Source organism: Oncorhynchus clarkii, chromosome 22, assembly GCF_045791955.1.
Source record: "Oncorhynchus clarkii lewisi isolate Uvic-CL-2024 chromosome 22, UVic_Ocla_1.0, whole genome shotgun sequence".
NCBI classification, from domain to species: domain Eukaryota; kingdom Metazoa; phylum Chordata; class Actinopteri; order Salmoniformes; family Salmonidae; genus Oncorhynchus; species Oncorhynchus clarkii.
Window position 1 is genome coordinate 28439596 of NC_092168.1, and position 144179 is coordinate 28583774.

Here is a 144179-nt window from a genome sequence, read left to right on the forward strand (position 1 = left end):
ATTTGTCTTCCAACAAGACAATGATCCAAAACATAAAGCAAAATCTACAATGGAATGGTTCAAAAATAAACATATCCAGGTGTTAGAATGGCCAAGTCAAAGTCCAGACCTGAATCCAATCGAGAATCTGTGGAAAGAACTGAAAACTGCTGTTCACAAATGCTCTCCATCCAACCTCACTGAGCTCGAGCTGTTTTGCAAGGAGGAATGGGAAAAAATTTGAGTCTCTCGATGTGCAAAACTGATAGAGACATACCCCAAGCGACTTACAGCTGTAATCGCAGCAAAAGGTGGCGCTACAAAGTATTAACTTAAGGGGGCTGAATAATTATGCACGCCCAATTTTTCAGTTTTTGATTTGTTAAAAAAGTTTGAAATATCCAATAAATGTCGTTCCACTACATGATTGTGTCCCACTTGTTGTTGATTCTTAACAAAAAAATACAGTTTTGTATCTTTATGTTTGAAGCCTGAAATGTGGCAAAAGGTCGCAAAGTTCAAGGGGGCCGAATACTTTCGCAAGGCACTGTATATCCACAATAAAACAAGACCTATAACGACATAACCTGAAAGGCCGCTAAGCAAGGAAGAAGCCACTGCTCCAAAACCACCATAAACAAGCCAGACTACGGTTTGCAACTGCACATGGGGACAAAGATTGTACTTTTTGGAGAAATGTCCTCTGGTCTGATAAAATAAAAATAGAACAGTTTGGCCATAATGACCATCGTTATGTTTGGAGGAAAAAGGGGAGGCTTGCAAGCCGAAGAACACCATCCCAACTGTGAAGCACAGGGGTGGAAGCATCATGTTGTGGGGTTGCTTTACTGCAGGAGGGACTGGTGCACTTCACAAAATAGATGGCATCATTTTGGAAGGAAATAATGTGGATATATTGAAGCAACATCTCAAGGCATCAGTCAAGAAGTTAAAGCTTGGTAGTAAATGGGTCTTCCAAATGGACATGGACCCCAAGCATACTTCCAAAGTTGTGGCAAAATGGCTTAAGGACAACAAAGTCAAGGTATTGGAGTGGCCATCACAAAGCCCTCAATCCTATAGAAAATTTGTGGGCAGAACTGAAAAAGCGCATGCGAGCAAGGAGGCCTACAAACCTGACTTAGTTACACCAGCTCCGTCAGGAGGAATGGGCCAAAATTCACCCAACTTATTGTGGGAAGCTTGTGAAATGCTACCCGAAACGTTTGACCAAAGTTAAACAATTTAAAGACAATGCTACCAAATACTAATTGAGTGTATGTAAAGTTCTGACTCACTGGGAGTCTGATGAAAGAAATAAAAGCTGAAATAAATCATTATCTCTAATATTATTCTGACATTTCACATTCTAAAAATATAGTGGTGATCCTTCTGACCTAAGAAAATGCATTTTTACTAGGATTAAATGTCAGGAATTGTGAACAACTGAGTTTAAATGCATTTTGCTAAGGTGTATGTAAACTTCCGACTTCAACTCTATGCTTTTCTTATTTAAAATGACACAATACATAATTTACCATTCATTTCTATTGGGCACAAAATAATCTGAAGCACAACCAAAACAAACACCAAATGCACCCAACAAGTTTTTAGTCACAAGTTTGATGTAGTCATTGTGTGCTAGGAATATGGGACCAAATACTCAACTTTTGACTACTTTAATAAACACAGTGCATTCGGAAAGTATTCAGACCTTTACTTTTTCCACATTTTGTTACATTACAGCCTTATTCTAAAATGGATTCAATAGTTTTTTCCCCTCATCCATCTACACACAATACCCCATAATGACAAGGCAAAAATGTTTTTTTAGACATTTTAGCAAATTTATACTATATATATATTTATAAAAAAATTAAATATTACATTTACATAAAATCAAATCAAATGTATTTATATAGCCCTTCGTACATCAGCTGATATCTCAAAGTGCTGTACAGAAACCCAGCCTAAAACCCCAAACAGCAAGCAATGCAGGTGTTGAAGCACTTTGGCTAGGAAAAACTCCCTAGAAAGGCCAAAACCTAGGAAGAAACCTAGAGAGGAACCAGGCTATGAGGGGTAGCCAGTCTTCTGGTTGTGCCAGGTGGAGATTGTAACAGAACATGGCCAAGATGTCCAAATGTTCATAAATGACCAGCATGGTTAAATAATAGGTCTGAGACAGGTAGCATGTCCGGTGAACAGGTCAGGATTCCATAGCCGCAGGCAGAACAGTTGAAACTGGAACAGCAGTATGGCCAGGTGGACTGGGGACAGCAAGGAGTCATCATGCCAGGTATTCCTGAGGCATGGTCCTAGGGCTCAGGTCCTCCGAGAGAGAGAAAGAAAGAGAGAAAGAGAGAATTAGAGAGAGCATACTTAAATTCACACAGGACACCGGAAAAGACAGGAGAAGTACCCCAGATATAACAAACTGACCCTAGCCCCCCAACACATAAACTACTGCAGCATAAATACTGGAGGCTGAGACAGGAGGGGTCAGGAGACACTGTGGCTCCATCCGATGATACCCCCTGACAGGGCCAAACAGGAAGGATATAACCTCACCCACTTTGCAAAAAGCACAGCCCCCACACCACTAGAGGGTTATCTTGCTACAGAGCCTTTCCGTTCACCTTCACACTCCTGGGCCAGACTACAATCAATCATATGACCCACTGAAGAGATGAGTCTTCAGTAAAGACTTAAAGGTTGAGACCGAGTTTGTGTCTCTCACGTGGGTAGGCAGACCATTCCATAAAAATGGAGCTCTACAGGAGAAAGCCCTGCCTCCAGCTGCTTGCTTAGAAATTCTAGGGACAATTAGGAGGCCTGCATCTTGTGACCGTAGCGTACGTGTAGGTATGTACGGCAGGACCAAATCAGAGAGATAGGTAGGAGCAAGCCCATGTAATGCTTTGTAGGTTAGTAGTAAAACCTTGAAATCAGCCATTGCCTTAACAGGAAGCCAGTGTAGGGAGGCTAGCACTGGAGTAATATGATCAATTATTTTGGTTCTAGTCAGGATTCTGGCAGCCATATTTAGCACTAACTGAAGTTTATTTAGTGCTTTATCTAGGTAGGCGGAAAGTAGAGCATTGCAGTAGTCTAACCTAGAAGTAACAAAAGCATGGATTCATTTTTCTGCATAATTTTTGGACAGAAAGTTACTGATTTTTGCAATGTTACGTAGATGGAAAAAAGCTGTCCTTGAAACAGTCTTGATCTGTTCGTCAAAAGAGAGATCAGGGTCCAGAGTAATGCCGAGGTCCTTCACAGTTTTATTTGAGACGACTGTACAACCATTAAGATTAATTGTCAGATTCAACAGAAGATCTCTTTGTGTCTTGGGACCTAGAACAAGCATCTCTGTTTTGTCCGAGTTTAAAAGTAGAAAGTTTGCAGCCATCCACTTCCTTATGTCTGAAACACAGGCTTCTAGTGAGGGCAATGTTGGGGCTTCACCATGTTTCATTGAAATGTACAGCTGTGTCATCCGCATAGCAGTGAAAGTTAACATTATGTTTTCGAATGACATCCCCAAGAGGTAAAATATATAGTGAAAACAATAGTGGTCCTAAAACGGAACCTTGAGGAACACCGAAAGATCCTCAAAGATTTTACAGCTGCACCATCGAGAGCATCCTGATGGGTTGCATCACTGCCTGGTATGGCAACTGCTCGACCTCTGACCGCAAGGCACTACGTATGGCCCAGTACTTCACCGGGGCCAAGCTTCCTGCCATCCAGGACCTCTATACCAGGCGGTATCAGAGGAAGGCCCTAAAAATGGTCAAGGACTCCAGCCACCCTAGTCATAGACTGTTCTCTCTGCTACTGCATGGCAAGCGGTGCCAGAGCACCAAGTCTAAGTCCAAGAGGTTTCTAAACAGCTTCTACCCCCAAGCCATAAGACTCCTGAACATTTAACCATTTGAAGCTCTGTCAGTGACCATCAGGTTCTTAGTCCAAGGACCTTCTCCCCCAGATTGCTTAGTTTGGCTGGGCGGCCAGCTCTAGGATGAATCTAGGTGCTTCCTAACTTCTTCCATTTAAGAATGATGGAAGCCACTGTGTTCTTGGGGACCTTAAATGCTGCAGACATTTTCTGGTACCCTTCCCCAGATCTGTGCCTTGACACAATCCTGTCTTGGAGCTCTACGGACAATTCCTTCAACCTCATGGCTTGGTTTTTGCTCTGACACGCACTGTCAACTGTGGGACCTTATGTAGACAAGTATGTGCCTTTCCAAATCATGTCCAATCAATTGAATTTACCACATGTGGACTCCAATCATGTTGTAGTAACATTTCAAGGATGATCAATGGAAACAGGATGCACCCGAGCTCAATTTTGAGCCTCATAGCAAAGGGTCTGAATACCCATGTAAATTATGTATGTGTTTTTTATTTTAAATACATTTGCAGAAATGTCTAAAAACCTGTTTTCGCTTTGTCATTATGGCGTATTGTGTGTAGAGTGATGAGGATTTTTTTTTTAAACAATCAATTTTAGAATAAGGATGTAACGTAACAAAATGTGGAAAAAGTCAAGGGGTCTGAATACTTTCCAAATGCACTGTAAGTGAATTTGTCCCAACACTATGCACTGTAAGTGAATTTGTCCCAACACTATGCACTGTAAGTTATATCCTTCCTGTTTGACCCTGTCCGGGGGTGTCCTCGGATGGGGCCACAGTGTCTCCTGACCCCTCCTGTCTCAGCCTCCAGTATTTATGCTGCAGTAGTTTATGTGTTGGGGGGCTTGGGTCAGTTTGTTATATCTGGAGTACTTCTCCTGTCCTATTCGGTGTCCTGTGTGAATCTAAGTGTGCGTTCTCTAATTCTCTCCTTCTCTCTTTCTTTCTCTCTCTCTGAGGATCTGAGCCCTAGGACCATGCCCCAGGACTACCTGACATGATGACTCCTTGCTGTCCCCAGTCCACCTGGCCGTGCTGCTGCTCCAGTTTCAACTGTTCTGCCTTATTATTATTAGACCATGCTGGTCATTTATGAACATTTGAACATCTTGGCCATGTTCTGTTATAATCTCCACCCGGCACAGCCAGAAGAGGACTGGCCACCCCACATATGCTCTCTCTAATTCTCTCTTTCTTTCTCTCTCTCGGAGGACCTGAGCCCTAGGACCGTGCCCCAGGACTACCTGACATGATGACTCCTTGCTGTCCCCAGTCCACCTGACCGTGCTGCTGCTCCAGTTTCAACTGTTCTGCCTTATTATTATTCGATCATGCTGGTCATTTATGAACATTTGAACATCTTGGCCATGTTCTGTTATAATCTCCACCCGGCACAGCCAGAAGAGGACTGGCCACCCCACATAGCCTGGTTCCTCTCTAGGTTTCTTCCTAGGTTTTGGCCTTTCTAGGGAGTTTTTCCTAGCCACCGTGCTTCTATACCTGCATTGCTTGCTGTTTGGGGTTTTAGGCTGGGTTTCTGTACAGCACTTTGAGATATCAGCTGATGTACGAAGGGCTATATAAATAAATTTGATTTGATTTGTAAGTGAATCTGTCCCAACACTATGTACTAAAGTTGCTGTAATTTTTAAAAGGTTCACCCAATATGGATGAAAGCACCCTTAAATTAAATCTAGCAGTCTGCACTTTAAGTGATGGAGTAAAGAGCCAAAACAACTTTTAAAAATATCACTGTCCCAATACTTTTGGAGCTCATTGTATTTTTCTGGTTTACACTTTGTTTTGTTTTGCCTGATAACATGGGGATGCAAATGTCTGTCTGTCCAGGGTTAGCTTTTGGTTCATATTCTTTAGTTGGTAGGTCTTGACTTGAAATATCCCCATCCCCTCAGTAATACCAGAAGAGAGTATTTACCAGAGAGAGAGAGAGAGAGAGCGAGAGCAATCAAGCCAAGCAAGCCATATCCTCTCTCAGAACCTGAGCCATTGTTGCTAGCTAATGCTATTATCTGGGCCATGCAGTTTTCTCTCTCTGTGAGCGTCTTGGGGATGTAATCGTTGGCCTTTTCATTGGCCCGTAATGATTCTGCAGCGCAGTGGCTAATAGGGCATTATCAGAGCCTGTGCCTCAGAGGACAGCTGATTAATGTCAGTGGAGAAGACAGGGGCCCAGCCGGGGCCTGATAAAAGGGTGTAGGGATTGGAGGGAGCAGGATGATGAACGAGCTACAGGGCCCCATGTCCCCATATCATTAGGAGGGCCCGGCCCCCGGCGCTGGACGCTCAGCTAATGTAGCGAGGCAGCACTGTGGCTGTGGCCAGGAGCTCTAGGGAGAAGGATTCTGCAGGGTGAGGATAACTGATAGCTGGGAAAGAACTATTCAGAGGTGTGACCTGTCTGATAGCAGCTAGGAGGATTGGTGCAATTTACATATAATATGAGAATATACGTGAGGGTGATATACCTGACATGTCAGGGGAGGGACCTTAAGGGTCAGTTCTTGGCTGTGTATATTAAAAGATTCAAGACAATTCTGTCAGTAGAGGAAATGTTAAAAGCATGTCACGATCAAGCATTTACTGAACTACTTTGAGCTCATTTTTGACCAAAAAAGGTGATACACAACCCCCCCACTTCTCTCATTGTAGCTCCACTAAACCAGTAAGGATTTTGTTTGAGAATCTGAAGAGAGTGTACCCATTATTTATTTTTATTTTACCTTTATTTAACTAGGCAAGTCAGTTAAGAACAAATTCTTATTTACAATGACGGCCTACTGGGGAACAGTGGGTTAACTGCCTTGTTCAGGGGCAGAATGACAGATTTTTACCTTGTCAGCTCGGGGATATGATCTAGGAACCTTTCGGTTACTGGCCCAACGCTCTAACCACTAGGGCCCCATGTCTAATGCCACCCCATTAGATACTGTGTTATTCTCCATCCCATCATTCCTTCACACACCTTGAGTGTGGTGTGTGTATGTGTGTGTGTCACCTCAATCACTGCCACCACCTGCACTCCTCCTCTGTCCATAAAAAGGCAATTACATCCAGAGCTATGGAGCTTATTGATAACTAATTTGATTATTCTTAAGAGGGCTGTCGCCGTTCTGGTTGACAAAGGGTCATCTGACGGGGTCTGAGTGACATAGAAATGATAGGGGGCGTTGTAATAGGCTGCCCTCCTGATCGCTTCCCTCATCTAGAGGGCCAGGGAGCAAACCAGATGGATTCAAAATGCACTGCTTGAGAGGAGAGGGGAGAGATAGGGGACCATAAACACTTTCTCATGCAAATGTGCCTCCGTCTGGTCCCCTCCACCCCCTCCTCAGCCCAACACCAAGGCTCAATAGATGAACAAACGACAAGGATGAACAAATGTTCCATCAACAACTAAATAACAGGAGAGTGACCCATCTGCCTTCGGTTTACTCTATTTTCAGTGAGCGTTAGATATAAGGACTAAAGTAAGGAGAGGAAGCATTTGCAAACAACACCGTCTTCTTGGAACAGGAATATCTGAAATGGGCGCACGCTGTAGAGCATTTCTCTACCCAGTTTACTGTATATTAAATTGTTTATACAAGGTTATTAGGTCGAATCTAATAATCTAAGAACAAGTGTTATTTTCTTCTCAGGAAGGCCAAGTCTGAATATTTTATGTCTGTTACCACTGATAACCTGAATGACCCTAGAAAGTTTGGAAGGCTATTAAGTCTATGTCTGGTAACTGTAATGTTAATGAATTACCGTCATGTGTTTAGAAGGACTGTTGCTATATATGACAAAACTGAAATGCTGAATTGTTTCAATGAGCACTTTGTATCATCTGGTAGGCTGTTTGATTCAGTGTCCTCTGTCTCTGTACAACCCTGTGTGGATGAACCAGTGAGAGCTGGTCAAACCTTTAGCTTTTTGCCATTCTCAGTGCAGGTGGTACATAAAGCCCTGAAATCCTTAGATCAGAGAAAGCCTGCAGGTCCTGATGTTTTGGATCCCTGCTTTTTAAATCTGGCAGCTGATATCATAGTTGAACCACTTACATCTCTGTTCAATCTAACCCTGGAAAGTAATGCAATTCCAAAGATCTGGAAATCAGCATTTGTCCTACCACTTTCAAAAGGGGGAGATCCAACTCTTTTAAATAATTATAGGCCAATCTCAAAGCTGTCACCCCTGGTGAAAATACTTGAAACCCGTGTAAGTGAACAGCTAAAATAGTTTTTATTTACTAACTCTATTTTAACAATGTACCAATCGGGCTTCAGGAAGAAGCATAGCACAATTACAGTAGCCATGAAGGTTTTAAATGATATCATTGAAGCCATTGACAAAAAACAGCACTGTCTCTCACTTTTTATTGATCTCTCTAATACTTTTGATACAGTTGATCATGCTATACTAAGGTAGAGATTGTCGAGTGTAGGTCTTTCGGAGCATGCAGTTGCATGGTTTGCTAACTATTTGTCTGATAGAACGCAGTGCACTCAATTTGATGGGCTTATGTCTGTTAAATTGTCTGTTTTTAATGGTGTGCCCCAAGGCTCTGTACTTGGTCCTCTCTTATTCACTATTTATATAAATGATTTAGACAAAAATGTCCAAAATGCACAACTTCATTTTTATGCTGATGATACTGTTATTTACTGTTGTGCCTCGTCTCTTACAAAAGCTTTCCAGAACATGCAAACTGCTTTTTATACTGTTCAACATACCTTGTGTCAACTGAAGCTTGAAGCTCAAAACTAAACTAATGGTGTTTTCTAATGCAAGAAATATACCTCTGAACCTTTCACCTATTACTACCTGTCAGGGCAAGGAGATTGAGGTTGCAACCTCAAAAAATATCTTGGAATTTTAATTGATGACGGCCTCTCTTTTAAATTGCATATTCAACAACTTACAAAAAATGTGTATTTTAGGAATGTTTTTCTTTTGAAGCCAGAAGGAGGCTAGTATCAGCTACATTTATGCCTTTACTAGACTATGGGGATATTTTATATATGAATGCTTCCACCCAGTGTTTGAGATCAATTGACACTCTTTACCATGGCACTTTGAGATTTATTTTAAACTGCAAAACCCTTACGCACCACTGCACTTTGTATACCAGGGTTGGCTGGCCTTCTCTAGTCACTCGTAGGCTCAGTCACTGGTATACTTTTATTTACAAAGCCATTTTGGGTTTACTACCATTTTATTTGGGCATTTTTATTGTTCGGAAATGTGGTGGGTACTCTCTTCGTTCGCTGGTCTTTATCCTGCTAACTTTTCCAAATGTCCGAACTGAATTTGGTAAAAGGGCTTTTATGTCCTCTGCGCCATCGTCTTGGAACACCTTACAAAATGCTTTTAAACTGGAAGAACTTGTCCCGATTGGTGTTTTTAAATCACTGATGAAGGATTTTGAGGCTGATTCCCTGACCTGTCAATGTTTTTAATTTGCTGTTTTATACTCTTGTGAATTCAATGGTTTTTACTAGATAATACTTGGCTCAAGCACTATTTAACTTGTATTACTGGAGAACACTGATAAGAAGATAAGACAAGACTGACAAAGGTTCCATATAATTATATTTTTTTATGTCTGAGTGTATCTTTAAGACAGGAAGGAATGTGACTAAATGTAAGACCATCATAATAGTACGGAATCATTGAATTAGGCAAACAAATAGCATAAACAGTGCTGTGGTGCTATATAATCATGCTGGGAAAGATATATGGCCTCACTGTATAACAATACATTACAGTACACAGTATGCATGAATGTAAATACCCACATTTTTAAAGGAGAGCAGATGGTTGTCCAGTTCCACTCAACATGCAGTAAAGGAGCAGGGGTTAAAAGAGAGAGAACCCCTTGGAACCATACCACCACTAATTATATGAGGGCTCAAGGGTATTGGGTAGAGTGCAGTTGGTGGGTGACAGAGCCTCTCCTCTCTGTGACAGCCAGGCAGCAGGCACTGTGGGTGGCGGGGCTGCACAGTTGTTTTGGGATATATGACCCCATGGGGGGGTCAAAGATGTATTAAAGAACCAGTAAGTATGTGTTAAAAACATAGCCGTGGACCATTACCTTCTCCTCTCCTGACCCCCCCCCCACATGCTCCCTGTACAGCTGCTGTGGAGAGGAAGGGACACCATGAAGAACAGACACGAAAGCCTGTGAAGGCACACAGACGCACACACACTGTCAATTTGTGGTGGAGAAGACAACAGAAAACATACATAGAACAAACATTGCCATAAACACAATATTTTCATAGCTTTGTACCAGTGACCACAGAATGTGATTTGAGATTCATGTAGATGTTGAAAGTATAGCTGGGTCCAAATACTATTTACATTATTCAAATTACTTGTGCATACATTTTTATTTGAAAATACAAGTAGTTGAATATTGGCATGGATTTGGAAATACAAATAAATACTCCCATGCATTTGAACCCAGGTCCTAGGAGTATTTGAAATAATGTGTTTGAAAATAAGTATATATATATATATTTTCAAATAGTAGGCTTTATAGGACATTATTTGAACATGCTTTCAAAAACTTCCAATAGAAGTATTTGATTTTGACCATATTTGAAAATACTGAAAAACACAAAAAATAAGTACTTAAATAACAAATAATGAAACTCATTTTAATTTAAAAATATACAATTAAAACGTTGCTGTCTAAAAGGGTGCTGTCATTTAAATCTAGAAAAAAGCATTATCTTGTAATTCCCTGTAACTCAAACAGCAGTTATTATTATTATTATTATTATTTCATCAAATCAAATGTTATTTGTCACATACACATGGTTAGCAGATGTTAATGCGAGTGTAGCGAAATGCTTGTGCTTCTAGTTCCGACAATGCAGTAATAACCAATTTCACAACAGCTACCTTATACACACAAGTATAAAGGGATGAAGAATATGTACATAAAGATATATGAATGAGCGATGGTACAGAACGGCATAGGCAAGACGCAGTAGATGGTATCGGGTACAGGATATACATATGAGATGAGTAATGTAGGGTATGTAAACATTATATGAAGTGGCATTGTTTAAAGTGGCTAGTGATACATTTTTCATCAATTTTTACATTATTAAAGTGGCTGGAGTTGAGTCAGTGTTTTGGCAGCAGCCACTCAATGTTAGTGGTGGCTGTTTAACAGTCTGATGGCCTTGAGATGGAAGCTGTTTTTCAGACTCTCGGTCCCTGCTTTGATGCACCTGTACTGACCTCACCTTCTGGATGATAGCGGGGTGAACAGGCAGTGGCTTGGGTGGTTGTTGTCCTTGATGATCTTTATGGCCTTCCTGTGACATTGGGTGGTGTAGATGTCCTGGAGGGCAGGTAGTTTGCCCCCGTGATGCGTTGTGCAGACCTCACTACCCTCTGGAGAGCCTTACGGTTGTGGGCGGAGCAGTTGCCGTACCAGCAGCCCGACAGGATGCTCTCGATTGTGCATCTGTAAAAGTTTGTGAGTGCTTTTGGTGACAAGCCAAATTTCTTCAGCCTCCTGAGGTTGAAGAGGAGCTGCTGCGCCTTCTTCACCACGCTGTCTGTATGGGTGGACCAATTCTGTTTGTCCGTGATGTGTACACCGAGGAACTTAAAACTTACTACCCTCTCCACTACTGTCCCATCGATGTGGATATGGGGGTGCTCCATCTGCTGTTTCCTGAAATCCACAATCATCTCCTTTGTTTTGTTGACGTTGAGTGTGTGGTATTTTCCTGACACCACACTCCGAGGGCCCTCACCTCCTCCCTGTAGGCCGTCTCGTCGTTGTTGGTAATCAAGCCTACCACTGTAGTGTTGTCTGCAAACTTGATGATTAAGTTGGAGGCGTGCATGGCCACACAGTCGTGGGTGAACAGGGAGTACAGGAGAGGGCTCAGAACGCACCCTTGTGGGGCCCCAGTGTTGAGGATCAGCGGGGTGGAGATGTTGTTACCTACCCTCACCACCTAGGGGCAGCTTTAGGAAGTCAAGCACCCAGTTGCACAGGGCTTGGTCGAGACCCAGGCTCTCGAGCATGATGATGAGTTTGGAGGGTACTATGGTGTTAAATGCTGAGCTGTAGTCAATAACCAGCATTCTCACATAGGTATTCCTCTTGTCCAGATGGGTTAGGGCAGTGTGCAGTGTGGTTGAGATTGCGTCGTCTGTGGACCTATTGGGGCGGTAAGCAAATTGGAGTGGGTCTAGGGTGTCAGGTAGGGTGGAGGTGATATGATCTCAAAGCACTTAATGATGACGGAAGTGAGTGCTACGGGGCGGTAGTTGTTTAGCTCATGGTGGCCCTCTTGAAGTATGTGGGAACAGCAGACTGGGATAAGGATTGATTGAATATGTCCGTAAACACACCAGCCAGCTGGTCTGCTCATGCTCTGAGGATGTGGCTGGGGATGCCGTCTGGGCCTGCCGTCTGGGCCTGCAGCCTTGCAAGGGTTAACACATTTAAATGTTTTACTCACGTCGGCTGCAGTGAAGGAGAGTCCGCAGGTTTTGGTAGCAGTCCGTGTCAGTAGAACTGTATTGTCCTCAAAACGAGCAAAGAAGTTGTTTAGTCTGTCTGGGAGCAAGCCATCCTGGTCTGCAACGGGGCTGGTTTTCTTTTTGTAATCTGTGATTGACTGTAGACCCTGCCACATACCTCTTGTGTCTGAGCCGTTGAATTGCGACTCTACTTTGTCTCTATACTGACGCTTAGATTGTTTGATTGCGGAGGGAATAGCTACACTGTTTGTATTCGGTCATGTTTCCGGTCACCTTGCCATGATTAAAAGCAGTGGTTCGCGCTTTCAGTTTCGCGCGAATGCTAGCTACCATCAATCCACGGTTTCTGGTTTGGTAATGTTTTAATAGTTGCTGTGGGTAGGACATCGACGATGCACTTGCTAATAAACTTGCTCACCGAATCAGCGTATTCGTCAATGTTGTTGTTTGACGCAATGCAAAACATATCCCAGTCCACGTGATCGAAGCAATCTTGAAGCGTGTATTCAGATTGGTCGGACCAGCGTTGAACAGACCTGAGCGCGGGAGCTTCCTGTTTTAGTTTCTGTCTATGGGCTGGAAGCAACAAAATGGAGTCGTGGTCAGCTTTTCCGAAAGGAGGGCGGGGGAGGGCCTTATATGCGTCGCGGAAGTTAGAATAACAATGATCCAGGGTTTTACCAGCTCTGGTTGCACAATCGATATGCTGATAGAATTTAAGGAGTCTTGTTTTTAGATTAGCCTTGTTAAAATCCCCAGCTACAATCAATGCAGCCTCAGGATATGTGGTTGACATAGAGTCAAATGAAGTTTGTTCAGGGCCATCAATGTGTCTGCTTGGGGGAGAATATTGTGTGGCTGTGATTATAATCGAAGAGAATTCTCTTGGTAGATAATGCGGTCGACATTTGATTGTGAGGAATTCCAAGTCAGGTGAACAGAAGGATTTGAGTTCCTGTATGTTGTTATGATCACACCACGTCTCGTTAATCATAAGGCATACCCCCCCGCCCTTCTTCTTACCAGAAAGATGCTTGTTTCTGTTGGCGCGATGCGTGAAGAAACCAGCTGGCTGTAACGACTCCGATAGAGTGTCTCGAGTGAGCCATGTTTCCGTGAAGCAAAGAACGTTACAGTCTCTTATCAACCTACATCTTGGAGGTTCACCTACATCTTGTTATACCACTAAGGTCAGGGTCTAGATTTCAATCCCACTGATCACTGACTCTGACCCCCACCTCTATTTTCCCAGCAGTGCATAGAATCAGTGCATGATGTCACATGTAAACAAATGACAATGACTGTCGTCAGTGAACCTACATCTTGTTATACCACTAAGGTCAGGGTCTATTTCAATCCCACTGATCACTGACTCTGACCCCCACCTCTATTTTCCCAGCAAAGAGTTTCTCAAAGTCATCTTTAAAAGAGGCCCTGCTCTCCTGTGGAACATTGATGTCTAGACGGCTCCTCTCAATGAAAGAGACGGAGGCCTCCGCCCTCACGCTCATCCTCTCCTCCTTTTGTCTATCCTGGTGTCTCTCCATCTTCCCTGCTGGCCAGAGACAATCCCTGGCCTCCGCCACTTCCGAAACGTGTCGGAATAGTGAGATGCCCCGTTGACCCAGCAGCCCAGGGTCGGGGGCGGACCCCATGATCGCTCATGCAGGGCAGGAACACAAGAGAATGCCTGGCTGCACTCATAGGGCTGGCAGATGCAGCTGTCAATCACACAGAAAACAACATCATGACTGCAGAATGAATATATATTTGCTGCTATCATGGCCGACATAATGTTGACATGGCATGCATTCCCACAACACACACATTTGCCAGGGTAGTGATTTTATGGAATGCTTCACTCAAAGGTGAAATCATTCAGGATTCTGGTCACAAATCTGGCATTCAAATGACTGCGTTAAAGTATAGTGTACCTGAGCATTAGGTTGAGATTCACTGCTTTCCTCCTATATTCCAGTCAGAGCCAGCTCTGTTCCAGTAAACATCCCCCTCTCCTCCTCCCTGCCTCCTTGTTGTCCTGTCTTATCACAAGCTAATAACTACACGGCCACACCAGCCAGAGGGAGGAGCCACAGTGTTCCTGGCTCTATTCACACCAGAGGGGCTCCCTCTACAGAGACCCCCGCCCACAAAGGCCGCTCTCATTCTCTCATTATCAACACCCATAAATTGTTTGTGCTGCCTGATAATAGCTCTCAAAGCCTCTCCATATCAGCAATAACCTTCTGTCTGTAATGTATAGGAGGCCGCAGTGTATCCTCTCTCCGATTCAGAACCATTTCCCCAAAGTGCTGAAGGACTTGGCTTTGGGCTCTGTCTGCTCTCTATATGTAATCCGGTTTGGTGTTCTCTCTCACATTTCAGAGAAGAAGAAGCATTCTGTGTTCATTAATGCACTGTGATTGTGATTGTGTCAGAATGGTCTGGCCCTCAGGGGCCATCTGGGTCCCTCTATTTCCATATTGTTTATTAGTGGCTTTGTACATTAGCTGCATGGGTTTGCCATTCGCATTCCAAACCACGGGCACTGCACACCGATATTGTTGTCTTATTAATTACATTGCGGGGGTGTAATGAAAATATTCAGATACATCAGGCTTGCGGCCTTCAGTGCGGTGTTATATTATGTGAAGAAACGTTAGCCTTAATTAAACGACACACTTTTATTAACGTGAGCCTTTAAGAAATGAAAACGGACGAATCCCTTTTCAACTGCTGTAATTAGACAGACTGTAAGGATCATTAGTCAGTCACAAATTACCCGCTTACACTGGCTTCTAAATATTTGAGAGGCACTGCTTATAAATAGCGAGGGTATTGAAAGGATTTAACCTGAAAGTAGATTATTGTTTTTATAGTTATTGATGTGGAGCCATCAGACCAATGTTATTCTCCTGGTATTCACTCACAGCTGTAGAATACTGTCTGACTCCATGTTGGTTTGGCATTGAGAAGAGTTTACAATAAGCTTGTAATTACATCTATTAGGAATACTCTCTCTCCCCCCTCCCTCTCTCTCTTTTCTCTCTCAAACAGACCGACTAAATGTGTCTTCTGAGTCTCGACAGTGACATCAGCATGGCTGTTATCACTCTGAATATTGTTGGTCACCCAGCCAGACATTTCCAGCAGGGGGCCAGGGCTAATATTGGCTGCTGGACACTGGGCTGAGAAGAGAGGACAGGCTGTTGGTGTGACAAGGTGAGCAGCAGTGAACAGGTCTATTTGTGGCGTCTGTTAGGACTTTAGAGGAGCATTTCAACACTGAATAAGTGAAGACAATCTGGAGGCCATTCAAACTTCTCTACTCTCTGTTTAGACACTAACCAAACTATGGTGACAGCTCTGCCCACTGACTATTTCAATAACTCTGATGATAGGTGGGTGTAAACCCCTAAAATACTTTCAACAATGGGTATTGACAAGGTAACACTATGGGTAGAATGGAACCTGTTTCTCAGCCATGCTGGTTTTTAGGCCTAGAGTAGGCCTAGGCTTAATCTGTGTATTGGAAACTGGTAGTAAGCCTCTGTCTGTCTGGAGTGGCGTGAGGCTCACCCGCTTGTAGAGTATGTGTGAGCCCTGGCCTGGCTTAATCCCTGACCTTGTCCCTGACCTCTCCACATTCTTCGCTCTCTCTATTACTCCACAGTTTCCAGGGCTGCCCCTGGCCTTGCTACTCCTGTGTGTGTGTGTGTGTGTGTGTGTGTGTGTGTGTGTGTGTGTGTGTGTGTGTGTGTGTGTGTGTGTGTGTGTGTGTGTGTGTGTGTGTGTGTGTGTGTGCTTGCATGCGTGCGTGTGTGTATGTGCGTGTGCGTGTGAGTGAAAGACAGCGCTGTCAGAACAAATCAGGTCATCATTTATAAGTGTCTGTGTGCATCGCATAAAGATGTAAGGTGCGGCTGGTCTTCCCTTCCATCACATATACTGTACATAGCACACACTGCGTGGTGTAGAAAGGCCTGCAGTCTGGACATTCCTCACATATCCCCTGCCTGCCCCTGCTGGTGTCCATCCAGACTGGATAGGCTGCTGACCACTCTCCCTGACACTGGCTGGCTGCTCACCGCACCCATAGTAAAGACAAAAAAACCTGCGCATGGTATTCATGGCACTATATGCTGCTCCCATGCTATTCCCCATCCACAAACATGGACAAGGTTTTCAGCTGCAATAGTCTTCATCAGAACACCATCATCAAGTTTGCTGACGACACCATGGTGGTAGAACTGATCACAGATGACGATGAGGCAGGGTAGAGGAGGGAGGTCAGAAAACTGGAAAATAAGGACATTTTTCAAGGAACAGAAACAAAACCTGGAATGAAAGTGATCCAACAGAACCATTATGTTTAAAAGCATGGGAACAGGTTAATAACGTTATTTTACGTTCAAGGCACTTTTTTCTAGTCCCACAACAAAACGCAACAAAGCGCTTATGCAAAGCCCTCACACTTATGCAAAGCCCTCACTTATTCCAGTGTCTGCCTGCAAGCTGAAAGTTTTTGTCTGTGCGTGGTTAGGGTACCTGCCCCTCCCCCCTCTGAAGCATAGGCTACTGTACTGACATTACAGAAGGTAGGGAGAGAGTTTTTTAATTAGCTAGCGAAGAATGGATTAACTTTTTCAAAGCTAGTTGAGGGTACTATAGGCCTAATTATCTCGTTTCATGTTGGATTTATTAACTACAAAAAGGTAAGATGTGTTTTTTATTCTGGTGCTGCTCTGCACACACAGGTTTGTTAGGTAGTTAGCTCAAGCTTGTTGGCTAGCTAGCTCAAAGGACATTCAAAGTTCCTCCATAGAAGCGGTTCATCCTAGGTATAATTCTGTGGACCTAATTTATATAATGCATGTCATAACAAGATGCCCAGAGCTTCAAGCCTTCTCCTCAACCCTCTCTCGCCACCTGCAAAATTCTGTCACATCTTGGGCCATAGACTACACTTGTCTGCCCATCATGCATGTAAAGAACTAGCTTGCCTGCTCTATCCGCACTGATTGGTGTAGTAATTTAATGAGCTAAACGTAAAAAACAGTTTATTTCACAGGTTAAAAAAGTAACAGAAAGGAACGATATAAACCAATACTTGTTTTGGGTTCAAACCGCTTCAGGACTTTATTTTGCTGGTTGAAACTGAGGAACGAAACAAAATAATGGTGACATCCCAACACGCACACACGCGCACACGCTGCTGCTACTGTATATTATCTATCCTGTTGCCTAGTCACTTTACCCCATATCTATATGTACATAGCTACTACCTCAATTACCTCGTATCCCTGCACATCAACTCGGTACAAGTACTCCCTGTATATAGCCATGTAACTTTTACTAGTTATTGTTATTCATTATTCTCTGTGTATTTATTCCTTGCGTCACTTTTTAAATTTTTTAAAATGTATTTTGCATCTTTATGTTAACTGTGCATTGTTGGAAAAGAACCAGTAAGTAAGTGATGTAAGTAAGCACTAACACCAGTCTAAAGGACCAGTGAGTAAGTGATGTAAGTAAGCACTAACACCAGTCTAAAGGACCAGTAAGTAAGTGATGTAAGTAAGCACTAACACCAGTCTAAAGGACCAGTAAGTAAGTGATGTAAGTAAGCACTAACACCAGTCTAAAGGACCAGTGAGTAAGTGATGTAAGTAAGCACTAACACCAGTCTAAAGGACCAGTAAGTAAGTGATGTAAGTAAGCACTAACACCAGTCTAAAGGACCAGTAAGTAAGTGATGTAAGTAAGCACTAACACCAGTCTAAAGGACCAGTAAGTGATGTAAGTAAGCACTAACACCAGTCTAAAGGACCAGTAAGTAAGTGATGTAAGTAAGCACTAACACCAGTCTAAAGGACCAGTAAGTAAGTGATGTAAGTAAGCACTAACACCAGTCTAAAGGACCAGTAAGTAAGGGATGTAAGTAAGCACTAACACCAGTCTAAAGGACCAGTAAGTAAGTGATGTAAGTAAGCACTAACACCAGTCTAAAGGACCAGTAAGTAAGTGATGTAAGTAAGCACTAACACCAGTCTAAAGGACCAGTAAGTAAGTGATGTAAGTAAGCACTAACACCAGTCTAAAGGACCAGTAATGTAAGTGATGTAAGTAAGCACTAACACCAGTCTAAAGGACCAGTATGTAAGTGATGTAAGTAAGCACTAACACCAGTCTAAAGGACCAGTAAGTAAGTGATGTAAGTAAGCACTAACACCAGTCTAAAGGACCAGTAAGTAAGTGATGTAAGTAAGCACTAACACCAGTCTAAAGGACCAGTATGTAAGGGATGTAAGTAAGCACTAACACCAGTAAGTAAGTAAGTGATGTAAGTAAGCACTAACACCAGTAAAGGAAGTAAGTAAGTGATGTAAGTAAGCACTAACACCAGTCTAAAGAACCAGTAAGTAAGTGATGTAAGTAAGCACTAACACCAGTCTAAAGGACCATTAAGTGATGTAAGTAAGCACTAACACCAGTCTAAAGGACCAGTAAGTGATGTAAGTAAGCACTAACACCAGTCTAACGGACCAGTATGTAAGTGATGTAAGTAAGCACTAACACCAGTCTAAAGGACCAGTATGTAAGGGATGTAAGTAAGCACTAACACCAGTAAGTAAGGGATGTAAGTAAGCACTAACACCAGTCTAAAGGACCAGTAAGTAAGTGATGTAAGTAAGCACTAACACCAGTCTAAAGGACCAGTAAGTAAGTGATGTAAGTAAGCACTAACACCAGTCTAAAGGACCAGTAAGCACTAACACCATGTAAGTGATGTAAGTAAGCACTAACACCAGTCTAAAGGACCAGTAAGTAAGTGATGTAAGTAAGCACTAACACCAGTCTAAAGGACCAGTAAGTAAGTGATGTAAGTAAGCACTAACACCAGTCTAAAGGACCAGTATGTAAGTGATGTAAGTAAGCACTAACACCAGTCTAAAGGACCAGTAAGTAAGTGATGTAAGTAAGCACTAACACCAGTCTAAAGGACCAGTAAGTAAGTGATGTAAGTAAGCACTAACACCAGTCTAAAGGACCAGTAAGTAAGTGATGTAAGTAAGCACTAACACCAGTCTAACACCAGTCTAAAGGACCAGTAAGTAAGTGATGTAAGTAAGCACTAACACCAGTCTAAAGGACCAGTAAGTAAGTGATGTAAGTAAGCACTAACACCAGTCTAAAGGACCAGTAAGTAAGTGATGTAAGTAAGCACTAACACCAGTCTAAAGGACCAGTAAGTAAGTGATGTAAGTAAGCACTAACACCAGTCTAAAGGACCAGTAAGTAAGTGATGTAAGTAAGCACTAACACCAGTCTAAAGGACCAGTAAGTAAGTGATGTAAGTAAGCACTAACACCAGTCTAAAGGACCAGTAACACCAGTCTAAAGGACCAGTGATGTAAGTAAGCACTAACACCAGTCTAAAGGACCAGTAAGTAAGTGATGTAAGTAAGCACTAACACCAGTCTAAAGGACCAGTAAGTAAGTGATGTAAGTAAGCACTAACACCAGTCTAAAGGACCAGTAGTAAGTGATGTAAGTAAGCACTAACACCAGTCTAAAGGACCAGTAAGTAAGTGATGTAAGTAAGCACTAACACCAGTCTAAAGGACCAGTAAGTGATGTAAGTAAAGGACCAGTACCAGTAAGTGATGTAAGTAAGCACTAACACCAGTCTAAAGGACCAGTAAGTAAGTGATGTAAGTAAGCACTAACACCAGTCTAAAGGACCAGTAAGTATGTAAGTAAGCACTAACACCAGTAAGTAAGTGATGTAAGTAAGCACTAACACCAGTCTAAAGGACCAGTAAGTAAGTGATGTAAGTAAGCACTAACACCAGTCTAAAGGACCAGTAAGTAAGTGATGTAAGTAAGCACTAACACCAGTCTAAAGGACCAGTAAGTAAGTGATGTAAGTAAGCACTAACACCAGTCTAAAGGACCAGTAAGTAAGTGATGTAAGTAAGCACTAACACCAGTCTAAAGGACCAGTAAGTGATGTAAGTAAGCACTAACACCAGTCTAAAGGACCAGTAAGTGATGTAAGTAAGCACTAACACCAGTCTAACGGACCAGTATGTAAGTGATGTAAGTAAGCACTAACACCAGTCTAAAGGACCAGTAAGTGTAAGTGATGTAAGTAAGCACTAACACCAGTCTAAAGGACCAGTAAGTAAGTGATGTAAGTAAGCACTAACACCAGTCTAAGTGATGTAAGGACCAGTAAGTAAGTGATGTAAGTAAGCACTAACACCAGTCTAAAGGACCAGTAAGTAAGTGATGTAAGTAAGCACTAACACCAGTCTAAAGGACCAGTAAGTAAGTGATGTAAGTAAGCACTAACACCAGTCTAAAGGACCAGTATGTAAGTGATGTAAGTAAGCACTAACACCAGTCTAAAGGACCAGTAAGTAAGTGATGTAAGTAAGCACTAACACCAGTCTAAAGGACCAGTAAGTAAGGGATGTAAGTAAGCACTAACACCAGTCTAAAGGACCAGTAAGTAAGTGATGTAAGTAAGCACTAACACCAGTCTAAAGGACCAGTAAGTAAGTGATGTAAGTAAGCACTAACACCAGTCTAAAGGACCAGTAAGTAAGTGATGTAAGTAAGCACTAACACCAGTCTAAAGGACCAGTAAGTAAGTGATGTAAGTAAGCACTAACACCAGTCTAAAGGACCAGTAAGTAAGTGATGTAAGTAAGCACTAACACCAGTCTAAAGGACCAGTAAGTAAGTGATGTAAGTAAGCACTAACACCAGTCTAAAGGACCAGTAAGTAAGTGATGTAAGTAAGCACTAACACCAGTCTAAAGGACCAGTATGTAAGTGATGTAAGTAAGCACTAACACCAGTCTAAAGGACCAGTAAGTGATGTAAGTAAGCACTAACACCAGTCTAAAGGAGTAAGTGATGTAAGTAAGCACTAACACCAGTCTAAAGGACCAGTAAGTAAGGGATGTAAGTAAGCACTAACAGTCTAAAGGACCAGTAAGTAAGTGATGTAAGTAAGCACTAACACCAGTCTAAAGGACCAGTATGTAAGTGATGTAAGTAAGCACTAACACCAGTCTAAAGGACCAGTAAGTAAGTGATGTAAGTAAGCACTAACACCAGTCTAAAGGACCAGTAAGTAAGTGATGTAAGTAAGCACTAACACCAGTCTAAAGGACCAGTAGTAAGTGATGTAAGTAAGCACTAACACCAGTCTAAAGGACCAGTAAGTAAGTAAGTGATGTAAGTAAGCACTAACACCAGTCTAAAGGACCAGTAACACCAGTAAGTGATGTAAGTAAGCACTAACACCAGTCTAAAGGACCAGTAAGTAAGTGATGTAAGTAAGCACTAACACCAGTCTAAAGGACCAGTAAGTAAGTGATGTAAGTAAGCACTAACACCAGTCTAAAGGACCAGTATGTAAGTGATGTAAGTAAGCACTAACACCAGTCTAAAGGACCAGTAAGTAAGTGATGTAAGTAAGCACTAACACCAGTCTAAAGGACCAGTATGTAAGTGATGTAAGTAAGCACTAACACCAGTCAGTAAGTAAGTGATGTAAGTAAGCACTAACACCAGTCTAAAGGCACTAACACCAGTCTAAAGGACCAGTAAGTAAGTGATGTAAGTAAGCACTAACACCAGTCTAAAGGACCAGTAAGTAAGTGATGTAAGTAAGCACTAACACCAGTCTAAAGGACCAGTATGTAAGTGATGTAAGTAAGCACTAACACCAGTCTAAAGGACCAGTAAGTAAGTGATGTAAGTAAGCACTAACACCAGTCTAAAGGACCAGTAAGTAAGTGATGTAAGTAAGCACTAACACCAGTCTAAAGGACCAGTAAGTAAGTGATGTAAGTAAGCACTAACACCAGTCTAAAGGACCAGTAAGTAAGTGATGTAAGTAAGCACTAACACCAGTCTAAAGGACCAGTAAGTAAGTGATGTAAGTAAGCACTAACACCAGTCTAAAGGACCAGTAAGTAAGTGATGTAAGTAAGCACTAACACCAGTCTAAAGGACCAGTAAGTAAGTAAGTGATGTAAGTAAGCACTAACACCAGTCTAAAGGACCAGTAAGTAAGTGATGTAAGTAAGCACTAACACCAGTCTAAAGGACCAGTATGTAAGTGATGTAAGTAAGCACTAACACCAGTCTAAAGGACCAGTAAGTAAGTGATGTAAGTAAGCACTAACACCAGTCTAAAGGACCAGTAAGTAAGTGATGTAAGTAAGCACTAACACCAGTCTAAAGGACCAGTATGTAAGTGATGTAAGTAAGCACTAACACCAGTCTAAAGGACCAGTATGTAAGGGATGTAAGTAAGCACTAACACCAGTCTAAAGGACCAGTAAGTAAGTGATGTAAGTAAGCACTAACACCAGTCTAAAGGACCAGTAAGTGATGTAAGTAAGCACTAACACCAGTACCAGTAAGTAAGTGATGTAAGTAAGCACTAACACCAGTCTAAAGGACCAGTATGTAAGTGATGTAAGTAAGCACTAACACCAGTCTAAAGGACCAGTAAGTAAGTGATGTAAGTAAGCACTAACACCAGTCTAAAGGACCAGTAAGTAAGTGATGTAAGTAAGCACTAACACCAGTCTAAAGGACCAGTAAGTAAGTGATGTAAGTAAGCACTAACACCAGTCTAAAGGACCAGTAAGTAAGTGATGTAAGTAAGCACTAACACCAGTCTAAAGGACCAGTAAGTAAGTGATGTAAGTAAGCACTAACACCAGTCTAAAGGACCAGTAAGTAAGTGATGTAAGTAAGCACTAACACCAGTCTAAAGGACCAGTAAGTAAGTGATGTAAGTAAGCACTAACACCAGTCTAAAGGACCAGTAAGTAAGTGATGTAAGTAAGCACTAACACCAGTCTAAAGGACCAGTAAGTAAGTGATGTAAGTAAGCACTAACACCAGTCTAAAGGACCAGTGATGTAAGTAAGCACTAACACCAGTCTAAAGGACCAGTAAGTAAGTGATGTAAGTAAGCACTAACACCAGTCTAAAGGACCAGTAAGTAAGTGATGTAAGTAAGCACTAACACCAGTCTAAATGACCAGTAAGTAAGTGATGTAAGTAAGCACTAACACCAGTCTAAAGGACCAGTAAGTGATGTAAGTAAGCACTAACACCAGTCTAAAGGACCAGTATGTAAGTGATGTAAGTAAGCACTAACACCAGTCTAAAGGACCAGTAAGTAAGTGATGTAAGTAAGCACTAACACCAGTCTAAAGGACCAGTAAGTAAGTGATGTAAGTAAGCACTAACACCAGTCTAAAGGACCAGTATGTAAGTGATGTAAGTAAGCACTAACACCAGTCTAAAGGACCAGTAAGTAAGTGATGTAAGTAAGCACTAACACCAGTCTAAAGGACCAGTAAGTAAGTGATGTAAGTAAGCACTAACACCAGTCTAAAGGACCAGTACTAACACCAGTAAGTGATGTAAGTAAGCACTAACACCAGTCTAAAGGACCAGTAAGTAAGTGATGTAAGTAAGCACTAACACCAGTCTAACGGACCAGTATGTAAGTGATGTAAGTAAGCACTAACACCAGTCTAAAGGACCAGTAAGTAAGTGATGCAAGTAAGCACTAACACCAGTCTAAAGGACCAGTAAGTAAGTGATGTAAGTAAGCACTAACACCAGTCTAAAGGACCAGTAAGTAAGTGATGTAAGTAAGCACTAACACCAGTCTAAAGGACCAGTAAGTAAGTGATGTAAGTAAGCACTAACACCAGTCTAAAGGACCAGTAAGTAAGTGATGTAAGTAAGCACTAACACCAGTCTAAAGGACCAGTAAGTAAGTGATGTAAGTAAGCACTAACACCAGTCTAAAGGACCAGTAAGTGATGTAAGTAAGCACTAACACCAGTCTAAAGGACCAGTAAGTGATGTAAGTAAGCACTAACACCAGTCTAAAGGACCAGTATGTAAGTGATGTAAGTAAGCACTAACACCAGTCTAAAGGACCAGTATGTAAGGGATGTAAGTAAGCACTAACACCAGTAAGTAAGGGATGTAAGTAAGCACTAACACCAGTCTAAAGGACCAGTATGTAAGTGATGTAAGTAAGCACTAACACCAGTCTAAAGGACCAGTAAGTAAGGGATGTAAGTAAGCACTAACACCAGTCTAAAGGACCAGTAAGTAAGGGATGTAAGTAAGCACTAACACCAGTCTAAAGGACCAGTAAGTGATGTAAGTAAGCACTAACACCAGTAAGTAAGGGACCAGTAAGTAAGTCTAAAGGACCAGTAAGTGATGTAAGTAAGCACTAACACCAGTCTAAAGGACCAGTATGTAAGTGATGTAAGTAAGCACTAACACCAGTCTAAAGGACCAGTAAGTAAGTGATGTAAGTAAGCACTAACACCAGTCTAAAGGACCAGTAAGTAAGTGATGTAAGTAAGCACTAACACCAGTCTAAAGGACCAGTATGTAAGTGATGTAAGTAAGCACTAACACCAGTCTAAAGGACCAGTAAGTAAGTGATGTAAGTAAGCACTAACACCAGTCTAACGGACCAGTATGTAAGTGATGTAAGTAAGCACTAACACCAGTCTAAAGGACCAGTAAGTAAGTGATGTAAGTAAGCACTAACACCAGTCTAAAGGACCAGTAAGTAAGTGATGTAAGTAAGCACTAACACCAGTCTAAAGGACCAGTATGTAAGTGATGTAAGTAAGCACTAACACCAGTCTAAAGGACCAGTAAGTAAGTGATGTAAGTAAGCACTAACACCAGTCTAAAGGACCAGTAAGTAAGTGATGTAAGTAAGCACTAACACCAGTCTAAAGGACCAGTAAGTAAGTGATGTAAGTAAGCACTAACACCAGTCTAAAGGACCAGTAAGTAAGTGATGTAAGTAAGCACTAACACCAGTCTAAAGGACCAGTAAGTAAGTGATGTAAGTAAGCACTAACACCAGTCTAAAGGACCAGTAAGTAAGTGATGTAAGTAAGCACTAACACCAGTCTAAAGGACCAGTAAGTAAGTGATGTAAGTAAGCACTAACACCAGTCTAAAGGACCAGTAAGTGATGTAAGTAAGCACTAACACCAGTCTAACGGACCAGTATGTAAGTGATGTAAGTAAGCACTAACACCAGTCTAAAGGACCAGTATGTAAGGGATGTAAGTAAGCACTAACACCAGTAAGTAAGGGATGTAAGTAAGCACTAACACCAGTCTAAAGGACCAGTATGTAAGTGATGTAAGTAAGCACTAACACCAGTCTAAAGGACCAGTAAGTAAGGGATGTAAGTAAGCACTAACACCAGTCTAAAGGACCAGTAAGTAAGGGATGTAAGTAAGCACTAACACCAGTCTAAAGGACCAGTAAGTGATGTAAGTAAGCACTAACACCAGTAAGTAAGGGATGTAAGTAAGCACTAACACCAGTCTAAAGGACCAGTATGTAAGTGATGTAAGTAAGCACTAACACCAGTCTAAAGGACCAGTAAGTAAGGGATGTAAGTAAGCACTAACACCAGTCTAAAGGACCAGTAAGTAAGTGATGTAAGTAAGCACTAACACCAGTCTAAAGGACCAGTAAGTAAGTGATGTAAGTAAGCACTAACACCAGTCTAAAGGACCAGTAAGTAAGTGATGTAAGTAAGCACTAACACCAGTCTAAAGGACCAGTAAGTAAGTGATGTAAGTAAGCACTAACACCAGTCTAAAGGACCAGTATGTAAGTAAGCACTAACACCAGTCTAAAGAACCAGTAAGTAAGTGATGTAAGTAAGCACTAACACCAGTCTAAAGGACCAGTAAGTAAGTGATGTAAGTAAGCACTAACACCAGTCTAAAGGACCAGTAAGTAAGTGATGTAAGTAAGCACTAACACCAGTCTAAAGGACCAGTAAGTAAGTGATGTAAGTAAGCACTAACACCAGTCTAAAGGACCAGTAAGTAAGTGATGTAAGTAAGCACTAACACCAGTCTAAAGGACCAGTAAGTAAGTGATGTAAGTAAGCACTAACACCAGTCTAAAGGACCAGTAAGTAAGTGATGTAAGTAAGCACTAACACCAGTCTAAAGGACCAGTAAGTAAGTGATGTAAGTAAGCACTAACACCAGTCTAAAGGACCAGTAAGTAAGTGATGTAAGTAAGCACTAACACCAGTCTAAAGTACCAGTATGTAAGTGATGTAAGTAAGCACTAACACCAGTCTAAAGGACCAGTAAGTAAGTGATGTAAGTAAGCACTAACACCAGTCTAAAGGACCAGTAAGTAAGGGATGTAAGTAAGCACTAACACCAGTCTAAAGGACCAGTAAGTAAGTGATGTAAGTAAGCACTAACACCAGTCTAAAGGACCAGTAAGTAAGTGATGTAAGTAAGCACTAACACCAGTCTAAAGGACCAGTAAGTAAGTGATGTAAGTAAGCACTAACACCAGTCTAAAGGACCAGTAAGTAAGTGATGTAAGTAAGCACTAACACCAGTCTAAAGGACCAGTAAGTAAGTGATGTAAGTAAGCACTAACACCAGTCTAAAGGACCAGTAAGTAAGTGATGTAAGTAAGCACTAACACCAGTCTAAAGGACCAGTAAGTAAGTGATGTAAGTAAGCACTAACACCAGTCTAAAGGACCAGTAAGTAAGTGATGTAAGTAAGCACTAACACCAGTCTAAAGGACCAGTAAGTAAGTGATGTAAGTAAGCACTAACACCAGTCTAAAGGACCAGTAAGTAAGTGATGTAAGTAAGCACTAACACCAGTCTAAAGGACCAGTAAGTGATGTAAGTAAGCACTAACACCAGTCTAAAGTAAGCACTAACACCAGTCTAAAGGACCAGTACTAACACCAGTAAGTGATGTAAGTAAGCACTAACACCAGTCTAAAGGACCAGTAAGTAAGTGATGTAAGTAAGCACTAACACCAGTCTAAAGGACCAGTAAGTAAGTGATGTAAGTAAGCACTAACACCAGTCTAAAGGACCAGTAAGTAAGTGATGTAAGTAAGCACTAACACCAGTCTAAAGGACCAGTAAGTAAGTAAGTGATGTAAGTAAGCACTAACACCAGTCTAAAGGACCAGTAAGTAAGTGATGTAAGTAAGCACTAACACCAGTCTAAAGGACCAGTAAGTAAGTGATGTAAGTAAGCACTAACACCAGTCTAAAGGACCAGTAAGTAAGTGATGTAAGTAAGCACTAACACCAGTCTAAAGGACCAGTAAGTAAGTGATGTAAGTAAGCACTAACACCAGTCTAAAGGACCAGTAAGTAAGTGATGTAAGTAAGCACTAACACCAGTCTAAAGGACCAGTAAGTAAGTGATGTAAGTAAGCACTAACACCAGTCTAAAGGACCAGTAAGTAAGTGATGTAAGTAAGTGACCAGTAAGTAAGTGATGTAGTAAGCACTAACACCAGTCTAAAGGACCAGTAAGTAAGTGATGTAAGTAAGCACTAACACCAGTCTAAAGGACCAGTAAGTAAGTGATGTAAGTAAGCACTAACACCAGTCTAAAGGACCAGTAAGTAAGTGATGTAAGTAAGCACTAACACCAGTCTAAAGGACCAGTAAGTAAGTGATGTAAGTAAGCACTAACACCAGTCTAAAGGACCAGTAAGTAAGTGATGTAAGTAAGCACTAACACCAGTCTAAAGGACCAGTAAGTAAGTGATGTAAGTAAGCACTAACACCAGTCTAAAGGACCAGTAAGTAAGTGATGTAAGTAAGCACTAACACCAGTCTAAAGGACCAGTAAGTAAGTGATGTAAGTAAGCACTAACACCAGTCTAAAGAACCAGTAAGTAAGTGATGTAAGTAAGCACTAACACCAGTCTAAAGGACCAGTAAGTAAGTGATGTAAGTAAGCACTAACACCAGTCTAAAGGACCAGTAAGTAAGTGATGTAAGTAAGCACTAACACCAGTCTAAAGGACCAGTAAGTAAGTGATGTAAGTAAGCACTAACACCAGTCTAAAGGACCAGTAAGTAAGTGATGTAAGTAAGCACTAACACCAGTCTAAAGGACCAGTATGTAAGTGATGTAAGTAAGCACTAACACCAGTCTAAAGGACCAGTAAGTAAGTGATGCAAGTAAGCACTAACACCAGTCTAAAGGACCAGTAAGTAAGTGATGTAAGTAAGCACTAACACCAGTCTAAAGGACCAGTATGTAAGTGATGTAAGTAAGCACTAACACCAGTCTAAAGGACCAGTATGTAAGGGATGTAAGTAAGCACTAACACCAGTCTAAAGGACCAGTAAGTAAGTGATGTAAGTAAGCACTAACACCAGTCTAAAGGACCAGTAAGTAAGTGATGTAAGTAAGCACTAACACCAGTCTAAAGGACCAGTAAGTAAGTGATGTAAGTAAGCACTAACACCAGTCTAAAGGACCAGTAAGTAAGTGATGTAAGTAAGCACTAACACCAGTCTAAAGGACCAGTAAGTAAGTGATGTAAGTAAGCACTAACACCAGTCTAAAGGACCAGTAGTAAGTAAGTGATGTAAGTAAGCACTAACACCAGTCTAAAGGACCAGTATGTAAGTGATGTAAGTAAGCACTAACACCAGTAAGTAAGGGATGTAAGTAAGCACTAACACCAGTCTAAAGGACCAGTAAGTAAGTGATGTAAGTAAGCACTAACACCAGTCTAAAGGACCAGTAAGTAAGTGATGTAAGTAAGCACTAACACCAGTCTAAAGGACCAGTAAGTAAGTGATGTAAGTAAGCACTAACACCAGTCTAAAGGACCAGTAAGTAAGTGATGTAAGTAAGCACTAACACCAGTCTAAAGGACCAGTAAGTAAGTGATGTAAGTAAGCACTAACACCAGTCTAAAGGACCAGTAAGTAAGTGATGTAAGTAAGCACTAACACCAGTCTAAAGGACCAGTAAGTAAGTGATGTAAGTAAGCACTAACACCAGTCTAAAGGACCAGTAAGTAAGTGATGTAAGTAAGCACTAACACCAGTCTAAAGGACCAGTAAGTAAGTGATGTAAGTAAGCACTAACACCAGTCTAAAGGACCAGTAAGTAAGTGATGTAAGTAAGCACTAACACCAGTCTAAAGGACCAGTAAGTAAGTGATGTAAGTAAGCACTAACACCAGTCTAAAGGACCAGTAAGTAAGTGATGTAAGTAAGCACTAACACCAGTCTAAAGGACCAGTAAGTAAGTGATGTAAGTAAGCACTAACACCAGTCTAAAGGACCAGTAAGTGATGTAAGTAAGCACTAACACCAGTCTAAAGGACCAGTAAGTAAGTGATGTAAGTAAGCACTAACACCAGTCTAAAGGACCAGTATGTAAGGTGATGTAAGTAAGCACTAACACCAGTCTAAAGGACCAGTAAGTAAGTGATGTAAGTAAGCACTAACACCAGTCTAAAGGACCAGTAAGTAAGTGATGTAAGTAAGCACTAACACCAGTCTAAAGGACCAGTAAGTAAGTGATGTAAGTAAGCACTAACACCAGTCTAAAGGACCAGTAAGTGATGTAAGTAAGCACTAACACCAGTCTAAAGGACCAGTAAGTAAGTGATGTAAGTAAGCACTAACACCAGTCTAAAGGACCAGTAAGTAAGTGATGTAAGTAAGCACTAACACCAGTCTAAAGGACCAGTAGTAAGTGATGTAAGTAAGCACTAACACCAGTAAGTAAGGGATGTAAGTAAGCACTAACACCAGTCTAAAGGACCAGTAAGTAAGTGATGTAAGTAAGCACTAACACCAGTCTAAAGGACCAGTAAGTAAGTGATGTAAGTAAGCACTAACACCAGTCTAAAGGACCAGTCTAAGTAAGTGATGTAAGTAAGCACTAACACCAGTCTAAAGGACCAGTAAGTAAGTGATGTAAGTAAGCACTAACACCAGTCTAAAGGACCAGTAAGTAAGTGATGTAAGTAAGCACTAACACCAGTCTAAAGGACCAGTAAGTAAGTGATGTAAGTAAGCACTAACACCAGTCTAAAGGACCAGTATGTAAGTAAGCACTAACACCAGTCTAAAGAACCAGTAAGTAAGTGATGTAAGTAAGCACTAACACCAGTCTAAAGGACCAGTAAGTAAGTGATGTAAGTAAGCACTAACACCAGTCTAAAGGACCAGTAAGTAAGTGATGTAAGTAAGCACTAACACCAGTCTAAAGGACCAGTATGTAAGTGATGTAAGTAAGCACTAACACCAGTCTAAAGGACCAGTAAGTAAGTGATGTAAGTAAGCACTAACACCAGTCTAAAGGAAGTAAGTAAGTGATGTAAGTAAGCACTAACACCAGTCTAAAGGACCAGTAAGTAAGTGATGTAAGTAAGCACTAACACCAGTCTAAAGGACCAGTAAGTGATGTAAGTAAGCACTAACACCAGTCTAAAGGACCAGTAAGTAAGTGATGTAAGTAAGCACTAACACCAGTCTAAAGGACCATTATGTAAGTGATGTAAGTAAGCACTAACACCAGTCTAAAGGACCAGTAAGTAAGTGATGTAAGTAAGCACTAACACCAGTCTAAAGGACCAGTAAGTAAGGGATGTAAGTAAGCACTAACACCAGTCTAAAGAACCAGTAAGTAAGTGATGTAAGTAAGCACTAACACCAGTCTAAAGGACCAGTAAGTAAGTGATGTAAGTAAGCACTAACACCAGTCTAAAGGACCAGTAAGTAAGTGATGTAAGTAAGCACTAACACCAGTCTAAAGGACCAGTATGTAAGTAAGCACTAACACCAGTCTAAAGAACCAGTAAGTAAGTGATGTAAGTAAGCACTAACACCAGTCTAAAGGACCAGTAAGTAAGTGATGTAAGTAAGCACAAACACCAGTCTAAAGGACCAGTAAGTAAGTGATGTAAGTAAGCACTAACACCAGTCTAAAGGACCAGTAAGTAAGTCATGTAAGTAAGCACTAACACCAGTCTAAAGGACCAGTAAGTAAGTGATGTAAGTAAGCACTAACACCAGTCTAAAGGACCAGTAAGTAAGTGATGTAAGTAAGCACTAACACCAGTCTAAAGGACCAGTAAGTGATGTAAGTAAGCACTAACACCAGTCAAAAGGACCAGTAAATGATGTAAGTAAGCACTAACACCAGTCTAACGGACCAGTATGTAAGTGATGTAAGTAAGCACTAACACCAGTCTAAAGGACCAGTATGTAAGGGATGTAAGTAAGCACTAACACCAGTCTAAAGGACCAGTAAGTAAGTGATGTAAGTAAGCACTAACACCAGTCTAACGGACCAGTATGTAAGTGATGTAAGTAAGCACTAACACCAGTCTAAAGGACCAGTAAGTAAGTGATGTAAGTAAGCACTAACACCAGTCTAAAGGACCATTAAGTGATGTAAGTAAGCACTAACACCAGTCTAAAGGACCAGTAAGTGATGTAAGTAAGCACTAACACCAGTCTAACGGACCAGTATGTAAGGGATGTAAGTAAGCACTAACACCAGTAAGTAAGGGATGTAAGTAAGCACTAACACCAGTCTAAAGGACCAGTAAGTAAGTGATGTAAGTAAGCACTAACACCAGTCTAAAGGACCAGTAAGTAAGTGATGTAAGTAAGCACTAACACCAGTCTAAAGGACCAGTATGTAAGTGATGTAAGTAAGCACTAACACCAGTCTAAAGGACCAGTAAGTAAGTGATGTAAGTAAGCACTAACACCAGTAAAGGACCTATGTAAGTAAGCACTAACACCAGTCTAAAGGACCAGTAAGTAAGTGATGTAAGTAAGCACTAACACCAGTCTAAAGGACCAGTAAGTAAGTGATGTAAGTAAGCACTAACACCAGTCTAAAGGACCAGTAAGTAAGTGATGTAAGTAAGCACTAACACCAGTCTAAAGGACCAGTAAGTAAGTGATGTAAGTAAGCACTAACACCAGTCTAAAGGACCAGTAAGTAAGTGATGTAAGTAAGCACTAACACCAGTCTAAAGGACCAGTAAGTAAGTGATGTAAGTAAGCACTAACACCAGTCTAAAGGACCAGTAAGTAAGTGATGTAAGTAAGCACTAACACCAGTCTAAAGGACCAGTAAGTAAGTGATGTAAGTAAGCACTAACACCAGTAAGTAAGTGATGTAAGTAAGCACTAACACCAGTCTAAAGGACCAGTAAGTAAGTGATGTAAGTAAGCACTAACACCAGTCTAAAGGACCAGTAAGTAAGTGATGTAAGTAAGCACTAACACCAGTCTAAAGGACCAGTAAGTAAGTATGTAAGTAAGCACTAACACCAGTCTAAAGGACCAGTAAGTAAGTGATGTAAGTAAGCACTAACACCAGTCTAAAGGACCAGTAAGTAAGTGATGTAAGTAAGCACTAACACCAGTCTAAAGGACCAGTAAGTAAGTGATGTAAGTAAGCACTAACACCAGTCTAACGGACCAGTATGTAAGTGATGTAAGTAAGCACTAACACCAGTCTAAAGGACCAGTACTAACACCAGTAAGTGATGTAAGTAAGCACTAACACCAGTCTAAAGGACCAGTAAGTAAGTGATGTAAGTAAGCACTAACACCAGTCTAAAGGACCAGTAAGTAAGTGATGTAAGTAAGCACTAACACCAGTCTAAAGGACCAGTAAGTGATGTAAGTAAGCACTAACACCAGTAAGTATGTAAGTGATGTAAGTAAGCACTAACACCAGTCTAAAGGACCAGTATGTAAGTGATGTAAGTAAGCACTAACACCAGTCTAAAGGACCAGTAAGTAAGTGATGTAAGTAAGCACTAACACCAGTCTAAAGGACCAGTAAGTAAGTGATGTAAGTAAGCACTAACACCAGTCTAAAGGACCAGCACTAACACCAGTAAGTGATGTAAGTAAGCACTAACACCAGTCTAAAGGACCAGTAAGTAAGTGATGTAAGTAAGCACTAACACCAGTCTAAAGGACCAGTAAGTAAGTGATGTAAGTAAGCACTAACACCAGTCTAAAGGACCAGTAAGTAAGTGATGTAAGTAAGCACTAACACCAGTCTAAAGGACCAGTAAGCAGTAAGTGATGTAAGTAAGCACTAACACCAGTCTAAAGGACCAGTATGTAAGTGATGTAAGTAAGCACTAACACCAGTCTAAAGGACCAGTAAGTAAGTGATGTAAGTAAGCACTAACACCAGTCTAAAGGACCAGTACTAACACCAGTAAGTGATGTAAGTAAGCACTAACACCAGTCTAAAGGACCAGTATGTAAGTGATGTAAGTAAGCACTAACACCAGTCTAAAGGACCAGTAAGTAAGTGATGTAAGTAAGCACTAACACCAGTCTAAAGGACCAGTAAGTAAGTGATGTAAGTAAGCACTAACACCAGTCTAAAGGACCAGTAAGTAAGTGATGTAAGTAAGCACTAACACCAGTCTAAAGGACCAGTATGTAAGTAAGCACTAACACCAGTCTAAAGAACCAGTAAGTAAGTGATGTAAGTAAGCACTAACACCAGTCTAAAGGACCAGTAAGTAAGTGATGTAAGTAAGCACTAACACCAGTCTAAAGGACCAGTAAGTAAGTGATGTAAGTAAGCACTAACACCAGTCTAAAGGACCAGTAAGTAAGTGATGTAAGTAAGCACTAACACCAGTCTAAAGGACCAGTAAGTAAGTGATGTAAGTAAGCACTAACACCACCAGTAAGTAAGTGATGTAAGTAAGCACTAACACCAGTCTAAAGGACCAGTAAGTAAGTGATGTAAGTAAGCACTAACACCAGTCTAACCAGTAAGTAAGTGATGTAAGGACCAGTAAGTAAGTGATGTAAGTAAGCACTAACACCAGTCTAAAGGACCAGTAAGTAAGTGATGTAAGTAAGCACTAACACCAGTCTAAAGGACCAGTAAGTAAGTGATGTAAGTAAGCACTAACACCAGTCTAAAGGACCAGTAAGTAAGTGATGTAAGTAAGCACTAACACCAGTCTAAAGGACCAGTAAGTAAGTGATGTAAGTAAGCACTAACACCAGTCTAAAGGACCAGTAAGTAAGTGATGTAAGTAAGCACTAACACCAGTCTAAAGGACCAGTATAAAGGACCAGTAAGTGATGTAAGTAAGCACTAACACCAGTCTAAAGGACCAGTAAGTAAGTGATGTAAGTAAGCACTAACACCAGTCTAAAGGACCAGTAAGTAAGTGATGTAAGTAAGCACTAACACCAGTCTAAAGGACCAGTAAGTAAGTGATGTAAGTAAGCACTAACACCAGTCTAAAGGACCAGTAAGTAAGTGATGTAAGTAAGCACTAACACCAGTCTAAAGGACCAGTAAGTAAGTGATGTAAGTAAGCACTAACACCAGTCTAAAGGACCAGTAAGTGATGTAAGTAAGCACTAACACCAGTCTAACGGACCAGTATGTAAGTGATGTAAGTAAGCACTAACACCAGTCTAAAGGACCAGTATGTAGTGATGTAAGTAAGCACTAACACCAGTCTAAAGGACCAGTAAGTAAGTGATGTAAGTAAGCACTAACACCAGTAAGTAAGTAAGGGATGTAAGTAAGCACTAACACCAGTCTAAAGGACCAGTATGTAAGTGATGTAAGTAAGCACTAACACCAGTCTAAAGGACCAGTAAGTAAGATGATGCACTAACAAGTAAGACCAGTAAGTAAGTGATGTAAGTAAGCACTAACACCAGTCTAAAGGACCAGTAAGTAAGTGATGTAAGTAAGCACTAACACCAGTCTAAAGGACCAGTAAGTAAGGGATGTAAGTAAGCACTAACACCAGTCTAAAAGACCAGTAAGTAAGTGATGTAAGTAAGCACTAACACCAGTCTAAAGGACCAGTATGTAAGTGATGTAAGTAAGCACTAACACCAGTCTAAAGGACCAGTAAGTAAGTGATGTAAGTAGGCACTAACACCAGTCTAAAGGACCAGTAAGTAAGTGATGTAAGTAAGCACTAACACCAGTCTAAAGGACCAGTAAGTAAGTGATGTAAGTAAGCACTAACACCAGTCTAAAGGACCAGTAGTAAGTGATGTAAGTAAGCACTAACACCAGTCTAAAGGACCAGTATAACACCAGTAAGTGATGTAAGTAAGCACTAACACCAGTCTAAAGGACCAGTAAGTAAGTGATGTAAGTAAGCACTAACACCAGTCTAAAGGACCAGCACTAACACCAGTAAAGGACCAAGTAAGTGATGTAAGTAAGCACTAACACCAGTCTAAAGGACCAGTAAGTAAGTGATGTAAGTAAGCACTAACACCAGTCTAAAGGACCAGTAAGTAAGTCTAAAGGATGTAAGTAAGCACTAACACCAGTCTAAAGGACCAGTAAGTAAGTGATGTAAGTAAGCACTAACACCAGTCTAAAGGACCAGTAAGTAAGTGATGTAAGTAAGCACTAACACCAGTCTAAAGGACCAGTAAGTAAGTGATGTAAGTAAGCACTAACACCAGTCTAAAGGACCAGTAAGTAAGTGATGTAAGTAAGCACTAACACCAGTCTAAAGGACCAGTAAGTAAGTGATGTAAGTAAGCACTAACACCAGTCTAAAGGACCAGTAAGTAAGTGATGTAAGTAAGCACTAACACCAGTCTAAAGGACCAGTAAGTAAGTGATGTAAGTAAGCACTAACACCAGTCTAAAGGACCAGTAAGTAAGTGATGTAAGTAAGCACTAACACCAGTCTAAAGGACCAGTAAGTAAGTGATGTAAGTAAGCACTAACACCAGTCTAAAGGACCAGTAAGTAAGTGATGTAAGTAAGCACTAACACCAGTCTAAAGGACCAGTATGTAAGTGATGTAAGTAAGCACTAACACCAGTCTAAAGGACCAGTAAGTAAGTCTAAAGGATGTAATGTAAGCACTAACACCAGTCTAAAGGACCAGTAAGTAAGTGATGTAAGTAAGCACTAACACCAGTCTAAAGGACCAGTAAGTAAGTGATGTAAGTAAGCACTAACACCAGTCTAAAGGACCAGTAAGTAAGTGATGTAAGTAAGCACTAACACCAGTCTAAAGGACCAGTAAGTAAGTGATGTAAGTAAGCACTAACACCAGTCTAAAGGACCAGTAAGTAAGTGATGTAAGTAAGCACTAACACCAGTCTAAAGGACCAGTACCAGTAAGTGATGTAAGTAAGCACTAACACCAGTCTAAAGGACCAGTAAGTGATGTAAGTAAGCACTAACACCAGTCTAAAGGACCAGTAAGTAAGTGATGTAAGTAAGCACTAACACCAGTCTAAAGGACCAGTAAGTAAGTGATGTAAGTAAGCACTAACACCAGTCTAAAGGACCAGTAAGTAAGTGATGTAAGTAAGCACTAACAACTAAAGGACCAGTAAGTAAGTGATGTAAGTCTAAAAGTAAGCACTAACACCAGACCAGTAAGTAAGTGATGTAAGTAAGCACTAACACCAGTCTAAAGGACCAGTAAGTAAGTGATGTAAGTAAGCACTAACACCAGTCTAAAGGACCAGTAAGTAAGTGATGTAAGTAAGCACTAACACCAGTCTAAAGGACCAGTAAGTAAGTGATGTAAGTAAGCACTAACACCAGTCTAAAGGACCAGTAAGTAAGTGATGTAAGTAAGCACTAACACCAGTCTAAAGGACCAGTAAGTAAGTGATGTAAGTAAGCACTAACACCAGTCTAAAGGACCAGTAAGTAAGTGATGTAAGTAAGCACTAACACCAGTCTAAAGGACCAGTAAGTAAGTGATGTAAGTAAGCACTAACACCAGTCTAAAGGACCAGTAAGTAAGTGATGTAAGTAAGCACTAACACCAGTCTAAAGGACCAGTAAGTAAGTGATGTAAGTAAGCACTAACACCAGTCTAAAGGACCAGTAAGTAAGTGATGTAAGTAAGCACTAACACCAGTCTAAAGGACCAGTAAGTAAGTGATGTAAGTAAGCACTAACACCAGTCTAAAGGACCAGTAAGTAAGTGATGTAAGTAAGCACTAACACCAGTCTAAAGGACCAGTAAGTAAGTGATGTAAGTAAGCACTAACACCAGTCTAAAGGACCAGTAAGTAAGTGATGTAAGTAAGCACTAACACCAGTCTAAAGGACCAGTAAGTAAGTGATGTAAGTAAGCACTAACACCAGTCTAAAGGACCAGTAAGTAAGTGATGTAAGTAAGCACTAACACCAGTCTAAAGGACCAGTAAGTAAGTGATGTAAGTAAGCACTAACACCAGTCTAAAGGACCAGTAAGTAAGTGATGTAAGTAAGCACTAACACCAGTCTAAAGGACCAGTAAGTAAGTGATGTAAGTAAGCACTAACACCAGTCTAAAGGACCAGTAAGTAAGTGATGTAAGTAAGCACTAACACCAGTCTAAAGGACCAGTAAGTAAGTGATGTAAGTAAGCACTAACACCAGTCTAAAGGACCAGTAAGTAAGTGATGTAAGTAAGCACTAACACCAGTCTAAAGGACCAAGTAAGTGATGTAAGTAAGCACTAACACCAGTCTAAAGGACCAGTAAGTAAGTGATGTAAGTAAGCACTAACACCAGTCTAACGGACCAGTATGTAAGTGATGTAAGTAAGCACTAACACCAGTCTAAAGGACCAGTAAGTAAGTGATGTAAGTAAGCACTAACACCAGTAAAGGACCAGTAAGTAAGTGATGTAAGTAAGCACTAACACCAGTCTAAAGGACCAGTAGTAAGTGATGTAAGTAAGCACTAACACCAGTCTAAAGGACCAGTAAGTAAGTGATGTAAGTAAGCACTAACACCAGTCTAAAGGACCAGTAAGTAAGTGATGTAAGTAAGCACTAACACCAGTCTAAAGGACCAGTAAGTAAGTGATGTAAGTAAGCACTAACACCAGTCTAAAGGACCAGTATGTAAGTGATGTAAGTAAGCACTAACACCAGTCTAAAGGACCAGTAAGTAAGTGATGTAAGTAAGCACTAACACCAGTCTAAAGGACCAGTAAGTAAGTGATGTAAGTAAGCACTAACACCAGTCTAAAGGACCAGTAAAGTAAGTAAGTAAGTGATGTAAGTAAGCACTAACACCAGTCTAAAGGACCAGTAAGTAAGTGATGTAAGTAAGCACTAACACCAGTCTAAAGGACCAGTAAGTAAGTGATGTAAGTAAGCACTAACACCAGTCTAAAGGACCAGTAAGTAAGGGATGTAAGTAAGCACTAACACCAGTCTAAAGAACCAGTAAGTAAGTGATGTAAGTAAGCACTAACACCAGTCTAAAGGACCAGTAAGTAAGTGATGTAAGTAAGCACTAACACCAGTCTAAAGGACCAGTAAGTAAGTGATGTAAGTAAGCACTAACACCAGTCTAAAGGACCAGTATGTAAGTAAGCACTAACACCAGTCTAAAGAACCAGTAAGTAAGTGATGTAAGTAAGCACTAACACCAGTCTAAAGGACCAGTAAGTAAGTGATGTAAGTAAGCACAAACACCAGTCTAAAGGACCAGTAAGTAAGTGATGTAAGTAAGCACTAACACCAGTCTAACGGACCAGTATGTAAGTGATGTAAGTAAGCACTAACACCAGTCTAAAGGACCAGTATGTAAGTGATGTAAGTAAGCACTAACACCAGTCTAAAGGACCAGTAAGTAAGTGATGTAAGTAAGCACTAACACCAGTCTAAAGGACCAGTAAGTAAGTGATGTAAGTAAGCACTAACACCAGTCTAAAGGACCAGTATGTAAGTGATGTAAGTAAGCACTAACACCAGTCTAAAGGACCAGTAAGTAAGTGATGTAAGTAAGCACTAACACCAGTCTAAAGGACCAGTAAGTAAGTGATGTAAGTAAGCACTAACACCAGTCTAAAGGACCAGTAAGTAAGTGATGTAAGTAAGCACTAACACCAGTCTAAAGGACCCGTATGTAAGTGATGTAAGTAAGCACTAACACCAGTCTAAAGGACCAGTAAGTAAGTGATGTAAGTAAGCACTAACACCAGTCTAAAGGACCAGTAAGTAAGGGATGTAAGTAAGCACTAACACCAGTCTAAAGGACCAGTAAGTAAGTGATGTAAGTAAGCACTAACACCAGTCTAAAGGACCAGTAAGTAAGTCATGTAAGTAAGCACTAACACCAGTCTAAAGGACCAGTAAGTAACATTTCACTGTTAGTCTACACCTGTTGTTTACGAAGCATGTGACAATTTGATTTGAATGTACTGTTCCATAGTGAGGAGGCTTTTCTTTTACTATCAGTCTTTTTATGGCTCAGCATACAGACAGACACTCTTCCTGGCACATCAAACCTCCCAGACTCGGGACAGGTGGCCAGAGAGGAGGGGGAAGAAGAGGAGGATACTACCATTATAAAGACTATGTGACACCTCTGACCCCAAGCTACAGACCCCTGGCCCTTGACCTCAGAGGCACCTGCACAAGCTGGCCGTGAAATGTGGTCAACATGTTGCCTTTGACTGCTGTCCGCTGACTGGTAGGTCACCACTCAGGCCGCTCTGGACACCGGAGCTCTCTGGGATGACCTCCAGAGACCAGGTGACTGAGCTGTCCATGACACCCTCAACACATTGGCATGCTCTGTATGTGTACACAAACAGTACACCTGCAGTACTGGAGCAGTGTTTCACATGGACTACATGTAGCAGCAGTACCAGTCAAATTGGAATTGGGGCTTAAACAACTATTTGGATTTGATAAAACATAGAACTGAATACTCCCTGAAGAGTCAATATAAAAATGGTTAAAACCAGTATTTCTATTTGTTTTAACACCAGTCTAAAGCCATTCATTTGAATATCAGGTTCCACATATCAAAATGAATAAATCCAAACAGAGAGGCCAATTCCATTGCCAAGAGACTCCCTGCTGTCTTTCTCATCCCGACTCATTTGGATGTGTGACTGGGAACGAATCAAAGAGAATTACTTTTTACTCAACTGACAGGCATCTCACACACAGATGCAAGCACACACACGCTCACGCTCACACATGTATGCTCATGCTAACACACACAAGTACGCCCACACACACGTATACGTGGTACACCACTAGCTAATGTCTAGGCTGTAAGTGGAGCTTACGTGTTTCTCCAGCAGCAGTCTGATCCCCTGCTGATAGACAGTGTATTTACCTGGCAGGCCTGTTGTCAGAGGTGGGAGGTCAGACACTCATGCTGAGCTGCACAGAGCTCCAGTTTCTCAATGACTTCTCTTCTCCTTCTTTCCTCTTTTCTCTTTTCAAGAGGTTACTCAGGCAAAAAGCAAGTTTGGCTATAAAAAAAAGATAAAACTTGCATCACATAGCCTCTCCTCTTTGTAAAGATCTAATTTAACTGCACTGTATATACAAATATAAAATCAAATCAAATGTTATTAGTCACATGCGCCGAATACAACAGGTGCGGGCGGACCTTACAGTGAAATATGAATATGTAAAGTGTGTAAATATTGTTTTTCCTATATATACACTGTAACTCTTATATTATTCTTTATTTTGAATTGAATGTAATATTTTATGTTGTTCTTGTCTATTAATGTTCTGTACTGAGTCATGTATTTCTATGTTTGATGTGGACCCCAGGAAGAGTAGCTGCTGTATCTAAACTAAACTTCCAAACCAGTCCTCCATCTCTTTGATGTCAGGGTTGAAGCCCATACACTGCTAACATGGTAAATTGCCTGTACTCATATCTGTGGCTACAGCCAGAGGGGCAGCTGTGCTCATGCATACTCACTCAAATCTCTCATGAGGAAGAGGCAACTTGTATATAGTCAAATAAAGAAACTTAGCAAACATGCAAAGATCAAACGCTTGAAGACCAAACTCTTCAAAATGACTTATTATTAGGTCCATTCCAGAACCTTGTGCCACAACTTCACGTTTCCTAAAGCCATCAAAACTGTTACCCGATGTCACCCTCTCATCTCAGACCAATGACAGACAGACTGTCACCAGCTGTAGCGTCTATGCAGCGGGCCCTTTCAGAGAGGGCGTGCTTTTCCACCTTTTTTCCTGAGATGGATTACACACCATGCATTTTCTAGAGACTTTTGGCTCCTCAGTGTGTTCCTGTTGGTGAAACGGACACAGGACACAAGCTAACTCTGAGGACACTGCCATGTGGCCATGCTTTCATTTTGGTGTCACGCTGATGTCCCTCACTCAACACTAGAATGATCAGGCACCCTCTCATTGGAAGACGTTACTGTTTTTCCCTGCTATTCCTAAACACTGCTTCATGCAGCCACAAGAAGGGAATGGTAAAATGTTCTTGAAGGAGATGAAGTCGATGTCCCTTATTAATAAGCTAGATGAGATTTGAGGATCTCCAGTCATTGACCCCAACTCATTGCCTGTTACCAGCTCATTACAGCCATTGCTGACTGCTGTTGGTTAATTGAGTAAATTGTCTACCAGTGAACAGTGGGCTGATCAGTTCAGCTCTGAGCTCCCCTGGATGCTGTGGTTGTTAGAGCTGCTTCTCTTGACAAAACCAGCTTGGCCTCTCAGTGGCAAGATAACGATCTGTATGTCTGACAGGTGTGTCGAGATTAGAGGGCTGTTCCCTCACTCCTCCTGTATCCCCTTCCCCTGTACAGTAACACCCCCACCAGCCTGCCTGGGCCTGGCCACTCTCAAGAAAGAAAGAGAACATGTTTGACATAATTAATTGGCTCTTTCTATGAAGTGAGTCAAAGAGATGAGGAGGGTTATCAGGCTGAAATAATGAACTTGGTCCGAATTCACTGACAGTTGGCTTCTCTCAAATAATTCACCTTTTTACATTTTCTTCATTTATGCATTTGTAAAATGAATGGTGTAGGTCCGATACTGGGAAAACGAGAGCAATTGAATCAAATATGGCTAAAAAGGAATTTAATTCATTTGAACCTGAAGAGACGATCTTAGAATGATATATATTTTTATATAGATTATTCTATTATGAGGCTAATGTATTCCAATCAATTCCAAATAAAAGAGGAACTTATGAGTTTTAATAACGGCGAGGGTGGTTACACACATCTACTCAATTACCATCCATATAGTCTCATACCCATATCTTCTCATCAGAGTAATTAATGGGTTGTGAGAAGGGCTATTATGCCACTCAGTGAAAGACCTAGGTATCCCTGCCTGAAAAGAGTCAGAATGAGAATGAAAGGAGATCAGTTAGGTCGCTGATTTTAATCATTGGCTCTATTTTGTAATTCCCAGAATGATGTGTAAAACTGAAGTGATTTTGCCAATATATTTATTGAAAGACTTTCCAAGTATTTCTTTGTCCATCTTCCGTTTTAACTGTCGTTGATTCAAGATTCATAGGGTAAGTGTGTGTGTGTCTCTGTGTGAGTGTGCTATCACCATTAGCACAAATTATGCTCTTTGTTGAGTGGACAAAGAAGAGGTAATTGAATCCATCAGCACATTTACTGCTTGGAGTCTCTACCACAACCAGACAATATGCTGCTTGGAGTCTCTACCACAACCAGACAATATGCTGCTTGGAGTCTCTACCACAACCAGACAATATGCTGCTTGGAGCCTCTACCACAACCAGACAATATGCTGCTTGGAGTCTCTACCACAACCAGACAATATGCTGCTTGGAGTCTCTACCACAACCAGACAATATGCTGCTTGGAGTCTCTACCACAACCAGACAATATGCTGCTTGGAGTCTCTACCACAACCAGACAATATGCTGCTTGGAGTCTCTACCACAACCAGACAATATGCTGCTTGGAGTCTCTACCACAACCAGACAATATGCTGCTTGGAGTCTCTACCACAACCAGACAATATGCTGCTTGGAGCCTCTACCACAACCAGACAATATGCTGCTTGGAGTCTCTACCACAACCAGACAATATGCTGCTTGGAGTCTCTACCACAACCAGACAATATGCTGCTTGGAGTCTCTATCCCAACCAGACAATATGCTGCTTGGAGTCTCTACCACAACCAGACAATATGCTGCTTGGAGTCTCTACCACAACCAAACAATATGCTGCTTGGAGTCTCTACCACAACCAGACAATATGCTGCTTGGAGTCTCTACCACAACCAGACAATATGCTGATTGGTGCCTCTACCACAACCAGACAATATGCTGCTTAGAGTCTCTACCACAACCAGACAATATGCTGCTTGGAGTCTCTACCACAACCAGACAATATGCTGCTTGGAGTCTCTACCACAACCAGACAATATGCTGCTTGGAGTCTCTACCACAACCAGACAATATGCTGCTTGGAGTCTCTACCACAACCAGACAATATGCTGCTTGGAGTCTCTACCACAACCAGACAATATGCTGCTTGGAGTCTCTACCACAACCAGACAATATGCTGCTTGGAGTCTCTACCACAACCAGACAATATGCTGCTTGGAGTCTCTACCACAACCAGACAATATGCTGCTTGGAGTCTCTACCACAACCAGACAATATGCTGCTTGGAGCCACTACCACAACCAGACAATATGCTGCTTGGAGTCTCTACCACAACCAGACAATATGCTGCTTGGAGTCTCTACCACAACCAGACAATATGCTGCTTGGAGTCTCTACCACAACCAGACAATATGCTGCTTGGAGTCTCTACCACAACCAGACAATATGCTGCTTGGAGTCTCTACCACAACCAAACAATATGCTGCTTGGAGTCTCTACCACAACCAGACAATATGCTGCTTGGAGTCTCTACCACAACCAGACAATATGCTGATTACCACAACCAGACAATATGTGCCTCTACCACAACCAGACAATATGCTGCTTATGCTGCTTGGAGTCTCTACCACAACCAGACAATATGCTGATTGGGACAATATGCTGCTCTACCACAACCAGACAATATGCTGCTTGGAGTCTCTACCACAACCAGACAATATGCTGCTTGGAGTCTCTACCACAACCAGACAATATGCTGCTTGGAGTCTCTACCACAACCAGACAATATGCTGCTTGGTGCCTCTACCACAACCAGACAATATGCTGCTTGGTGCCTCTACCACAACCAGACAATATGCTGCTTGGTGCCTCTACCACAACCAGACAATATGCTGCTTGGTGCCTCTACCACAACCAGACAATATGCTGTTTGGAGTCTCTACCACAACCAGACAATATGCTGCTTGGAGTCTCTACCACAACCAGAAAATATGCTGCTTGGTGCCTCTACCACAACCAGACAATATGCTGCTTGGTGCCTCTACCACAACCAGACAATATGCTGCTTGGTGCCTCTACCACAACCAGACAATATGCTGCTTGGTGCCTCTACCACAACCAGACAATATGCTGCTTGGTGCCTCTACCACAACCAGACAATATGCTGCTTGGTGCCTCTACCACAACCAGACAATATGCTGCTTGGTGCCTCTACCACAACCAGACAATATGCTGCTTGGTGCCTCTACCACAACCAGACAATATGCTGCTTGGTGCCTCTACCACAACCAGACAATATGCTGCTTGGTGCCTCTACCACAACCAGACAATATGCTGCTTGGTGCCTCTACCACAACCAGACAATATGCTGCTTGGTGCCTCTACCACAACCAGACAATATGCTGCTTGGTGCCTCTACCACAACCAGACAATATGCTGTTTGGAGTCTCTACCACAACCAGACAATATGCTGCTTGGAGTCTCTACCACAACCAGACAATATGCTGCTTGGTGCCTCTACCACAACCAGACAATATGCTGCTTGGTGCCTCTACCACAACCAGACAATATGCTGTTTGGAGTCTCTACCACAACCAGACAATATGCTGCTTGAAGTCTCTACCACAACCAGACAATATGCTGCTTGGTGCCTCTACCACAACCAGACAATATGCTGCTTGGTGCCTCTACCACAACCAGACAATATGCTGCTTGGTGCCTCTACCACAACCAGACAATATGCTGCTTGGTGCCTCTACCACAACCAGACAATATGCTGCTTGGTGCCTCTACCACAACCAGACAATATGCTGCTTGGTGCCTCTACCACAACCAGACAATATGCTGCTTGGTGCCTCTACCACAACCAGACAATATGCTGCTTGGTGCCTCTACCACAACCAGACAATATGCTGCTTGGTGCCTCTACCACAACCAGACAATATGCTGCTTGGTGCCTCTACCACAACCAGACAATATGCTGCTTGGTGCCTCTACCACAACCAGACAATATGCTGCTTGGTGCCTCTACCACAACCAGACAATATGCTGCTTGGTGCCTCTACCACAACCAGACAATATGCTGCTTGGTGCCTCTACCACAACCAGACAATATGCTGCTTAGAGTCTCTACCACAACCAGACAATATGCTGCTTAGAGTCTCTACCACAACCAGACAATATGCTGCTTGGAGTCTATACCACAACCAGACAATATGCTGCTTGGAGTCTCTACCACAACCAGACAATATGCTGCTTGGAGTCTCTACCACAACCAGACAATATGCTGCTTGGAGTCTATACCACAACCAGACAATATGCTGTTTGGAGTCTCTACCACAACCAGACAATATGCTGCTTGGAGTCTCTACCACAACCAGACAATATGCTGCTTGGTGCCTCTACCACAACCAGACAATATGCTGCTTGGAGTCTCTACCACAACCAGACAATATGCTGCTTGGTGCCTCTACCACAACCAGGCATTATGATGCGTTAGTGAAAAGGATTCAGTACATTTATAATTCTCTCACCTACCCTATCTGAATAATGAAAATGAACCTATTGATCTAAAGCTTGTAATGAATAGTCAATCAATTTGTGTTGTCTGCCTGACATTCTTAGCTTTTTCTTATCCCTTCAAAAATGGAAAACGACAAAAGTGAAAGTCCTATGCCAAATACAAGCATTGCAAGAAGTTGTCCCTGTCTTTTGTTTTTTAAACATTTGATTTTCAATGAACTGCAATCTGGCACTCACTGTGGCTTTTGAGACTAAGAACAGGCCTCTTTTGTAGAGATTCAACCCCAGTCTGTTACCGTGACTCCATGGGGAGACCCAGTGCTCTCTAGGGGCCCTGCAGAGGCCCCTGGACTAATCAACCAGGACCCAATGGAGGGAATACCCTAACACTCCCTCTCTCCCTGAGGACCACACCAATAACTAAAATTCGATGTTCACTAAAGAGTTCAGAGCTTGTTAAATAGTCTCATTAAGTAGGATGGATTGGCCATTATAGGTCAGCAGACATGACACCTAAAACAGTTGGTCCCTTAGTTTCTCTCATAGATGACTCCTAATGGTGACTCAGTCTACCATGACTCCCTAATGTCTTCTTGATGTGTCATTAACATTTATTACACTGTCGAGATACGGGGTCGACATGCACACACACACATACACACACATTTAACATTCTTACAAACACACCCCATGCATGAAGGTCCTGATATATATGGACACGGATAGTCCAATCAGAAGGGAGGTCATTGATGATGTCAGAGGTTTGTTCAGGGTTGTTTTTAAACGGTTAGTGAACACACACACACACACACACACACAATCAATGGGTATGGACTATGAGCATTGATGTATCGTATTGGTGGTCTGTGACACTGTATGTCTCTGTGATTTATTCATCCTGTGTGTTTTCCCCAGACCAGCCCTAAGACCCCCAGGATACCCCTGAGAGTTTGTGTGTGTTGATGGTACGCTGCTCTTCACAGCTCTAAATCACATTCTTTCCCTCCTCCTTAACAAATTAGAAGCAGAGCTTTGTCTTGAAAGTCTGCAGAGAGAGAGAGAGGGAATGAGAGAGAGAGAGAGTGTGAGTGAGAGCCAGAGTGTGTGTGAGAGAGAGAGCCAGTGTGTGTGTGTGAGAGAGAGAGAGAGAGAGAGCCAGAGTGTGTGTGTGTGTGTGTGAGAGAGAGAGAGAGAGAGAGAGAGAGAGAGAGAGAGAGAGAGAGAGAGAGAGAGAGAGTAGCAGAGGACTAACATGTTGGAGCTGACCAAGCGCAATAGATCTCCAAAGGACCTCCACTTCAATATTTTTGTCTTCTCACATGGCTTATCTTTTCAGATACATCATCACCCCAACAGGGTCATTCGCCACTGTATAGCCCTATCAACCTAACTGCAATCCATCCAAGGACATTGCTTATTTTATTCAGGGGAAGTCCTTAGAAGTCCTGAGAACTTACAGTATATGTTCCCCTTCCTGTGCTGTCTACGCTGGTCCACTCTGTAAAAATAAGTTATTGGATATGGTGTCCTCTGCCAAACCAGGGACAGCAACAACATAAATCCAGATTCATAATGCATTAGTCTTTGGCTCACAACGGAGCCAGTGAATGGAGCTCTGCTCTATGGAAGTGGCGATTTCTAAGAGAAGATAAATTATAAATCGCTCCATGCTATTGTGTATTGTCATGGTGAGAGGCTGCATAGTGCGTTGGCTATGTCATCCTCAGATCCTTTGGTGTGAAATCTGAAGTTTGGGGCGCTAATATGGCAGCTATGGCCGAAGCAGTGTTGGTGTAACCAATGTCCTGATGTCCACTGACTGGCTGAACACGCATCCAGAAGCAGTGTTGGTGTAACCAATGTCCTGATGTCCACTGATTGGCTGAACACGCATCCAGAAGCAGTGTTGGTGTAACCAATGTCCTGATGTCCACTGATTGGCTGAACACGCATCCAGAAGCAGTACTAACAAGACAGAGAACACATTGAACTCGAAATTAACCGTTCAAAAACATACCTATCTCATTTCTAAACGGAGACCTTGTTCTAGACAATATTGTAACGAAATAACATTTCAAAAGTAACATTAGGATTATTCAAGTACAAGAAGTGTCGAGAATGTAATTCCAGTCCTAACTCAGAAATGTAGAATGGCTCCGATTATATTTGTCCACGCAAATCAAGACTTGTGCCACTGTGCCAGGCATTTTCCTTTGGTACAGTTGTCCTCAAGGGGAAGAAGACCTCCCAACACAGAGAAAGAGAAAAAGAGAGAGAGATTTTCAGCTGCTGTCAGCGACGCTGTGCCAAGCCTATAAAACAGTACACATCTGCTAATTACACAGACTGCTTCTGTTCACCAGCTCTCAGATTAATATAGCTTGGAAGTGCTTACAAGAAACAACAAATCAATGAAGGGATACAACTATTTTTTGGACAAAGAATTTTTTTTTTTTGTTGAAAAAGTCCAAATGTATTCTAGAAAATTATAAATCACTTCTGTCCTTTTAAGGTTATGATCATGTGCTTATTGTGTCATGTGTCCTATATGTGTGCAGAGAATCCATTTAGATATTAGACTAGAATGATGTAAACATTTGGAGCTGCAACATTAATATACAGTGGGTACATTGTCTGTGTTACATTTAATTTTTATATAATATATATATTTTTTTACATTCCAAAAACAAATCGTATATATACAAACGACAATTTACAGACACACAAACAATTCCTACATCTCATCTGCCCAGACCCACCTGCTCATACCCCCATCCCTAGTGTGGTCATATTTATGAAAGAATTTTAACCATGCATTGTGAAATTATAATTTAACTCAATTCATATGGTTGGATAGTGACAACATTTCATTGTTTCACCAACAAACATAGATCTGGGAGGATTAAATAGGTGGAAGCAGCATGGTGGCATTTCTACCAAGCCAATCAGAAGGTAAAGTGATGCTATTACTACAATGTTGATTTCTATCCACTCCTTTCAGGTCTAAAGTAGTGCCTATGGGTGTAAGGGCTGGGGGCCGGTTTGGAATTTAGCACTAAGCATCTATGACGTAGAGGTATCTTTTCTTTATATTATTATAGGGACAAATGTGATTCGAGTAATTACATTGACGCAATAGCAGACTGACAGTCCTACTTCTATGTATTATGTGTCAGTATATTTAAGACAAATCTTCAGATATGCTTCATCGTGTGGCACCCAGTTATTTACTCCTATTTCGAAAGGAAGCTCTGAAAATGAAGTAACACTGTTTGCCTGTCAGCCTGTACATCGTTCCTCCTCAGGTAGTCATGTAACCAACCTGCACCACGGACCCCATAACAAAAGAGCTGTGTTTCCACCACACACACCCACGCACGCACGCACACACACACCCCCACGCACACACGCACACTGTGCCAGTTAGAGAGGCCTTCTCTCCACGCAGGTTTGCCTTCTAATCGGGGGTGTCAGAAAAAGTGAGAGCATCTCACAGGAGACACAGGCTGCACACCGCACCTCGTGCTCACGGCTTTAACTCTGTATATGAGCAGCCGAGTGTCGCAGAGAAGAGCTACCTGTCAATCTGGAGGCACCCGCCTGTGTAAGGCTGGCTGTACCGGAGGAGGAAAAGACCATGTGCTCTGAGATCGTTTACACACTCCAGTGAGAGAGACTGGTACGTCTGCAGCTGGAACAGATTGTTATATGTGTGTTCTGAAGGGTAGGAATGATTTGCAGTAGGAATATCTGTTACCTATGCAGCAGTAGCAGCCACGGTTGGTCTAGTTCCGTCCCTGTTCTGAATCAGCTAGCTAGGCCATGGTATCCGTGGTTCACACAAAGGGTTGGTCTAATGCGGAGGTCCTTCCTGGTTCAAAGTTACAAGACTTCTAAATAAAGTAGAAACATAACAAGAGAGAAGAGTTCAAGTTGGATGGAGAGATTCACCACATGTCCTCAGAGACAGCAGAGCAACAAACAGTTCTCATCAAGACTGAAATTAACAAGACAATAATAGATAGGCTTACATTTAAATCAATAGTTGTTGTGTGGCCAATCTCCAAGCTCTACACACACAATCATGATTTTCCCATTACCCATGGTCTTATAAGTGTGTTTCAGTCATCAGTCATCACCCAAAAAGACAGCACCAGTATAACTGTGTTATGTTGTTGTTCAAAACAGAATGCGAATCAAAGCTCTTGAATGGTCGGGCATTTTGTACAAGTTATCTGATCAAATGCCTTGTTATTGGCAACATCTGTTGAAGGGTGTATTTCTTAGGTATGATCAGGCACAAAGATTATCCGATTTGTTTAAAATTTAGGCTACCTCATTGTAATAATCCGTACATTCTGTGAGTCAAGGTACAGATCAAGCCTAGTTAGCAGACAGATCTCCCCATCTATCCATCCATCCATATCCGGAGAAAATGATTGACAGGTTGGGGCTTTATTTCCCTGGTGGTACCCCTCCAATCCCCCCATCCTTCTCTATACTCTCAACGTCTCCCTCTCACTACAGCCTTATCTCATCTCTGTGCCCTGTTCATAAGGTTTATCTTTTTAATTATGTCAAAGCTAACCGGCTGAAGAGGCTTGCTGAGGGCCTATCAGTGGCCTGGTCTCTGACCTCTCTGTCTGTTCTCACCCCCAGTCTCCTGGCACTGCTGTTTTTACACATACAGAGCAGCACCTTTGTTATGGAAGATCTATTGACTGGAGATGATCACCTGTCTCTGTCACAACCTCAATTATATAGATTCTCTCACTCCTATCTCGCCAAAAATTCTTAATTGTTCATTTCTCAGAAGGGTGTAGACAGCGTTTCAACCAACGAGGTGTGGTCAAGGTGCAGCCAAAAATCACAAGAACATCAGTAAAGATTGTCAGGACTCTCAGGCTCACTATTAGAAGCTGTTGTTTTCATTACAAGTTTTATTACACAAGTGTGTGCTACTTGAGGCATTGGGGGGGAGCTCACGGCTCACGGTTCACAGTTCACAGCTCACAGTTCACAGTTCACAGCTCACAGCTCACAGTTCACAACTCACAGTTCACAGTTCACAGTTCACAGTTCACAGCTCACAGCTCACAGTTCACAGCTCAACATCAGTCAATCTGTTCCCTTCAGATACCCTACATTTATGCGGTCAAGTTGTGGCTGCGGTGGCACCTGGTTGGTGTAAGGGGATCTAGAGCAGGAACTCTGACTCAGACCCTGTAAATGTGGGCCGTCCCACACATACAGAACATACGTTACCATAACAAACACACCCACACAACAACTAGTTCCTGGAAAACGTTACCTATTTTGACCCCGTGTTAATTTCCCTCTCAGCCTGATGATTTGTGTGACCTGCAAAAGGTGTTTGAGCGCCAAGTGAGAGTTGAGGCCTAACTGCTTGCCCATATGTTTAGTTTCAAGGCCTTTTGCACTCACTGGCTCAATGTTTTATTGCCCTCAGCCTCATTGAAAAACTCACAACACTGACAACGATGTAACATGACATCACTGTTGAACCGGTGCTCTCAGGGCAGCCAGGGTCAATTGCAATAGCTGCAAAGGGAACATCTAAAACCCCTTGGGCCCCCAGGCCAAGACCAGTGGATCTCCTGAGGGTACAGAGGCACCCACGGGGCTTAATGTCCGGGGTTTAGAAACACTGCTGGGACTCCATGGGGCTTCCAGGAGAACACAAATCACAACCTACTCTATAGCCCTGTCTGTCACAGAGTTCCTACAATCCTCTTTAGACAATATCAACAGATAATATAAACATAATAATGTTAATGGATATATATATATATATATATATATATATAGCACATTTCCACCAGATGTTCAAAGTGCTTTACATTTTCTGGGGGAAACTCCCCTCATCCATTCCCTACATGAAGCCTATAATCTACCGATGCACATATGGTCATGACTCCATGGCTGTAATATTTGTTTATAATAGTATCTGACCTTTCAAAATCCACTGTAAGCCTTTCAGCACTTCAATATTTTGTGTACAACACCATATCTGTAGTCGATAGCGCACCATAGTTGCACACAATATAAGGGATGAATGTGGAAAGTAATTGATTTGACTTTGGCAGCGAGAGATACCCCAGAGGTTTGAACCTGAACGGAGGAGGAGCAGCCATGTGGTATGTAATCACTTGGTATCCATGACACCACAGACAAAAAAACTCTTAATAACCCTAATCTCCATTATCAGAGGGTCTGTGTGTGTGTGTGTGTGTGTGTGTGTGGACACAGGAAGGCTAAGTAAATGCAGCTCTTTTATGGAAGCTAGTTATAGTTTTTATAGTTTTTTCTGGAGGATTATGGGAGATTAAGCAGTGTTAAAGGTAGACTCAGTGATATGACGTAGAAAGTAAACAGCATAATGGGTCAATTTTCGCAACAGCTAAGAGTGTTGAAGCGCGAGGTTCAACTTCTCTGCTGTTTTGGTCCCGTAGCTACCACGCTGCAACAGTATGAAGCGAACCTGTGCACATGAGCAGATACTGTGTGAGAGTGAAGTCTAGAATCTCACTCATCTCAATATCTGTGATGCTGCTCGTGGCAATGTCATTTCACTGAGTCTACATTTAAAAGTTCAGGAATACCAAGATATTCATGAATGCAGGACATACACACTGCATGTCTATCTGTGTGTGGGTAACTAAGTAATAGCATGGTAACGCTAAGTGAGAAAGAAGACCACTACCTCAATATTAACATTGTCCATATTTTTCATTTAGAGCTATTAAGAAAATATAACTATGACTTTGTTAACAAATGTTGCACTGTAAGTTGCAGCAGGCCTCTGCTAGAGTGGACCCTGGCTGCTCCTCTCTGCTGTGGGTTAGCTCATCCCATGACCTACGGCCCACACACCACATACGCTCATGTATGGCTGCTTTAGTACCTCTGCTAGGCTGTGATATGTCGGACCACACACACAGTCTCACACACAGCTAAGTGGATTACACACTGATGATTTGTGTTTGACCAAAAGCATTTAGTCACGGAGCGCACAGCAATTCAAACCCAGGATTAGGATTATAGCATGTCATCCGTTTGGTCAGCAACCATGGCTAATGGTGGGGGTGATTTAGCATGTCATATGTGTCTGTCAGCGTGTAAACTAACAGGATGGGATAGATAGAGACTGTGTACTGTCTGTAATGTATGAGAGAGAGAAATATGAACTCAGTCTGAGGGAGGTTGAATTGAAGTGCTCTGGTCTTCAGCTCAAATTGACACCAGATGTAATGACGTGCCGCAAAGACAGTCAGTATGAAAAACTCATATAAACTCAGCAAAAAAAAGAAACGTCCTCTCACTGTCAACTGTATTTATTTTCAGCAAAATATTAAATATTTGTATGAACATTACAAGATTCAATAACTGAGACATAAACTGAACAAGTTCCACAGACATGTGACTAACAGAAATTGAATAATGTGTCCCTGAACAAAGGAGGGGGGGGGGGGGGTCAAAATCAAAAGTAACAGTCAGTATCTGGTGTGGCCACCAGCTGCATTAAGTACTGCAGTGCATCTCCTCCTCATGGACTGCATCAGATTTGCCAGTTCTTGCTGTGAGATGTTACCCCACTTTTCCACCAAGGCACCTGTAAGTTCCCAGACATTTCTGGGGGGGAATGGCCGTAGCCCTCACCCTCCAATCCAACAGGTCCCAGACGTGCTCAATGGGATTGAGATCGGGCTCTTAGCTGGCCATGGCAGAACACTGACATTCCTGTTTTGCAGGAAATCACGCACAGAACGAGCAGTATGGCTGGTGGCATTGTCATGCTGGAGGGTCATGTCAGGATGAGCCTGCAGGAAGGGTATCACATGAGGGAGGAGGATGTCTTCACTGTAACGCACAGCGTTGAGATTGCCTGCAATGACAACAAGCTCAGTCCAATGACGGACCCTCCACCTCCAAATCGATCCCGCTCCAGAGAACAAGCCTCGGTGTAAGGCTCATTCCTTCGATGATAAACGCGAACCCGACTATCACCCCTGGTGAGACAAAACCGCGACTCGTCAGTGAAAAGCCCTTTTTTCCAGTCCTGTCTGGTCAAGCGACTGTGGGTTTGTGCCCATAGGCGATGTTGTTGCCGGTGATGTCTGGTGAGGACCTGCTTTACAACATGCCTACAAGCCATCAGTCCAGCCTCTCTCAGCCTATTGCGAACAGTCTGAGAACAGATGGAGGGATTGTGCGTTTCTGATGTAACTCGGGCAGTTGTTGCTGCCATCCTGTATCTGTCTCGCAGGTGTGATATTCGGATGTACCGATCCTGTGCAGGTGTTGTTACACGTGGTCTGCCACTGCGAGGATGATCATCTGTCCGTCCTGTCTCCCTGTAGCGCTGTCTTTGGTGTCTCACAGTATGGACAATGCAATTTATTGCCCTGGCCACATGTGCAGTCCTCATGCCTCCTTGCAGCATGCCTAAGGCACATTCACGCAGATGAGCAGGGACCCTGGGCATCTTTCTTTTAGTGTTTTTCAGAGTCAGTAGAAAGGCCTCTTTAGTGTCCTAAGTTTTCATAACTGTGACCTTAATTGCCTACCATCTGTAAGCTGTTAGTGTCTAACGACCGTTCCACAGGTGAATGTTTATTAATTGTTTATGGTTCATTGAACAAGGATGGGAAACAGTGTTTAAACCCTTTACAATGAAGATCTGTGAAGTTATTTGGATTTTTATGAATTATCTTTGAAAGACAGGGTCCTGAAAAAGGGACGTTTCTTTTTTTGCTGAGTTTACCTGTACACTCTTAGAAAAAAAGGTACTATCTAGTAATGGAAAAAAGTTTATTCGGCTGTCCCCATAGGATAATCCTTTGAAGAACCGTTTTTGGTTCCAGGTAGAACACTTTTGGGTTCTACACGGAACCGAAAAGTGTTCGACTTGGAACCAAAAAAATGTCTACCTGGAACCAAAAAGTGTTCTCCTATGGTGACAGCCACAGAACCCTTTTTAAAGGGTTTAGGCTACTGATAGTTGGCTACACCTAAGACAGTTAGTGATGTCAATCCATGATGCAAAGGCTGTGCTAATTCAGGCTGTGCTAATTCAAAGATGGAATGAAAGATGGAATGAAAGTGTCAAGATGAAGTTAGAAATGGAAAACTATCTACAGGGTAAACAAAGTTTCTGGGGTGGGAAAAAAAATCATTTGAAATGTTGTTGTAATTCTAGTTTGTCATGTGTGGTTGCAATATCCCTTCTCATGTGGACCTATTGGGCTTGAAGACAAGCTTTGTAACCACTACCCTGCATGCTACCCATGCCTTTCCTACAATGGAGAGCTTTATTTTCCTTTGAAAATGTAGTTTGGATCTTTCCTGAGGGAGATGTCGTATCACCAAGGGGACCATGACAGTGCTTTGAATCTTGCGAAAATTCTGTTTGACCCCGTGACAGAATCACTGTAGAGTCTGTGTAAGTGCGGGAAATCACTGTATGATGACAATGCCATATGTGATTAGACATAAACTCACTGTCTCTGAGCTACAGAATACAGCCTTTGTCCTCAGACAGTAACATTATTGACTGTTATAATGGTGGTATGCCTCCCTTGAAAAGGGGATTTTAGTAAATAAATAAATAATCATTAGTGTTAGTGTGAATGTTTTGATTGTGAATGTTTTGTGTATGATTGGTTTCCCATCTTAAATACATTCAATAAAAACATAGATTTGCATAATTAATTATATATGTGTAAATGTGTGTGTGTGTGTACATATGTGCATGTGTGAACCAAGTGTGGCTGGACAGCCACTTCCCCCCAAACTGTTAACCTTGGTCTTGATCTTAGTCAAAGTATCCCTGCCTGTTGGCCTCTAGCAACTGTGTTTCCATGGAGACTCAGAGATTCACATCCAGCACAATACACAGACCCTCATGTGTGACGCCGATATTGTTCCTCTCACACAAAGTGCTCACTTTGATGTGCGGTCCTCTTTGCTCAGTGTCAGTCTCAAAACAAACTGGGCTCTCCATGCTACGCTGAGACCCAGCTATCACCATGTTTTGTGAATGGGACCTTACCTTAATAAAGATAATTCATTCGATATTAAGGGCTGATTCTCTGTGAAATGTTAGGGTGGATTTAAAAAACACACCAAAGAGCTACCCAACTTTGATCATCATCTATGTTGATTTGTGTTGGGCAAACACATTCAATTCATTCAAAGACCTCTGATTGGTTTCAGCTATAGGGGTGGAGTAGCTAGGGCCCCCTTTTCCCTACATCGTTCCAGATGCTACCCAGTTGTCATGACAACATGGTGCCACATACAGGAAAGCCTTTGATTGACAGACATGCTCCCTGCCAACGGCAGTTAGCGGCCACAAAACAATACAGGGAGGAAGTCAGCCATTAGTCTGGTTACAAGTCTTTAACCTCTCCTTGATCTCTCCAGGGATGCAATGTTTAGATCTAGCTATGCCTGTGTGTGTGTCAAGAGCAACACATTTTGGTAAGCTATATTATATGACAGCAGCCCATTCACCAGAGTGGATGTGTAATTTATGGATAATGATGATGACAGTGAGGGGAAAGACAGGGAGGATGGGGAGGATGACTTAAGATATTTCAATCCACACCATTGGAAAATGTATGCTTTCAATATACGTTATATTATTTTATATATTTACAGAAACATATATAAAAAGGTGGAACAGGGTAGTATGATTTATCTAAGCTCATTTTTGTGTAGCCCTAACCAAATGTGACATTTTAAATAAATTAAATGACCTTTCTATACATAGGCCTATATAAATCTATAATAAAAACTAGATCTAAAGGGAAACAATAACACACACACAAACTTGACCACAAAGCAATTGAGTATGATACAGATCACGGTTGGTGTAATAATCCTGTAGTTTTGTGCCCCCTTCTGGTCATTCGGGTCCCATTCACAAAACATGGTGATAGCAAAATGAATCACTATAATAGTAATGGAAGACCATGTATCAACAGATGTGGCATATTGTAAGACAACCACACTTGTATCATCCCAACAATGTGATCATTTTGTGCTCAGATATTTTTGCAGTTGACTTAAAAGCCCTTGTATCCATAGCATAATGAAATCAAACCAATTAGTTGATTTCAGAACTAAACATCAACCTATAATGTCCCACTTGACAAGGCCAGTTTTCATAATTTCACTCCCTTGGTTCAAGGCCTCCTAGGAGTCTTTGAAGAGAAGCTGACTAAGCAAAGCCATTAAATTCCATATCTGTAAATATGATATGCCACAAAACTCCATTATTACCTGTGCTGTCCCTGCTACAGAGCTGGTAGGTAGGGAAGAGTGGATCGAGACACTGGTGAAATAGTGTGATTGTGATTGATGGCTTCCCATTAGATAGTGTGTTATCGCTGCAGGTGGAGAGAACTATCCAGCCACTGGGTTATAACACAACACATTACCTGCTACAGTCTCCAGCAGCCTCAGATGTTTAAATAAAATATAGACCCTATCATGAGATCCTCATTCCCTGCTCCAGGCACTCTGACTAGCTGATTTCACGTCAACCTTGATTTGCACAACATTCCCACTCAAGAAACACATATAGTATTCATATTATCTAGCTGGAGTTTCAGTTCCCTGCAGGAGCTCTCAGCAATGTACTGTAGCTCTCTGTTCAGTCATCTCAGTCGTGGATAATATCTGGTGTAGCCTTGCAATTGTCCGTTTTTTTTTCCTTTTTCTTCCTGGTGCTCCCGGTCAAAGTGATAGACTGTGTCCTGCATTACCTCAACAAATGATCTCGCCCTCGATGGCAGACCTTGACCACAGAGAAATCAATATCTCACCATTAAAATCTATCAGAGTTAGGGCAGCAGCTGTCAGAGGTTCCACTATCACATGGCCACAACATTAAAATCTTACACTGGCCGTACATGAGTAATCAATATACAGTAGTTCACAGATCATTTGTGGTCACTTTCGCAGCCGTGATGGATGTCTGTGGAGCCCGTGATTCATGTGACACCGTTTAACAGGATTCTGCTCCGATTTAGATGGTCATTCCTCAGAGACATACAGGCGACGTGGCAGTGGAGCCCACACACTTTCAATTTCACTGAGACATTATGGATTTTGTGCCCTGCCATGTGTGAAAACACCTCCGTGTGCAAGGTTAAATCTTGTCCTACAGTTTTCAAGTGATGAGCAAATGCAACAACCAGTTAACAGCAGTCTTGCTTTAAGGGGTGTTGGACAACTGTACCACACTGGATCAGTGTAATATGGTACTACTGGGTTCAATACCAGCTACACTGGTGTCAGAAGTGGGAATAGCTAATATGTGGGCAATGTAAGGTGAAGGTTTCAAAGGAACGTGTTATGACAACAGCTCTCTACTACTCACTATCCACTACCATGCTAAGGAGCCTGTTGAATGGTTGGGAAAAGAGCCATCTTACTTTTTCCTTGCAGTGTATCGGATTGCTCTCAAACTTGCCTCCTGACCCTGAGTCTCTGAGAGGAGATAATTACTTGTCAGGAATAAATAGATATTAATGAATTCATTAGCAGGAGGGAGTTTAGCTTTCACAGCACCACTTTCTGCTATGACACATCACATCTATTGTTTTAGCTAGTAAGCCTTGAACAATAACATGCACACAGTAAATTGCCTCATACAGGTTTTACTTCATACAGTAAAACCCAGGAAAAAGACATTTAGCAACCATGCAAACGAAGGACTCAACTCCAGATTATTCCTTTTGTATGTCTATATAAGCCTGTTATTGTGGGAGGCTGGTGAAGACAGGAGACATCCATCCACATTAGCAGAATACACCAGTTAGATTGGCCAGCCTTACCATAGCAGGCACTGTATATTTGGACTGCAGCACTGGTACAGTATTTTCACGTCAATACACATTCATCTAAACATGTAGAATAGCCTAAGCATCACGATCAAGTGTTTCTGTCAGAGATGAAAACATCCCAGCTCAACCAGATAAACCCTCCACTTCCTGAAGAGATGCATGAAATAAAACCCGTTCAATCATATTTCTAGAAAAATTCACCATAGCTTTAACGCTGACATGCTAGGACATTCAAGTTAGTTATCGTAATATTGATCTCGGTCTTCCCTATGCAGTCATTGGCAGGTTGTTCGCATTACCATATCCAGTAAAATTTATATTTTACAAAAACACTGCAGACACTTATTTCTAAAAACATCTAATTCAACCCTTCATGTTACATATTGAATGTTAAGGTTTTCCAAAAGTATTATTAAAAAAAAAACACAATTTCAAGATATCCCTTATTAATTGCTCTCTATTCCTCTATGGAGAAGTGGTTCCTCAACTCTAATTCCAATACAACTGCATACAGGAATGTAACACTTTATTATATCCGTTTAGCGAATCAAATGTTCAATTTTTTTTAATGCAGAAGTCAGTTCAATTATTGTCTGTGTGCTCAACGTGCAGTTTTTCTAGAGATAAATCAGATCAAGCCCAAACTGTGCGATGTAGCAGGGAGTTGTAGTTTCCAACAGGCAAATATTCTACATAGATGAATGCAGAAAACTTGGTAATTAACAACAATGACCCATTCCACACCTACTTGTCAGGTTTGTGTGTTTATTTTACCCCCGCTATGCTAGTGTGGGGCAGACACGGAGGGAGAATGGCGATTGAGAGGGATAGATAGCAGTTGATTCGGGAGGTATCTTTACCTTAAAATACATGATCTAAGTGACTGATAGTTGGTATTCAACAGTCATAAAAGTGTTCCTTATTTACTTTAATGAACTACTAAAATAGTGATTTTGTCAGACAGCAGCTCTATACAGATGAGATGATGCTTGGAATTAAATAAAGTCATCAAATAAAACAAATGTAATATACACAAGTGAAATATTTTTGTAAAGTAATGTGAAGAGATGTTAATACGTGATATGCAGTAATGGACAGTCATCAAGGGACCTTTACTATTTTATTATGTTTTACAGCATTCAGCCCACAACGCATTTAACGTTGAAAAATAATCAAAACCGAAAACTTGGATGATTTATATTTTTATAATCAAACCGAACTCAATAAGCACTAATAGCTTATCAGCAGTACCTCGGACCCAAGAACCACTGCTGATGTGGATTCTTGTGTGCACCTGCTGGATGGACAATGAAATAGTTAGCCTGGTCTCTGACTTGAACGGGGTTTAGGTCAATTCGGTTTTCAATTCAGGAAGTGACATTTGCCCATAAATTTCTATGAGCATTTTATTATTATTATTTTTTACAAAACAGTCATTTTAATTTCAATTGAACATTGAATGGACCCAAAATGGGCAGGTGTAGAAAAGCAGGTGTAGGTAAGGTTGTTTGAAATACCAACTGGACCCTGTATGCCAGTTGCCTTGATATCCCACTAGGATGTCACAAATAAGTGCAGCAATAAACACTTCGCCCCTTCTCGACTGCCAGCAAAGACATTATCCACATGTAACAAATAAAAAAAAAACGACTATATGTATGTATATAATTGTACATTTTAAAAGCATGAAATAAATGTATATAGATTCTACTAATGTATCAAGGATATAAGGAATGGATGAATAAAGAAAATAATTCAGATAATCCTGTGTGTAAGTCTGTTTGGCACGATGGAGCCAAAGGTTTCCCACCACTGGTGCTGAGGTGCCCTGAACAGCAGCAGAGTGACACTAATATTGGTGCCTGTTGAGTTGCAATCACAGATTGCATTGTAGATTGAGCCTACCTACCACACACACGACATCGGCAATTCTTGTTATTCCTCTCATTAGGCCAGCCATTGAATGCTTATAATAAAGCTATCTGTTGTCCGTCCACCTCAGCCCTAAAGAGGCACAACGGAATAAACCAATCGAAACAGTCTTGTCCTACAGCACTCAGCAAAACAGAAGCACATAATTGTGCATGACTGCTCCGCCTCCACCATGATTGACCAATCCCCATCAACGCTGCATACAGATGTCCTTTTACATCCTCCTTTTGGCTTTTTGTTGCAATTTTTACAAATATTCTGTGCAACAGTTTGATATATCCAGAAGTTCTTTTAGTCTTGATGAGTCTTTCCTGACATACGTTTGCATTCATACTGGAAAAAAGAACAGGGATAATGTGATGTGCCAGTTGAATAGTCAGAGTAAAAAGCTCTGGTTTGAATAAATATATACAACCTATGACAAACTTCTTAATTCAGCATAAAAAATATCCTCACCAGGGCTAGCTGCCGTCCTATGTTCCCCATGGTTATCACACCAGCGAAGAAGATGCAAGGCAACCAGGAGCGAATGTACAGGAAATCTGGAGAGGTATACCTGGAACAAAACAATATAACTATTAAAACATAGTACAATCCCAAAATGAGCATGAAAAATCAACAGAAATATCTCCTGTCTCTTGAAAAACAAAAACATGAATTGCAATTGTCCCTAAAGAAAGATTATTCCATTTAAAATGCAGTGTATACCATGCTTTGATTGTAATGGAGGAAACAAAATGCTCCCAATGTTTAAGTAGGCCTACTCCCTCTGATCAATGTTCTTGAAGTTTAACACACACACACACACACACACACACAAAGCTTCAGGCATTCTAAATTTAAAAAAAATTGGCTCTATGTATACAAAGAGCATTTAAACCTGTCCAACAATGTTATGAATTTAACAGAAGACAATAGCTCAGCCAAGTCTAAGTTCATGTAATACAGCTATTAGATTTTGCTTACTTCAACATTAACTAGTTACAAGCTGCTACTACTAGACTTGGGATCATTTTCTTAACTCTTTAGACCTGTGAAATAAAACAGTAGCTAAATTGAATGGATGTCCTAGTCTGATTAAAATCATTGTGGGAAGTTAGCTAGAGTTAAATCAAAAGGCATTCAGCCATTGCATTGTAAACATTCATTTGGATAGCTAGCTAGCTACTTCTGTACAAATGGTGTTTTTGCTGTTATCTAAAGAAACATCTGGAAATCTGTTTATGGATGAATTCTCTGTTTTCCTTAAAAATGGTTTCTCTGAACTGGCGTGCAGTGGATGTTTAAGAGAGACAGCGCTACATAACATCAGCTGCCACAGAGTGCAGTGTCCGTGCGGAATAGGGCCCGTGCGAAAATACGTGCGATTAAAAACAGAAATGGAGAATAACGGCGGCAAACTTTTTTACGGCATAATAAATGTAAGGCGCTAATTAAAGTCAACAGCCCTTATTATAATATTTGTATGTCCTGTAAATTGTACTGTAAGGTATTGTAGTAGTACTCACTGAAAGACTCCGTTGTAGACCAGGAGCTGAGTGGACAGAGTGGCCAGCAGGGCGATGACCACCCCCAGGCCAAAGCCGGAGCGAGACCGGTCAAATGTCCACCAGAGGCCGATGGACAGGGCCGCCAGCGTCAGGGACAGCTGCACGTTGTTCGCAAAGTCCACTTTCTGAGAGGGGTTAAGGACAGCTGAGCTTGTAGTAGGATAGTCCACACAGGAACTATGGTTTCTACTCAGAGTAAGGTGCTTTCTTGTAAACAGAATATCACATTTAAAAACACACCTTTTTGGTAATCTTATTGTTTCACACATCCTTTGTTTTATGCACTTTATTCATCCCCTTTATTGTTTCATTTTATTTTACTTCATTAATTTGATTGTAAAGTGTGTTGCTATTATAAATACACTTAAAGTTTGATTTGAATGGGGAAGTGTCATGGGATGCTTTTGCCCCATGTTTTTTACGCACATCTTGTATTATGGTATGCACATCAATTCAGTGAGTGTCAGACAGGCAGGTAGGCCTAGAGGATACAGCGCTGGCATGGTTGATGCCAACGAACACGGCCACACAGCGCATCACACTGGACCACTCCCGCTTGAACTTGTGGGGCTCGCCGAGCCTACTGTCAATGCATGGATACAACAGACCGATCATTGCTGGGAGAGAGCGGTAGATGGAGAGAGAGGAAGGGGATTGCAGGGCGAGATGGCGCAGAAATAGGGAGAGGATCAGAGATCAACAATCAGCTTTATTGCTGCAGCAGCAATCCGTGCCGTACATTCCTGTTAGTATTGTTGTGGAGAGAAAGGCTGCCATGCCAGCCCATCACATAGCATCAATGCTATTCTGACAAAAAAACATCAGGTTGGCCCCCTTTGAAAGTTATAGGTTCAATAATACACAAGAACTGTACAGACAAGTTAAAGTAACAGTAAACGTGAAGTGCTGCTCTGGTCTTGACTAGTCAATAAAACCCAATAGATACAGCATGATGCAAACAGCCCAGTGTGCAGTAACAGCGGAAAACTCCAACTCCCCCAGGCTGAGCAGTGGAGCACGGGAGTCTCAGTCTCAGGGGGAAACAGGCCTGGGGCTGTTGTGCCCACCTACTGGTCCACTAGGGAACATCAGCTACATCTACTCTCTGTGCTGCAAACCCAGGGGACAACAATTTAATCATTATAGAAGTCAAGTCTGGCGGGCAAAAACCTGTGTGTGTGTGTTCGCCCTACCCGAGGCGGTTCCACAGCAGGGCGGCACCCACCAGGCTGATGAGAAGATGCTACTGATGACATCAGGGGGGAACAGAGTGACGTTCCTCTGTACCTGCAGCAAGAGAAAACAATCAGGAACTACTTTAGTACTCTGTCACCTTCAATGTTTTCTTGCTCAAGAGATGTATCATTAAAAGACAAAAACAAACATGGTCCACCTGCAGCAGATTGAGCACCAAAGCCAAGAACACTCCTATAGAGAACAGCATGAACCCACGGATCCCCAGATTGGTGTTTCTGTTTGTGATCACCGCGATGTACGGTCCTCTGGAAGGAGTAGTCTGACCGGACACGGGCGGCTGCTGGTCGCTGACCACTGTAGAGTCGGCCATGGCAGCCAGGGCCGGAGCAGCCGTGGACGCCAGGACAGGACGAGAAAAGGGAAACGCTAACTTTATCCTCAAGTGATCGTACGGTCCACTGACATCACCAACACCCTGAAACACAAGAACATATTTATGTATTCAAGTGTGGCTAACATCCAACAACCAACCACAGACAGCCCAGAGGTGTGGACTGTGAAATCTGTGAGCAAGAAGTGCAGATGCAAAGTTTGGTAACAGAATGACGGTTTGTGCTGTTTATACCATCATTCTGTCACCAAACGTTGCATCTGCACTGTTCAAAATGGGTCTTTGTAAAAAATAAAAAAATTAAATTAAAAGTCGTCCTTGTACATAGAGTTGTATGGTTAGTCGTCCCCCAAGAAGAAATTGGGGAGGGCACAGTGCATCTGTCTCCCTCCAGCCGTACGTTAATCACAGGCAATATCATAGCACTGGCACGATGACGACGAAACTTGGCTGAATGACGCATCTTGCCATAGAGATCCAGCAATTACAAAATTACACTGATTGGCCAGATGGTGGCGCTATAATAAGTTTTAAAATGCTACTTTTGAAAGGTCATGCCCATCACCCTGATTGACCTAAGTCATGAAATTCAGTACATAGGTCCCTCTCACAATGAACACATTTGCCACCGGGACCCCTCCATGACAGACTTTTCACCATTTTGAATTGAGAAAAAACACACTTAAAAACACTGGTCATTCGGTGCCAGAAGACTAATCTGCACAAACCGTGATATGTTGTATCTAGGTACAAAGGTCTCAATGCAATTTTTTCTAGACTAATACCTAAAACAGCTTCTATTGACAAATAAACATTCACAAGGGGGTGTGGTCTGGCACATAAATGCATATAAAGCAGTGAAGGATATTCATATTGTAAGATTTTTTGGTAAACTCAACATATGCAAAAAGATTCTCTAACGGGCATGTTTATCTCTTGATCTGTGACACAGAGCGCTGAAACATGGCACACACGCTAAGGGATATGAGTGTATTTAATCCAGAACATTTTAGAAATGTTTACAAATTCATTAAAAACGTACATGCCTTGAGTCCATAAATAGCAACCCCTTTGTTATGACAAGCCTAAATAAATTCAGGAGTAAAAATGTGCATAACAAGTCAGATAAGTTGCATGGACTCACTGTGGGAAATAAGTGTTGAGCATGATTTTTCTAAAGACTACCATCTCTGTACCCCACACATACAGAAAATTGGAAGGCTCCGCAGTGGAGCAGTGAATTTCAAACAGTTATTCAACCACAAAGACCAGGGGGATTTTCCAATGCCTTGGAAAGAAGGGCACCTACTGGTAGATGGCAAAAACAAAAGAAAAGCTGACATTTAATTTCCCTTTGTGCATGGTGAAGTTATTTATTACACTGGATGGTGAATCAATATACCCAGTCACTACAAAGATACAGGTGTCCTTCCTAACTCGGTTGCCGGAGAGGAAGGCAACTGCTCAGGGATTTCACCACAAGGCCAATGGTGACTTTAAAACAGTTAAGAGTTTAATGGCAGTGATAGGAGAAAACAGACGATGGACCAACAACACGGAGAACATTTACATGTGCAGGAATAATTAAATATATAGTCATGTAAACTCCTTATCTTGCTTATCTTTAAATCGGTAAGGTCAAAATCAAAGTAAGCATATGCCGATTTAAACACCTTGATTCTGAGCAATCTTTCAAATTATTAGGACACCTTCAAAATTGGCGTTCCAGCTGTTTATTTGATCTGCAAATGTGCTAGCACCGGTAGCGCAAACCTCCCTCTGTAGCGCGACTGAAGGGAGTTCGGAACAACTGAATGTATGCATCTTAGAAATAGTTTTCACATACAAACGTTTTTGTCCGAACTCAGAATCAAATATACTTTCCAAAAATAACATGGTCGCTGTGGTAGAACGTTTATTTTGTGGAGCGATTTCCTGCGTTTATGAAAGCGCCATCAGGAAGCTGGATTTCAGATGTGTCCATATAAAAACAGGATTATTAGGGAAATCATTCTTTGTGCAAAAATCTGACTATCCATAATAAATCACATTATGTGTAAACAAAAAATGTGGGAAAGAAATTAACTTTATGTCCTGAATACAAAAAGTTGTGTTTGGGGCAAATCCAGAAACACATCACTGAGTACTACTCGTCATAATTTCAAGCATCATGTTATGGATATGCTTGTCATTGGCAAGGACTAGGGAGTTTTTTTTTTAGGATAAAAATAAACAGAATAGAGCTAAGCACAGGCAAAATCCTGGTTCAGTCTGCTTTCTATCAGACACTGGGAGGCAAACTCACCTTTCAGCAGGTCAATAACCTAAAACACAAGGCCAAATATACACTGGAGTTGCTTACCAAGACGACATTGAATGTTCCTGAGTGGCCTAGTTACAGTTTGGACTTAAACCGGCTTGAAAATCTCTGTCAAGACTTGAACATGGTTGATTATCAATGATCAACAACCAACTTGACAGAGCATGAAGATTTTTTTTTAATAATAATGTGCAAATATTGTACAATGCAAAACTCTTAGAGGCTTACCCAAAAAGACTCAACTGTAGTCACTGCCTAAGGTGATTCTAAAATGCATGTAGATTGATGAAAGAAAAAATGTTCAGGCTGTAACACAAAATGTGGAATAAGACAAGAGGTATGAATACACACGTGATCTCAGACACCACTAGCCAGATTTTGACGAAACCTGGGTGAATTATACATCTTGCCATAGAGATATTTCATTTAAAAAATGACGCTTACTGTTTGCTTTTTCAAATTAGTTTTTAAATATCATTCAACCAGCTGTCATAAGACACAAAACTTACTTCCCATGCAGTCACAAGCTGCATTATTCCTGGGGGACAACATGTTTAATGTTGCCTTGTTTAAAATTTGTAAGTGATTGGTTTTTGTTTGACAAACATTTTAAGGTGAAGAATCTGAGTCTCAGCATCCCTCTTACTGTGGAATTTCCCCTGACTAGCTAGTAAATTGAGCCCCACAGTGGAGTCATCATGCAAGACTACAAATCCCTGTAAGCTCCAGCATGTCATCTTTCGCAGACAGCTTTGCTAACAGGTATTGTGTCAATTTAAAACTTGCACAAGACAGTTCACAGAAATGTAATTTTAAAAGAAACGTACCACATTTGGCTAACAGATAGAATCCCTGGATTAATTTACCATTGCCTCAATTTGTCAGTCTCATCCAGATCATTATGGCATTTGTAGACAGGTGAATATATTGTATAGGTGAATATATTGATAAAAGTCACCTTGTCCTAGAGATTTACACAGTTATCAAAACTTCACACCAGGGTAAACCTACATGGAACACAGCCCTTATTAAGTGTAAAAAAAAAATTGGGGGGAGGGGAATGTATGGTGGAACAAATGACTGGAACCATTTCCCTGTTTGACCGCTAGGTTTTATGGGTATTATGACTCAATGTGGTAATCTATGTTAATGCCTTAACTAGAATATTCATATTCTAGTTAATTTCTTTATAGACTCAAGAGGAAAATCTAATTGCATTGGTCACATGCACCGAATACGACAGGTCTATATAGACTTTACAGTAATTTGGCTTTACATACACCAAACCACACACACACAGTACATGGCCACTGGTATGTGGACACCCCTTCAAGAGTGAATTCTTCTATTTCAGCCACACCAGTTGCTGACAGGTGTATAAAATTGAGCACACAGCCATGCAATCTCCATAGACAAACATTGGCAGCAGAATGGCCTGTACTGAAAAGCTCAGTGACTTAATGTGGCACTGTCATAAGATGCCACCTTTCCAACAAGTCAGTTCATACAATTTCAGCCCTGCTACAGCTGCCCTGGTCAACTGTAAGTGCTGTTATTGTGAAGTGGAAACGTCTAGGAGCAACAACGACTCAGCCGCAAAGTGGTATGCCACACAAGCTCACAGAAAGGGACCGCCGAGAGCTGAAGCGTGTAGTGTGTAAAAAGTATCTGTCCTCGGGTGCAACACTCACTACTGAGTTCCAGCACAAGAACTGTTCGTCTGGACTGGAGCCTCATGAAACTTCCATGGTTGAGCAACACAAACATCAGCTGGAGTGGTGTAAAGCTTGCTGCCATTGGGCTCTGGAGCAGTGGAAACGTGTTCTCTGGAGTGATTAATCATGCTTCACCATCTGGCAGTCCGACAGATGAGTCTGGGTTGACATCAACCCCATGAAATGGAACGACGACTGCGAGCCAGGCCTAATTGCTCAACATATCAGTGCCCGACCTCACTAATACTCGTGGCTGAATGAAAGCAAGTCCCAGCAGCAATGTTCCAACATCTAGTGGAAAGCCTTCCCAGAAGAGTGGAGGCTGATATAGTAGCAAAGGGGGACCAACTCCATATCAACGTTCATGATTGTGTATTGAGACGTTCAACGAGCAGGTGTCCACATACCTTTGGCCATGTAGTGTATGCTTAGCCTCCGAAAATGATTGAACACGGTTGCCATATGGCTCGCTACTTGAATACCTAGCTACCTACATGCATGCATGCATAAACGTTTCCTCTACGAACTGAGAGCTGATATAACCGTAACGTGCGTCTGTATTTGCAGAGCAACGTAACGTTAGTAAGCCACCTAGTTAACTCGTTGTGATGACCTTAGCTATTTAGCTACTGTAACGCTAGAAGATAGCCAGCCAACTACTGTAGCTAGCTGGCATTATACTTTCCAAAACACAATGTTGGATACAAACAACTACTAGCTTACTATATCGTCTAAGATTACATAATCGATTTTGTTACTTAGTAATTTGTATATAGTTGACTGACGATAATCACATTTTGTTGATAAGCATAGCTGGCTGACTAGTTAGCTAGCCAGCAAGCTTCGTCAGTCAGCTGATGTGGCTGATATCCACAAGCTATTTGCCTTTAATTAAATAAGGAATCTTACCTTCAACGTTTCAAAGGTATATTTTCTAAAATTGCAAAGTACACATTCCACGTTATGTTTTTATGTAGTTAGCAGGAGTTTGAGACCTAGCTTCGAAATTAACCTTCTCGCTAACTTCCGATGAACCGGCTTGGCACTGGCTAGGTGCCAAACCAATCAGCTCCTAAAACCAGAGATACTTTCAAGGAGATAAGAAACTTAATTGAAATCATGTTAACAGCAACTGTGTGCGTTGCCCGTGCGTCATCAATGGGCCTCACAATGCATTCTGGGCTATTCTGGCACAAGGAGAGCTGTCCTTCAAGGGTTGAATGGGAGTCAATTGGGTGCAAGCTCAAAACCCCAACAAAAAGTACAACATTACAAATATTTTGAAAGATGAAAGACAATTAACTTGTTATCTGTAATATTCGATAGCTTTAGAATCGTTTTATTACGCACTTTCGAGGAAAATAGTCAGATTTCTCGACTCATACCCTAACTTTGAGAAGACACTGCGTGACGACACGTTTAGCAACCTGGTGACGTAAAATGACAATGTCAACGCGATTGGTCGACAGTTTGCTGGGTGGGGCGTTTCATGTTCCACCAGTCATTTCTCAATGAGGTTTCCATCTCCTTTCTCTAATATCTCTGCATGTGTACCATGACGTAACCTCCCATGTACACACTGACCAACCGACACGTTGTACTTAAACAATGTTCAGCGCACCTTAATTGGGGAGAACGGACTCGTGATCATGATTGGAGCGGAATAGGTGGAATCGTTCGTTCCATTTGCTCCATTTCAGCCATTATTATGAGCTGTCCTCCCCTCAGCAGCCTTCAGTGGTTTAAGTCCTTAAGGAAAAAATACTTTAAAGTACTACTTAAGTAGTTGTTGGGGGTATCTGTACTTTACTATTTATATTTTTGACAACATTTACTTTTACTTCACTACATTCCCAAAGAAAATAATGCACGTTTTACTCCATACATTTTCCCTGGCACCCAAAAGTACTCATTACATTTTGAATGCTTAGCAGGACAGAAAAATGGTCAAATTCACACGCTTATCAAGAGAACAACCCTGGTCATCGTTACTGCCTCTGATCTGGTGGACTCAAATGCTTGTTTGGAAATAATGTCTGAGTGTTGGCCCCTGGCTATCGATAAATAAAAACTAGACAATTGTGCCACTTGGTTTGCTTACCATAATGAATTTGAAATTATTTATACTTTTACTTTGATACATTTTAGCAATTAAATTTACATTTGATACTTAAGTATATTTAAAACCAAATACTTTTACAATTTTACTCAAGTAGTATTTTACTGGGTGACTAACTTTTACCCAACTAATTTTCTATTAAGTCATCTTTACTTTTACTCAAGTATGACGATTGGGTACTTTTTTCACCACTGAAAATGTTCATAATCAAGCGGGAAGGCGTAAATTCATCTTCTTCTTCTTTGGTATTATGGCAAACAAATATTATAGGTGCATGCATTGTCTTTGTATCAGCCTATTATTCTGTGGTATGAATTCGGTACACTTTGTGAGAAAAAACAAACATATTTTAACTCTTCTGCAGTAAAATCTCGTACACCCAATATCTTCTCTGCAGATACCACCACAACATCTATCCTCTGTGATTTTACAATCCATTCCATGCGGTACAATTGACAACCATGGCCATGAACGCCAAAAAAACAACCCTACTGAAGCACATGTTATTCATATCACTCTCCATTGGCCTCTGCCTCTGCCTCTTAAATTAAGAGGATCCCTCTCCCTGGACCCATCCTCTTCTACTACTCTCTTCAGTGCCTCAGCATATGACACCTTCTGTACTACTCCTATCCTGGGAACCTCAACCTGCTTTTCTCTCACCTGACACCTCTGATCGCCAGCACCATGGGTACCCCTACAGTTAACACACACACACACACACAACTTTTTCCACCGATACTACACAATCCTTTGTCTCATGTCCTCCTGCACACTTCTCACATCTCGGAACCTCCCTCCTACACTCTGCTAACACATAAGCTTGCCACATAAAACACCGTAATGGATTCAGGACAAAAGCTCTCACGGGATAACTGACACATCCTAACTTGACTTGATCTGGTAAAGACAGCATCAAAACTCAGTAGTAGAGACAGTGTCTTCTCTGTTTTGCCATGCTCTCCACCACATTTGTGTCACACGAAACAGCAGACGTCACAGACCTTGGGAATCTTCAACTTCAGTTGATCTTCTCAACACTTAATGCAACTCCAGTTATCACTCCTTTCAATGGAACCCTGCTTTAGAGAAGAAAGCAAGTCACAGTTCTTGTTCCCAGTTGCATGGTGCACGCTAAAAATCATCAAGATTCTACTTAGTTTCACTTTCACCGACCCAACATTTCCCAACCTCTTCTCCACCCATCATGACACCACATATGGATCTGCCAGATGGCAAGGATCCATTCTCACTCCCACTGGGTCAGAATCATCTTTGTCATCACCAGGACTAGGCTCAAACTTTGTGGTCTTTACCACACCTGCCACCGTAGTTAATTCATCCTCACTCTCGTCACATTCAATTTCCTTCTGTAGCTGTTCCAAAGTTCTGTGTGATCCACCTCTCCATATTCACTGAAAGCATGTTCCACTTTTCTCACTTTTTTCCTGTCTGCCATATTCTCCATTATCAGATATTCCAGAAGGCTTGCGCATTCCCACATTCCATATTTACTTATAATATGTTCCACTTTTCTCATTTTTTTCCTGTCCACCCTCTTACCCACACCTCATAAGGTGGAAATTACCCGTTGTGAAGTTGTAAATACCAGTTACATGCTTTAAACTTGTTGAGAAACACTGATTGGCTAATGGCCAACAAGCTCTGTCGTCAACCATAAACTAAAAGTACAGCTATCATGTTTGTTATTAAATTACAATTTTCAAAAACCATATTAATATAATGCTTTAAAAAACATTTAACCGCCGAAAATGCTGTTATCGAGGTAATTTCCTGAGTAGGTGTCGTCAGAGGTCAGCATGTGATGCTAGTGGGAACGAGTAAACTCATAAATGTCCAACTTGTGATGAACTACAACCAGTTAGCAAGTCAAACATTTCCCAGTTTCCTAGTTCTGACTAGCGTGTGAATTCGGCATTAGAGAAATTGGAGCTCAGGGATGATAAACGAGTTTCCCACTAGTAGCTAATTACCAGTTGGAGTGGGGTTCAAGTGGATTTTTCCCGGTCTTATCTGGTAAATACCACCTTCCCACTTGGTTTTGAATACAGGGAAAGTCCAAGCTCTGCCCAGGTAGGATAAAAGCAAAGCCTGTCTTTGATATATCAAATTATAAAATACACAAAGTGGTTTAAATTAAAATACATACAGTACCAGTCAAAAGTGTGGACACACCGACCCATTCAAGGATATTTCTTTATATTTTCCTATAATAGTTAAGCTTTGAAAACTATGAAATAACACATATGGAATCATGTAGTAACCAAAAAAGTGTTTTAGATTTTAGATTTTTTAGATTTTAGAGAAAAAAATATTTCAGTAGCCACCCATTTCCTTGATGACTCTTGGCATTCTCTCAATCAGCTTCAAGAGGAATGCTTTACCAACAGTCTTGAAAGAGTTCCCACATATGCTGAGCACTTGATGGCTGCTTTTCCTTCACTCTGCCATCCAACTTATCCCAAACCATCTTAATTGGGTTGAGGTCAGGTGATTGTGGAGGCCAAGTCATCTGATGCAGAACTCCATCACTCTCCTTTGTCAAATAGCCGTTACACAGCTTGGAGGTGTTTTGGGTAATTTTCCTGATAAAAAAACAAATGATAGTCCCACTAAGCGCAAACCAGATGGGATGGCGTATCACTGCAGAATGCTGGGGTAGCCATTCTGGTTAAGAGTTCCAGCAAAGCACCCCCACACCATCACACCTCCTCCTCCATGCTTCATGGAGGGAACCACACATGCAGAGATCTTCCGTTCGCCTACTCTGTTTCTCACAAATACACAGCGGTTAGAACCAAAAATCTCTAATTTAGGCTCATCAGTCCAAAGGACAGATTTCCACCGGTCTAATGTCCATTACTCTTGTTTCTTGGTCCAAGCAAGGCTCTTTTTCTTATTAGTGTCCTTTAGTTGTGGTTTCTTTACAGCAATTCGACCATGAAGGCCTGATTCACGCAGTCTCCTCTGAACAGTTGATGTTGAGATGTGTCTGTTAATTGAACTCTATGAAGCATTTATATTGGCTGCAATCTGAGGTGCAGTTAACTCTAATGAACTTATCCTCTGTAGTGGAGGAATCTCTGGGTTTTCCTTTCCAGTGGCGATCCTCATGAGAGCCAGTTTCATCATAGCGCTTGATGAAACTTTCAAAATTCTCTACATTTTCCAAATTGACTGACCTTCATGTCTTAAAGTAATGATGGACTGTCGTTTCTCTTTGCTTATTTGAGCTGTTCTTGCCATAATATGGACTTGGTCTTCTACCAAATAGGGCTATCTTCTGTATACTACTGATACCTTATCACAACACAACTGATTGGCTCCAACGCATTAAGAAGGAAAGAAATTCCACATATGAACTTTTAACAAGGCACGCCGGTTAATTGAAATGCATTCAAGGTGAATACCTCATGAAGCTGGTTGAGAGAATGCCAAGATTGTGCAAAGCTGTCATCAAGGCTACTTTGAAGAATCTCAAATGTAAAAACTTTTTTGGTGTTAAACAAATTTAGAAAATATAAAAAATTAAGAAAAACTCTGGAATGAGTAGGTGTGTCCGAACACAACAAAAGTTCCAACCACCATGTGGTGGAGTGCTGCATCAGTTGACCTAGCCTCCACAATCATCCGACCTCAACCCAATTGAGATGGTTTGGGATGAGTTGGACCGCAGAATGAAGGAAAAGCAGCCAACAAGTGCTCAGTATATGTGGGAACTTCTTCAAGACTGTTGGAAAAGCATTCCTCATGAAGCTGGTTGAGAGAATGCAAAGAGTGTGCAAAACTGTCATCAAGGCAAAGGATGGCTACATTGAAGAATCTAAAATCTAAAATATATTTTGATTTGTTTAACACTTTTATGGTTACTACATGATTCCTATGTATTATTTAATAGTTTTGATGTCTTCACTATTATTCTACAACGTAGAAAATATTCAAAATAAAGAAAAATTCGGTGGGTTCAAACATTTTACTGGTACTGTCATTCAATTTATATATCATAGCAGTGTTGATTAAATAATGTATTTAATATAGATCACATCTGACTTGTCATTAGGGACTATTTACATGGTTGGTCTATCCATTGCATAAAATCCATTGCATGAAATCCAGAGTTGTAGTATTAAACATAACAATAAATCATAATAAACTGAGTGAGCGTGGATGGTCTGTGAGACTTTGAGAAGGCATCAGGAGAGGTGTATAATCCTTTAAACCCCAGCATGAGCACTAGGCCATGAATACTGAATACCAAATTCAAGTGTAAATGTGAATGGGGATTAACTATGATCCACTCCACACTGTGACTGCGTCACCTCCATAGCATAAGCCTATTAGATCACATGCTGGAGCAAATCGAATGTGTTGAGTGAACAGTGATAAGAAACTTGAGAGGAGAAGTCGTGCAGCCATCGTGAATGAAAGATGACAGGGGAAAGAAGGGGATCATGTTACTGATTGAGTATGCTGTGAGGAGCAGGACTGTCACGCCCTGACCTTAGAGATCCTTATTATTCTGGGTAGGTCAGGGTGTGACTCGGGTGGAAAAGTCTATGTTTTCTATTTCTTTGTTTTTGGCCACGTGTGGTTCCCAATCAGAGGCAGCTGTCTATTGTTTTCTCTGATTGGGGATCATATATAAGTTGTCATTTTCCTTTTGGGTTTTGTGGGATCTTGTTTTCTGTTCAGTATCTGAGCCTGACAGAACTGTGCGCTTTCGTTTTTTTTTGGTCTTTGTTATTTTGTTTGGTGTCATCAATAAATATACGATATACGTCTACCACGTTGCGCCTTGGTCTCCTTCTACAATCGAGAGCCGTTAAAGAAGATCCCACCAAAAACGGACCAAGCAGCATGGCCAGGAGGAGTGGACATGGGAGGAAATCCTGGATGGAGAAGGACCCTGGACAAGGGCCGGAGAGTATTGTCGTCCAAGGGAGCAGATGGAGGCAGCGAGAGCGGAACGAAGACTATAGAGGAGTTAGAACAACAACGGAAGCCCGAGACGATACGAGGAGTTAGAACAACAACGGAAGCCCGAGAGGCAGCTTCCAAATATTTTTTTGGGGGGGCACACGGGGAGATTGGCGGAGTCAGGGTTTAGACCTGAGCCAACTCCCCGTGCTTACCATGGGGAGCGTGTGACCGGTCAGGCACGGTGTCTCCAGTGCGCATTCACAGCCCGGTGTGCTCGCATTTGCTGTGCTAGAGTGGGCATCCAGCCAGGACTGATTATGCCGGCTCAGCGGTCCTGGTCTCCAGTGCGTCTCCTCGGCCCAGGATATCCTGCGCCAGCTCTACGCACGGTATCCCCAGTTCGCCAGCACAACCCAGTGCGGGCCTGTGCCAGCCCCCCCCCCCCGCACTTGACGTGCTACAGGGGGTATTCAGCTAGGATGCGTTGTGCCAGCTCTACGCTCCAGATCTCCAGTGCGCCTCCACGGCCCAGTATATCCTGCGCTGGATCTACGCACTGTGCCTCCAGTGCGCCTTCATAGCCCAGTGCATCCTGTGCCAGCTCTCCACACTCACCGAGCTAAAGTGGGTATCCAGCCAGAACGTGTTGTGGCAGCTCCATGCACCAGGCTTCCAGTACGTCTCCTCAGTCTCGTGAGACCTGTTCCGGCTCCACGTATAACTTTAGTATAACTTTAGACCGTCCCCTCGCCCATACCCGGGCGCGAACCAGGGACCCTCTGCACACATCAACAAGAGTCACCCACGAAGCATCGTTACCCATCGCTCTACAGAGCAAGGGGAACTACTACTTCAAGGTCTCAGAGCAAGTGACGTCACCGATTGAAACGCTATTTAGCGCGCACCGCTAACTAAGCTAGCCGTTTCACATCCGTTACACACGTACGAAGCCTCCAGTGATGATCCATGGCCCGGAGCCTCTAGTGATGATCCATGGCCCGGAGCCTGCAGTGATGATCCATGGCCCGGAGCCTGCAGTGATGATCCATGGCCCGGAGCCTGCAGTGATGATACATGGCACGGAGCCTGCAGTGATGATACATAGCACGGAGCCTGCAGTGAAAATCCAGGGAAAGGAGCCTCCAGCGACAGTCCCCAGTCCGGAGCCTCCAGCGATAGTTGTTTTTGGTCGAGTGTGGTTCCCAATCAGAGGCAGCGGTCTATCGTTGTCTCTGATTGGAGATCATATATAAGTTGTCATTTTCCTTTTGGGTTTTGTGGGATCTTGTTTTCTGTTCAGTATCTGAGCCTGACAGAACTGTGCGCTTTCGTTTTTTTGTCTTTGTTATTTTGTTTGGTGTCATCAATAAATATACAATGTACGCCTACCACGCTGCGCCTTGGTCTCCTTTTACAAACGAGAGCCGTTACAAGGACAGGGATATTTGTCTGCTATACTTTTGGGGGACACAACAGCCTTTTGACTTATTTGATTGACACAGAGATAGTTGAAAGGATATTTTTTTTAAAATGCTCACATACAGTAGGAAAAGCTGTCACTAAACTACTGTCCAGCACACCAGTGTAAACACTTTCAACATCAACAGTATCTTGTTCCACTGGATGGCTAGGATGTAAAATCACATAGAGAAGAAGAGCACGTGGTTAATTCATTTAGAACTGTTATCATCTTGGGTGACTCTACACTTCAGCAGTACCAACAGTCCCTGGGGAGATGTCCTTAACCCTAATAATCAGAGTGATAGAGGGAGCCTGCTAGGTACAGGCAGGATGCAGAGGGGGTTTCAATTATTTGTCAACGGCTATTTGGAGGCCCCGTGATGCTGAGAGAAAATGGCTGGGGACCCAATTCATCATCCTGACTGGCTTAATGTTAAGGACATTTTCATTACCAGTCCTGTGTGTCCCAGTTAGACACAACCATGGTATAAATGTGACTGATGGGGAAGGTGCAGGGTGGGGTCGGCTGTCGCCTCTCTTTAAAGTCACCCCCTATTGGCCCGTTACAGATCTCAGCTCAGACATAATAGGCCCCCTGACCTTTCTGTTGTCTCTAATTAACCCCTAACCCCCTCCCCTCCCTGACTCGCCCACCAATCCCCAGGCAACAAAGTAAAATGGCTGAGTGTATGTGTTTCACTGGGGCTGCCTGACCAATAAATACATATAACATATTTTATACCGTTGCGTGTGGGGGACAATGGTGGTTGTCGTCAATCATTTGAAACATAACATTACTAAATATTATTGTTGTTGTCTAAATGCCATAGAGAATTGAGAATATTCTCAAACATAAACTACATTAATGAAACGCCTTATTTGAAATTCACATTATGCACATCTGTGCCAAGAAAAGTCTGTGTTTTAGAAAACATGTTTGCATGTTCCAGCATGTCCTCAGGTCCCCAGGGCTCTCAGAGTGGATCAAGAATAACCCATAAGGGCTTGACATATTGTCTCTCTCTGTGCCTGACTGACATTCTGTGAGTCTCCATGAACATCTGTACTGTGTTGTGTTCAGAAGACAAGCCAGGAATGAATAGAGAAACGTAAAGTACATTTACAGCAACAATGAAATACCAACCATCACATTTGTGGTATTGCCTAATGAACCAGAATAATAATGGAATGGGAAATTCTCCATAGTTGCATGATTAGACATTCTGTGAGGTGTGTAAGGAGCAAGGTATGCAGGCACACAGGGGCACACAGTGCTTTCTATCATTCTAAATACATGAGAAAGAAACACAGGATGGGAAAGAATATGTACTGAAACTTTAGAAACAGAGGGTAGTTATTTGTGGTTCCAAGTCTACTAATTCATCATTGTCGAGGAAAATTATTGCGACTCTAGGCAAAATGCTAATGTCATTTAGCTGGCAACACAGAAGCACCAACACCAGCATGTGTGTGGCATCTTGAATGATAATGACAAAGCATTCCGCATCCCTTGTGAGCAAGTCTGTGGAACGCTGATTACAGATTGGCCAGTGTGTCCTCACCCCTATGAGGACCAGGATTCTAATGCTAATCACTGTTGGCTCCCATTGAAATATAATGTTTTCCATGTAGCTATGAAGCACGGAAATAAAACGGAATACACCAGTTACACTATTGTACAGAACTCTGTGTGTTTTATCATTTTTATCCCTACTGCATTTTGTATCCCACTTGCTCACTGCCACTTTTAACCAATTGCACCATCTACTGGCCCCATAATAGAACTAGTCTGTTTTTGTGATGAACCAGTCACTGGTCAGACCTTTCAAGGTGAATGTATATGCTCAGATTCTAACAGGAGGAAAGGTAAGAGAATATATGAGGAGTGCTATATGATGATGTTTATTCACTCCTATAGTATATTTACCAGTCGTCATACAGGTATCATCAGTTCACTCTCAATTTGAAATGCCCTACATGGGATTCATCATCAATTACAAACTGTGAGACACTCCATAAATATCAGACAGCAGACACTTTATTTTCATTCAGGAGAAACATGTCGGAGCCGAGCCCAGTGATGCTCAGCCCAGTGATGCTCAGCTGCACATCTAATATAGGTTAATTGAAAGGAGGGAGATTCAGTGCATCTGTTCTCATTGGCTGGCTGTGTGCAGCTCCTCTGTAGCACAAACTGTCTGTATTAATCAGCAGCCATCTCTTAAACAGCGGCCATGGCTATCAGTGAGGTGAGTCCATTGCTATTCAGGACCGAACAGATGATAAATCATTTGTACATAATTAGTGCTCAGCAAGGTTACAACTGACACAGATTTTCATCTTAATTAGGTGGGAAATTTGTTCCATTAATTTAATTTGGTGCGCATGAGCGGGTTAGCGCCTAACTAAGTTCATCTTACACCTGTCAGTGTGGGCAAAAAGAGGGCCTTGGATGACGGGTAAACGAAGATTCTTCTTCTATCAACTGGCTTGTTTCATATGTATACTACCATTGTGAATGTCGTCTGTTTTCAGTAGTGTTTCACAGTAAGCCATAATATTCTAGTCGCTCTAAGAAAAACATGTAGCCTATTTTGCTTTCTGTTATAAGTAACGTGCAACATGGCTCCAACATATAAGAAAAACCTTTGGCCCAAAACCCTGTTTTGAGATGGCTGCAGTCCATACACCTCTTGTCAGGTGATGTACTGTTGTAAGCGTCTTCTGTTTGAGTGAGAGACACTGCCTGTAATGGTCTCAGCCGGGTGGGCATGGGTAGGTCCAAGGACTTGGTTTCTTTTCATTGTTGAGGAGGCAGGGGAGTAGAGTGTATGAAGCTGTAGTAATTACCTGACAGAAGCAGTTCAATACACAGAGAGAGAGAGAGAGAGAATGACTGATTTAGGAACTGTGGGTCTCTAATGGAATCCTCCACCTGGGCGCTTAACCTGACAACTGTTACCTGAACTGATGCATAGTCCATTATGGGATCCTACACTTGAATAGAGTGTCCATCATGTGAAATACAGAGATGTCGGGGGCCAAAGGACTCACACCTACTTGAAGTTGTAATCCGCTCTGTAATGGTGTTCTTTTCGACAATGCTGCAGTATTACTTACAAATATGATGAATATATTCTTTGTAACAAACATCATACTTGAGACAGAGGCAAATGGGAATTAAATGTGAGTGTTGTAGTGTTCTCTTTCTCTCTCTCTCTCTCTCTCTCTCTCTCTCTCTCTCTCTCTCTCTCTCTCTCTCTCACACACACACACACACACACACACACACACACACACACACACAGAGAAAGAGAGATTCATCTCAAGTTGTATGATTTTGTTGTCTCCAAGAAGATTGACAACCCTGTTCAAGTGAAAGATACTGATGTTGAAAGGCTTCAGACCTAGAGCTTCATCTTGTGCACGAGAAGACTTTTCCATTGAATGTTTAGTGGCATTAGCTCTCTCCACTGGACAAAAGTGGTATTGCAACTTTTAGAACAGTTGCATCGCTTCAAATGCACCATTCGTGTTACCTCAATACTCACTTGATCAACTCTCTCATCACTCTACTGTGGCCGTGGTACAGTCGATATTTAGCTGAGTTTACCCTACTTGTATTGAAATCGTAAACACAATTTCTCACGGAATGACCAAAGTCATATGCTTTCGTCATGTGACTACACACCACACCAGTCCAACATGGCGGCCACGTCTGTTTTCCAGAGAGTGAGAACAGGGTCGAAAATAGGAGCTCAATATGATCAAGAAGGAAATCTTATTCAGGTAACATAATTAAATGTTACGCTGTAGTCTTTCGTTTTTCCAAATATGGTGCGGTTTGTGCCTTTATAACAATACAACATTGCAAGGTTAATATGGCTGGGTTTGCCAGTTAGCTACGTTAGCTAGCTCACCGTTTGCTAAATACACCAACTGATGTTAGCAACTTTGGCTTGCAGGTTGAAACACGGGAGGACGAGGAGCAGAGTGTCAAGCTTGCAGAAATCCTGGAACTTCTGCTTGCTGCTGGATACTTTAGAGCCCGAATCAAAGGACTGGGACCTTTTGATAAGGTGAGTACTAACAACTTACGTAGGGGTGGCCAAGGCCAACCCTCCTCCTTGTTAGCTGCAGACTTCTTTCGATTCCCGGTATATCATCTCCTTGCTACCCTGTATATGACACATCCATATTTCTTCATCCACTTCCCTGAACCATATATTGTAATAGGTGGTTGGAGGGATGACATGGTGCATCACAACATGTAACTTCGACATTGACGTGGATCTACTGTTCCAGGAAAATTCAACTATTGGACAGAAAATGTAAGTAGTTCACAGCCAGCATTATTGTGTTTACTGTTAGTGATGTTGCTGGACCAGTGTAACTGATGTATATTGACCTTGTGTTTCTCATTGCAGAGCTCTCACAGAGAAAATAGTGTCTGTTCTGCCCAAAATGAAGTGCCCTCACCGCCTGGAGCCCCATCAGATCCAAGGGCTGGATTTCATCCATATATTTCCAGTGATACAGGTGTGCATTCCTAGACAATAGAGTTTTGTAGTAGAGTACTGCACTTAGTTTGTGATCTCATGTCTGATTCATTGCCTGTGTTGTATGTTCTTCAGTGGCTGGTGAAGAGAGCCATAGAGACGAGGGAGGAGATGGGAGACTATGTGAGGGCCTACTCTGTCTCTCAGTTCCAGAAGACCCACAGCTTTCCTGAGGTGAGCACTGTTATTGTAGGGTGGCTTGATAGCAGGGCTATTAAACTCCAGTGCTACTCATAACATTTCTAAGTGCAACGTTCTGAACGTTTCGCTGAATGAACCCATCTTATGCACCCTGTCTGTACTGGCCCTCCATCCTAGGATGAAGACTTCCTGCAGAGAAAGGAGAAGGCTGTGAAAGCAGTCCTAGATGTATCGGTGAGTGACTCGCTGACACGTAATTTCTGGGTCAAATTATCCCATGTCCCTTCACAATACAGGCCCCCCTTGTTATAGTATAAAAACATTAAAATCACATATACAGCATTTGTTTTTCTCCTATGGTTTTGACAGGAAGTGTATAAACCTCAGAGGAAGTACAAGAGACAGGTTGAAGCAGGAGAGCTGCTGGATGAAGAGTCCAGGGTTCACTCCACCTTGCTGGAGTATGGAAGGTAGGCTACCTCTCTGCCTCACTCTTTCTTTCTAGCTCTCTTTCTCCGTATTCAGTTCTTCATATCCAACTTTCTCCACAGTTCATGTCATTTTCACATTGATTATCAGAACCAATGTGATCTCATCCCATTTGATAATTGTGTTCCTTCCATTTTCCTATCCTTTTCCTGCTTATCATCCATCCTTGTATTAGAATGTCAGATTACCTTCTGTAAGTATGTAAATGGGTTCGTTCACTGCAGGGAGTGCTTTTCACATGACTGCTTGTTATGTGTGTTTGAATACAGAAGAGAGTACAAAACACTTCAAATAAGCATGTAGTCTGTGTGTGTGTGTGCGCGCATGCATGCATGCATGTGTTAATGTGTTCCTTATAATGTACCAGTATCTTAACAGTGATTTAATATGAGCACCTATTTCTCCTTGATTTTAGACGATATGGATTCAGCAAGCAGACAAAACAGGACAAGGTGAGCCTCATTGAAATCGCATCAAGTTACAAAAATCTCTTTCATACCTGACATGTGAAGTTAATTGTAGAATTATATGAATTGAAAGCCTAACACTACAGCCTTCTACAGAAAGATACATACAGGGACAGTAGGTTGATCATTTCGTCCATTATTACAGGGATGGAGACTGGTGGATTATAGGTGTTCTGTCAACTGTAGCTGTAGTAGAAAGTGAAACCTTCATAATGAAAGATGGTTACCCCCTGTTCCTTACAGACAGAGGATCGGAAAGCCTCGTTGACCCCGGGCTCTCAGGCCACGCCTCAAGGGATGACAGAGGTGTCGCAGGAGGAGGAGGACCTGCAGGCAGCAGAGGAGGTGAGGTCACTTCCCACGTGTATTGCTCTAAACCCAACCATAGCCACATGTCCAATACTTCATGAATGCATCTCTCTGTATGATGATGTCCTGTCATATTTCCTCTCAGATGCGCATCAAAACACTGATGACCAGCATGGCTGCCATGGCGACTGAGGAGGTAGGCACGACTTTAGTTCTTCTCTTTGCCTGCGCCTTTACTGTGTGGTTGATTTGTGTCAACCATTGCAACGCCAAGGGTTGTGGGTTAAATTCCCATTTAGGCCACCCATAATCACGCATGACTAAGTCTCTTTGGATAAAACGTCTGCTTTATGCCATGTATTATTGCATTGTGTTTGCCTGCAGGGGAGGCTAACAGCTAGCACCGTGGGCCAGATAGTTGGGCTACAGTCTGAGGAGATTAAACAGATAGCATCTGAGTATGCTGAGAAGGTAAACGACTCTCACATCAGGGCTCACTTAAATGGTTAACTGCAATCAACAGGTTTCTGTCATATTTTAAAGGATAAGTCAATGCCACATTGTGTAGTTAATTTGTTCCCGTACACACATTTCCAGCAGTCAGAGCTGTCTACAGAGGATCGTCCAGAGCGGTACGGGCCAGTCCAGCAACACCGAAGGATGGTAACCTCTCTAAACAAACAGATCCAACAGAAAACCAAGCAGTTGGAGGAGGTGAGGACTTGACTCTCAACTTTACTGTACTTTATTGTGAAATAGCCATTTATTTCTCTAATGGAAGGATACAATGCTCTTTCTTTTAGTGACAGAAGTAAATAAAAGTATGTATTTTGTGTATTTTCAGCTACAAGCCAAGCGCTTGGAGGTAAAATCAGGGTGTGAGCAGGCTAAGAGCAAACTGATGGAGGCCACAGAGCAGACAGAGAGACTGGAGAAAGAGCTGAGTGCCCTGGAAGAGGCTGAGGGCCAGGCTGATACTGGGTGAGTACTGCACATGCAGACCAACCATAGGGCGTTCATTCAGCGGTTGTTAGTATAGAAAAACCCTGAAATGATAAATGTGCTTTGGACATTTCTCCTCCTCCCTGTGTGTACCACAGTCTGTTGGAGAAGCTGAGGGCTCTGGTAGGCATGAATGAGAACCTAAAGCACCAGGAGCAGGAATTCCGAACACACTGTAGAGTGAGTCTGCACACTTTCCCTAATACGTCATAATAGTCCATATGACTTGTTAGAAATACTTCATAGATGGACAGTTGAAGTCGGAAGTTTACATACACTTAGGTTGGAGTCAATAAAACTCGTTTTTCCACCACTCCACCACTTTCCACCACAAAACTATAGTTTTGGCAAGTCTGTGTCTTTTTAAACAGCTTGGAAAATTCCAGAAAATGATGTCATGGCTTTAGAAGCTTCTGATAGGCTAATTGACATCATTTGAATCAATTGGAGGTGTACCTGTGGATGTATTTCAAGGCCTACCTTTAAACTCAGTGCCTCTTTGCTTGACGTCAAGAGAAAATCAAAAGAAATCAGCCAAGACCTCAGAAAACAAATTGTAGACCTCTGTTTCATCCTTGGGAATTTCCAAACGCCTGAAGGTAAAACGGTCATCTGTACAAACAATAGTACTCAAGTATAAACAACATGGGACCACGCAGCCGTCATACCGCTCAGGAAGGAGACGCGATCTGTCTCCTAGAGATGAACGTACTTTGGTGCAAAAAGTGCAACTCAATCCCAGAACAACAGCAAAGGACCTTGTGAAGATGCTGGAGGAAACAGGTACAAAAGTATTGATATCCACAGTAAAACGAGTCCTATATTGACATAACCTGAAAGGCCGCTCAGCAAGGAAGAAACCACTGCTCCAAAACCGCCATAAAAAATCCAGACTACGGTTTGCAACTGCACATGAGGACAAAGATCTATTTTGTCCCCATCGTACAAAAATAGAACTGTTTGGCCATAATGGCCATCGTTATGTTTGGTGGAAAAAGGGGGAGGCTTGCAAGCCGAAGAATACCATCCCAACTGTGAAGCACAGGGTTGGCAGCATCATGTTGTGGGGGTGCTTTACTGCAGGAGGGACTGGTGCACTTCACAAAATAGATGGCACCATGAGGAAGGAAAATTATGTGGATATATTGAAGCAACATCTCAAGACATCAGTCAGGAAGTTAAAGCTTGGTTGCAAATGGGTCTTCGAAATGGATAGCATTCTTCCAAAGTTGTGGCAAAATGGTTTAAGGAAAAAAAGCCACGGTATTGGAGTGGCCATCACAAAGCCCTGACCTCAATCCCATAAAAAAATGAGTAGGCAAAACTGAAAAAACGTGTGTGAGCAAGGAGGCCTACAAACCTGACTCAGTTACACCAGCTCTGTCAGGAGGAATGGCCCAAAATTCACCCAACTTATTGTGGAAGGCTACCATAAACATTTGACCCAAGTTAAACAATTTAAAGGCAGTGCTACCAAATACCGAGTGTATGTAAACTTCTGACCCACTGGGAATGTGATGAAAGAAATCAAAGCTGAAGTAAATCATTCTGTCTACTATTATTCTGACATTTTAAATTCTTAAAATAAAGTGGTGATCCGAACTGACCTAAGACAGGGAATTTTACTAGGATTAAATGTCAGGAATTGTGAAAACTGAGTTTAAATGTATTTGGCTAAGGTGTATGTAAACTTCCGACGTCAACTGTATTTGATATATTTCACTAATTTCCTGGTAAGAGCACCACAACTAATATGGAGTGCTATTTGATTCCAGGAGGAGATGGTTCGCCTGCAGCAGAACATTGAGAACCTGAAGATTGAGTCAGGAGATGACACGGAGGATGAGAAGGTAGCACACTGGCCCTGAGAGGAGCCCTCCCAAGACCAGTTAACTCTTCTTTGTCTATGTGTAACTCTCTCTCTCTCTCTGTGTGTTTCTCAGGAGAGGAGTCAGCTAATAGAAAAGCAGTACAACACAGACAAAGAGAAGCTACAGAAAATCAGACTATTGATGGTAAAATCTCCAACACACACTGCTGGAGCAGGATTAATTCATGCTTATTCCGCTTGAATTGAGTTAGGAATTTTGTTTGGATCATGCAAATAGTGGTCCTCTTACCACTTCCATTATTTGCTCATGACCTGAGGTCTACTCTCTGATAGGCCCGTAGGAACCGTGAGATTGCCGTCCTGCAGAGGAAGATAGATGAGGTGCCGAGCAGGGCAGAACTGACCCAGTATCAGAAAAGGTTTATTGAGCTCTATGGCCAAGGTGGGTGTCTTAGTCTCATCCTCTGTTTTTGGCATATTGTTTAACAAATTCTTGCATCAAACGCAGTTATACACAGTGTACAAAACATTAGGAACACCTTCCTAGTAATGAGTTGCATCTCTTTTGCCCTCGAAACAGCTTAAATTTGCCAAGGCATGGACTTTAGACAAGGTGTCAAAACCGATCCACAGGGATGCTGGCCCATGTTGACTCTAATGCTTCCCCACAGTAGCTTCAAGTTGGCTGGATGTCTTTTGGGTATACACAGGAAACTGTTGAGCGTGAACCCAGCAGCGTTGCAGTTATTGACACACTCGAACCGGTGTGCCTGGCACCTACTATCATACCTTGCTCAAAGGCACTTAAATATTTTGTCTTGCCCATTCATCCTCTCAATGGTACACATGCACAATCCATGTCTCAAGGTTTATAAAATAATTATTTAACCTGCCTCCTCTCCTTCATCTATAAGAGACCATAGCTTTCACCTGGATTCACCTGGTCAGTCTGTCATGCTTTACACTGTGTATATTTTTTGTTTTCAAGTTTATTTGTCATATGGACAGGATACACATAGTATAGACGGTCCAACTAAATGCTTGCTTGCAGGTTCCCTCTCGTTAATGTGACAACAATGAGAAATAATAAAAGATAAGAATATAACTTACTAAGTAAATGAGCTCAATAGAATATAATACATTTTTTGCATACGTATAAATATAGGAAGGCACTCAACAATTTACAGTACAATATTTATACGTATCGGGGAAGGGTGACTGGAGGGCAAGTGTTTAAATGGTGCAGTATTTAGCAATAATAAATAAGTCTAGTAGCAGCAGTCATGAATGTATATGTGTGGTTGCATGTGTGCTAAGGGGCAGAGAATCAGTGCAGGTGGTCAGTCCAGTTCATGGGTTCAGCAGTCTGATGGCTTGTGGATAGAAACTGTCTCTGTGCCTGTTGGTTCGAGACCTGATTCCGTCTGCCTTGCGGTAAGGGAGTGAACACTCTGTAGCTGGGGTGTGTGGGTTCCTGAATGATGCTGTGTTAATAATGTTTGCTTTTTCGTCCTTTAGTTTCAGCAACACATAAAGAGACCAAGCAGTTCTTCACCTTGTATAACACATTAGATGACAAGAAGGTTTACCTGGAGAAGGAGGTAAGAGAAGAGGGCAAACTGTCTCAATCAATTTCATAGAGCCATTGCAGTTGAAATCAGCGGTTTACTCATCATAGTCATCCTCTGTCTTGATCTGTTTCTTTAGGTGAACTTGCTGAATTCCATCCATGACAACTTCCAACAGTAAGTATTGTCACAATTAAACCTCTCTAAACCTATCCTGTATTTGGTATTATGGGTAATACCAATCCAGCAGATTTACTTCCTGTCCAAGCTGTGGTTTTCTGTCTTGCTCAGGGCAATGGCATCTTCGGGGGCCAAGGAACAGTTCTTGAGACAGATGGAGCAGATAGTCGAGGGAATCAAACAAAGCCGCATCAAGGTAACCATCTATTATTATCTTTACTGTCTACTGTGTAATGACAGCTTTCACTGAGCATGCCAGGTGCTCACCCCCGGCCCTAGTGACACATAAATTAGACAGCGATGTGGAAAAAAATTAGGCAGCATATTGGTAATGTGATGTGTGTACAGATGGAGAAGAAGAAGCAGGAGAACAAGATGAGGAGAGACCAGCTGAACGATGAGTACCTCGAGCTGCTGGATAAACAGAGGCTCTACTTCAAAACTGTCAAGGACTTCAAAGAGGTGAGGCCTGAGAGAAAAGTGTTCTGGGTCTGTACAGTAAAACATAGGAACTAGTTAACTGTTTTATGAATGTATTTTATTGTAGTCTCCCAGAGCTGAATATTGTTTTCTAAACTGTTAAAGAAGAGAATCACTGAGGTTGTTTACTGATCCAATACTCTTTCTTACAGGAGTGCCGGAAGAATGAAATGCTGCTATCCAAGCTGAGAACTAAGGGTGCTTCGTAACTCAAATAATCTCTTATTGTTTATAAAAACTCATCTCAAAACAAATCTCATCAGTCAATGACTTTGTCTTGCTGTCAGAATTATGTATTCTCCTATTGGAGGTCATCATTGTTTTGTCTTATTCTGCCTATTGTATTGTGCTTTGAGATTCCATGTTTATTTGCAGCATGTGGTTAGGGATGTCACTCGTGGCAGGGCAGAGGGATTCTTGAGAGAAGGACATTAACTGCCCTGTGCACTGTGACGTGAGGAATGTTCGCTCTACTTATGTGCAATTGGCACTAACGTGCAGGGCTATCTGTACAGTTGTATTCATTAGCTTTCTCAGATGTTGATTAGAGTGTAACAGTGCAGAATGAGGCATGGTTGACACTGTTACTAAACTACAGCATTTCAAATTAATAAATGCTATGCAGAAATATGGTTCACGTTTATGCTGACAATTTTTTTCAATCAAAATCAAATGTTTTACCCGTGTCTTATTCTCTATCATTTCCAACAGTTTACTATCAAGTTGGCACTTAATAAAATATACTATGCACAGCAAGATTTCCTGCTGTTCAATTCCTGATCATTTCAGAAGCTACATTTAAAATTCCTTATGATCTTAATACAACGGGATGTAGCTTTAATCCAATCAAAATCCAGGATATGAGTTGTTGTAGTAAATCAATGTACCCGCTAGTTGGCTCTTTGATAGGCGCAAGGTGAACAAGCCAGTATGGCGGAGGAGGAAAGTGATTTGGAAACAGACAGACTAGAATTGAAACTGGAGACTTTGTACATATACTCTAACGACAACTGTTCAGTACAAAGCAAAGAATATTGCTTCGAGTTTTGTAAGGTAAGCTAAACCAAGGCAATTTCTGGTTTTATCTGGGAGAGAGGCAAGGACTAGTGTGCTTCCGCCAAGCTAACGTTAGCTAGCTAGTTAGCCAGTTGCTCATCAGTACAAAGCAAGGTAAAGTAGCCCAGCTAACTAACGTCAGTAGCTAAAGTAATTATCTAACTTAATAGCTAAAATATACATATACTAGCTAGCATTAATAACAAATTCAGTCAACCCACGCCGGCCTAGAGTTAGTATTTTATTTAGCTAACTTAACTAGCTAACTTTAGCTTGCTAACGTTCCTATTTCAATGTGAAGTTGCAAGCTACTATAGTTAACTAGAATTACTAGCTAGCATGCAAATGCAAAACTGTTTGCCTATTAGTGTGAAGTAACCTTAGTCCACCGATTGTGTCTACTAGATAACAAACTGGAATAAATTATAACAGGCTCTAAACGTTTTTCCTCGCTAGCATGCTAAACCAGTGTTTACATTTAGCCAGTTGGCTAATGATAGGCTAGCTAGTGAAGCTGTCGCATTGAATATAATAACGTATACTTGTTTGCAAAGAGAGCTAACTAGTTAGCAAGTTGTGTTTGGCACTCAGGAGGACCGGTTGAAATCTGCAACTATCTAATTAGCGACAAGCAATGAACCCCAATTCCAGTTAGCTACCATATAACGTTCCACGACACTTCACCGAAGCGTTCCTGTGACATTTGGCTTCAAATTCAGATAGCTAGCCAGCAGCCACACAGGTCTGCGCCGATCTCTACAATGCCGCACCGGGAAAAAGGTTGATCATATCAGTATTCAGGAACCACATCAAAAATAATCTGGACAGGAATTTCTCCCTGTCTAGCTGGTGGAGGAGCATACAGAGAGATGGCAGGTGCCGCTGCCCCAGCTGAAGGTGCTGCGGACAGCTCTTACCTGCTTCACCAGAGCCACTGCTGCCTACCCCGATGACTGTCAGCATGTCAGTTACGCTCTCAGCAGTCTGGCCTTGTAAGCACTTATTTATATGGTTCTTACACTTTCATGCAGACTCAAACTGTGCTGTGTTGACTTGGATATGTATTTTCTACATTGTACAATCCTTCATGACTCGTCTCTAAAATCGAGCTGAACTGGCCCAATGCATATGTCACGTTTTCAGGAGCTTCTTTGAGCTGATGCTGTTCTTCGGTAAAGAGGAGTGCCAGGAGGCCCCCTTGAAGGACATACTAGCCTCTTTTCAGGTGAGGCCAACCGTGATGTAGCATATTTGTTCATACAGAGTGAAACCATGCTGATCATGTGGTGTGTTAACATCTCCTCCTCTGTAGGCCTGCCACCGCCGCCTGCTGAGACACAGGAACGTCTACCTGCTACAAGTGAGGCAGGTGATCAAAGATGGCGGCCCCTGGGAGAGACCCACTCTGCAGGCCATCCTGAAAGACACAGTCCTCACACAGACAGAAGGTACCTTCACTACTTTTTTTTAGCTTGTTAGTTCTCTATGCATTTCTTATTCTCTCTCGTCTCCTCACTCTCTGCTCTCACTTTCCCTCGCTCTCCCCGGTACAGTGGAGAAGTATCTGAGCTCGGAGAAGCCAGTGTTCTTTGAGCTGCGTGTGCGATACCTGCAGGCCTGTGAGCGCGTGCAGGAGGCCATGGCCCTGGCTAAGAGTTGTCTGGAGCACCCAGAAGTGGGGAGGCACCTGTTCTTCCACCAGGCCTACCTCACCTGCCTGTACAAGGCCTCGCTGCATGAACACCTGCTCAAGGAGGTACAGTCACTACCTAGAACTACCTTTCACTCGGTATCTTCAGACAGACTCTAATCAGAGTGGACTGAAAGACAATAAACATAATCGGAGAGGATTCATGGTTGTGTTTCCTCCCTCAGGTGGCTGAGATAGATGGCAGAGACGCAGTAGAGATAATCTGTAACGCAGAGAGCCAGGAGAAAGAAGAGCTGCTGCTCTCTCTTTGCAAAGCCTTCCTCAGTCAACAGCTCAACAACGGAGACATGTACTACATCTGGTCAGTAACACTGTGATATATATGTACTACATCTGGTCAGTAACACTGTGATATATATGTACTACATCTGGTCATTAACACTTTGATATATATATGTACTACATCTGGTCATTAACACCATGTACTACATCTGGTCATTAACACCATGTACTACATCTGGTCATTAACACCATGTACTACATCTGGTCATTAACACCATGTACTACATCTGGTCATTAACACCATGTACTACATCTGGTCATTAACACCATGTACTACATCTGGTCATTAACACTGTGATATATATATATATATATATATATATATACATACATACATACATACATACATACTGCTCAAAAAAATAAAGGGAACACTTAAACAACACAATGTAACTCCAAGTCAATCACACTTCTGTGGAATCAAAACTGTCTACTTAGGAAGCAACACTGATTGACAATAAATTTCACATGCTGTTGTGCAAATGGAATAGACAACAGGTGGAAATTATAGGCAATTAGCAAGACACCCCCAATAAAGGAGTGGTTCTGCAGGTGATAACCACAGACCACTTCTCAGTTCCTATGCTTCCTGGCTGATTTTTTTGGTCACTTTTGAATGCTGGCGGTGCTTTCACTCTAGTGGTAGCATGAGACGGAGTCTACAACCCACACAAGTGGCTCAGGTAGTGCAGCTCATCCAGGATGGCACATCAATGCGAGCTGTGGCAAGAAGGTTTGCTGTGTCTGTCAGCGTAGTGTCCAGAGCATGGAGGCGCTACCAGGAGACAGGCCAGTACATCAGGAGATGTGGAGGAGGCCGTAGGAGGGCAACAACCCAGCAGCAGGACCGCTACCTCCGCCTTTGTGACAAAATGACCTCCAGCAGGCCACAAATGTGCGTGTCTGCTCAAACGGGCAGAAACAGACTCCATGAGGGTGGTATGAGGGCCCGACGTCCCCAGGTGGGGGTTGTGCTAACAGCCCAACACCGTGCAGGACGTTTGGCATTTGCCAGAGAACACCAAGATTGGCAAATTCGCCGCTGGCGCCCTGTGCTCTTCACAGATGAAAGCAGGTTCACACTGAGCACACGTGACAGTCTGGAGACGCTGTGGAGAACGTTCTGCTGCCTGCAACATCCTCCAGCATGACCGATTTGGCGGTGGGTCAGTCATGGTGTGGGGTGGCATTTCTTTGGGGGGCCGCACAGCCCTCGATGTGCTCGCCAGAGGTAGCCTGACTGCCATTAGATACCGAGATGAGATCCTAAGACCCCTTGTGAGACCATATGCTGGTGCGGTTGGCCCTGGGTTCCTCCTAATGCAAGACAATGCTAGACCTCATGTGGCTGGAGTGTGTCAGCAGTTCCTGCAAGAGGAAGGCATTGATGCTATGGACTGGCCCGCCCGTTCCCCAGACCTGAATCCAATTGAGCACATCTGGGACATCATGTCTCGCTCCATCCACCAACGCCAAGTTGCACCACAGACTGTCCAGGAGTTGGCGGATGCTTTAGTCCAGGTCTGGGAGGAGATCCCTCAGGAGACCATCCGCCACCTCATCAGGAGCATGCCCAGGCGTTGTAGGGTCATACAGGCACGTGGAGGCCACACACACTGCTGAGCCTCATTTTGACTTGTTTTAAGGACATTACATCAACGTTGGATCAGCCTGTAGTGTGGTTTTCCACTTTAATTTAGAGTGTGACTCCAAATCCAGACCTCCATGGGTTGATAAATTTGATTTCCATTGATAATTTGTGTGATTTTGTTGTCTGGTCATTAACACTGTGATATAAATACTACATGAAAGACATCTGGTCATTAACACTGATATACAGTGGGGAGAACAAGTATTTGATACACTGCCAATTTTGCAGGTTTTCCTATTTACAAAGCATGTAGAGGTCTGTATTTTTTATCATAGGTACACTTCAACTGTGAGAGACGGAATCTAAAACAAACATCCAGAAAATCACGTATGATTTTTAAGTAGTTATTTTGCATTTTATTGCATGACATAAGTATTTGATACATCAAAAAAGCAGAACTTAATATTTGGTACAGAAACCTTTGTTTGCAATTACAGAGGTCATACGTTTCCTGTAGTTCTTGACCAGGTTTGCACACACTGCAGCAGGGATTTTGGCCCACTCCTCCATACAGACCTTCTCCAGATCCTTCAGGTTTCGGGGCTGTCGCTGGGCAATGCAGACTTTCAGCTCCCTCCATAGATGTTCTATTGGGTTCAGGTCCGTAGACTGGCTAGGCCACTCTAGGACTTTGAGATGCTTCTTACGGAGCCACTCCTTAGTTGCCCTGGCTGTGTGTTTTGGGTCGTTGTCATGCTGGAAGACCCAGCCACGACCCATCTTCAATGCTCTTACTGGGGGAAGGAGGTTGTTGGCTCGCGATACATGGCCCGATCCATCCTCCCCTCAATACGGTGCAGTCGTCCTGTCCCCTTTGCAGAAAAGCATCCCCAAAGAATGATGATTCCACCTCCATGCTTCACTGTTGGGATGGTGTTCTTGGGGTTGTACTCATCCGTCTTCTTCCTCCAAACACGACGAGTTGAGTTTTTACCAAAAAGTTATATTTTGGTTTCATCTGACCATATGACATTCTCCCAATCTTCTTCTGGATCACCCAAATGCTCTCTAGCAAACTTCAGACGGGCCTGGACATGTACTGGCTTAAGCAGGGGGATACGTCTGGCACTGCAGGATTTGAGTCCCTGGTGGCGTAGTGTGTTACTGATTGTAGGCTTTGTTACTTTGGTCCCAGCTCTCTGCAGGTCATTCACTAGGTTCCCCCGTGTGGTTCTGGGATTTTTGCTCACCGTTCTTGTGATCATTTTGACCCCACGAGGTGAGATCTTGCGTGGAGCCCCAGATCTAGGGAGATTATCAGTGGTCTTGTATGTCTTCCATTTCCTAATAATTGCTCCCACTGTTGATTTCTTCAAACCAAGCTGCTTACCTATTGCAGATTCAGTCTTCCCAGCCTGGTGCAGCTCTACAATTTTGTTTCTGGTGTCCTTTGACAGCTCTTTGGTCTTGACCATAGTGGAGTTTGGAGTGTGACTGTTTGAGGTTGTGGACAGGTGTCTTTTATACTGATAACAAGTTCAAACAGGTGCCATTAATACAGGTAACGAGTGGAGGACAGAGGAGCCTCTTAAAGAAGTTGTTACAGGTCTGTGAGAGCCAGAAATCTTGCTTGTTTGTAGGGGACCAAATACTTACTTTTCACCATAATTTGCAAATTCATTATTTTTTTTCTCATTTCGTCTGTCATAGTTGAAGTGTACCTATGATGAAAATTACAGGCCTCTCTCCTTTTTAAGTGGGAGAACTTGCACAATTGGTGGCTGACTAAATACTTTTTTGCCCCACTGTATGTTACATCTGGTCATTAACACTGTGATATATATATATATATATACTACATGTGCTAAATCTGGTCAGAGCTCACCACTTTAAACAGGGATCCATGATGACACAGTATTGTAACATAATATAATGTTGCGTTGATACAGGGATCTGGTGTTCCTGTGGAGCAGACTGCACCTCAGGGCCCATCCCACTAAGCAGGGCTTCCTGTCTGAGTGTCACCAGCTGATGCTCTCCGCCATCAACGCCAGAGCCATCTTCCCCTTCATCAAAGTCATCACAGCAGAGGTGGGTGTATAGCCAACCACCATCAAGTTTACCTTGATTTAGAAACTTTGTTCTGTCATTTACACAATTCAATGTAACACATTGTTCTCATTTCTTTGCCAGATGGGTAGTGAGGGAGTGCCGCTATGTGTGGAGCTGTGTACTGCAGCATTGCAGACAGACCACCAGTCTGACCCTGTGACTCGCAGCCTGTTGTGTAAGACCATCGCCTTCCTGCTCCCCCGCGACCTGGAGGTGTGCCGCCTCTGTGCCCTGCTGGTGTTCTGTCTGGAGCGCAGTGTGGAGGCCTACAAGACCGTGTATCTGCTCTACACACATCCAGACGAGGAGCCACACCCCCTCCACACTCCTGTCAAAACCAACATACGCTTCTATATCTTACAGGTCAGAGGCACACCGGGTAGCTCGGAAATATGATGCCAAAGAATTTTGCTCAATTGCTAAATACGGCATCTAGAAAATACAGTAGATTATTGAAACATATACTCTGTCATAAAAAATACTTTTCTCTCTTGTCGAAATGACATAACGATAGACTGTTGTCCTGTATTTTGACTTGGCTTTGAATTTCCTCATTGAGGATGCATCTATTAATAATGTTATGTCTTTAACTGAAACTGTGCCTATCCCTGGTCCAGGTGCTGAAGGAAGGGCTGTTCTTCGACCCAGAGTTCTGGAACCTCCTGACCCTGAGAACCCACTGTTTGGAGCTTATGACTGACAAAGCCATGAGGGAGGCTCTCAATGAGGTGAAGGAGGAAGAGGATTTGGAGCAGGTAGAGGAGGAGTGGATACCAAGTTACTGGATGGAGGAGGAGACATGCAGGATACACACAGACACCTCCCACCTCCAACCACACACTAACACAGCACTGGAGAACTCTGAGACTGCAGGGCAGGAGCATGAGGAGGGAGAGTATGGGGATCCTCCTGAGTCACAGACAGATGACTTCCTAGTGAGGAGGAAGAGAAGGTGTAGGTCTGATGTTGACTATGCTGATGACCCAGACATTAAGTACTCCCTCAGACACAATCCCAGTTCTGGAAGCTCCACCAAGCTACCGGCCAATCGGCAGAGGGAATACCTGGCCAGACACGTGAAGAACAAGATCATGAAGCGACGCGGCAGGAAACCAAGATGGCTGCTCCTGGAGATGACCAGACAGACAGAGAATGTGTCCCCGGGGAGAAAAAGGGCGAGAGGGAAGGGAAGGGAGGGTAAAAGAGAGAAATGGGAAAGAGGAGAATGTAAGAGTGAGAGATGGGAGAGGGGAAAGGGGAGAAGAAAGCGAGGCGAAGGGGACGAGGGTAAAAAAGCGAGGAGGCAGGGAAGGGAAGGTAAGAGACCTTACCCCAGGACTATACGTGGCATGGAGCTGTCCTTCCCTGAAAATGAAGTGCCTGTGGACCAGGAGGTGGTACAGAATTGTGTAGAACCCAGTACTAGTGTTGCACTGCAGCACAGTGACGCAGAGAACTATGTCAACATGGGACTGCCTAATGGCCTACATGGTGAGAGACCGTTTGAGTATGAACCAGAGACAGAAATAGAGCTTTCAGAAGTAGAGCCTTCAGACATAAATCCTTTAGACTTAAAACCTTCAGTAGTAGAGCTTTCTGTTGTAGAGCCTTCTGTTGCTGAGCCTTCAGAAGTGAAGGTTTTCGAAGGTCCCAGTGAGCAGACCGACCCAGAGCTGGACGGCCCAGCCTTGGACATGGAGGAGTGTCCACTAACACTGTTCCACATCTATGCCAAATCCTCTAAAGGGACAGATGCTAAGGAATTACAACCTTTGACGGAAGGTAGTGATGTCACAGCGTTGGAGGCGGGACCGGACTCAAACACTCAGGTTAGTGTTATCTGAGGCAATGTTGTTTTGAGAAATTAATAATTGATGATAATCTACTGCAACTGTCCTATGAATATCACCTGTTAACAGCTTGTTTCTCCAACTCCAGGGTGAAGACACAAAGCCAGGCAAGGCTCCTGTCCGCTCCAAACACCTGCGCTTCCACTGCAACCACTGCCAAAAGCTCTTCAAGGGAGGCAACGTGGTGAGACACACCCTGGCCCACCTGAAGCTGAGGAAGACCAGGCTCAGCTGCGTCTTCTGTGGCAAACACTTCCAACGGTACAACCGTGCCAAGGAACACGTTCTAGAGCACGTAGAGGAACTGAGAACCACCACGCTCAATAGTAAGATCAAACCTGCTGTCAATGGAGATGCAAAACTGTCGGAGAACGTTAATCAAGCTTCGGAGAACGAGACTAAGCCCACTGAGAATGTGACAGAGCCCCCTGCTCCGATGGATCAGCCTCCCAAACCCAAACGTGTTAAAGCCAAGCCAGTGGTCAGCAAGCAGAGTAGAATCATTCAGAACCTGAGAAACCTGATCAGAAAGACCCAGAAGTGGAAAACGAACACGGACAACCAGGTGTCAGTGGAAGTGAAGGATGAACAGGTGACTGTGAAGGATAAGGTGGTGATTGTGAAAGAGGTGGTGCCTGGGGAGGAGACTGAGGGAGGAGAGAAGAATGAGTGTGAAGGAGAAGAGGAGGAGGGGAAGCAGAAGCAGTACCACCTGTGTCCTGCGGAGGGCTGTGACAGCATCTTTATGAAGATAGGCCCATCGCTGCTGAGACACGCAGTCAAGTACCACATGGAGGACGCAGCTGTCCTGGAGAAGACCTTCCAGTGGGGGAAGGGGAAGTGCCAGATCTGCCAGAGGTAAGAAGGGTCTTTCCCCACAGATTATTTTCCAGGTCAGGTGCGAAGGCACTCTGAACAACATGTAGGCCCCACCTAGACCAAAATTGTTAATTGGAACCAATAATAACTCTAAGGTGGGCTGCAACTGATCTCGGTGGGGGCGGGGGTTCTTACCATACAATGGTGTAATTTTGTCTCCATATTTTTTGTTGTGCCCCAGGCACCTGCTGGTGTTCGAGCACTACAGAGACCACATGAAGCTCCATGATGCTCCTCTGAAACAGGCGTGCCTCCACATGAGCTGTGGCCAGTGCTTCAAGACCTCCCAGGAGCTCAAAGACCACATGGACACCCACCGGCCACTCCGCGCCCCCTGTGGGTACTCCGGCTGTAGGGAAATCTTCTTTACCCTCCCCTCTCTCCACGGCCACGAGTGGAGACACTACACCCAGCCCCAGTCTAAAGATGAGCTGGAGCATGGCGCTACCAAAGAGCTGAGCCCTAAGGGCGAGGCCTCCTGGAAACAGAGGGTGAAGAGCCATAATGTGACAGTGCACGGGTGGAAGGAAACGCCTATTCCCAAATCCAGGCGCTCTGATCCTCACATGAAGTGCATTTACTGTAACAGGTAAAAGAGTGAGACTCTCTACACTACTGTCAAATGATTTTTATCACAGCAACATTTCAACCATGAGGTCTTCATCATGCTAGGCCTGAGACACGACTTGCAGAAGCTAGTGAGAACACCCCATTTTTACTGCTCTCCAGTATTAGGCTTCATCTGTGTCCTGGGAACTAGCCCATAGATGGTTTAGCCGGTAAATTAAATAACCCCCTATGGTCGATGTCCGTGCCCCTGCGGAAATCTAATTAGCATAATATCAAAATCCCCAGATTTCTGCGTCTCAAGCCACCGCAACCTCCTATATAACACTTCTGCATCTGTGGAGGAAGGTGATAGGGCTAGTGCTGTGTTTGTCAGACCATGAGACAACCCGAAAATAGGTCTTCTCACAAAATTATCTGTAGCGTCTGAACGGTTTGGCCTACAAACTATAATGACCCCTCTATGATGAGACTCTCACTAAGGTGTTTTGCTTTACGACCCCCACAAGCGTCTTGGGACTCGTCTGAAGTCGGTACAGCCATTCTGCCAACTTCTGTCTGTAGCGTCCGAACAGTTTGGGCTACACACTAATACGACCCCTCTGTGTAAAGGTGAGACTTTCACGAACACGTACAGTACCAGTCAAAAGTTTGGACACACCAGTTTTTCTTAATTGTTTACTATTTTCTACATTGTAGAATAATAGTGAAGACATCGAAACTATGAAATAACACATGGAATCATGTAGTAACCAAAAAAAGTAGCCACCCTTTGCCTTGATGACAGCTTTGCACACTCTTGGCATTCTCTTAACCAGCTTCATGAGGTAGTCACCTGGAATGCATTTCAATTAACAGATGTGCCTTGTTAAAAGTTCATTTGTGGAATTTCTTTCCTCAATGCGTTTGAGCCAATCAGTTGTCTTGTGACAAGGAATGGGTGGTATACAGAAGATAGCCAGCCCTATTTCGTAAAAGATCAAGTCCATATTATGGCAAGAACAGCTAAAATAAGCAAAGCAAAACGACAATTCATGAAACTGGCTCTCGTGAGGACCACCGCAGGAAAGGAATACCCAGAGTTACCTCTGCTACAGAGGAGAAGACCTATTTTCACTCTTTTACCTGAGATTGCAGTCCAAATAAATGCTTGGCAGAGTTCAAGTAACAGATCTCGACATCAACTGTTTAGAGGCGACTGTACGAATTAGGCCTTCATGGTTGAATTGCTGCAAAGAAACCGCAACAATAAGAAGAGACTTGCTTGCGCCAAGAAACACAAGCAGTGGAAATCTGTCCTTTGGTCTGGAGTCCAAATTAGAGATTTTTAGTTCCAACCTCCATGTCTTTGAGACACAGTGTAGGTGAACGGATGATCTCCGCATGTGTGGTTCCCACTGTGAAGCATGGAGGAGGTGGTGTGGGGGTATTTAACCAGGCAAGTCCGTTAAGAACAAATTCTTATTTACAATGACTGCCAAACCCTAAACAGGACAATGCTGGGCCAATTGTGCGGCGCCGTATGGGACTCCCAATGACAGCCGGATGTGATAGAGCCCGGGATCGAACCAGGGTCTGTAGTGACACCTCTAGCACTGAGATGCAGTGCCTTAGACCGCTGCGCCACTCGGGAGCTTCAAGGAGAGTGATGGAGTGCTGCATCAGATGACCTGGGCTCCTCAATCACCTGACCTCAACCCAATTGAGATGAGTTGGACTGCAGAGTGAAGGAAAAGCAGCCAACAAGTGATCAGCATTCGTGGGAACTCCTTCAAGAATGTTGGCTAAGCATTCCTCATGAAGCTGGTTGAGAGCATGCCAAGAGTGTGCAAAGGGTGGCTACTTTGAAGAATAACAAAATATTTGATTCCATATGTGTTATTTCATAGTTTTAATGTCTTCACTATTAATCTACAATGTAGAAAACAGTCAAAATAAATAGAACCTTGAATGAGTAGGTGTGTCCAAACTTTTGACTGGTACTGTACATGTCGGTTGTTTTGATCTCGGACACCCACAGGCCTCACAAGACTCATCTGAAGGTCCCCCGATACCAGTCAAATTTGTTTAGATTTTTTTTGTTTGGGGTGGGGGGGAACGACTGTTGTTCCATGTAGTGCATCTGTTATTCAATGCGTTTGTATGGGATAATAGCAGTATAACCAAAAACATTTGCATAAAATAATGAAAAAACATTGTTGTGGGGATACTTCAAGGAGTCTTACAATTCTAAATCAGATAGCAAAATTATCCTTGGTTTGACCTACTTTAAACAATTACATATAGCCAAGTAGTACCCACCCCACCCCCTGCTCAGTTTAGACAGAGCTTAGAGTCTTATGGGTTAAGGCCTGGTGAAAATGTTGTTGCTTATGTCCATATCTTTTTTTGTTCCAGGTACCTGTGGAACTACCAGCACTTCCTAGACCACATGAAGATCCATGATGATCCTCTAAAACAGGTGTGTCTCCATCAGAACTGTGGCCGACGCTTTTCCAGAACCCACCTGCTCTGGGAGCACATGGAGACCCACCGGCCTCTCCAGGCCCTCTGTGGGTACTCCGGCTGTAGGCTGATCTTCTCACGCCTCCCCTCTCTCCATGACCACGAGTGGAGGCACTACACTCAGGGCCAGCCTAAAGATGAGCCGACAGAGGAGCAGAGCGCTACCAAAGAGGGGCAGACTCTGGAATCAAACCTCAACAGTAAAAACAATGACGGCCCTGTGGCGACTCCAGGCACTGGTGCTGTCACCAGACCTCCCAGTGACTGCACACACAAACTAATCAACGGCCATGATGGAGAGGACAAGAAAGACCAAGCTCCTGAGACATATGTCCCTGCCACCACTACCACCTTCCCCACACAACCCTATCCCAGTCTCGTCCAAAACCTCACTGAGTCAACGACCATGAGGGATGTGGACAATATCGTCACTTTGGCTCAGGTGATGCCTTGCGGAGGGGAACCAGTTATTGCGGAACATAAGACCTTCAAACCAGAGGATCCTTCCTACTTACCCCTGGCCAAAGCCCCCCTAATCCGCCCGCCCCCCTCTACATACCTGACCGAGGCAGCCCTCAGCATGCGGAAGCGCAGGAAACCCAACGAGGTCACTTCCTGTGGGGCTGGCAAGAATAATAAGGCTACAGTAAAGAGGCACGTGGTGGGGAGGAAGAATGCGTTGCAGAAGGAGGTGGCGGCTGAGAAGGAGGTAGAGGATGATGGCCCCCCTCAAAGACAGCGCTGCTCCAAGTGTTTCTCCTCTTTCCCTAGTCCAGAGGAACTGAAGAGACACCTCTCCCAAAACACCTGCTCCTCCCTCTTCAACTTTGACTCTGATGATGACAGTAAGTAGCACACATCTTATTCACAGAATTTGTGGAGAAATAAAAATATTTATATATTTTTTTGTTGGTATGTTAAAGCTTTACTCAGAAATGAAGGGAATTAGGTGGAGGGAAATGAAGGGAATTAGGTGGAGGGAAATGAAGGGAATTAGGTGGAGGGAAATGAAGGGAATTAGGTGGAGGGAAATGAAGGGAATTAGGTGGAGGGAAATGAAGGGAATTAGGTGGAGGGAAATGAAGGGAATTAGGTGGAGGGAAATGAAGGGAATTAGGTGGAGGGAAATGAAGGGAATTAGGTGGAGGGAAATGAAGGGAATTAGGTGGGGAGACAGGCAAGTGGAGAAAGTGTGAAGGGTGGATGCAGGGATTGAACCCTGGTCTCTGGTGTGAGCTTGAACATGTGTTGCATGTGCCAGGGAGTGTTACCACTGCATCACGGTTTTGCACATGAAATCTAAATTCTTACAACAGAATATTGAAAGGGAGAGTTTTGAAAAGGCATCAACTTGGTTAACAAACATTTCCGCTTATTTGTAGCAGCTGCTTATATAAATATAATTTGCATAGTGATGCGACACATTTAGTTTGTAAAGCAACTATTTGTTTATGCAAATATTTATTTAAATATTTTCCTTTCCAGGTTAGTGGTAAAGAGGAATGGGAGTGAAATGATGTTCAGAAAAATGTTTTGTTGGTGTTCGAGCACTACAGAGACCACACGACACTCCAGGATGCTCCTCTCAGAAAACAGGTGGAGACTTGTCTATCTGTACTCTCTGAACTGGGCCTAACACAGGCACTGTTAGCACCCAGTCGGCTCTGAGAGCTGTAGGGCCAGTGTCATGGCACACTATAATACTGGTCACTAAAAATACAACACAACTCTGGAGTAGGTGTTATTACCACAATACACTGTACATAGGTCTAGACCGAACAGTATTGCATTTCAGTCATTGACACGACTTTGTTTCAACAAGTCTTATTTGCTTTAAAATCATAGTATGAAGAATCACTCTAGGTTACTAATAGTGTTTCAAAAGTACTTCTAATTATGTTCTGTTTGGCATACATTTTTGTTCAGTATTTTAACAGACTTTTTCTAATGACAAAAGAGATGGTTTCACAATGTATTAGAAATTGGTAATCTATGCATTTGATGACAAATATTTTGTAAAAGAGCATCAAAATGAATTTGAGAATAAAAATCACTGAAGAACCCATAATGTGATAAACGATGTGCACTTACCTGCATTCGTCGTTTATTTATATGTACGAATGTTGATATATTTATTAGGTTTGTACTTAATGTAAATATCCTTCTCAATTCAACTCTATTTTTCTTAAAGAAAAATGTATGACTTGTTTTCAATAAACAATTTACAGTATGAACCAAAGAAGTGGTTAACTGCTGGTTATTTACTAACAAGTTAATACTATCTGGGTCAATAAGGGAGAGAATAACAAACAGTGAACTATAAGAAATTACTTATTTCAGATTACAAATTGCATAATTTATCTTAAAATGATTGCTTTAGTTTTTGGTCATAGTTCGATCCAGGCAAAAGCCATGACAGTGTTGATCTCTACAGGTTTGCATCATATTTTTTTTCTGACAAGTGTAAAGACCAATGAGTTGAGTTTAGGGAAGTGGAGTAGTGAGAGTATACTGAGCTCTCCTTTTAGGGATTGCTCCAGAGGTCAAGCTCATTGCAGATACATGAAACGCCACTAAAGCAGTGTCCATTACTGCTCCTGTAATCAAGGTCTTGTTAAGAAGCTCCAACAGATATGGCAGGGCTAGAACAAAAGCTAGCAGTATGGAGTACTAGTAGCTGTGCCACAACAGGCCCTGTGGTTAGGAGTAGTTGGAATAGGAGAGCTAGCTATAGATGTGGCCAGGGTCAGAAATTCTCTCAGGGTTAGAAACCAATTGGCTAGAGAACTGGGTGCTATCATACCCTAACTACAGGCTTCATGATCAGAGCATACAGTAATACATGCATCAAACAAACTAACACATTCCAGTCATTGTAACATGTATTTCAGTGAGTGAATGAGACACTAAAAGTACTAACGCCTAGTAATAATTATAAACAGTATCTAGGGTTGGCTTTGACCAGTTGAGTTATTCCTCTCACTAAACTAAAGACTGTTTCACTAGAGGTACAGCAAGTCTCTCACAGACAGAAACCCAACAAACAAAGCCAAACATGGGAGATGGAGCAAATGTTTACGCTACATCAGCATTTGACATACAAATAGTACAGTACTCTCTACAGGTCTGTGAATAGTACAGACAGTACATGTTCAAGTGATATCATGTTCTCCAGATTTTGCTCACACAGGAAGCCCTCCTCCCATTGCATCATTGTGCAGCTGACCAGAGATAAAAACAAGTGCATTGTGTGAAGCAAGGGAGACATACCACTCTGTTGTTGTACCGTGGGAGAGTTCTCGAAACAGATGGGCTTGAAGAGACACTGCTGCTACACAGTACCGAGCTCTTTCTAGAGAGCAGTGTACTGACAGTGATCTGGTACCTGGCTACACAGAAATCAGCTACATCTGGTGTGCATAAAACCATTTGGGACAAAAGTTTTACTAAACACATCTTTTTATAGATATGGTCCATTTTTTTCTCTTGTTAGAAAAAGTACAATTGTGTCCAGTAAGTGTTCAATTGGATCATAGACACACATTGAATTATTCAAGCCTTCCTATCAGCTACAGTATCAAGAAATATATTTATCATCAATACTAACATTTATTTATAATAAATAGGTGCATGCTAAAATGCAACATTAGCACTTTCAAATGGGTGACCCATTAAGATGAAGTAAAACCAGGATAAAGGTATGCAGTGCATTAGGATTCAGACTCACTTTTTCTGTATTTTGTTATGTTTCAGCCTTATTCTAAACCCTCATCAATCTACACATAATACCACATAATGACAAAGCGAAAACAGGTTCTTAGACATTTTTGCAAATGTATTAAAATTAAAAACAGGAATACCTTCTTTACATAAGTATTTAGACCCTTTGCTATGAGACTCGAAATTGAGCTCAGGTGCATCCTGTATCCATTGATCATTCTTATGATGTTTCTACAGCTTGATTGAAGCCCACCAGTGGTAAATTAATTTGATTGGACATGATTTGACATGGCATGTCAGAGTAAAAACCAAGCCACGAGGTCAAAGAATTAAAATCAAATCAAATTTTATTGGTCACATACACATCTAGTGAAATGCTTATGCTTATGCTTCTAGATCCGACAGTGCAGCAGTATCTAACAGGTAATATCTAACAATTCCACAACAAAACCTAATATCTAACAATTCCACAACAAAACCTAATACACACAGTCTAGTAAAGGAATAGGATAAGAATATATAAATATACAATTATATGAGTGAACAGTAACAGAGCGTCTAAGACGCAATAGATAGTACAGTATATACATATGAGATGTAATGCGAGATATGTAAACATTCTTAAAGTGGCTTCATTAAAGTGACAAGTGTTCCATTTATTAAAGTGGCCAATGATATTAGGTCTGTAGGTAGGCAGCCGTCTCTCTGTGCTAGTGATGGCTGTTTAACATTCTGAAGGCCTTGAGATAGATGTTTTTCAATCTCTTTGTCTCAGCTTTGATGCACCTGTACTGACCTCACCTTCTGAATGGAAACAGGTTGAACAGGCAGTTGCTTGGGTGGTAATTGTCCTTGATGAACTTTTTTGCCTTCCTGTGACATCGGGTGTTGTAGGTGTCCTAGAGGGCAGGTAGTCTGCCCCTGGTGATGCATTGTGCAGACCGCACCAACCTCTGGAGAGCCCTGCGGTTGTGGGCGGAGCAGTTGCCGTACCAGTCGGTGATACAGCCCAACAGGATCCTCTCGATTGCGCATCTGGAAAAGTTTGTGAGGGTTTTCAGTGACAAGCCAAATTGTTTTTGCCTCCTGAGGTTGAAGAGGCTCTGTTGCGCCTTCTTCACCACACTGTCTGTGTGTGTGGACCATTTTAGTTTGTTGTTGATATGTTCACAGAGGAACTTAAAACTTTCCACCTTCTCCACTGTTGTCCCGTCAATGTGGATAAGGGGCTGTTGCCTGAAGTCCACGATCATCTATTTTGTTTTGCTGACATTGAGTGAGAGGTTATTTTCCTGACACCACACTCGGAGGGCACTCACCTCCTCCCTGTAGGCTGTCTCATCGTTGTTGGTAATCAATCCTACCACTGTTGTGTCGTCTGCAAACTTGATGATTGAGTTGGAGGCGTGCATGGCCCTGCAGTCGTGGGTGAACAAGGATTACAGGAGGGGGCTGAAAACACACCCTTGTGGGGCTCCAGTGTTGAGGATCAGCGGAGTGGAGATGTTGTTTCCTACCTTCACCACCTGGTTTGCCCATGCTCTGAGGAAGCGGTTAGGGATGCTGTCTGGGCCGGCAGCCTTGCGAGGGTTAATACGTTTAAATGTTTTACTCACGTCGGCCACGAAGAAGGAGTGCCCACAGTCTTTGGTAGAAGTTCGCGTCGGTGGCACTGTATTGACCTCAAAGCGGGCAAAAAAGTTGTTTAATTTGTCTGAAAGCAAGACGTTGATGTCTGCGACGGGGCTGTTTTTCTTTTTGTAATCCGTGATTGTCTGTAGACCCTGCCACATACGTCTCATGTTTGAGTCATGGAATTGCGACTCCACTTTGTCTCTATACTGACACTTTGCTTGTTTGATTGCCTTACGGAGGGAATAACTACACTGTTTGTATTCAACCATATTTCCAGTTGACTTGCCATGATTAAATGCAGTGTTCAGTTTGTGTGAATGCTGCCATCAATCCACGGTTTCTGGTTAGGGAAGGTTTTAATGGTCACAGTGGGTACAACATCTCCTATACTCCTTATAAACTCACTCACCGAGTCAGCGTATACGTCAATGTTGTTATCTGGGGCTACCTGGAACATATCCCAGTCCATGTGATCGAGGCAATCATGAAGCATGGAATCCAATTGGTCAGACCAGCGTTGGATAGACCTAAGCACGGGCGCTTCCTATTTAAGTTTCATGGTCACGGTCAGATTTGCCAAAAGGAAGGCGGTGGAGGGCCTTGTATTCATTGCGGAAATTAGAGTAGCAATGGTCAAGCGTGTTACTCGCTCATGTACTGCAGTCGATATGCTGATAGAATTTAGGTAGCCTTGTTCTCAAATTAGCTTTGTTAAAATCCCCATCTACAATAAATGCAGCCTCAGGATATGTGGTTTCCAGTTTGCTAAAGTCCAGTGAAGTTCCTTGATGGCTGTCTTGGTATCCACTTGCGGGGGGATATACACGACTGTGACAATAACGGAGGAGAGTTCTCTTGGGAGATAATACGGTCGGCATTTGATTGTGAGGAATTCTAGGTCAGGTGAACAAAAAGACTTGAATTCCTGTGTGTTGTTACAATTACACCATGAGTCGGTAATCATTAAACATACACCCCCTCCCTTCTTCTTACCGGAGAGATGTTTATTCCTGTCGGTGCGATGCACTAAAAATTCTGTTGGCTGTACTGACTCCCACAGCATGTCCCAAGCTAGCCATGTTTCTGTAAAACAGAGTATGTTACAATCCCGGATATCTCTTTGGAAAGCAACTCTTGCCCTAATTTTGTTGACTTTGTTAACTAGGGATCGGACATTAGCGAGTAATATACTCGGAAGCTGTGGGTGGTGTGCATGCATCCGAAGCCTCACTAGAAGACCTCTCCGGCACCTTCTCCTCCGGTGGCGCTGACAGAGCTCCAGAGTTCCTCTGTGGAGATGGGAGAAACTTCCAGAAGGTAAACCATATCTGCAGTACTCCACCAATCAAGCCTTTTAGGTAGAGTGGCCAGGCGGAAGCCACTCCTCAGTTAAAGGCACATGACAGCCCGCTTGGAGTTTACCAAAAGGCACCTAAAGGACTCTCAGACCATGAGAAACAAGATTCTCTGGTCTGATGAAACCAAGATTGAACTCTTTGGCCCGAATGCCAAGCGTCACGTCTGGAGGAAACCTGGAATCCTCTCTACGGTGAAGCATGGTGGTGGCAGCATCATGCTGTAGGGATGTTTTTCAGTGGCAGGGACTGGGGGACTAGTCAGGATCAAGGCAACGCACAGAGAGATTCTTGATGAAAACCTGCGCCAGAGTGCTCAGGACCTCAGACTGGGGCGAAGGTTTACCATCCAACAGGACAACAACCCACAAGCACACAGCCAAGACAACACAGGAGTGGCTTTGGGAAAAGTCTCTGAATGTCCTTGAGTGGCTCAGCCAGAGCCTGGACTTGAACCGATCGAACATCTCTGGTGTCATGACTTTCCTTCCTGGTTGAGGATCATAGAGACTCCCCCCCTCTCACCCACCAGATAAGAAGGGGGGAAGTGGGCCAGTCTTATGACTTTAACAACCAGTCGTAAACTCTCTCTGGACCTGCAGTACTGAACAACAGAATCTGATGTGTGTAGAAGGATTTGGCATTGGAACATTAGTTTTCAAATACAAACGTCTGGAATGGTTGGTTGAGATCCAAACAATACATCCTGTCAAAAGTTTGTTTTCTGATATCATTAAGGACGGTAACTAACTGTAACTCTGAAAATATACGTCCCAGTTATCAGATTTACATTTAAATGTTGTAAAACTTATATGAATAAATATGAAACTATTTGTGAGAAGATTAAATGTGATTTTAGCTAAGATATTTGTACAGATATACAGTGCCTTGCGAAAGTATTCGGCCCCCTTGAACTTTGCGACCTTTTGCCACATTTCAGGCTTCAAACATAAAGATATAAAACTGTATTTTTTTGTGAAGAATCAACAACAAGTGGGACACAATCATGAAGTGGAACGACATTTATTGGATATTTAAAAAAATTTAACAAATCAAAAACTGAAAAATTGGGCGTGCAAAATTATTCAGCCCCTTTACTTTCAGTGCAGCAAACTCTCTCCAGAAGTTCAGTGAGGATCTCTGAATGATCCAATGTTGACCTAAATGACTAATGATGATAAATACAATCCACCTGTGTGTAATCAAGTCTCCGTATAAATGCACCTGCACTGTGATAGTCTCAGAGGTCCGTTAAAAGCGCAGAGAGCATCATGAAGAACAAGGAACACACCAGGCAGGTCCGAGATACTGTTGTGAAGAAGTTTAAAGCCGGATTTGGATACATAAAGATTTCCCAAGCTTTAAACATCCCAAGGAGCACTGTGCAAGCGATAATATTATTGAGTATCAGACCACTGCAAATCTACCAAGACCTGGCCGTCCCTCTAAACTTTCAGCTCATACAAGGAGAAGACTGATCAGAGATGCAGCCAAGAGGCCCATGATCACTCTGGATGAACTGCAGAGATCTACAGCTGAGGTGGGAGACTCTGTCCATAGGACAACAATCAGTCGTATATTGCACAAATCTGGCCTTTATGGAAGAGTGGCAAGAAGAAAGCCATTTCTTAAAGATATCCATAAAAAGTGTTGTTTAAAGTTTGCCACAAGCCACCTGGGAGACACACCAAACATGTGGAAGAAAGTGCTCTGGTCAGATGAAACCAAAATGGAACTTTTTGGCAACAATGCAAAACGTTATGTTTGGCGTAAAAGCAACACAGCTGAACACACCATCCCCACTGTCAAACATGGTGGTGGCAGCATCATGGTTTGGGCCTGCTTTTCTTCAGCAGGGACAGGGAAGATGGTTAAAATTGATGGGAAGATGGATGGAGCCAAATACAGGACCATTCAGGAAGAAAACCTGCAAAAGACCTGAGACTGGGACGGAGATTTGTCTTCCAACAAGACAATGATCCAAAACATAAAGCAAAATCTACAATGGAATGGTTCAAAAATAAACATATCCAGTGTTAGAATGGCCAAGTCAAAGTCCAGACCTGAATCCAATCGAGAATCTGTGGAAAGAACTGAAAACTGCTGTTCACAAATGCTCTCCATCCAACCTCACTGAGCTCGAGCTGTTTTGCAAGGAGGAATGGGAAAAAATGTCAGTCTCTCGATGTGCAAAACTGATAGAGACATACCCCAAGCGACTTACAGCTGTAATCGCAGCAAAAGGTGGCGCTACAAAGTATTAACTTAAGGGGGCTGAATAATTTTGCACGCCCAATTTTTCAGTTTTTGATTTGTTAAAAAAGTTTGAAATATCCAATAAATGTCGTTCCATTTCATGATTGTGTCCCACTTGTTGTTGATTCTTCACAAAAAAATACAGTTTTATATCTTTATGTTTAAAGCCTGAAATGTGGCAAAAGGTCGCAAAGTTCAAGGGGGCCGAATACTTTCGCAAGGCACTGTATCAGTGACCACGCGGGTATAGACATTTTGGCAACGTGATGGGAACCGCCCTCCAAGGCGAGTGCTTATAAGGACTCGCCGAGGAATTACCATACCAGACCAGAAAGTGTAGAGCGGTGGCTACATGTTAAAATGGTTTAAAACTACAAGACTGGTATACTTGCAGCGCGAGCTGAATACTCTGAAATGGTTTAAAACTAACAGACCAGAAAACGGTAATACTCAAACTGTCGAGTGAAGAAGATAAAGACTGCATCGGATCATTCAGTCTGCAGCTGTTTAAGTACTTTAGTCTAGTAAACTCAACCAAGACCACCGCTTGAGTACCTCTGATGTATTCAGTCTAACGAACACTCGGAGACAAAATAGCCTACTACAACTGAGGACATTGTGACCTCTGGTGAACAACCAGAGACTTAAATCAAACTACTCGCCAAAGACGGACGAGTGGTTTCAACGGAGAGATGACAAAGAAATACCCGTGTAAATATATGTGTTGCATTTCTTTTCGAATGAGCAGTCGTTCATGTGCAAAGTATTCATTTTTCATGAGCATAGCTTCCACATGTATGTACCAGCCCACTCTCTTTGTCTCTCCCGCTCTTTCTCTCCCCACCCCTTTCATTGTGTAACAAGCCATCATATCGGGTTAGTCCACTAGGGATTTTTCATTGCATTATGTTAGTAATCAATTCAACCTATGCTGTGTGTTTATGTATTTCTGTGTGATTATTTAGTTAGTAAATAAATAATTAAGCCAATTTGTGCATCGCTGAATCACCATTTAGACTAGGGTTCGTGCACATTTATGAAGTCAACAACTTTCAGAATGAGACTGATATGAGGTAATAATGATTAATGGATGACTGGTATAAAAACGATATATTCTTGAGTTAATTCAGGAAACGGTAACTCATTAAACAAACTTTTTCCGTGGTGTCCCAAGTACTAATGAGTTAATTGTTACATGATAAATTTAATCACATAATAATTAAACATAGTTAATTGATTTGATAAAATAGCCGTCATCACATTTAATGGTAGTCACGTCACAACATTGGAGAGACTTGTTAATAGCTGTGCAGTGACATTCCCCATCCACCCTAACAGAGTTTGAGAGGATCTGGAGAGAAGAATGGGAGAAACTCCCAAGCTTGTAGAGTTATACCAAGGAATACTCAAGGCTGTATTCGCTGCCAAAGGTGCGTCAACAAAGTACTGAGTAAAGGGTCTGAATACTTATGTAAATGTGATATTCTTATAACTTTGTAAAACCTGTTTTAGCTTTGTCAGTATGGGGTATTATGTGTTCATTATGAGGCACAAAATGTTTATAAATTAATTTTAGAGTAAGGCTGTAACGTAACAAAATGTGGAAAAAGTCAAGGGGTCTGAATACTTTCAGAATGCACTGTAGGTTCACATAGTGTAGAAGTGCAGAGGGGGAGAAACAGGAAGAAAGGATTAGGGCTAGACACACAGACCTCTTTACTGAGGATAGGCTGCAGGCTTAACTTTGTGTTTTTCTGTGTTTCTGTGTGTTTCTATGGCTTGTTGCTATGCCTTAGTGAAAGCTGTTGGTGCTCCAGTTTTAGGACAGGTACAGTAGGTGACTTTGATCTTCCCAGGAGAGGACACTCTGAAGGCTGGACCACTTGGAAGACTCCCCATGTGCTCCAGGATCCATTTCAACAGCTGAAGGAGAGACGGGGCAAGGCTGGGTTAGGACAGGAGATAAGAGACTGTCCAGTTAAAGGTGAAAGGTCAGTGTTGAGGTGCCTTCTCATCCGTGTCTCCGAAGTCTGCCTTGTACCACTTGAGACTGTCTGAGACTAACCTCTCACTTCCCAGAATCTAACACATAGACGTCATCGATCTCCAGGAAGGCTTCGGCCGCCATGCACAGCTGACTATCGATGTCCTGATTTGTCATAGAGGACACCATGTGGCTTTACTCACACAACTCCATTCTCAGAAAATACTGACCCTGGTCTTTAAAACAAATTAATCTGTGCCACTACATTTACAGTATTTGCAGTGTAAAACCCCCGTGTGTTACCTGTGGAGTCTATGTTTTGATGGGTGGACAGTCTTTAGCTTCACAATCCAGAGCCAGATGGATTATAGGCTCAGTGTCTGGGAGAGCCACCTAGTGGACAAGCAGAGAACAACCACAATCACCAACGCAACTAATGCCACAGATTGTTCCTAGAAAAACACATTTCACCAGTAAATCAGAGAAATAAATGTAGCCAGAGGAATGATAATGAGTTGAGCAGTTTATTCTGTCCAGATGAGTAGTGTACCTGTAAGCGAGGGTCAGTCTTAGAGAAGGGCCTGAGAAGCCGTGCGACGCCATTTCTGTTCCCCCTCAAAACTCCGTTCTCTATGTCCTGCAGCGTGAACACCTCTCCCCCCGATCAGGCAGCTCACGTAGATAAAGAACTGCAAACAACACACAGGAACAAATAAATGTCATTGCTGAACAGAGTATTATTTGTTGTCTTTCACACAATCCTAGATGGTTCTCTTACCCTGGATCTCTGCCACGTGTTGGTTGGGGCTCCCAGCCGGAGGATGACCAGAGCATTGTAGGTGTTGATGAAGAAGGCTAGTTTCTCCTCTCTGGTCAGAGATAGCAGCTCTACTCTCTGTAGCTGAACAGCCAGATCACAGTAGCACTCAAACACTGTCATCTCATAATAAATGTGTTGTACTGGAGGGTTCAGTTTGTTCAGTGTGCCTCTTAACTTTCCGTCAGCAGAGAGACACTTTGAAAACTTCAGGAACTTATCCCTCAGAATGGCAGACAACTCAGCAGTTGAGAGAGAGAAAGAAGAGACATATCTATATTGAATAAAAATAGAAATGCATCATGCAACAACTTCAAAGATTTTGTTGAGTTACAGTTCATATAAGGAAATCAGTCAATTTACATATTCATTAGGCCCTAATCTATGGATTTCACATGACTGGGAATACAGATATACACATGTTGGTCACAGATATGGGCGTGGATCAGAAGTCCAGTCAGTATCTGGTGTGACCACCATTTGCCTCATGTGACCACCATTTGCCTCATAGAGTTGATCAGGCTGTTGATTGTGGCCTGTTGAATATTGTCCCACTCAATTTCAATGGCTGTGCAAAGTTCCTGGATGTTGGCGGGAACTGGTACACGCTGTTGTACGCGTCAATCCAGAGCATCCCAAACCTGCTCAATGGGTGACATGCCTGGTGAGTATGCAGGCCATGAAAGAACTGGGACATTTTCAGCTTCCAGGAATTGTGTACAGAGCCTTGCGACATGGGGCCGTGCATTATCATGCTGAAATATGAGGTGCCGGCTGTCACGACTTCCTCCGAAGTCGGCTCCTCTCCTTGTTCGGGCGGCGTTCGGCGATCGACGTCACCGCTTTCTAGCCATCGGCGCTCCATTTTTCATATATCCATTTGTTTTGTCTTGTTCCATACACACCTGGTTTTCATTTCCCCAATCATTCTACTTGTATTTAACCCTCTGTTTCCCATCATGTTTTGTGTGTAATTGTTTCATGTTATGTGGTGTTAATTTACACTCTTTACTTTTTTGTTCCCTTTTTTGGGCGCGTTTGATTTATGTAGTGCTCTCGTTTTTGGAACTATAATAAAAGTGTGCCTGTTCATTGTACTCTGCTCTCCTGCACCTGACTTCGCCTATAATACACCATTGACACCGGCGGCAGATGAATGGCACGACAATGAGCCTCCAGAATCTCGTCAAGGTATCTCTGTGCATTCAAATTGCCATCAATAAAATACCGTAACCCCACCCCCACCATGGGGCACTCTGTTCACAAAGTTGACAAACCGCTCTCCCACAGGACGCCTGCACGTGGTCTGCGGTTGTGAGGCAGTTGGACGTACTTCCAAATTCTCTGAAATTACGTTGGAAGCGGCTTGTGGTAGAGAAATGAACATTCAATTCTCTGGCAACAGTTCTGCATTCGGCATGCCAATTGCACACTCCATCAACACTTGAGACATCTGTGGCATTGTTTTGTGTGACAAAACGGCATATTTTAGAATAGCCTTTTATTGTCCCCAGCTCAAGGTGCAAATGTGTGATGATCATACTGTTTTATCAGCTTCTTGATATGCCAGACCTGTCAGGTGGATGAATTATCTTTGCAAAGGATACATGTTCACTAACAGGGATGTAAACGATTTGTGCACAACATTTGACAGAAATAAGCTTTTTGTGTGTATGGAATTGTATTTCTATCATTAATCATAAAAAAAAGATAATGAGCACATGTCCTAACTAGGAAAGACAGTTTGTTCCAGAAGTTATTTTCTAATGCAAGACAAGAAGAGGCATGCAGAAATGCCAGACTCATTCAATGCCAGAGACACACACACTTGTGTGTATAACTAGAAAAAGAGAAGCTCCAAGTGAAAGGGCCTAAACAACCTAAGAGCAAGCACAAGTGGCAGTGCCAAGGAAAATCTCCCTAGTAGGAAGAAACCTTGAGGACAACCAGACTCTCAAGAGGGAGTCCTACCTACCCTGTGAAGGGGAGCATGCAACAGTCTGTCCTGCATTCAGGGCTGAGTGAGGGTCATGTTCCATCAGCCTGTCCAGCCTGTCACTCATTCCAAACCCCTGCCTTGGCCATGCTTGTCCAGTAACACCTGCCCAGTCTCACACACCTTAGTTCTCTCTGTCAAGTCTGAGTCTGAGAATTTGAACCATGGAGTAAGAATTATAGAATATAATTAGAATCTGTGTGGAGAATCTAGGAATTTCTGTTTACTCATTTTCTTTCCATGACTGCAGCAGGACTTACCCATGCCCCTATCTTCCTGCAGCCAGCCAACCAGCTGTGCTCCTGTGAAGCTGTTTCTGCAAATGCTCAGTCCCCTCCACTGACATCCAAACACATCGCTCCGCTTGAGCTCTTCTATCACGTCCGCTAACGCATCCCTCTCACACTTAAACTCTGAGGAGAATGCACAAAAGGCTTCCACTGGGGGATACAGTTAAAAAGAGTCAATCATCTCCTGTTTGAATGGATGCTACTCACCAGACACCGATACTACAGGAATGTGTAAGGGCAAATGGTTGGAGAAATGGACAAATGTTTCATTCATATTTCTCTACAGTGCAGCTATGAAATATAATATGTATTTCTTACTCTCTAGTCGATATGAATGTATTTTATGGACATGAATGGTTACACGTGAGCCTATAACTCACATACACATATTGGAGCCGGGCAGAGAGGCCAGGTGCTGGCTGGTCTGGGGCTATCAGGTAACACTGGTCCACGGTCTGCATGGGCTGTGGTGACAAGAGATGGGCACACACACCCACACACACAGCTGCTGGGGATGCTGAAACAAAACCAGCCTGTCTCTCATGTAGCAAACTCCAACATTCCAGCCAGCCACTTCTTCCCCAGGTCTTATGACACTGATATTACAGCTGGTATTCCAACAGCAGCAAGTCCAGATAGGTCTGTTCCATGATTAAAACTAGAGGGAGACTAGATTAGTCTACGAGGGTCTGATCTGAATGACGACCAGAGAAGAAGAGGTATCTTTTAGAGCAGGGTTTCCAAAACTCGGTCCTCGGTTTTCAATGACAACACCTTTGTGACGTCCGTCTTCCGTTTACACAGGTGTTAGGAGACGCAGATAGCTAATTAGCACAGGTAGTCCACTCTGTCTTCCATCTGTTTTCTGTAAACAAGTGCTGTAACATGGAAATATGGGAGAGTGGAAACCCTAACCCTATAAAAGTGTGTATCAATTTATCCTTTTGTTTAAAAAAAAAGATTTCTCACTGATATGAAAGATAAGGTCCATATTCTCAGACCGTTCAGACCAAGCGTTGAGGCTCTTAAACTCCCCATACAGAAGACGCCTTCAACCAATGACTCGTATGTGTAATGCAATGGAACACGATAAAGGGCTAGCTAGCATAAGGGATTCCATTCCAAACACAGAGGAGTTATTCTATTTGTTAGAGCAGCGTTGTTAGTTTTCCTACAAGCCTTTCATTCTAATAGTAATATATCATATTCATATTCTCACACAAATCACAGTATATGCATTACATATTGGCTTATAGAGAAAAAACTGTTCTTTGTCCCGATGTAAAAGTGGGATGGGGATTACTCAGTAGGGTCTGTAGAATCTGTATGGTGTCAATCGACCTGGTCTCAGAGCATTTCGTATTATTCTGTATGTAAACCCAAGACACTCCATTTAGTATATGTTACATTTCATATGGTATGTATTCATTTGTGGATGTCCATCACCCATTTCGTATGATATGTTAAGAATTACAATTTGTATTATATGTTATGAATTTGCAAAATGTGCAATATGTTACGAATTCTAGCTAGGTGGCTAACGTAAGCTAGCTGGCTAATGTTAGCTAGGCTAGAGGTTAGGGTTAAGGTTAGGGTTAAGTTAAGGAGTTATATTAAGGTTAGGTTAGAACCCAAAAATGTCATTGTATTACTCCAGTGCTAGCCTCTTAATACTGGCTTCCTGTTAAGGCTAGGGCTGATTTCAAGGTTTTACTGCTAACCTACAAAGAATTACATGGGCTTGCTCCTACTTTTCTTTCTGATTTGGTCCTGCTGTACATACCTACACGTACGCTATGGTCACAAGACGCAGGCCTCCTTACAGTCCCTAGAATTTCTAAGCAAACAGCTGGAGGCAGGGCTTTCTCATATAGAGCTCCATTTTTATGGAATGGTCTGTCTATCCATGTGAGAGACACAGACTCGGTCTCGACCTTTAAGTCTTTATTGAAGACTAATCTCTTCAGTAGGTCCTATGATTGAGTGTAGTCTTGCCCAGGAGTGTGAAGGTGAACGGAAAGGCACTGGAGCGACAAACCACCCTTGCTGTCTCTGCCTGGCCAGTTCCCCTCTCTCCACTGGGATACTCTGCCTCTAGCCCTATTACGGGGACTGAGTCACTGGCTTACTGGTGCTCTTCCATGCCGTCCCTAGGAGGGGGCATCACTTGAGTGGGTTGAGTCACTGACGTGATCTTCCTGTCCGGGTTGGCGCCCCTCTCGGGTTCGTGCCGTGGGGGAGATCTTCGTGGGCTATACTCGGCCTTGTCTCAGGGTAGTAGGTTGGTGGTTGAAGATATCCCTCTAGTGGTGTGGGGGCTGTGCTTTGGCAAAGTGGTGGGGTTATATCCTGCCTGTTTGGCCCTGTCCGGGGGTATCGTCAGACATGGACACAGTGTCTCCCGACCCCTCCTGTCTCAGCCTCCAGTATTTATGCCGCAATAGTTTATGTTTAGGGGGGCTTATCCGGAGTCCTGTGTGAATTTAAGTATGCTCCCTCTAATTATCTCTCTCTGTCCTTTTCTCTCTCTTTCTCTCTTCTCTCAGAGGACCTGAGCCCTAGGACCATGCTCCAGGACTACCTGGTCTGATGACTCCTTGCTGTCCCCAGTCCACCTGGTCATGCTGGTGCTCCAGTTTCAACTGTTCTGCCTGCGGCTATGGAACCTTGACCTGTTCACTGGACGTGCTACCTTGTCCTGGACCTGCTGTTTTGGACTCTCTCTCTACCGCACCTGCTGTCTCTAACTCTGAATGATTGGCTATGAAAAGCCAACTGACATTTACTCCTGAGGTGCTGACCTGTTGCATCCTCTACAAGCACTGTGATTATTATTATTATCTGACCCTGCTGGTCATCTATGAACGTTTGAACATCTTGACCATATTCTGTTATAATCTCCACCTGGCATAGCCAGAAGAGGACTGGCCACCCCTCATAGCCTGGTTCCTCTCTTGGTTTCTTCCTAGGTTCTGGTCTTTCTAGGGAGTTTTTCCTAGCCACCGTGCTTGCTGTTTTGGGTTTTAGGCTGAGTTTCTGTACAGCACTTAGTGACATCAGCCGATGTAAAAAGGGCTTTATAAATTAATTTCATTGATTGATTGATTGTTAGCTATATGGGTTAGGGTTAGCTAACATGCTAAGTAGTTTCAAAGTAGCTACAAATTAGTAAGTACTTGAAAAGTTGCAAATTATATCAACTAAAAGTTGTCCGTGATGAGCTTCGACCTCGCAACCGTTGGGTTGCTGGACATTTGCGTTATACGCCAACCCATTCATCCCGACCAGGCACGCAGTTTTGTTTTTGCCTTAAGTAACCATCTGTCTTATGTAACCATGTCAAAGGTAACATATACAAGTTTCAGTGTGCAGATTTTAATGTTATGTCTAGTCTATGAGACCAGGCTGATATCTTGGGTGAGATTTGATTGAGCTGCACCACTGACACTTCCTCATATGAACTTGGCTACATCAGGATGAAAATCAGAAGCAGGTTCTTTATCCTCAAAAGTGTGTACATTTTGGGGGTTGTTTCTGAGCAGTTGACGTTCCCTCATTTAAACTATCCACAGGTATTAGATTTTGAACCTCAGCATCACTTACATTCTCTGTTTGTACCATTCTGTTTAATTTAATCTTGTTGTCACTAGCAATGGAATCACTAGCAATTAAATAAATGTGTCACAGTAATATAGGTATGACAGTCCATCATTGTTGCAGTCTTTGAAGCAGTGGGCTTCTTAATTAATCCCCTGCTAATAATCTGTATTTGGCACTTCCATTAGCGCAAGGCGAGAGTGCATGAAAGTCGTGTATGGAATGCCACTTTATACACCCTTTTTTGTTTTTCCAACTGATGTTCAACACAAAAACAGTCAATTAATGTATTGTTTTGGAATTAATATGACATGCAGGATTAAATTTAGTAATAACCAGCAGGCTGTTCGACACAGCCCCCCGGAAAAACTGAAAACATTTGCTTAGTAGAACCTCAACTGAGTATTTTCCACGCCAGTTTATTTGAGACAGGTACTGTAGTAACATGTTCTCTTTACCAGTGTGTGGTCTTACAGTGACTAAAATATGACATCCCATTACAATGCTTTTGGGCCACGTACACTAAGGTCTGTGCAGGCCAGTCAAGTTCTTCCTCACTGATCTTGACAAACCATTTTTGTATGGACCTTGCTCTGTGCACTGGAGCATTGTAATGCTGAAATAGTAAAGGGCCTTCCCCAAACTGTTGCCACAAAGTTGGAAGCACAGAATTGTCAAAATGTAAATGTATGCTGTAGCATTAAGATTTCCTTCAAATGGACTAAGGGGCCTAGCCTGAACCACGAAAACAGCCCCAGACCATTATTCCTCCTCCACCAAACTCAGATTCAAATTCAGAGCCCCATGAAATGACATCATATATGGATTCTACAGACCCTAATGAGTATTCCCTACAATACTTTTACTGCGGCACTTACAACAGATTTTGCTCCATGAGCCAATATGTAATTTATAGGTAGAAAGTATTGCAGGTTATTTAGATTTTCAGTCCCCCATGGAAAATCACGAAATAAATTCTACAGACCCTACAGGTTATTTAGATTTTCAGTCCCCCATGGAAAATCACGAAATAAATTCTCCCGATTATTTGCAAGACCTGGCACACTTCAGAATATTTTTTGGTGACCTGTCATGCCCTCTGATGTGTGCCAAAGGAAGTATTAGACTCTAGTCACAAAAGGAATTGGTTATTTCAGAAATAATAGTTTTCAGAGCCCTCTACTGTTCTCTCTATCCATCTCTCAATCCCCCATCCCATCATGCTTTTTCTACTTTTTTTTAACACTTTTTGTGTCTTAGTTTTCAAGAATGTAGGTACAGTAGTAATAATAAAATTTTTATTTTTATTTTTTTATTTCACCTTTATTTAACCAGGTAGGCTAGTTGAGAACAAGTTCTCATTTACAACTGCGACCTGGCCAAGATAAAGCACAGCAGTTCGACACATGCAACGACAGAGTTACACATGGAAGAAACAAACATACAGTCAATAATACAATAGAAAAAAGAAAAACCTATATACAGTGAGTGCAAATGAGGTAAGATAAGGGAAGTAAGGCAATAAATAGGCCATGGTGGCGTAGTAATTACAATATAGCAATTAAACACTGGAATGGTAGATGTGCAGAAGAAGAATGTGCAAGTAGAGATACTGGGGTGCAAAGGAGCAAGATAAATAAATAAATGGGGATGAATAAGTATGGGGATGAGGTAGTTGGGCTGTTTACAGATGGGCTATGTACAGATGCAGTAATCTGTGAGCTGCTCTGACAGCTGGTGCTTAAAGCTAGTGAGGGAGATATGGGTCTCCAGCTTCATTGATTTTTGCAGTTCGTTCCAGTCATTGGCAGCAGAGAACTGGAAGGAGAGGCGGCCAAAGGAGGAATTGGCTTTGGGGGTGACCAGTGAGATATACCTGCTGGAGCGCATGCTATGGGTGGGTGCTGCTATGGTGACCAGTGAGCTGAGATACGGCGGGGCTTTACCAAGCAGAGACTTGTAGATGACCTGGAGCCAGTGGGTTTGGCGACGAGTATGAAGCAATGGCCAGCCAACGAGAGAGTACAGGTCGCAGTGGTGGGTAATATATGTGGCTTTAGTGACAAAACGGATGGCACTGTGATAAACTGCATCCAATTTGTTGAGTAGTGTTGGAGTCTATTTTATAGATGACGTCGCCGAAGTCGAAGATCGGTAGGAAGGTCAGATTTACGAGGGTATGTTTGGCAGCATGAGTGAAGGATGCTTTGTTGCGAAATAAGAAGCCGATTCAAGATTTTTTGGATTGGAGATGGTTAATGTGAGTCTGGAAGGAGAGTTTACAGTCTAACCAGACATAATAACAATAATAAATATAAAATTTGTACTCTGGGCGAAGAAGAAAGTTAAAATATAAGTCAACATGAGTGCATATCCATAATCACAGTAAACTGTTAAAAAACAATAATTAAAAAATGTATAATAATATAATAAACAAAACTATGACTGGATGTGCCTCCATGAAGAATCCCCCCCCAATAGGTCCCTTCTCACTCAATAGGACACCCCCAGCACCTCCGCCATCCCCATCAACCTCCCCCCAACCCTCAACCACAAAACAAACTAATGACAATAATAGAAATTAAAATAATAGAAATATATACCAAGATATACAGTTGAAGTCGGAAGTTTACATACACTTAGGTTGGAGTCATTAAAACTCATTTTTCAACCACTCCACAAATTTTAGTTAACAAACTATAGTTTTGGCAAGTCGGTTAGGACATCTACTTTGTGCATGACGCAAGTAATCTTTCTAACCATTTTTTACAGACAGATTATTTCACTTATAGTTCACTGTATCACAATTCCAGTGGGTCAGAAGTTTACATACACTGAGTTGACTGTGCCTTTAACCTGTTGAGTGTAGGGGGCAGTATTTTGATGTTTGGATGAAAAACGTTTCTCAGGCCCAGAAGCTAGAATATGCATATAATTGTCAGATTAGAATAGAAAACACTCTAAAGTTTCCAAAACGGTCAAAATATTGTCTATGAGTAAAACAGAACTGATATTGCAGGCAAAAACCTAAGGAAAATCCAACTAGGAAGTGCCTCTTATTTTGAAACCTCCCTGTTCCATTACATGCCTTCCCCCCATTTAAAGGGATATCAACCAGATTCCACATGGTGTGAACAGTCTTTAGACATATTTTCAGCCTTTTATTCTGAAAAATGAGCGAGAATGATCACATCGCGTCAGTGGATGGCTGGGTGCCAGCAGACTTTTGCATGCGCCAACAGCTTGTAGTAGACATTTTCTCTCTCTCTCCTATTGAAAAAGCTACGGTCCGGATGAAATATTATTGATTATTTATTGTAAAAACAACCTGAGGATTGATTACAAAAAACGTTTGACATGTTTCTATGAACTTTACTGATACTATTTGGAATTTTTGTCTGCCCTGTCGTGACCGCTCGAGCCTGTGGATTACTGAACATAACGCGCCAACCAAATGGAGGTATTTTGGATATAAAAATAATATTTATGGAACAAAAGGAACATTTATTGTCTAACTGGGAGTCTCGTGAGTGCAAACATCCAAAGATCATCAAAGGTAAGCAATTCATTTTATTGCTTTTCTGACTTTTGTGACCAATCTACTTTGCTGCTACCTGTTTGTAATGTTTTGTCTACTGAGAGAGATGTCCTTACATAAACACTTGGATTGCCATCGATGTAAAGCTTTTTTAAATCTGACATGCCAGGTGGATTAACAACAAGCTAAACTGTGTTTTGCTATATTGCACTTGTGATTTCATGAAAATTAAATATTTTTTTGTAATTTGAATTTGGTGCTCTGCAATTCAGCGGATGTTGATGAAACTGATCCCTCTAATGGGATGGGTGCTCCAAGAAGTTAAACAGCTTGGAAAATTCCAGAAAATGATGTCATGGCTTTAGAATCTTCTGATAGGAGAATTTACATGATTTGAGTCAATTGGAGGTGTACCTGTGGATGTATTTAAAGGCCTACCTTCAAACTCAGTGCCTCTTTGCTTGACATCCTGGGGAAATCAAAATAAATCAGCCAAGACCTCAGGAAAAAAATTGTTGACCTCCACAAGGCTGGTTCATCCTTGGGAGCAATTTCCAAACGCCTTAAGGAACCACGTTCATCTGTACAAACAATAGTATGCAAGTATAAACACCATGGGACCACACTGCGGTCATACCGCTCAGGAAGGAGACGCAATTTGTCTTTTAGAGATGTACGTACTTTGGTGCAAAAAGTGAAAATCAATCCCAGGACAACAGCAAAGGACCTTGTGAAGATCCTACAGGAAATAGGTACAAAAGTATCCATAGCCACAGTAAAACAAGTCCTATATCTACATAACCTGAAAGAACGCTCAGCAAGTAAGAAGACACTGCTCCAAAAGCACCATAAAAAAATCCAGACTACGTTTGCCAAACTGCACATGGGGACAAAGATGGTACTTTTTGGAGAAATGTCCTCTGGTCTGATGAAACAAAAATAGAACTGTTTGGCCATAATGACCATCGTTATGTTTGGAGGAAAAAGCGTCAGGCTTTCAAGCCGAAGAGACCATCCCAACCGTGAATCACAGGGGTGGCAGCATCATGTTGTGGGGGTGCATTGCTGCAGGAGGGACTGGTGCACTTCACAAAATAGATGGCATCATGAGGCACGAAAATTAAGTGGATACAGTATATTGAAGCAACGTCTCAAGACATCAGTCAGGAAGTTAAAGCTTGGTCGCAAATGGGTCTTCCAAATGAACAATGACACCAAGCATACTTCCAAAGTTGTGGCAAAATGCCTTCAGGACAACAAAGTTGAGGTATTGGAGTGGCCATCACAAAGCCCTGACCTCAATCCCAATCCCAAGACCCACACCAATTTGCTTACCGCCCCAACAGGTCCACAGACCTCACGCTGCACACTGCCCTAACCCATCTGGACAAGAGGAATACCTATGTAAGAATGCTGTTCATCGATTACAGCTCAGCATTTAACACCATAGTACCCTCCACACTCATCACTAAGCTGGAAACCCTGGGTCTCGACCCCGCCCTGTGCAACTCGGTCCTGGACTTGCTGACAGGCCGCCCCCAGGTGGTGAGGGTAGGTAACAACATCTCCACCCCGCTGATCCTCACAAGGGTGCGTTCTCAGCCCTCTCCTGTACTCCCTGTTCACCCACGACTGCGTGGCCATGCACGCCTCCAACTCAATCATCAAGTTTGTAGATGACACTACAGTGGTAGGCTTGATTACCAACAACAACGAGACGTCCTACAGGGAGGAGGTGAGGGCCCTCGGAGTGTGGTGTCAGGAAAATAACCTCACACTCAACGTCAACAAAACAAAGGAGATGATTGTGGACTTCAGGAAACAGCAGAGGGAGCACCCCCCTATCCACATCGATGGGACAGTAGTGGAGAGGGTAGAAAGTTTTAAATTCCTCGTCGTACACATCACGGACAAACTGAATTGGTCCACCCACACAGACAGCATGGTGAAGAAGGAGCAGCTGCGCCTCTTCAACCTCAGGAGGCTGAAGAAATTTGGATTGTCATCAAAAGCACTCACAAACTTTTACAGATGCACAATCAAGAGCATCCTGTCGGGCTGTATCACCGCCTGGTACGGAAACTGCCCCGCCCACAACCGTAAGGCTCTCCAGAGGGTAGTGAGGTCTGCACAACGCATCACCGGGGGCAAACTTGCAGTAGTTCTAATGTTACATTGTTATTATTTTGCAGTAGTTCTAACGTTACATTGTTATTATTTTATCAAGGAACAGCAACTTTGTGGCCTCATATGTCAAGTTGGCTTGCTACTTCGTTTCAACATGTCACTAATCATAGTTTAAAACCGTTAATCATAGATTTACTGATCCAGATTTAAAATTAAGTGGTGGTCTCTGATGAATTATAAACCTACATTACAAAACCTAGATTAGCTCTAATCCTAGATTAATTTAAACCATGTTGGTACAACCCACCCTTAGATTTGGCAGGACATAGTGTCCCCATGAGTGATAGAACACTGAGCCAATCACGGCGCAACGCTCAGTATTTTCTGCTGGTTTATCCCACCACCACAGAAATCACCGAGCTAGGCTGAAACATGTTGGAGCTGCTTTACCCAAGAAAACAAAAAAGAGACCATGCTTGTATGCGGCTTTATTAACTCAATGATATATATATATTTTTTTACATTGTTTGCAAACTGATATGTGACACGTATTAATGCCAAAATAAGATTCAAAACAGGCAAGCACCCCAAATTAAAACTTTTTTGTTGTTGCAAAAAACATGAATAAACAGCCCTGAATGACTGGTCACGACAGGGTATGGGATTTAATTAGCTAGTTCTATACGATCTCTTTCTTTCTCATGCGCTTTATTTAGGGTTATATTCCATCGAAGTTGCATTACTTTTCAAAGTTTTGTACAATAATTGTGTAGTAGTAGACCACCAATACATTGGTTCATAAACCAAATATTTTGCGTTTTTCATAGAGGTTACCAAGTTAACAAGCTTTCTTCTTTTCGGGAAATGAAACCGAAAGTTCCTAGATATGATCTGCTGAAACGGAATTGGTTAGATCGGCATATATTGCTGGCATAATTTGTCAGGAAGTTGCTATAACAAGTTTCAGCACCTATTTCTGATTTTAAATTAGCTCTTTAATTCTGAAGATGTCAAGATTGAATTACAAGGAGCGTTATGGTTGCCGACGGCTGTTAGAGATGATGACAAATGATGACATATCCTCACTTCGATTTACTATCACTAACAAAAAGAAGGATCTTTTCGAGAGCAAATCAGGTAGGTTTCATCCTTCATTGAAGCTAGAATCCTTAGTTGCTACATCCGTATTTGGATTTATACATTAATTCTATATACCCATTCATGAAGAATATAACTTATAAATGCCTCATGGGCGTAGTTAATCAGAAACCAAAGTACAAGCTTGTTTTACTCTGTTTGTAAACAATGTAAACGTAAACAAACACTATATAGCCTAAAAAAAAACAATCATTTGATGTCATTATAACGCATCTCTTCGTTGTCTGACGACGAGTATGAAATATCGGACCAATGCGCAGCGTGGTAAGTGTCCATGTTAATTTATTAACTGAACACACAAAAACAAAATAACGACGTGAATGGAAGAAACGAAACAGTTCTGCAAGGTGACATACACTAAACAGAAAACAACTACCCACAAGTCATAGTGGGAACACAGGCTACCTAAGTATGGTTCTCAATCAGAGACAACGATTGACAGCTGCCTCTGATTGGGAACCATACCAGGCCAAAAGCAGAAATACAACACATAGAACAAAAACATTGAATGCCCACCCCAACTCACGCCCTGACCAAGCTAAAACAGAGACATAAAAATGGAACTAAAGTCAGGACGTGACAGTCATGGATTGTCAGTACTTGCATCCATAGATGCAATTTGTGAATGGTTATATTTCTACGAAGGAGCAGCAATGACCAGCCTGCGTCTCCTGGCCCTGGCGAGGGACGAGAGGCTGCTATTGAGCCCCAACCTGGAGCCTGGTGGCCTGAAGGCCCTGTCCTCCCCCCACGGCCTGGTGCTGGTGGCTGTGGCAGGGACCATCCACAGAGACAGAGAATGTGGGGTGTCTGATTTGTATTTGTTTCGTTTAACAATTCTAGCTTTAAAAACACATTTGTATTAAAACATGCTAATACATTGTTATACAATTCATTAATTTAGCCTGCAATTGGTTTTAGAAAATGTGGATGAAATGTACTTTCTTAGCTCCATGTATTGAAGGTAGACTCAGCAATATCATCATAGCAGGGCGACTGTTTGCAGACATCATCAACAACAACAGAATTCACATACGTGCCATTGCCAAGATTTCCAGACAGTTATTGTGCCCTTCCTTGAGGCATACCCTATACTCACAGCACCAGATAAATCATGTTGGATGACTTTCAAACCATGGGTGTATTCAGAATGTGCCATGTTGTAAAAAAGTATTTCCGTAATTTACCAATGAATATCCAGTGGTGGTGTGAAAAGCTTTATCTGTAATTGTGCTGCTCAGATATGTGATATCTCATTAGAGTCCTTTGGGCCATATTCTTATGTTACAGAATCAATTGATGCCATCCTTTCAAACACAGAGAATGCAGAGGCATTCCTGAAACGCAGGAAAGTTCAACGTGACTTCATATTCAAATACCTGACGGAGGACGAGGGGGTTGTGATACCCAAAAACAGCAACAAAGACCAGCTAGTGAAGAAGGCCCTTGACGTCTGGACTACTGAGAAGGTATTTTTGGAGCAGATACACTTGGACACTTAGGGAACTAAGAGGTGAGGTAAATGCACCTCTTTCCATTGTCTCTGTTATCTTCAGGTGTGTCCACAAGTGTATGAAGATGTCTCCTTCAGTGCTTTAACAAGAGCAGCAGATTCTCAGATAGGAATGAGGTTTCCAACAGCACATGTCCCCCCTCAACCTGTCTACTCTAAGCCGCACTACACATCCCAGGTAATAATAATATCAATCCTAATTCTATGGCATGAAGGCATGCAGTGTAAAAAATATTTTGTATTGTAGCGAACAAAGACATTTCACCTCAGTTCTTAGAAATGCCAAGCTTTGGCCAGAACATTTATTCCATTTTTTAAGAGAAATGTTCTTGTCTGTAGATGTTGGACCTTCAAAGCCCAGCAGCTGAGACCAATCCAGGACCAGCTGTGACTATTGTGAGACAAATTGAGACTAGTTTGAGACCAATTGGTCTGAGAACAAGTGAGAGTGTCTCTGTTTCCTCTGAGGCGACATACAGTGCTGGCTTTGACCACTTGGCCTTGGCCAGACAGTTTTGTCAGTGGTTCTTCCAGCTTCTCAACAGTCTGAACCCCTCCCTGGGTCAGCCTCCTCAGGAGTGGGGACCACAACACTTCTGGGAGGATGTGAGGCTACGTCTTCTCTCCAGCGCCGGAGAGCAGTATACAGAAGAGTACGAAGGAGCAGCAATGACCAGCCTGCGTCTCCTGGCCCTGGCGAGGGACGAGAGGCTGCTATTGAGCCCCAACCTGGATCCTGGTGGCCTGAAGGCCCTGTCTTCCCCCCACGGCCTGGTGCTGGTGGCTGTGGCAGGGACCATCCACAGAGACAGAGAATGTGTCGGCATTTATGAGCAGGCGTTTGGCCTCATACGCTCCCCACTGGACCAGAACAAATGGAAGATCAAGTTCATGGTCTTGAAGGTGAGGGGCCAGGAGGCTCTCAGGGTGGGAGAGAACCTGCTGTCTCCAATATTAACATGGGATTCCAATGACCTGCAGCTCCTCTGTAGATGATGGGGGACCTGGTGTGATCGTCAGCAGGGGTCTTCAACCGAGGGTCCGCAGGTCTGGATCCTAACTATGGAGACATTTTAAATATGATTTATAAAATGGTACAGTAAATGAATTGTCATGTAATGCTTCATAAGTTGCCTACTTCTAGGTTTACTCATTGTCAGAAAATGACTATTTAACTGTTCTCTAGTTTGGTACATTTTCCCCCCAGCTAATCAATCATGATACTGTAATTGACCTCAGTAACCTCTGATCTATTTGTTCTAATTATTTGTAGCCTTTATTTAGGAATGGAGTCATTGAGACCAAAATCTGTTTTTTTCAAGGGAGTCCTGCATAGATACACCTTTTACATTATATCTACAAAGTCCAAAAGCTGTGAAAACAAGGCCACCACTACCTTTTTAATTTGTGTTCTTTCACTCTCAATCTCTCTCCGTCGCGCTGTCCTCTCTCACTCTGTGTGAGAGTGTAGCCCATAGGCCCATGGGTTATTCTTGGCATTCGCTTCAAAGGAACGGAGCTAGTTAATATCTGTCTCTGTAGGTCAGGGCTCTGCACTTTACTGGGCCATAGTGGTGGCAGAGGAAACCACCACGGCCATTGTTCTCTGGCTGTTCATCTCACAAAAAGAATAATAACAAGTTGCCCGCCTCCTGCCTTTATGGCACTTGGCTTCCCTCCGTTTAATAAGCGATTTGGCCCATGGAATGGCTCTGACGCAGAGCTTAAAAGATACCTTTCCAAAACGACACATATTTGTTTCATAAAGACCCTAATTAGTATTTCCCACCACACTTTAGTTGAGACAGGTATTAAAGTTCTCTCTACTGCCCAATATTCTCAATATACCAGTATCAATTATTATTCTTTAAAAAAGTGATTTTGTTTTCATATATTACTTTTAGCCTTTTCTTGTTGGCATAAAAAAAGTGTGCATTGATAAAAAGTCCATATCTTTTGAATGAGTTATCCACATTGCAATGTTTTGAAAGGTTTCCTCATTACCATACTAACATGACGTCATAATTTGTGCTGCTAGCAGAATTCTAGTCATCAAGTTGCTATGGAAAGTTTCAGCACCCATTTCTGATTTTAAATAAGCTCTTTGTAGTTTTGAAGATGGCAGGATTGAATTACAAGGAGAGTTATGGTTGCAGACAGCTGTTGGGGATAATGACAATGCATGACATATCCTCACTTTACTGTCACTAACAAAAATATGGATATTTTTCGAGAGCACATAAGGCAGGGTCAGTAGTCAAGTTTAGGTTTTTTCTTGGTCATTAAAGCTGGAATCCTTAATATCTGTATCCATTTTTGATTTATAAATGAATTATTTCCATTGTTGAAGAATATAACGCAGGTACCCTAGTGGTTAGAGTGTTGGGCCAGTAACCGGAAGGTTGCTGGGTTGAATCCCCGAGCTGACAAGGTAAGAATCTGTCCTTCTACCTCCGAGAAGGGAACCCACTGTTCCCCAGGCACCGTGGATGTCAATTAAGGCAGCTAGGCCTGGCTCTGTGTGGGAGTGTAGCCCATAGGCCTGACTGTGTGAGAGTGTAGCACCTCTGATTCAGAGGGGTTGAGTTAAATGCTGAAGACACATTTCAGTTGAATACATTCAGTTGGACAACTGACTAGGTTGCCCTTCCCCACCAGAACCCAAAATATAATCTTATTTTACTCCAATGTTTATAAACACAAACAAATGCTCTATAGCCTCAACGTGGTTAACAACTATAATTTTGATGTCATGGGTGGTCAGTCTTTGCATCCATAGCTCTCTATGAATTTGAGAGTGGGTTTGAGGACCTTTTTACTGATGATTGTGTTTTGCTTTTCATGTATTGACGTGTATATTGATGTCTATTATTGATGTGTATAGTGTGTGTTGATGTGTATGCAGGGCTCATCTGTAAAATAGACCTTGTTCTCAGCATGACTTCTTGTCGAAATAAAGGTTAAATCAAAACAAGTACATAATGAGAGGCTGTATGGCGGAACCTCACCCTTTCTCATACACTTTCTGCCAAACTGGTGAAACCGAAGTTTATTCTTTAGATATAGTAACGTATCCTGTGTCTGTTTTTAACGTGGGTTGCTGTTTCATGATGGTGTAATATATATGAAATAGTATAACGTTATATACCGGATAATTATGTCCGAATATTTGATATTACGTAATGTCATCCTGAAAGAATGATACCGATCTTTGTTCCCCTTTCTGACTTTCAGAGTGACAAAGTCCCAACATTCCACAAGGGGGCAGGCATGCTACATCAAGGAGAATTTATAATTTGATCCTCAGCCAAATCGAATGCTTTTAAAGCGATTACGTGGGGAAAGTAATCAATTCCTAAGCACAGCCTGGGCTACTTTATGTACGCTGGCAGTGTCTTGTAGCCTAGGTCGTGAAAAAAACAGTAAATTTGAGAGTTTACCGTGAATTGTCTGCCATTAAATTAATATGGTTGTAAACTATTGCCTTTCAAAGGTATGAAAACACATATTTGGAAACACATATTTGACTAGTTATTGAAGTGCCAGTGAAGTGGATTTATGTTGTAGAACTATAATCAATCAATAGGCAATAATATTTCTCTTCAACGTTGAGTAACAAATCACATTAAGAGGTAAATTCGATCAAGTTTTTTCAATGTGATTGCCGTCTCCGAAGTGCTACTCATTCAGAGCATTTCCAACGAATACAAGCTTTGACAAACTATTGTCGAGAAGACTTGTATAAAAAATATAACACACTTGTATAGGAAAAATGGGGGTTAGGGTGATGGTCAACTAGATTCTGGGCAAGGCCTCTATAGATTGACATATCATGTCACCTTCTCTCTTCCTTTCTTCCCTTTATGTTAGCTAAATAAATGCATCTATTTACAGCTGACACACTTTTCCTGTTTCAGGGTAAATTGATGTGGACTAGATAGGCAGATATCAGAGTTTCTAACAGTGCTCTGTGCTTCGGCCCGGTGTAGATTTACACTCACATGATTAGCTCACATAAACACTGGAAACCTTAGGACACGGGGGAATGCCCAGGATCCCAGGAAACAAACAGGCGAATAGTGAGAGGATCCCGTTGCTGTGACGGTTTAGTTTAGCATCAATTAACCCAAACAACAACCAGAACCATTTCTGCAGGAAAATAACTGTATTTATAAAAGGGGAAAATACATGGAGAAATGCACCTAAATACATTAAGCTAACATGGAGGTTTCAATCAGAAGAGGTTCAAATAAACCAGGAAACAATCACTGCTCTCCATCATCCTATACAGTGGTTGAATTGGGGTGGGTGGGGCTGGTGCGTTGAACCAGTAACTCAGATTTTCTACTGCTTGAATGCCAGCTCAAAATTGGTTAATCCACAATACATATCAGGGAGTATTAGTCTACAACTTTATTTTTCAAACACACAGCCCTATAGAACATATATAGCCCCATCCCACCATTTCCTCCATACTGCAGTGTTCCTCTCTGATAGCCAGGCCTTCACCACGTAGAGCAGGGCCCTGACGGTTCTCTCAGCTTGGCTCTAAATAGAGATGATCACGTTATCAGAGCGTTGCCAGGAGGTTGTCAGCTTGCGTTGGGCCTGCTGGCCATCCTGAACAGAGCGGCCGGTTGGCGGATGTGTGTTGGTGCCAGCCTCCCAGCACCCGTCCTCCAGGACATCTGCCTGCCCACGCTGCATCTTAATCCCCATCTCTCTCAGCCTCTCCCTCCAGCCCTCAGCCCACTGCTCGCCGGTTTGTATTAATTGCCCTTGCCTCGCTCGCTGTTTGCTTCTGATTACACTCATTAATTTCAATTCCCAGGGAACCCAGCCGCCGATTTACACACACACACACAAACACACACACACACTATGACATCAGTGCCTGGACATTTGGATGCTATTAATTGTTATTAATAGCAGCAATGTTCGCTCCCCGCCTCTCTCTGTCTGAAAGTAGACTGTCAGTGTGAAGGGTGAAGATGAGTACTGACCCTATGACCTTATGTTCCTATGCCCATAGCCCAGCCTCCAGATACCCAGGAGGTGGCTCAGATCTGGACCCATGCTTAATCTTGAGAATTATTCAATATCCTGTATAACTACTGCTGTACACACTTTTCTACTCACACACTATCAATACTTCCTTAGAAAATAAGGTGCTATCTAGAACCTAAAGGGGTTCTTCATCTGTCCTCATAGGTGAACCCTTTAAAGAACCCTTTTTAGTTCCAGGTAGAACCCCTTTGAGTTCCATGTAGAACCCTTTCCACAGAGGCTTCTACATGGAACCCAAAATAAATCTACCTGTAACCAAAAAGGATTTTACCTGGAACCAAAAAGGGTTATCCTATTGGGACACCTGAAGAACCCTTTTGGAACCCTTTTTGAAGAGTGTACTGTCTATAGACACCATTCACATACACATATATTTAGATTCCGGACCCTGGTCCGGAAGCTCATTTCCTGCAATTCTGTCAATTTTCCCATGGGCTTTGTACTGCATATTTGAATACTGTATTCTTGACAGCTGTCTAATATTTTTGCTACTGTACATTGTATTTTAGTTACACTGTTTATACACCACTTATTTATAGGTATACTGGATTTTTGGCATAGCTCACTCTTATAAACTCTGGACCCTGTCTTTCAAAGATAATTCGTAAAAATTCCAAACAACTTCACAGATCTTTATTGTAAAGGGTTTAAACACTGTTTCCCATGCTTGTTCAATGAACCATAAACAATTAATGAACACGCACCTTTGGAACGGTCGTTAAGACACTAACAGCTTTCAGATGGTAGGCAATTAAGGTCACAGTTATGAAAACTTAGGACACTAAAGAGGCCTTTCTACTGACTCTGATAAACACCAAAAGAAAGATGCCTATCTGCATGAAAGTGCCTCAGGCATGCTGCAAGGAGGCATGAGGACTGCACGTGGCCAGGGCAAAAAAATGCATTGTCCGTACTTTGAGACGCCTAAGACAGCGCTACAGGGAGACAGGACAGCTGATCGTCCTCGCAGTGGCAGATCACATGTAACAACACCTGTACAGGATCGGTACATCTGAACATCACACCTGCGTGACAGGTACAGGATGGCAACAACAACTGCCCGAGTTACACCAGGAATGCACAATCCCTCCATCAGTGCTCAGATTGTCCGCAGTAGGCTGAGAGAGGCTGGACTGATGGCTTGCAGATATGGCTTTACCAGATATCACCGGCAACAACATCACCTATGGGCATAAACCCATCGTCGCTGGACCAGACAGTACTAGCAAAAAGTGCTCTTCACTGACGAGTCGCAGTTTTGTCTCACCAGGGGTGATGTTCGGATTTGCGTTTATCGTCGAAGGAATGAGCATTACACCGAGGACTGTACTCTGGAGTGGGATCGATTTGGAGGTGGACGGTCCGTCATGGTCTGGGGCGGTGTGTCACAGCATCATTGGACTGAGCTTGTTGTCATTGCAGGCAATCTCAACGCTGTGCGTTACAGTGAAGACATCCTCCTCCCTCATGTGCTACCCTTCCTGCAGGCTCATCCTGACATGACCCTCCAGCATCTACTGCAAGACAGGAATGTCAGTGTTCTGCCATGGCCAGTGAAGAGCCCGGATCTCAATCCCATTGAGCACGTCTGGGACCTGTTGGATCGGAGGGTGAGGGCTAGGGCCATTCCCCCCAGAAATGTCTGGGAACTTGCAGGTGCCTTGGTGGAAGAGTGGGGTAACATCTCACAGCAAGAACTAGCAAATCTGGTGCAGTCCATGAGATGCACTGCAGTACTTAATGCAGCTGGTGGCCACACCAGATACTGACTGTTACTTTTTGACCCCCCTTTGTTCAAGGACACATTATTCCATTCTGTTAGACACATGTCTGTGGAACTTGTTTAGTTTATGTCTCAGTTGTTGAATCTTGTTATGTTCATACAAATATTTACACATGTTAAGTTTGCTGAAAATAAACACTGTTGACAGTGAGAGGACGTATATTTTTTTGCTGAGTTTATGTCTCCTGTTGTACATATAATTCTTAGTATATCTCGTGTAAATTATTCGGTGAATACTGTATATGTATAGATTGCATTTGGATTACTCTTACTCTGCTATTTGGTTGTTAATTGGATTCTTCTTGATTTTTCAAATGTTGTATTATTTTGTAATGTTTAACACTTTATTGCATTGTTAGGAGCTAATAACAGAAGCTAATAAAGCTAATAACACCCGCTACATCTGCTAAACTGTGTACACGACCAATACACTTTGACTTGATTTGGATGTAAAGCCATGAGAAATGTTTTAGCTTTCTCTCTTTCGCTCCCTCTTCCTCCACCTCTCCTTCTCTCTCTCCTGCTGAGTGGAGGAGAGATTAGGACAAATGGAAAAATGGAAGTTTTAACAAATAACTCAGCTAAAAGTTATGATGTATAAGTAGGATGGAAGTTCCTGTGAGAGTATGTGGAGGTAGCTACCACTCTTCCACAGCTGCCTTGCTACTTCTACAACTGTATCGTCAACTGCTGGACTGTTCTACTGAACCTACCAGCGGAAACTCATTCACTGTATTTGGTATACCAGAGGAGCAGTGAAAGGCTCACCTCCCACCCAGCTGATGCTCCTCTCCCTCTCACTCTGTCACTTCACAGCCTGGGGCTTTCTGTGAAAACCCGTCTGCAGGAGTGATTAATGTTGCGGCTGTACCCTAACAGGCCTCCAGGGGGCATCACCTCAGGGGTCAGTGCTTTCTGCTCAAATCCCTTGCAGCCTGACTGACTTCCTCACACAACACAACTCACGCACTGTAAGCCAATTAGAGAAGAGAAGAGAAGAGTGCTATTTCCCAAGAGAAGAGTGCTATTTCCCAAGGGAAGAGTGCTATTTCCTAAGAGAAGAGTGCTATTTCCCAAGAGAAGAGTGCTATTTCCCAAGAGAAGAGTGCTATTTCCCAAGAGAAGAGTGCTATTTTTTTTCAATCTTTTTTTTCAAGGGTTGTTTCGGCATTTCACCTATAGTGACTCAACAAACCGGATGAATACCACAGTGAGTGTATGTGGGACATCTGGGATATCTTAGACATCTGGGACATTTCCTGCTTACCTCAAGACTGTTGGGGTACAACGTATCTCTTCAAGTCTCAGGCAAGGTTACTCACCACTGAACCACCTCTATTATACTTGATTATCTATTCAAGGGTTTTCCTACTGTATCTGTCACTCTCCAGTACCTTTCTAAAAGACCAGATAATGAGCTCAGATTGTCTCAGTTCTGTGGGTAGTAAAAGACAGAGGGCCTTCTGGGGGATGCTGGGGGATGTAGGCAGCTAGAAGGATAAGGATATGTGATCTTGTAGAAGAGCATATTGATTGATAGCTGGCCCCATGGCCGGTTTGTGAGTTATGAGTTGTGTTTCCCCTAGTCTTCTGCTGTGCAATGGTGTTGGAGGCCAGACTGCTGCCCACAGGGCCTGGAAACACCAGTTAGAGAAAGGAGAGGAAATCAATAGCTGCCCTGTTCACTCAGAACCCAGCAGTGCATCTCAGTAGTCTAATAGCCTACGTTTCTCCTCTCCTCTGTCTAGATATCTACATGCTGCTGCTGACATCCAGGAATGTTTTCATTCATCCTCATCATCCTCATCTCCTCCACCAGAAACCCTATTTCCCCAGAGGACCCTACCAAAACAGACCCCCCCCCCCCCCCCCAGCAAGCAGTGAGGGAGCTGCATGCCTCCATGGAGCATTTGTCAATATGTCATTGTATAAGCCAGTTGGCACCGCAAGCTGAGAGGAGAACAGCAACCTGGTTTCTGAGCATTTAATATTATTCTGTACGTAAAAGTAGTGATGGCGCCGGAGGGTAGGGATGCCGTCATAACGGCTCTCACCAATCATGCTATTTTTTTCTTCTTTTGAATTGTTCGTAACTTGTTTTGTACATAATGTTTCTGCTACCGTGAACGAAAAGAGCTTCTGGATGAACGAAAAGAGCTTCTGGACATCAGAACTGGGATTATTCACCTCAAATTGAATGAGGACTTTTTCAATGAGTCGGATGTGAGGGATATACCGCAAATACCCGACCAGGCCCCGATCCCTGTGATTCACTGGTGAAGGAAACAGAGATTTCAAGGCAAAAGATCAGGGTGCCTTGCGAGGATCAGGCGATGAGTGGCTAATATGCCTTTGCCTTCCGTTCTGCTAGAAAATAAATGTGATGAACTGAAAGCACGTATATCCTACCAATGAGTCACGGCTGAACGACAACATTAAGAACATACAGCTGGTGGGTTAAACACTCTATCGGCAAGATAGAACAGCAGCCTCTGGTAAGACACAGGGTGTGGGCATTTATGCATTTATGTAAACAACAGCTGGTGCACGATATCAAAGGAAATCTCAAGGTTTTGCTCACCTGAGTTAGAGTATCTCATGATAAGCTTTAGACCACACTATCTACCTGGAGAGTTTTCATCTAATTTTTTGTAGCTGTCTACATTCCACCACAAAGCAAGGTTGACACTAAAACCGCACGAAATGAGCTGTATTCTGCCACAAGCAAACAGGAAAAAGCTCATCCAGAGGCGGTGCTCCTAGTGGCCGGTGACTTTAATGCAGGGAAACTTAAATCAGTTTTGCTGAATTTCTATCAGCGTGCTTAATGTGCAACCAGAGGGGAAACATTTTTTGATCACCTTTACTCCACACACAGAGACATGTACAAAGCTCTCCCCCGCCCTCCATTTGGCAAATCTGACCAGAACTCTATCCTCCTGATTCCTGGTTACAAGCAAAATTTCAAGCAGGAAGCACCAGTGACTCGGTCTATAAAACAGTGGTCAGATGAAGCAGATGCTAAACTACAGGACTGTTTTGCTATCACAGACTGGAACATGTTCCAGGATTGGCATTGAGGAGTACACCACATCAGTCACTGGCTTTATTAATAAGTGCATCGAGGACGTCGTCCCCACAGTGACTGTATGTACATACCCCAGCCAGAACATTCACACTGAGCTAAAGGGTGGAGCTGGCGCTTTCAAGGAGCAGGACTCTAACCCGGAAGCTTATAAGAAATCCCTCTATGCCCTCTGACAAACCATCAAACAGGCAAATAATCAATACGAGCTGCCCAGTGGCATGAGCCTACCAGACAAGCTAAATAAGTTCTATGCTCGCTTCGAGGCAAGTAACACTGAAACATGCATGAGAGCATCAGCTGTTCCGGATGTGAGTAAGACCTTTAAACAGGTCAACATTCACAAGGCCGCTGGGCCAGACGGATTACCAGGACGTGTACTCTGAGCATGCGCTGACCAACTGTCGTGTGTTCACTGACATTTTCAACCTCTCCCTGTCTGAGTTTGTAATACCAACACGTTTCAAGCAGACCACCATAGTCCCGGTGCCCAAGAACACTAAGGTAACCTGGTGTAAATGACTACCGACCCATGGCACTCACATCTGTAGCCATGAAGTGCTTTGAAAGGCTGGTCATGGCTCACATCAACACCATTATCCCAGAAACCCTAGACCCTCTCCAATTTGCATACCACAACAACAGATCCACAGATGATGCAATCTCTATTGCACTCCACACGGCCCTTTCCCACCTGGACAAAAGGAACACCTATGTGAGAATGCTATTCATTGACTACAGCTCAGCGTTCAACACCATAGTGCCCTCATAGCTCATCACTAAGCTAAGGACCCTGGGACTAAACACCTCCCTCTGCAACTGGATCCTGGACTTCCTGACAGACCCCCAGGTAGCCATGCTGATCCTCATCACAGGGGCCCCTCAGGGGTGCGTGCTCAGTCCCCTCCTGTACTCCCTGTTCACTCATGACTGCATGGCCAGTCACAACTCCAACACTATCATTAAGTTTGCTGATGATTCAACAGTGGTAGGCCTGATCACCGACAACGATGAGACAGCCTATAGGGAGGAGGTCAGAGACCTGACCATGTGCTGCAAGGGCAACAACATCTCCCACAACGTGATCAAGACTAAGGAGATGATTGTGGACTACAGGAAAAGGAGCACACCCTCATTCTCATAGATTGGGCTGTAGTGGAGCAGGTTGATAGCTTCAAGTTCCTCTGCGTCCACATCACCAACAAACTGACATGGTCCAAGCACACCAAGACAGTCGTGAAGAGGGCACAACAAAACCTATTCCCCCTCAGGAGAAAGATTTGGCATGGGTCTTCAGATCCAGATCAGATCAGGTTTTACAGCTGCATCATTGAGAGCATCCTGACGGGTTGCATCACTGCCTGGTATGGCAACTGCTCAGCCTCCAACCACAATACACTACAGATGGTAGTGTGTACATCACTGGGGTCATCACTTTGAACCCCCCCCCCCCCCCACACACACACACTTTAATAACCCTACCTGCATGTACATAATTACCTCAATTACCTCGACACCGGTGCCCCCGTACATTAACACATTGACTAAGTACCGGTACCCCCTGTATATAGCCCCGCTATTGTTATTTACTGCTGCTCTTTAATTATTTGCTTTTTCTTATCTTTACTTTTTTAAGGTAAAGGGCTTGTAAGGGCTTGTAAGTAAGAATTTCACTCTAACACGGAACCCAAACCAGCTGCGTGCGTGCGCCATCGTGCGCCATTGTGCATACATTTATTTTGTCCCCCTACACCAAACGCGATCACGACATGAAGGTTAAAATATCAAAACAATCTCTGAACCAATTACATTAATTTGGGGACAGGTCAAAAGCATTAAACATTGAAGGCAATTTAGCTAGCTAGCTTGCACTTGCTAGCTAATTTGTCCTATTTAGATAGTGTGCTGTAGCTAGCTAATTTGTCCTATTTAGATAGTGTGCTGTAGCTAGCTAATTTGTCCTATTTAGATAGTGTGCTGTAGCTAGCTAATTTGTCCTATTTAAATAGTGTGCTGTAGCTAGCTAATTTGTACTATTTAGATAGTGTGCTGTAGCTAGCTAATTTGTCCTATTTAGATAGTGTGCTGTAGCTAGCTAATTTGTCCTATTTAGATAGTGTGCTGTAGCTAGCTAATTTGTCCTGGGATATAAACATTGAGTTGTTATTTTGCCTGCAAGGCGACGTGAGCAATGTAGTCAGCCTGTTAGGTCTACACCTGTGGTATTCGGCGCATGTGACAAATACAATTTGATTTGATTTTAAACCCAAGACACTCCATTTAGTATGATATGTTACATTTCTTATGGTATGTATTATTTTGTTGATGTCCATCATCCATTTTTTATGATATGTTATGAATTACAATTTGCAGGATATGTTACAAATTTGCAGAACGTTCAATATGTTATGAATTTGAAAAAGTACAATATATTCCGAATTTGCAAAACGTATGATATGTTACGAATTCCAATTAGGTGTGTCTATAGTTAGCTAGGTGGCTAACTCTAATGTTAGTTAGCTGGCTAACGTTTGCTAGACTAAGGGTTAGGGGTTAAGGCTAGGGTTAAGATTAGGAGTTAGGTTAAAGGCTTAAGGCTAGGATTATGCTAGGATTATGCTATGGGAAGGGTTAGCTAACATACTAAGCAGTAAGCTAAAAAGTAGTAAGTAGTTGAAAAGTTGCTAGTTAGCTAAAATTGTCCTTAATGAGATTTGAACACACAGCCTTTGGGTTGCTAGAATTTGAGTGTCCCGGATTTCTGTTTACTATATTACATCTATGATACCAGGCTGAGCAGAGAGGAACAGAGCTGTAAGCAGCAGAGATTTGTGAGCAGATCTATTCCTCTAGCTCGCGTCTCTCTCTCTCTCTCTCTCTCTCTCTCTCTCTCTCTCTCTCTCTCTCTCTCTCACACACACACACACACACACACACACACACACACACACACACACACACACACACACACACACACACACACACACACACACACACACACACACACACACACACACACACACAAACAACCCTTGTTGTGTTCTCTAGGAGAGAAACATATAACTCAACCGGGTCCTGGTGGAGTTGGACTCATGATTAGGTTGTCTCTGTTCAGTAACTCTGTTACTGTAATGGAGAGGTATTTGTGATGAACAGACACGTGGCCATCTGAGACACAGCGAGCTGTGTGTGTATGTGTTTGTGTGTAGAAGCAGTGAGACACAGAGAGCTTTGTGGGTGTATGCAGCAGTAGTAAGCACTTCTGGCCTAAACTAGGTGTGCTGACAACAGTGTTCCAGCTAGCAGAGAAAAAATTGCGGATTTCTCAGATGATACCTCTTCAATACAAATGTAGGACATCAATAATTCACCTGTGTGTCTTTGTGGTGCAGTGGCTCACTATGAGGGAAGAGGCAGGGTTTGGCTCTGTGTTAGCCTCTTTAAACTCATCCTTTATCTTTATTCACAACATCACTCCTGCCCTTTGGATGCTGAGAGGAAAATACACACCAGGGTCTGTAGGAGCATCCAGTGTAAGCCCCAAACACTGAAACACTGATGAATGTTAGTTGTGAGTTTGAACTGTGAATGTGCTGCTCTGGCTCTTTTAAAATACTTCCCAGCCAGCACTCAGCTCTGCTTGTACTCTGTTTTTTAAAAACAGACACATTCTGTGTTACGGTGTGTGCATGTAAACAATAATCATCCATTAATTGAAACCAGACATGATGTACCATACTGTCAATTGAGTCTGTTGCAGTATAGCAGGGCAGCGTTTAAGTAATACGCTATAACCTTGCTATAGGAGTTGAGAGGAATTTCTTTGTCATTATTTGGGTCTGAGTGACAAACAGAATCAGAATCAATCTCACAGTTTGTCATCCGAGTCCATTGTGTCCGGGTTAGGACAAAGAGAAGTGCCAATTTGTCTACAGTTCAGAAGAGAAGAGAGAGGGAGTGGAGGAGGAGCGGAGGAAAGGGGAACAGAGGGAGGGAGAATTCTCCCTCCCCCTGAATGCCCAGCAGCTACCCCCTTCCTGCTAAATTACAGGAAATTGCAACTTTGCTGCTGTTCTCCTGAATTAATTCTGTGTATTCAGGAGATCTGAGTGAGAGCAGCACACATGTTGGCCTAGCCTCTGTAGGCTAGATGATAATGCACATCTAATGGGGAGCGAAATGAGAGTAGATTTCATTGGAGGAAAACACAGCGGTAATGACAGAGATGATGACTGTGATAATATCAGTAACAATTGGATTTTAAATATTTTGTTTGCTTCCTCTTAGTTGAGTTGACTCACTTAATCCAATTGCTGTGTTTTTTCCAAACATTGTGGTTGTAATGGAAACCATGTTACCTGCAGTAGTGGGTGGACAGCTGTACCGGGCCCAGTCTAACTTGAGATGCACATTTCCCGCAAATCTCCCATTCACATCAATGCATGGTCAACATATTAGTGGAATATACTCTATCAACGTTATGGATATGTCATTGGCTCACAATGCTTTCTAGATCTGTGATAAAACTTGGATTGCGTGGCTTTTTCCAAAGGGAGGGTCATCCATCTTAATTTTCTCTCTGTCCATTACTTTACACCATAACAGCAAGTCAAACAGCTTGCAGTGTTTGGATAACTCACTGAACTGGCCTAATCACAGAAAACTGTCTGGAATGACGTCCATCAATCAAATACGATTACTAGAGTATCAGGTTCCCTCTTGCTCTCTCTCTCTCTCTCTCTCTCTCTCTCTCTCTCTCTCTCTCTCTCTCTCTCTCTCTCTCAAGATCCCCCCCCCCCCCTCTCTCTCTCTCTCTCTCTCTCTCTCTCTCTCTCTCTCTCAGGTTCCCTCTTGCTGTCTCTCTCTCTCTTCCTCATCTTGCAGGAATTACAGTAGTTGCACAAAAGCGAAGTTAAGTAGACTGCTATTTTAAATTACATCAATAACCCTGCATTACAATAAGCCCAGAAAAATGTTTGTTTTGTCATTCAGTAGACAGTCATATTCAGAGCAATGAGGTTAAGTGCATTGCTCAAGGGCACATTGACAGATTTTCCACCTAGTTAGCCCAGGGATTCAAACAGTGACCTTTCACACTGCCCTTTGTCAATCTGATTTTCACACTGCCCTTTTGTCAACTTGAAAGATACCCGTACCTGGAAGATACCAGAGGCAGGTAAGTAAGTCATATGATTAGGCTTTTTTTTTAAAAACATGAATAGTTTCACAGAATAGAATGGATTTTGAATTATCTTCACGTTTAGATTATTTATTCAACATAGAAATGCAGAGCATAAAAGTTTTATCACTGGGAAAATCATTTTTAAAAAAAACAAATACCACCCCTCTCCAAGTATAGAGCAGCACATTCTCTGTGGAACACACCGGGTACAAGCAGCTTTCCACTTGGCAAGAAACTCAAACAATAAAGACAAGATGCAAGTTAATGCCAATGTAAGACAATGTGAACAAATGTATTTTACAGTTGTACATATCAAGAGTTGATCAGACTCTTGCAACCATTTACATTTAAACAGGTTCTCCGGCACAAAATGAGTATCAGCCAATTAAAATGGTTGATTTCCTTCCACTTAACAGAACACTAAATTGTAGCTCTTCCCATCAGATAACAAGGCACACGTTAGCCCTACGCTAACCTCAGCAGGTGGCACTGATTATATCCTGGCACAAGTTCTGCATCATCCAATTCAAATTGTAGACGTGGTTGGACGTGTTCCAACACTTGTTCATGGAAGAGTCCTTAGTCCAACAGCACGTTCTGATCATCAAAGCAACTATCATGTGTATTTGACTGACTGGACAAATTGCTCTCTGTGCAAAGCAGTTGAGTAAAGCACTTAACTATAAATACTTTAAAGTACTACTTAAGTTGTTTTTTGGGGTATCTATACTTTACTTGACTATTTACATTTCTGACCACTTTTCATTTTACTCCACTACATTCCAAATGAAAATAATGTGCTTTTTACTCCATACATTTTCCCTGAAAAAAAGAAGAAGTAGTTACAATTTGAATGCTTGTTAGGACAGGAAAATGGTCTAATTCACACACTTATCAAGATAACATCCCTGGTCATCCCTGCTGCCTCTGATCTGGTGGACTCACTAAACACAAATGCTTCGTTTGTAAATGATGTCTGGGTGCTAGAGTGTGCCCCTGGCTATCCATAACTTTAAAAAGCAAGAAACTCGTGCTGTCTGGTTTGCTTAATATAAGGAATTTGAAATGATTTATACTTTTACTTTTGATACTTAAGTATATTTTAGTTATTACATTTACATTTAAAACCAAAAACTTTTGACTTTTATTTTAGCATTATTTTACCGGATGACTAACTTTTACGGCTACTTTTTCCACCACTGTTGCAAAGTGCCTAGTCCACGTAGTGTCACAGATTGTGTCAGGGGTTCAAATCTTACATGAGACCCCCCCCTCCCCCTTTTTTTAAAGGTAGATTTGCATGTATTGTGTTACAAAAAGTTGGTGGTTTAGCCAATATATTACTGGGAGCTTGTATATAGAGTGTGTCTTTATTTATTTTCTACCCTACTGTTTACTGGCCTTTGGTCAGCATCTCTACTAACCTCTTTTGGTGTGCGTCAGCTCATGCTTTTTATTAGTGTGTTGAAAAGGGACACCTACAGCCAACAGCTTGAAAATTAAGATTATGAATGAATTTAATAACGAGCTACCTCTTTCTTCAGCCTTGCACACCACACACTGCTACTGCTTAGTAATCACAGGCTCTATGACATGAACATGTACAGCTAAATGCTGTCCTACAACGTTTTACATTTGACAATCATCTGCTTTGTCACATATTATTTAATTCGAGGTTGATCAGCATTACAAAGTGTACAATAGGATTGTAGTTATCATCCTACAGAAGGCAGTATTGTGTACAATAGGATTGTAGTTATCATCCTACAGAAGGCAGTATTGTGTACAATAGGATTGTAGTTATCATCCTACAGAAGGCAGTATTGTGTACAATAGGATTGTAGTTATCATCCTACAGAAGGCAGTATTGTGTACAATAGGACTGTAGTTATCATCCTACAGAAGGCAGTATTGTGTACAATAGGATTGTAGTTATCATCCTACAGAAGGCAGTATTGTGTACAATAGGATTGTAGTTATCATCCTACAGAAGGCAGTATTGTGTACAATAGGATTGTAGTTATCATCCTACAGAAGGCAGTATTGTGTACAATAGGATTGTAGTTATCATCCTACAGAAGGCAGTATTGCAATTATTTGAAATAAGTTTATCGCGAGTCCACAGGACTCCAATCGACATTCCCACATGGCACAAACTGGTTGAATCAACACATTTGTCAATGTGTTTTGATGTGGCATCTATATGGAAATACAGTGCCTTCGGGAAATATTCAGACCCCTTGAATTTTTCCACATTTTATCACATTACAGCCTTATTGTATAATGGATTTTAAAAAAAATCCTCAGCAATCTACACACAATACCCCACAATGACCAAACGAAAACAGGTACAGTACATAGAATTTTTGACAAATGTATTAAAAATAAAAACAGAAATACTTTATTTACATAAGAATTCAGACTCTTTGCTATGAGACTCGAAATTGAGCTCAGGTGCATCCTGTTTCCATTGATCATCCTTGAGACATTTCTACAACTTGACTGGAGTCCACCTGTGGTAAATATAATTGATTGGATATGATTTGGAAAGGCACACACCTGTCTATATAAGGTCCCACAGTTGACAGTGCATATCAGAGCAAAACCAAGACATGAGGTCAAAGGAATTGTCCATAGAGCTCAGAGACAGGATTGTGTCGAGGCACAGATCTCAGGAAAGGTACCAAAAAATCTGCAACATTTGAAGGTTCCCAAGGACACAATGGCTAAGACCTCCTAGAGCTGGCCACCCGGCCAAACTGAGCAATCGTGGGAGAAGGGCCTTGGTCAGGAAGGTGACCAAGAACCCGATGGTCCCTCTGACAGACCTCTAGAGTTCCTCCGTGGAGATGGGAGAACCTTCCAGAAGGACAACCAGCTTTGCAGCACTCCACCAATCAGGCCTTTATGGTAGAGTGTCCAGACGGAAGCCACACCTCAGTAAAAGGCACATGACAGCCCGCTTGGAGTTTGCCAAAAGGCACCTAAAGACTCTC

General features: G+C 42.5%; 4 protein-coding genes and 1 pseudogene across 6 annotated transcripts; 3 read left to right on the plus strand and 2 right to left on the minus strand.

Annotated features, from left to right (window-relative positions):
• Window positions 1-56732: 56732 nt before the first annotated feature.
• LOC139380736 (insulin-induced gene 2 protein-like) lies at window positions 56733-69054 on the minus strand. The gene is made up of 7 exons (XM_071123716.1): window positions 68890-69054; window positions 63751-64029; window positions 63551-63644; window positions 62850-62974; window positions 62316-62482; window positions 61264-61363; window positions 56733-61140 (listed from the first exon to the last, which is right to left on the minus strand). The coding sequence occupies exons 2-7, from the start codon at window positions 63922-63924 to the stop codon at window positions 61099-61101; spliced, it is 702 nt and encodes a 233-aa protein (XP_070979817.1). The 5' UTR covers window positions 63925-64029; window positions 68890-69054; the 3' UTR covers window positions 56733-61098.
• Window positions 69055-80057: 11003 nt separating this feature from the next.
• LOC139380737 (coiled-coil domain-containing protein 93-like) lies at window positions 80058-88280 on the plus strand. 2 transcript variants are annotated; one of them, XM_071123717.1, is made up of 23 exons: window positions 80058-80290; window positions 80467-80580; window positions 80738-80832; window positions 80929-81040; window positions 81136-81234; window positions 81379-81435; window positions 81571-81671; window positions 81866-81883; window positions 82106-82142; window positions 82401-82502; window positions 82612-82662; window positions 82851-82937; window positions 83064-83180; window positions 83311-83447; window positions 83567-83648; window positions 85244-85318; window positions 85412-85483; window positions 85633-85741; window positions 86818-86900; window positions 87007-87044; window positions 87159-87243; window positions 87396-87509; window positions 87680-88280. In XM_071123717.1, exons 1-23 carry the CDS (start codon window positions 80168-80170, stop codon window positions 87734-87736), a joined length of 1965 nt encoding a protein of 654 aa, XP_070979818.1. In that variant the 5' UTR covers window positions 80058-80167; the 3' UTR covers window positions 87737-88280. The 2 variants fall into 2 exon arrangements, with proteins under 2 accessions (XP_070979818.1, XP_070979819.1); XM_071123718.1 differs by lacking the exon at window positions 81866-81883.
• A 139-nt stretch (window positions 88281-88419) lies between these two features.
• Window positions 88420-102319, plus strand: LOC139380738 (zinc finger protein 654-like). 2 transcript variants are annotated; one of them, XM_071123720.1, is made up of 13 exons: window positions 88420-88580; window positions 89430-89575; window positions 89727-89808; window positions 89896-90031; window positions 90137-90339; window positions 90459-90595; window positions 94117-94258; window positions 94361-94642; window positions 94897-96108; window positions 96218-96987; window positions 97190-97597; window positions 99973-100925; window positions 101566-102319. In XM_071123720.1, the coding sequence occupies exons 1-13, from the start codon at window positions 88458-88460 to the stop codon at window positions 101568-101570; spliced, it is 4599 nt and encodes a 1532-aa protein (XP_070979821.1). In that variant the 5' UTR covers window positions 88420-88457; the 3' UTR covers window positions 101571-102319. The 2 variants fall into 2 exon arrangements, with proteins under 2 accessions (XP_070979821.1, XP_070979820.1); XM_071123719.1 differs by lacking the exon at window positions 101566-102319 and having other exon boundaries at window positions 99973-100933.
• Window positions 102320-110838: 8519 nt separating this feature from the next.
• Window positions 110839-114594, minus strand: LOC139380111 (uncharacterized; annotated as a pseudogene).
• A 9454-nt stretch (window positions 114595-124048) lies between these two features.
• LOC139380247 (uncharacterized protein C3orf38 homolog) lies at window positions 124049-129043 on the plus strand. The gene is made up of 4 exons (XM_071122784.1): window positions 124049-124532; window positions 125844-126022; window positions 126110-126244; window positions 126406-129043. The coding sequence occupies exons 1-4, from the start codon at window positions 124403-124405 to the stop codon at window positions 127060-127062; spliced, it is 1101 nt and encodes a 366-aa protein (XP_070978885.1). The 5' UTR covers window positions 124049-124402; the 3' UTR covers window positions 127063-129043.
• The last annotated feature ends 15136 nt before the right edge of the window (window positions 129044-144179 follow it).

What these genes read in the sequence shown, in the direction of transcription:
- LOC139380736 (XM_071123716.1), bottom strand. Translation starts at nt 63,924, where the DNA reads ATGGCCGACTCTACAGTGGTCAGCGACCAGCAGCCGCCCGTGTCCGGT. An exon ending in TGGTGCTCAATCTGCTGCAG is followed by an intron (nt 63,645 to 63,750) that starts GTGGACCATGTT and finishes CTCTTGCTGCAG; the next exon opens with GTACAGAGGAACGTCACTCT. An exon ending in GTCTACAACGGAGTCTTTCA is followed by an intron (nt 61,364 to 62,315) that starts GTGAGTACTACT and finishes GTTTTGTTCCAG; the next exon opens with GTATACCTCTCCAGATTTCC.
- LOC139380737 (XM_071123717.1), top strand. Translation starts at nt 80,168, where the DNA reads ATGCTTTCGTCATGTGACTACACACCACACCAGTCCAACATGGCGGCC. An exon ending in GACTGGGACCTTTTGATAAG is followed by an intron (nt 80,581 to 80,737) that starts GTGAGTACTAAC and finishes ATATTGTAATAG; the next exon opens with GTGGTTGGAGGGATGACATG. An exon ending in AGGTTTACCTGGAGAAGGAG is followed by an intron (nt 86,901 to 87,006) that starts GTAAGAGAAGAG and finishes CTGTTTCTTTAG; the next exon opens with GTGAACTTGCTGAATTCCAT.
- LOC139380738 (XM_071123719.1), top strand. Translation starts at nt 88,458, where the DNA reads ATGGCGGAGGAGGAAAGTGATTTGGAAACAGACAGACTAGAATTGAAA. An exon ending in ACATACTAGCCTCTTTTCAG is followed by an intron (nt 89,809 to 89,895) that starts GTGAGGCCAACC and finishes CCTCCTCTGTAG; the next exon opens with GCCTGCCACCGCCGCCTGCT. An exon ending in GACCGGACTCAAACACTCAG is followed by an intron (nt 96,109 to 96,217) that starts GTTAGTGTTATC and finishes CTCCAACTCCAG; the next exon opens with GGTGAAGACACAAAGCCAGG.
- LOC139380247 (XM_071122784.1), top strand. Translation starts at nt 124,403, where the DNA reads ATGTCAAGATTGAATTACAAGGAGCGTTATGGTTGCCGACGGCTGTTA. An exon ending in ACGTCTGGACTACTGAGAAG is followed by an intron (nt 126,023 to 126,109) that starts GTATTTTTGGAG and finishes TGTTATCTTCAG; the next exon opens with GTGTGTCCACAAGTGTATGA. An exon ending in AGCCGCACTACACATCCCAG is followed by an intron (nt 126,245 to 126,405) that starts GTAATAATAATA and finishes TCTTGTCTGTAG; the next exon opens with ATGTTGGACCTTCAAAGCCC.